The sequence below is a fragment of the Gossypium hirsutum genome, chromosome A01, assembly GCF_007990345.1.
Source record: "Gossypium hirsutum isolate 1008001.06 chromosome A01, Gossypium_hirsutum_v2.1, whole genome shotgun sequence".
Classification (NCBI taxonomy): Eukaryota; Viridiplantae; Streptophyta; class Magnoliopsida; order Malvales; family Malvaceae; genus Gossypium; species Gossypium hirsutum.
In genome coordinates, this window is record NC_053424.1 from 7,745,814 (window position 1) to 7,888,502 (window position 142,689).

At 33.3% G+C, this 142,689-nt stretch overlaps 15 protein-coding genes and 2 long non-coding RNA genes across 26 annotated transcripts; 12 read left to right on the forward strand and 5 right to left on the reverse strand.

Moving 5' to 3' along the window:
* Positions 1–661: 661 nt before the first annotated feature.
* Positions 662–7,106, forward strand: LOC107917690 (probable disease resistance protein At1g58602). The gene is made up of 3 exons (XM_016846978.2): positions 662–1,681; positions 4,659–6,450; positions 6,716–7,106. Exons 1-2 carry the CDS (start codon positions 733–735, stop codon positions 6,431–6,433), a joined length of 2,724 nt encoding a protein of 907 aa, XP_016702467.2. The 5' UTR covers positions 662–732; the 3' UTR covers positions 6,434–6,450; positions 6,716–7,106.
* A 5,131-nt stretch (positions 7,107–12,237) lies between these two features.
* LOC107917239 (indole-3-acetic acid-amido synthetase GH3.17-like) lies at positions 12,238–13,239 on the forward strand. Its single transcript, XM_016846611.1, has 3 exons — positions 12,238–12,479; positions 12,568–12,672; positions 12,759–13,239. The coding sequence occupies exons 1-3, from the start codon at positions 12,238–12,240 to the stop codon at positions 13,237–13,239; spliced, it is 828 nt and encodes a 275-aa protein (XP_016702100.1).
* Positions 13,240–13,353: 114 nt separating this feature from the next.
* Positions 13,354–15,475, forward strand: LOC121208260 (indole-3-acetic acid-amido synthetase GH3.17-like). Its single transcript, XM_041078821.1, has 2 exons — positions 13,354–13,492; positions 14,907–15,475. Exons 1-2 carry the CDS (start codon positions 13,354–13,356, stop codon positions 15,473–15,475), a joined length of 708 nt encoding a protein of 235 aa, XP_040934755.1.
* A 927-nt stretch (positions 15,476–16,402) lies between these two features.
* Positions 16,403–24,814, forward strand: LOC107917240 (probable bifunctional methylthioribulose-1-phosphate dehydratase/enolase-phosphatase E1). Of its 3 annotated transcripts, XM_041075410.1 has the most exons (12): positions 16,403–16,939; positions 17,983–18,119; positions 18,587–18,682; positions 18,819–18,938; positions 19,164–19,253; positions 19,509–19,691; positions 19,908–20,060; positions 22,768–22,917; positions 22,995–23,096; positions 23,919–24,028; positions 24,117–24,235; positions 24,614–24,814. In XM_041075410.1, the coding sequence occupies exons 1-12, from the start codon at positions 16,753–16,755 to the stop codon at positions 24,703–24,705; spliced, it is 1,539 nt and encodes a 512-aa protein (XP_040931344.1). In that variant the 5' UTR covers positions 16,403–16,752; the 3' UTR covers positions 24,706–24,814. The 3 variants fall into 3 exon arrangements, with proteins under 3 accessions (XP_040931344.1, XP_040931345.1, XP_040931350.1); XM_041075411.1 differs by lacking the exons at positions 23,919–24,028; positions 24,117–24,235; positions 24,614–24,814 and adding an exon at positions 23,212–23,663 and having other exon boundaries at positions 16,559–16,939; XM_041075416.1 differs by lacking the exons at positions 24,117–24,235; positions 24,614–24,814 and having other exon boundaries at positions 16,560–16,939; positions 23,936–24,028.
* A 2,094-nt stretch (positions 24,815–26,908) lies between these two features.
* On the reverse strand, positions 26,909–28,099 carry LOC107918035 (VQ motif-containing protein 19). The gene is made up of 2 exons (XM_016847530.2): positions 27,942–28,099; positions 26,909–27,853 (listed from the first exon to the last, which is right to left on the reverse strand). Exon 2 carries the CDS (start codon positions 27,807–27,809, stop codon positions 27,048–27,050), a length of 762 nt encoding a protein of 253 aa, XP_016703019.2. The 5' UTR covers positions 27,810–27,853; positions 27,942–28,099; the 3' UTR covers positions 26,909–27,047.
* Positions 28,100–44,894: 16,795 nt separating this feature from the next.
* Positions 44,895–54,722, reverse strand: LOC107917241 (dynamin-related protein 5A). The gene is made up of 8 exons (XM_016846613.2): positions 54,371–54,722; positions 48,303–48,494; positions 47,981–48,187; positions 47,244–47,672; positions 46,698–46,925; positions 46,404–46,599; positions 45,497–46,193; positions 44,895–45,292 (listed from the first exon to the last, which is right to left on the reverse strand). Exons 1-8 carry the CDS (start codon positions 54,704–54,706, stop codon positions 45,106–45,108), a joined length of 2,472 nt encoding a protein of 823 aa, XP_016702102.1. The 5' UTR covers positions 54,707–54,722; the 3' UTR covers positions 44,895–45,105.
* Positions 54,723–61,276: 6,554 nt separating this feature from the next.
* LOC107917870 (G-type lectin S-receptor-like serine/threonine-protein kinase At2g19130) lies at positions 61,277–63,625 on the forward strand. Its single transcript, XM_016847242.2, has one exon. The coding sequence runs from the start codon at positions 61,277–61,279 to the stop codon at positions 63,623–63,625; it is 2,349 nt and encodes a 782-aa protein (XP_016702731.1).
* A 268-nt stretch (positions 63,626–63,893) lies between these two features.
* LOC107917871 (proton pump-interactor 1) lies at positions 63,894–67,861 on the reverse strand. 2 transcript variants are annotated; one of them, XM_016847244.2, is made up of 8 exons: positions 67,671–67,861; positions 66,676–67,040; positions 66,148–66,333; positions 65,871–66,050; positions 65,564–65,758; positions 65,122–65,220; positions 64,541–65,032; positions 63,894–64,453 (listed from the first exon to the last, which is right to left on the reverse strand). In XM_016847244.2, the coding sequence occupies exons 2-8, from the start codon at positions 67,021–67,023 to the stop codon at positions 64,130–64,132; spliced, it is 1,824 nt and encodes a 607-aa protein (XP_016702733.2). In that variant the 5' UTR covers positions 67,024–67,040; positions 67,671–67,861; the 3' UTR covers positions 63,894–64,129. The 2 variants fall into 2 exon arrangements, with proteins under 2 accessions (XP_016702733.2, XP_016702735.2); XM_016847246.2 differs by lacking the exon at positions 67,671–67,861 and having other exon boundaries at positions 66,676–67,050.
* Positions 67,862–71,269: 3,408 nt separating this feature from the next.
* On the forward strand, positions 71,270–74,969 carry LOC107916906 (beta-glucuronosyltransferase GlcAT14B). The gene is made up of 5 exons (XM_016846277.2): positions 71,270–71,405; positions 71,490–72,149; positions 72,236–72,311; positions 72,391–72,506; positions 74,258–74,969. Exons 2-5 carry the CDS (start codon positions 71,585–71,587, stop codon positions 74,755–74,757), a joined length of 1,257 nt encoding a protein of 418 aa, XP_016701766.1. The 5' UTR covers positions 71,270–71,405; positions 71,490–71,584; the 3' UTR covers positions 74,758–74,969.
* Positions 74,970–76,944: 1,975 nt separating this feature from the next.
* On the forward strand, positions 76,945–82,220 carry LOC107916591 (probable hexosyltransferase MUCI70). Of its 6 annotated transcripts, none has more exons than XM_016845878.2 (10): positions 76,946–77,109; positions 77,925–78,457; positions 78,683–78,919; positions 79,280–79,493; positions 79,667–79,776; positions 79,864–80,063; positions 80,688–80,791; positions 81,010–81,197; positions 81,308–81,507; positions 81,724–82,220. In XM_016845878.2, exons 2-10 carry the CDS (start codon positions 78,193–78,195, stop codon positions 81,808–81,810), a joined length of 1,605 nt encoding a protein of 534 aa, XP_016701367.1. In that variant the 5' UTR covers positions 76,946–77,109; positions 77,925–78,192; the 3' UTR covers positions 81,811–82,220. The 6 variants fall into 6 exon arrangements, with proteins under 6 accessions (XP_016701368.1, XP_016701367.1, XP_016701363.1 ...); XM_016845874.2 differs by having other exon boundaries at positions 76,947–77,109; positions 77,922–78,457; positions 81,844–82,220; XM_016845873.2 differs by having other exon boundaries at positions 76,947–77,109; positions 81,844–82,220.
* A 981-nt stretch (positions 82,221–83,201) lies between these two features.
* LOC107917553 (uncharacterized) lies at positions 83,202–84,187 on the forward strand. Its single transcript, XM_016846881.2, has one exon. The coding sequence runs from the start codon at positions 83,474–83,476 to the stop codon at positions 83,906–83,908; it is 435 nt and encodes a 144-aa protein (XP_016702370.1). The 5' UTR covers positions 83,202–83,473; the 3' UTR covers positions 83,909–84,187.
* Positions 84,188–86,051: 1,864 nt separating this feature from the next.
* On the reverse strand, positions 86,052–87,583 carry LOC107916829 (uncharacterized). Its single transcript, XR_001689612.2, has 2 exons — positions 86,760–87,583; positions 86,052–86,484 (listed from the first exon to the last, which is right to left on the reverse strand). It is a non-coding gene; the product is annotated as an uncharacterized lncRNA (long non-coding RNA).
* A 5,777-nt stretch (positions 87,584–93,360) lies between these two features.
* On the forward strand, positions 93,361–98,286 carry LOC107917794 (probable ubiquitin-conjugating enzyme E2 25). 2 transcript variants are annotated; one of them, XM_041075492.1, is made up of 8 exons: positions 93,361–93,497; positions 93,713–93,821; positions 95,398–95,538; positions 95,652–96,644; positions 96,742–96,805; positions 97,063–97,202; positions 97,297–97,608; positions 97,763–98,286. In XM_041075492.1, exons 1-8 carry the CDS (start codon positions 93,376–93,378, stop codon positions 98,057–98,059), a joined length of 2,178 nt encoding a protein of 725 aa, XP_040931426.1. In that variant the 5' UTR covers positions 93,361–93,375; the 3' UTR covers positions 98,060–98,286. The 2 variants fall into 2 exon arrangements, with proteins under 2 accessions (XP_040931426.1, XP_040931429.1); XM_041075495.1 differs by having other exon boundaries at positions 93,445–93,576.
* A 151-nt stretch (positions 98,287–98,437) lies between these two features.
* LOC107917793 (uncharacterized) lies at positions 98,438–101,787 on the forward strand. Its single transcript, XM_016847109.2, has one exon. The coding sequence runs from the start codon at positions 98,843–98,845 to the stop codon at positions 101,645–101,647; it is 2,805 nt and encodes a 934-aa protein (XP_016702598.1). The 5' UTR covers positions 98,438–98,842; the 3' UTR covers positions 101,648–101,787.
* Positions 101,788–123,419: 21,632 nt separating this feature from the next.
* On the forward strand, positions 123,420–125,528 carry LOC107917243 (uncharacterized). The gene has a single exon (XM_016846615.2). It carries the CDS (start codon positions 123,420–123,422, stop codon positions 125,526–125,528), a length of 2,109 nt encoding a protein of 702 aa, XP_016702104.2.
* A 6,541-nt stretch (positions 125,529–132,069) lies between these two features.
* LOC107917244 (uncharacterized) lies at positions 132,070–134,853 on the forward strand. Its single transcript, XM_016846616.1, has one exon. It carries the CDS (start codon positions 132,070–132,072, stop codon positions 134,851–134,853), a length of 2,784 nt encoding a protein of 927 aa, XP_016702105.1.
* Positions 134,854–135,094: 241 nt separating this feature from the next.
* On the reverse strand, positions 135,095–139,195 carry LOC107918023 (uncharacterized). The gene is made up of 3 exons (XR_001689877.2): positions 138,935–139,195; positions 137,872–137,937; positions 135,095–135,658 (listed from the first exon to the last, which is right to left on the reverse strand). It is a non-coding gene; the product is annotated as an uncharacterized lncRNA (long non-coding RNA).
* Between the last annotated feature and the right edge of the window lie 3,494 nt (positions 139,196–142,689).

The following is a 142,689-nucleotide window of genomic DNA, read 5'->3' on the forward strand; positions in this document are numbered from 1 at the left end:
AAATTTGCCGAACTGAAATATTTATTTTAAGACTAACTATGTCTATTAAAAAAGTTTAATTTTATCTAATGAACCATGAAAGATCTGGCAGGATACTTTTTTGTCCTTCTATAATCAAAACAAATCGTATAGTATTGAGTTATTGGAATTATAGTTTGTATTAAAAGGAAAAGTATATGATTCCGTTTCTTTAATTTGTATGAATGAAATCCTTTTCTTGCTCTTTTAGCTTTATGGAGATAATTAATAGCTTTGGTGGGGGCAAACCAGTATTCTATTCCTACTAATTATGCGTTTAGTTACCTAAGCTGAGACTTGAGAGAATACTGTTTGGGGTTACAAATAACATATAATTAGATAAGCCAATGTCTATTGATTGATGTGGTTTAGTCATTTTCAAGCAGGAATTGGTTTTCCCTCTAGCCCACGAAGTTTATTGTGTTCCCCGTTTGTTCTTTGCTTCAAGCTTGCAGCTGGGAATGGTTAATAATTAATATGTTTTTCTTAAGCTTTTGTGCACCTTTTGCAATCACTTAAACCCGTTCCGCAAGCAGGATTGATTCTTTGTTTAGAACTTTAAACACAATAAAGGGGCAACATCAATGTCATCAGAAAACAAAGATTTTCTTTGCTTCGAATTTTTTTCTAAAAACAAAAATCATGGATTTCTCAGCCATTTCATCTGTTGTCCAGACTGTTGGGAGGTTGCTAACTCAGGAAGTCACATCGTTGATGGGCGTGAAGGACCAAGTTGAGGATTTGCAAAAGGAGCTTGAATGGATACAAAGTTTCCTGAAGGAGGCAGATGCGAGGAAAGTTGATAATGAGGTGGTGCGCACCAGTATTAATGAAATTAGAGAATTGGCATATGATGCCGAAGATGTGATCGAGACTTTTGCTCTCAAAGTTGCACCTAGAAGGAAGGGAGGTTTCTCTAATGTCATCAAAAGATTTGCTTGCATCCTTAACGAGGGAGGGTTGCTCTGCCAAACCAAGTGCGAGATTCAGAAAATCACAGCCAGAATCACCCAATTGACTCGCCGATTACAAACCTATGATGTAAAACAGCCAAGGGATGGAGCAGGGTCAAGTTCTTCAAATCAAAGGCAGGAATTGAGGCGGCCTTATCCTCATATTGTCGACGATAACGTTGTTGGGTTGCATGATGATATCAAGAAGTTGGTGTCAATTCTTGTTGATGAGGAAAGCGGTTGCAAGGTTGTTTCCATATGCGGAATGGGTGGTCTTGGCAAGACCACTCTTGCCAAGAAAATATACCGCCATAGCCATGTTATTAGTCATTTCAATTGCTTGGTTTGGGTATATATTTCTCAACAATTCCAAAAAATAAGAGTTTGGAAAGACATTTTATCTAGTCTTCAAATTGTAAACAATACTGACAAAGATGAAGAATTAGCGGAGAAGTTACATAACTTCTTGAAGGATAATAAATGTTTGGTGATATTAGATGATATTTGGAGCATAGAGGCTTGGGATAGTCTTAAGTATGCTTTTCCAGTTGCAATGAACAGTAACAGCAAGTTCTTGCTCACTTCTCGAAACAAAGAGATAGTTTCGCATGCAGATAGAAGAGGATACTTACATGAATTGCAGTGTTTAAACGATGATGAAAGTTGGAAATTATTTCAAAAGATAGCATTTTCACAAGCACATCCTACAGGTACTTATTATCTTTATCTTATTTTAATATATTTATTCTAGATTTATTGTTCAAGTTCTTTTGTTTATATTTTTATATTAAAAGTTATAAAGTAGATCAAAATTTGTGCATACAATATGTAAATTTAAAATAGTGTTATGCCGATAATTGTGTTAATAGTTTTAAAAATTGAATCAAATAAAAATTTTATGTACAAAATTATATAAACCAAAGTTCATATATAACAATATACATTGAAGTTAAAATGTAATTTTAAGATTTATCCCTTAAACTATCTATATAATTTAAGTATATAGTTTTTATTAATTTATTTGAAATTAAATTAAATATAATGCTCATTACTTTAATTAAATTGTAGTAGGTTAGCTTAAAATTAAGTGATTAAACTCTAAACTTTTAAATTGTTTTTTTTATTAGAATTTTTAGAAGAATACTTATTTATTTTCAACTTAGGGTGGTAAATGAATACATAATAAAATAATCATATAATTTTTTTTAAATTTATGATAATTTGAAAGGTTAATTCACAATAAAGTATTTAAAAATCCTTTTTAAAAAATTATGAGTAAAAATGTTAAAAAAGATAATATTAAATAATACATATATAATAATCAATTTTATGATCATATTTGTAAATGTTAGGTAAGCTACTAACCAAAAAGTTGAAATTATTTGAATTTTTATGTTGATTAAGATTAGTCACTATAAAAATTTTATAATGTGTCATTTTAAGATTATGCCACATCATTATTTAGAAAATAAAAGAATATATAAATTTTCAAGTGCTGACGTGGTGTAATATCAGAATGTCACATACATTGCTCTAATAACCGAATTAATGGTTGAATCGATCAAACTACTGGTTCTCGATTCAGTCGATTTGGTCAGTTCAACTAATAGACCAACAATAATTAATTAATTAAAACTTTAATTTTTTTTAAAAATCATTAAACTTGTTTAGTCTATTCAACTATTAGTTTTTGTTCTAGTTTTCGATTTTTACTGATTTCGAGCAATTTCTGATTTAATCGATTCAACCCCTTTGTAACATTGCACAAACTTTTTTAATTGGTTATAATAAAAGAAAAAAATTATAAAAAAATATAAAGAATTCTGATTTTTTTTCTGAAATCATAAAAAATTCTAAAATAATAATGCAAAATAAACTTTTTTAAAAAATTATAAAATTAAAAAAAACTAAAAATTACAAAAAATTATAAAACTCTAAGAATTTATAATTTTCTTAAATTATAATTATATTCTATATAAATTTAAAAAATAAAATTATTAAAAAGTGATTTCATAAGGATATTATTTTATATAAATTCAAAAAATTATTAAAAATATTATTTTTTATATCAATTAAACCTTTTTCTAGTATTAAAATTTTAAAAATATTATTTTTTGGCTCAAATCCATTCAAGTGTATATTTTTTTCTATCAATTTTTAAAATTTTCTAAAAAAATAATGGCAATTTTTTCCTCAAAATAAAAAATTAAAGATTAATTTTTCATTTGAAAAATCAATTTGTAAAATTTTGTAAATAAAAAAATATTTTTTATCTTTCTTAATTTAAATTTTCTATAATTCAAATTTGTATATATAATTTTTTTATAATGTTAGAAATAGATTTTGAATGTTTTAGAACGCTTTTAACAATTTTGTAATTTCATAAAATAAATTTTATGATTTTTAGTTTAAGATTTTTTTTTGTATTATTATAATTTTAGGGAAAAAATATAATTTTTTTGGATTTTTAATATTTTTATTATTATTTTATAAATATTTCCTTTTACATTGATGATATTTTTTTGATGTAACTTTTCTTTTAAGTATGCCATAATTTTATTATGTTAGGAGAATATAGAATAATTAAATGAAAGTGTAATTATTAATATAGTAATTATGTTATCTTGTAACAACAAAGAATTTTAATTTTTTAAACATATTTGGTTAACAAAGTGTAATTACATTGTAATTTACTATGTCATATTTGGTAGTACAAATTTTAATTACAAAATTACATAATTTTTTAAAATATTAATAATTATAAAAAATTATTAAGTTCTACTTCTTCTATGTATTCTACGAAGTATAGATCATCTCAATTTTACTTATGATTAAAGTTATGAAATATACAACATGTTAATACGATACAACATTTTTTTATACTATACTAATGTGATGTTAATATAGGAAATAGTTTATTAGAACAATAAATATCTTCTTAATCACATTTTGAAGTATTAAATGTCTTAAATTAAAGAGTTCGCCGACTGTCTATGATACTTGTGTCTGACACTATTCTCTTAAATGGTACCATACTCCACGATATAGTGCAATAATATATTTTTCCATTTCCATAGTTAACATCGACCTTATAATATTTGAGTTTACAACCCAAATAGTTTGTAGTTTTAATTATAAAAACTTATATAAATTTAATTTGAAAAAAGATTTATACTAGGTTATATCCCTTTTATAATGTATAAATTAAGTAAAAATAATAATTTATAATTTATAATATATAACTTTTATAAAAAAATTTAAAAATTGTCGATTACTTTGAAAACAATTCTAATAAATAATGTAATGTTTTTGTGGAAACTTTATAAAGAAAAATAAATTATGATTAAAAAATTATATATATATATTTTTATGAATAAACATATTGTTTTTATGATATATAGTATGGACATATAAATAAGTTTAGAACACTTTTATAACATATAAATTATTTTTTATAATAAACTTTTTAGTCATAACATATATAATATGTTATATTCGAAAAGTTAAAAAACATTAATTTTATTTATTTATTTTTAGTAATTTGATTAAAAAAATTTAAATTAGATTTTACTTAATTTGTAAGAAATCACATACGATGATGTCTTTTTTTTATTATTGAAAGAAATGAAAAGCTGTATGTGATGCTAACGATGAATAGTAATTATGTTTTTTATTTTTATTTTTCAGAAAACATAACTGATGCAAAAATGGAAGAATTGGGGAAGGAAATGGTTCATCAATGTGCAGGGCTGCCGTTAGCCATCATTGTATTAGGAGGCATTTTGGCTACAAAGAGTTCAATACATGAATGGCAAATTGTGCATAAAAATGCTAAATCATACTTGAAGAAAGGTAAAGGTGCCCAACATATTGAGCATGTGTTAGCCTTGAGTTATGATAATTTGCCACCTTATTTAAGATCATGTTTCCTTTATCTGAGCCAATTTCCAGAAGATTACGAGATACCTGCAGAAAGATTGATTCAGCTATGGATTGCAGAAGGCATTGTTTCATCAACAGAGGATGACGGAAATGGAGAAGAAGTTATGGAGGATGTTGCAGAAGGCTTCTTAGATGAGCTTGTGGAAAGGTGTATGGTTCAAGTCGGGGAAAGAGACCCAACCTTGAAGGTCAAAACTTGCCACATGCATGATCTAATGAGAGATCTTTGCCTGTCAACAGCAAAGAAAGAAAATTTTCTCAGCATCATCAATGATTCCTCATTGTCTCCATCCAATACGAGGGCAGTCCGTAGAATTGTTGTACATCAACACATTCATGTTCAGCGCATTAAAAGTAGTATCCCTCTTAGATCCATTTTGTTCTTTTGGCACCCGTTTGTTATGGAATCGGAACCCGATGAGGTTGATTTTTGGTGGTTTGTCTGGGTTGTTAGTCTAATTTTGAAATGGCAGAGATCTTGGAACATGTTTGGAAATTTTAAAAAGCTTAGAGTTCTAAGCTTTGAAGGAGGAGCGAAAGGATATTCGGGAGTTAAGTTATCTAGTGCTATAGGTAATCTCATCCATCTTAGATTCTTGAATTTAGGTGATATTGCATTCAGTTGTCCACATATCCCTTCATCTCTGGGCAACTTAAGGTGTTTGCAAACCTTGAATTTAAGAATTTATAGTTTTCTTGATGATGGTGTTATGAATGTACCTAACATAATATGGAAGTTGGAACAGTTAAGACATCTGTATCTCCCGGATAGGATGACTGATAAGACCAAATTGAAGTTGCACACGTTGACAAACATTTTAACACTAATCAACTTCAACACAAGGAACTGCTTAGTTGCAGATCTTTCCAAGTTCACAAAACTTAGAAAGTTGGGAATTTGTGGGCCTTTCGATTTTAAGGAGGAGCTGGATAAGAATCTGCCAATTATAGCAAGTGACTGCCTTCGGTCCTTGTCTATTTGGAATGATAAAGGAATAGATCCGAAAGTATTAGCTCACCTCCTTTCGAGTTGTGTTAATTTGTGTGAGCTGATTTTAGAAGTGAAGATAGAGAAGTTACCAGATTTTCACCATTTCTCTTCGAGTATAGCTTATGTACACTTGATAAAGTGCAAGCTTGTGGAAGATCCTATGCCAACGCTAGAGAAGCTGCCCAACTTGAGGGTTCTGGAGTTATATGAGAATGCTTTCATTGGAAAGGAAATGGTTTGCTCTGCACCCCATTTTCCTAAACTTAAGTCTCTAACCCTTAAATGCGTTTGGGATTTGGAGAAGTGGAAGGTGGAAGAAGGAGCCATGCCTGCTCTACGCCATTTGGAGATTAGACGTTGTGAAAAACTGAAGATGCTTCCAGATGGATTGAGATGCATTGCAACCCTCCAAGAATTAAAGATAGAGTATATGCCGAAGGAATTTAAAGATAAAATGGTGCAAGGAAGAGAAGATTTCTACAAAGTCCAGCATATTCCTTCCATCATATTTTCTAACTGTGACGTATAATTATATATCCTTGTCGGGTAACTTTACAATCTATACTCTAGATGCTTGGTTCTTTTCTTTCTTTTTTTTTTGGCATATTTAATCTCTACTTTGTGTTAAAAACCTATAAATTCAGGGTATGCATTTATAATCTGTTCTTCTCCTCTGTAGAACTGTCAATTTCATTCTACTTTCATTCCTTTTCTTTGAAATAATTTGCGTAGAATTTTTCGATTGGGGAAAAACAGAGTATGCATGGTTTTGCAAATTTGTAAATCAATGACACTGACATTCTTTTTTCAGGAGAACCAAGTGTCAAAGTGTGGTGTTGTGCTCAATTCGATTCATCAATAAGGTACTGAATTTGAACTAGGTTTCTTAAATCATGACGACAAGTACTTGTTCAATTTTGTTAATATTTCATTTGATAATCTTTTTATTTAGAAAATAATCAGACCTTGATTTCAACCTATGTTTAATAATGACTTGTATTGATTTTGCAAGTAAAAGGAGGGACTGCCATTTGTTTATGCTGATCTGTGGCCACCCTCGTTGTAAAATAGTCTATTTTGATGTTATATTGTATCATCTACCTTACGGTGTTTGTTGATCAATGAAACCTCTTTGGTTTGGTCTACAACTTGTAATTAAATACTCTTATTATTATCAATAATGACTCCTCAGCTTGTTCTCTTTTCTGTTAATTTTAGTTCTCTTTAGCTCAATTTTGCATGCCTCTCCTTGTTGCTGCAGCATATTTGGCTTTTGCAGATGATAAAGCCACTGTGTTTTGTTTCCTCGAGCTCCAGGAAATCAGCTTTGATCCCAAGCAGAAAAGATAACTCGAAGTACTCCTCCTATCTTTGACAGAACCTGCCCAATCTCTATCCGTAAAACCGACCAGATTGTTGCTCAATTCTTTCACATATCTCAACCCCTGCATCTTTGTTCCTTACAAGTACTTGAGTACTCTCTTTGCAGCAGCAGCATAATGAATCTTGCTCGGCTTGCTCATGAACCTCGAAAGAACACTTACTGGCTGAACAATATCAGGCTTTGTATTAGTGAGATAAATCAGAGATCCCACTAAGCTTCGGTAAAGCTTCTCATCAGCCATCTCTGTCATCATCTTGCTGCAACTTCTCATTAAATGCCATTGGCGTAGGCGTTGGCTTGCAAGTCGACATTTGAAACTTCTTTAATAGATCCTCCACATATTTTTCCTGCAAAATAAAAATCTCGCCACTTGATTGCTTGACTTGAAACTAGAGAAAATATTTCATAAAGCCGAGATCAACCATCTCAAACTCTTTCATCATGGCTTTCTTAAAATCTTCAACCATCTTCATACCGATTCTTGCATAGATCACATCATCAACGTAAACGCAAACTATTACAAAAGTGCTGAAAGTACAAGTCAATCTTACTGTTCTAGGCTCGATGGGCTTGTTTTAACCCATAAAGACCCTTACAAAGCTGATACGCTTTTTCTTCCTTTCCCGTTACAGCATATCCTTCAATCTAGTGTACATATACTTCTTTTTCCAACTATTCATTCAAGAAGGCTCGATATGCTGCCAATTAGTGAGCAGATATTATATTGGGGTACTCGGGGAACTCGAATGCATGCGACGCATCAGGATCTATGCTCGATATGTGCGATCCAGGGCTATTGCGTGCAACAGTGCCATGACTCAAGCTTTTAATCGAATGGGCGTAAACATTTTCATCATCATCCACACATTCATTTTCGATATCATTTGGGACCTCATCTACATTGGGGTCACTAAAATCTTCACCCTTATTATCAGAATCATCATTATTATCGAATCCATCTTCACCATCCAAATCGGTCTCAATCATAACTGGATGTATCTGTAAACAGGGACCCGAATTAAGGTTGTTATATGCAGTCTGAGCATAGTGTGGATTTTTGGCCCATCTCAATGTCACTCCACCACCGGATGATTCTACTCATCCAACATTAAGATCGATGTCCAACCTGCACATAGACGATCGCCTATCGACACAAGTCTTGAACTTCATATTGTTGAGTTAATGGAATGACATCTTCAACGGGCTCCACATCCGTTAACTTGGCAAACAATTGAACATATTCAGTGTTCACCGTCCCATTAGGGCAGTATATTGTGACTATTGTCTCCACGTCTTCATCATCTAAAAGTTTAATTGTAATGACCCGAATTTTTATAGTTATCGAAAAAAGTGCATTTTCGAGTCTCCGTTTCTGAAAAATAGATTTGTAAATAATTAGTAAAAATTTTTACGAAGTTAAGAGAGTTATTAATTAAAGTTTAATGAAGCAAATTAGCTTAAATAAAGGATAATTAGATAAAAGGATTAAAATGAATGAAGTGTGAAAGTTTAATTATAGGATAAAGAAATTGAAAGGACTAAATAAGTAAATAAGCCAAAGGAGTGCCAAGTGTATGGCAAAAATAAAATAAATGTGTAATAAGTATTATACATACATTTGTAATACATGTATGTATTTACTTATTATTTAAGTAAATAATTAATGTATTCATTATTATTAAATTGATATTATATGATGAATAGATTAAATAAAGACAAGTGTATGGTAATGATTTGGTACAAATGTATTAATAAAAAAATACATACATTTGTAATATATGTATTTGATATTAAATGGATATTTATTATTTAGTGAAAGATATTTATTAAATAAATAATTATATTATAATATATTTATATGATAAATAAATGTAAAATGAAAAGTGTATGGTGAGGATGAAATACAAATGTAATAATATATGTGTGCCCAAGTGTAAAATAAATATTTGATATTAAGTAGATATTTAATAAAATTATTATTATTATTGTTATTATATATTATATATATATAAAGTAAAACAAAAGAAAAAGGAGAGAAAAAGAAACAGAGAAGGAGACGAAACAGGGGAAAGAAAGGAAGGAAAGAAAAATAAAAGGAAAATTAGGGTTTTTGAAGCCTTAGGCTTTATTAGGTAAGTCAATTTGATCCCTTTTTTTGCAATTTTGATGTTTATGGAATTCTAGAGAAGAGTACTACATGAATTATATCAAAAGTTAGGAAGTTAATGAAATTTTATGTGTTGATTAAGTTGAACAAAAAGATGAATTAAGGGCTAAATTGATAGAAATTCAAGTTAGAAATGAAATAAGGATTGAATTGTAAAGTGATTCATAAGTTTTATGCTTTAAGGACTAAATTGAAAGAATTTTGAAGTTATGGTTTTATGATGAGAAATAGATAATTATGTCTAAGTTTGGTTAAAAATTTAGTAGAAGTAAAGTATGAATTAAGATAGAAAAGTAAGTGAATTTAGTTAGGATTAAATTGAAATTAAAAGTAGATAGAAAAGTAAGTGAATTTAGTTAGGATTAAATTGAAATTAAAAGTAGAAAATCAACATTTTGCACTAAGACTATTTTGGACAGCAGCAGTAGTCTAAGTTTGAAAAATCACCAAAAATTGTAGAAATTGAATTAGAGGATGAATAAAATATGAAATTAAAGCTTATTGAGTCTAGTTTCTTATAGAAGAAACATTATAAGAAATTGAATTGTAAATTATGAGATATAATTAATTTTGTGAGACAAGGTCAGAATGAATTCGGGTTTCCCTGTTCTGAATTTGGAAAATCACCAAATATTGGAGAAAAATAATTAGAGGCTTAAAGTTATATTTTTAGAACCCCTAATGAGTCTATTTTCAGGAGAATTCAACGGGAATATTATCCGAGTTTTTTACTGTGAGATAATTAATTTTTAGTGAAGAAGGGTCTAAACTGTCAGACAGCAGAACAGTGATAAATTTAAAGAATAAACTGTACTTATTGGCTGAACTAAAAATTCTGAAAATTTTATGGTAAGAAGATATATGGGTCTGGTTTCAGGGAAAATTAGCGGATCTTAATTTAGAGTTTTATAGATTCAGATATAAATAATTTAGTGACTATGGCACAGATGGACAGCTTGAATATTCATAAAAGTAAATAATAAAAATTATAGATAATGTTACTTACAAGTGTGTTATATACATTAAGGATGTGGAATGGAGAGGAGGAGGAGGAAAATATATAAGAATATTCAGTTAGCATGGCTAATTTGCATGTTTTAAGCTCATGGACTAAATTGAATAAAAGTAAAACTTTAGGGGGTAAATTTTGTAAAAATGTCAACAATGACTAAATTGAAGGGAATGAATTGTTTTATTATCTAAATTAATAAATTGAATGAAATTATCAATTTAAGATTGGGTGAAATTTGGGAAAATGGTAAATTACCAATATGCCCCTAAATCTTGGTACTTCTGCAATTTAGTCAGGTAGGTTCGTATATCCTGAATGAGCATGTAAATATGACAATTTAAGTATTGTATCGTATTTTATATGATATTTTGAATTGAATATATGAAAAGGATGTTATATGAAATATGAAAATGAATACTAAGTAATATAAATTAATTGAAATTATTCTGAAAATCTCGGTAATACCTCGTATCCTATCCCGGTCTCAGGTACGGGTATGGGGTATTACATTAATCTCAGTAAATTTTATAAGATTTGATGAAATTAGAAATTTATAAAATAGTTTCAACATTCTACACCCACAACGTCAAGCAAATTTTGCACTGATTTTTCCTTTCATGTCATTGACAGACACATTCTTTACAAATTACATTCCTATTTTTTTGATGAGATTAAAATATACAACCAATAGTTGTTTTTAAAATTACTTTATCGAAATGAACACATACGATGATATGGTTTTTCATATTCAATACTAACTCGAACTTTACTTTTGTTGTATAAAACACAAATCTTCCTCTCTTTTTTTCTTTTCTCCCCTTCTAATAAAAGATATTTTTTTTCTTCTCTGATATTGCTACAAAAAATTTCAATAAAATACTAGCTTTCAAAACTAAAAGATTGTTGGTCAGGTGGGTTGGGTATATATAACGGCCGGAGGTGCCGCATGACACGTCGACAACATCAATTAAAATATATATTTTAGAATTGAAAAAATAAAAATGAAAATAGTTAAGAAAAAGAAAAGTTGAAATGAAAAGAAAGGGCATGGGAGCCCGTGACCAACGAGTAAAAAAATTTTAACTTTCTGGGTGTTGCCTGACACGCCGAGAATACTATTAAAAAATATTTTTTAACTCGGTATATTTATTTATTTTTGGGTATTTTTCAAAATTACATATCGGTGCCACCTGATGCAATGATGACACAAAAAAAATTCTTTTTTTAAAAAAAAAACTAATCATGTTGCAATGATTGGAGGAAATTTTGGATGATGCAGTTAGAGTGTGTCAGGCAATACCAGTGAAGAACTATAGCAAATATCCATTTTCATAAATAATTTTTTACTTACCCGATTTTGATAAATAATTATTCTTTTTACATTATTTGAGTAAAAAATTCCAAATATCCTCATTTCTACAATTTGCAAATCAAGTACCCCGTTTCTACAATTTTAATCTAATCGGAATAATTAATTAAACTGCCCCGATGAAGGTGGATGTATACGTTAGGAGATTTGTTGCCTTTCATGTCGGTAAAAGAGTCCAAACCATCTCGAGATTTGTTTAGCTTCACATCTCATGTAATTAATATATAAAAAAAGCCTTATAAAGTTGCAAACACCGAGGCCATCCGCCGCTTTCCTGTATTATATATATAAAAAGCCTTATAAAGTTGCAAACAGCGAGGTGTTATTATCATATTCTTAGCCAAGAAATTACAGTTAGGTTCAATGGAAATTACAAAAGATATGAAGATGGATTGAAGCTGATGGAAGAACTAACTACCAATGCTCAGCAAATCCAAGAACAGGTTTTGAGCCATATACTGACCACAAATGCAGGAACACAGTATCTGAGTCGATTCATCAATGGCGATGCCGACAAGCAATGCTTCAAAACCAATGTTCCCATTGTTACTTTTGAAGATATCAAGCCCTACATTGACCGGATCGCCAATGGGGAGACATCAAACATCCTTTTAACCCAACCTGTCCACGAGTTCCATTTAAGGTCTAAATTCTTGTCTTTCTTTTAAATTTTCTTGCTATATATGTTTCCTAGTTCCTACCATTTCAATTCCCTGTTTCATTATACGCAGCACTGGAACTTCAGGAGGCCTGCCGAAGTTGATACCTGTGACGGTTGAAACTTATAATCAAATTGCTGTTTATTATTTTACCCTGTTGGGATCTCTGATGAATAAGTAAGAAACTGTACTGCATGTATGTATGTATGTGATATTTCAATCAAATCAGAAAACTAGCTAGTAAATGGGTTCTATTTATTCAGACAATTTGGATTTGGTGACTTAGACAAAACCGGCAAGAGATTGCAACTTTTGTTTGCCAAAACAGGGTCTGAAACCGCTGGCGGCCTCAAGGCAACAACTGTTCTAACTAGCATGTTGAATCAACCCCAGTTTAGAACCGCCATTCCCAAGCTTTTAACAAGCCCCATTGAGACAATCTTTTGCCCAGACAACAACCAGAGCATGTTCTGCCAACTACTCCTCGGTTTAATACACCGAGACGAAGTCGTTTCAGTCGGCTCGACCTTTGCCACCGTTGTGCTAAGAGCCATCAAGTTTTTAGAACAGTACTACGGAGAGCTATGCTTCAACATAAGAACGGGTCGAATAAGCGATTGGGTCACTGATCCTGGCTGCCGAAACATTGTAACATCGATCGTAAAGCTATGGCCTAAAGCCAAGCTCGTCGATGCTATTACCACAGGAGTTATGAGCCAATACGCTGAAACGCTTGAATTCTAGAGCGGAGGGCTGCCTCTAGTGTCAACTGGTTATATTTGCTCCGAGGCTATTTGTGGGATCAATTTAGAGCCTCTAAGTAAGCCTTTTGAGGTCTCTTACACATTCCTCCCCAACATGGCTTACTTTGAATTCCTTCCTGTGGAAAAAGACGGCGCAACCATGTCTGAACAGATTCAGTTTAATGCTAGACCTCTTGATCTTGTCAATGTGAAGCCTGGTCAGTATTACGAATTACTTGTTACAACTTATGGAGGTAAAATTCCTTATCTGATCTATAGAAATTAAAAAATCTTTTGCTATACTTACATTTAGAGTCCGTTTGTTTACATGTAAAAAATTTTACTGAAAATGTTTTCTACATTTTGTTATGTTTGTTTCACAGAAAATAGTTTGATCAACGGAAAATAACTTACAGGTCAAGGTAAAAACTTACCATTTTGAAAAGCGTAAGTTATTTTTCAGGAAAGAGCTCATCTATAAATAATTTTATTTTTATATAAAAATTAAATTAAATCAAGTTTAATATTATTATATTGATAATAAATTTTATTTTTATTTTTAAAAATATTTAAAATATTATATTTTTCAATATTATTAAACATACATATTTAATTATTTATATTTAGTCATATAATAAATTATTAATATAATAAATATAATTTATTATTTTAATAAATTATTTAATATTTCAATTTTATTTTAATAATAAATTTTAAAAATAATAATTTTAAATAATATTATTCACATATTATTGAAAATATTCAATATTAATATTTCAATAATAAATATTTATTACAATTATAAATATATTAATAATAAATGTTTTACAGTGTAAAGGTTAAAATATGTCATAAGTCTATGTACACTTCACAGATTTGTAATTTAGTCTTTTTACTTTTATTTTCAAGAATTTAGTCCCTTTACTTTTCAAATTTGAAAATCAAGTCCAATTATTGACATCGTTAATTTTTTTGTTAATTTTGTTGATGTCACATTTTTAAATAAAAAATACTCACTTAGTAGTCATGTAATTAAAAAATGACGTTGTAATGGATCTGAATTTAACATAATATTTTTAATACATGCAAAAACAATGTGAAATATAAAATTATAGATAAAAATAAATTCAATTAAATAATGAAAAAATAAAAAAATTCAAATGTATATTTTTAATTGAAAACAACTTTTATGAAATATTTTTAAGAAATCTACTAAACAACAAAAAAATATTTTATATAGATTTATCCAAATGCCAGAAAATATTAACTTTTCCAAAAAAGTAAATCATTTTCCAGAAATCATTTTCCGAAGTCATTTTCAGTGAAACAAACGGAACCTTAGGATTTGGTCCTTTTACTTTGACATAATTCTATCCCTCTATTTTACTTTTATAATTTAATTATTTTGGTTAAAATATTTATGTGCATTATTTTTACTTAAGAATACCTCATTCAGCATGATGAATTAGAACAAGTGCTTTTAAGAAACGATTTACATTGGTAAATTTAAGTGTCATAATTAAAGGTATAATTAAAATATGTTAAATTAAAGTTCAAGGACTAAAATCCAATTTTAAACATAATAGAAGGGCCAAAACTATAAATTGACCTAAAAGAAAAGTTTCATGTAATGATCTAACCTTGTCTTTGATAAGTATTTCTTTTTAGGATTATATCAATACAAAGTTGGAGACATTTTAAAGGTGATCGGTTTCCACAACAACACACCTCGATTTCAATTCATAGAGAGGCAGAACGTTATCCTAAGTATCGAATCAGATAAAACAAGTGAATTGGATCTTTTAAATGCGGTGAACGAAGCAAAGACCCTTCTTGATCCATTAGGGTTCATCTTGAGATGGTACACTAGCCATGTTGATGCATCTTCAATACCAGGTCACTATGTCGTATTTTGGGAGCTCAAGGCAAAAGAAGGCAACGGCAATATTGTAGGACTTGATAGGACGATAATGGCGGAATGTTGCTCTAGAATGGAAGAGTCATTGGGGTTTATATACAGATTGTATAGGAAGGAAAATGCAATTGCAGCTTTGGAGATGAAGGTTTTGAAGCAAGGAAGTTTTGAAGCATTAATGGATTACTATGTGTCTCAAGGAGCTTCTCTGAGCCAATATAAGGGATCTAGTTGCATTAAATCTAAAGAAGCCATAAAGATCTTGGATTCTAGAGTGATGGCAAGGTTTTTTAGCCCAAAGAAACCAAAGGAATTTGGTTAATTTTTACTTTTGGTATCATTCCAATTATAAAATTTAGTTGTTACCCAAATGATATAATAGAAATCTATCAGTTTTATATTATGTTAAATTGTAATTTTATATTATTTTTTAATTTTTTAAAGTTTCAATTCCGACTCAAATAATATCTATTAAATTTATCAACTAAATAATGTAACTTTTTACGAGTATTATGTAAAAATAATAATCTAACATGACATTACATGATTTTTCTATTACATGTTATAAAATTTTAAGTAAATAAATGGTAAATTATAATTTGGCCCTAAAAAATAATAAAAAATTATTTAATCCTAAAAACTACAAAGATATATGTTAATACAATGGCGAAATTACATTAATTCTCATGAAAATATATAACTCAATTTCGCCTCCTGCCCCCAGAAAATCTTTGGCTTTGTCTTTGATGTCTATCACATAAGATTTTAAAGATAACAAAATTCAACTTAATGAATTTAGTGGCTAGTCTTATATTAGAAATAAAAATTTAAAAAAATCATGAATTTAAATATAAATCATAAAATTGATATAAAAATTTGTTTCACTTAAAATGTTATTTCAAAGAAAAAAAATTAATTGTGAGTTTAACCCAAATAAAGCAATAAATTCTAATGTAACATGAGATGAGATTATATGAAACTAATATGTCACATTATTTGTATCAATTTTCGATAGTTTAATGTCGGATTAAATTTTTCTTTTTAATTTTTAATATTTTTTTCGAACAAAAATCATAATAGTTTAATCCATATAACACTTTAATCACACTAAATCAAATACTCAAGAATAAAACAAAATCACCTAATTTGACCATCGCCCAAAATGTGATAAAATCATGAATAAAGTTCCAGTCATAAATGCCAAGTTGGTGCAGTCAATAGCTGCCATTGCCATTGGTAACCCCTAAAGTACACTCACCAAACTACCTTCTTATCTTTTATTTTCACCAAACTCCCATCCTATTTTCGTTCACAACACTCTAATTAAATTAATCACTGGACCAAAACATCGTATTTTCATTAAACGAATCAAACTAAAACATGTCCAGCACAATTTGTCTTGTCCCACTGCTTAACATTGATTCAACATTTTAATATTCTTTTCTTACTACTATTTAGAGGGCATATTTTAAAGCTCCCGCAGAACTCTGCTTTTTTTTTCTTTGGTTTATTTAAAGATTCTGCTTTTTGTTCTACCTATATATATAAAGAGAGAGGCCTTTTGTTTTGGCAGTGGCTGTAGTGAACGGAGGCGTTGATATGGGGAGTGTTTCACAAGCTTATTTGGAAAGCGAACCAGTGAAGGGGGCGAGATCTTTGATATCTGAGCTTTGTCGCCAGTTCTATAGTCTTGGATGGGTCTCAGGAACAGGTGGCAGCATCACCATGAAGGTCCATGATAGCTCTATCCCTAAGCCTCAACAACTCATCCTCATGTCCCCTTCTGGTAACTATTCCTCAATCAATACTCGTGTTTTTTTTTGTTTTTGGCTTCTTAATATTTGGTATTGAAACTCGAATCTGTTTGTTTTAAGCTCTCTCTCTTTTTTATTAATTTGGGGTCTTTGATCTCTGGATCATTGTTATTGTAGATTAATTATGTCTTTTTTCTAGATATTTTGGTTCTCGGTCATGACTGTTTGTTATTGAAGCTCAAAATTCTAGTTTTTTTTAATCATTAATTTGGGAACTTGATCGTTGAATCATGTTATTGTTGCTGGATCATTTGTTTTTAACTTTTTTATTTCTGGGTTTTGTTGTTCTAACTCTAAGTTGAATTTATTATAATTAATTGATAGGTTGTTATTGTTTTAGCGCTTTACTTCTCTCTTTTTTCCCTCGGTTCTTTTCCCTTATGGGCATTCCATACTCTGGCTCAGTCCCTCTCTTTATATTAATCTAGAATTTTAACCATAGCGATTGTTGTTATTCAAGCTGAATAACTGTCTTTTTTTTCTTTTTGATGGTTCTTTTAGCTTCTGTTATAAGTCATTGAAGCTCAAATTTGTGTTTTTTATTATTATTAATCACGAGGGTTTAGTAACTTAGCTGTTGCTGATCAGCTCACTTCTTTGTTTTGCTTCACACTCTTGCTTTTGGATATTATTATCAAGCATGAATGACTTTTATATCTGGGCTGTGGTTAATCTAAGCTCAAACTTTCTCCCTTTTTATGGCCTTTTTGGCTACTTGTTATATGCTTTTCAAGCCCAAATGTTTGTTCTTTTTTCCATTAGTTTGAGATGCCATTTCTTTTACTATTTTGAGTGTTGATTTTACTCCGACCATATGAATCTGTGGATACCATTACTATTACTTGCCTCAGTAGACAGCCCTGTGGATAGAACTTGTCTTTCATTGCATTTTGTATGTTGTCATTCATCTTCAATTGTATGTTTATTTATTCCTTTGCATCTTGCTTAAGAGATACTGTTTGTATTGTCTTCTAGAATAGCTTACCTATGGGTTTTTGACTTGGTAATTTGATAGGTGTCCAAAAGGAGAGAATGGAACCAGAGGACATGTATGTATTATCAGGAGATGGGGCTATCATATCTTCACCTTCTCCAAAGCCATACCCTCATAAGCCTCCTAAATGCTCTGATTGTGCTCCGCTTTTCATGAAGGTAACTATTATCTGTGTTTTTGTAGGAAAACCATACAAAAGAAACTACAATTGGATTGAAATCAGAAGATGGCCAAGTTTCGCTTGTTTTGGTGCAAAAATAGATTAAAGATCCCAGACACAAATTGATAACCTGCAGATTTAGCTCTCATCTAGTTTAGGTGCTCTTGATCCTATTGTAACTGAAAACTTGGTGGAGGGTGTAAAAAGATGTATATTCTTGTGGTTGTTACGGCTAAATTGTTAAATTTTTCATTGTAAAAGTAAATCGTATTTGTTACTTAATCTGTTACATTCTGCAACTGGTTGACATAATTTTGTTTTACCAATCTGGAATACAACTCGTTAACTACTTAGATTCTTATTAATACTTTTAACCAAGGGTTAGTTGTTGATTACTTGGTTTTGTTAAGGAGTCAAAGTAGAACTGCTATTTGTCACCAGTATTCTTTTTTCCTTTTAATTCAGGCATATCATATGCGTGATGCTGGGGCTGTTATCCACAGTCATGGAATGGAATCCTGTCTTGCAACAATGATCAGTCCACATTTGAAAGAGTTTCGTGTAAGTTATTGTTGACTGTAATATTATTCTAAATTGCGTTTCTCTCTATTTCTCTCACTTCAAAATTCTTTCTTTACTGCTCACATCTGTGTTATTTTAGTGATTGTTTTACTTTTTCTCTTTTGGATGTTTGCAGATCACTCATATGGAAATGATAAAAGGAATCCAAGGACATGGTTACTATGATGAACTTGTGATCCCAATTATTGAGAACACAGCTTATGAAAACGAGCTCACTGATTCTCTTGCTAAAGCTGTATGTTCCTTCTGCATTGATCTTTTCAATAGCGATAAAGAGACTTGTTTTATGATGACCATATAACTGAATAAGATAATCAAATACCATATATCAACGAGGGCTAAGTGTTTCTATTTCCTAGTACCATTTTGCTAATAAGAACATATTGTCTTCATTGCAGTTCACTAGCAATCCATTTCAGTGTGCTTTCCTTCTAATGAAGTTAACTTTAACATTTTTCAGATTGAAGCCTATCCTAAAATAACTGCTGTGCTTGTCCGCAATCATGGCATATATGTATGGGGAGACTCATGGATTAGTGCCAAAACTCAGGTTTGTGAAACTTGTGTATACATTTGAATTCAAACTAGGGAAGTTTCAGAATGTGTTCATGGAGCCTCACTCTCATGGCTTTACTACAGATGCCAAAAGTAGTTTGTATGCATATGAATTAGAATGTAAAAAGAATAGTAAAAAGAAAAAAACCTTTGTTAAAAGTTGATGCTCGTTCCTAGTGAGATATACATTCTTACATGTTGCAGAAGGTAATCTTCTGTTGCTTACTTCTGCCATGACATACTATTTCAGAGTGAATGTTACCATTACCTCTTTGATGCTGCTATTAAACTTCACCAACTCGGCTTAGACTGGTCTACCCCAGATCATGGCCCCATTCAGGTTGTTAAAGGAGTCCCAAGTGTCGATTGCAGGATGAACATGTCAAAAAAGGCCAGGATAGCAGATTCAAATTGTAATGGGAAGCCATTTCCAGTAAGAAATTTACATATTTTCCCTTCAATTGGTTAAATTCAGGATTTATACATGATATAATCTCCCCTCTAACAAAAATTTCCATATGGGATTGTCTTTTAACTTGAATGGACAAATGACATACTGGTAGACTCTGATTGTTTTATTGCTGAACAAGAAGATTGTTACATTCAACCATCAGAAAAACACTCTCATCTATGTTTTGCTTTGTTGCAGCGTTGCATTGTCCTTGACATTGAAGGAACTACCACTCCTATTTCATTTGTAACTGATATTCTCTTTCCTTATGCCCAAAACGTCGGGAGGCATTTATCTGCAACATATGCTAGTGCTGAAACCCAAGATGATATTAAGCTGTTACGTTCTCAAGTAAGATTTTATTTGGACCTTTGAACCTTTTATCATGTTACGTTGCATCATGATTCAACCTTTTGGCTTTGCTTCTTGAGGCAATTTTTTTTTTACATCTTAGAGGAAATAATTAATTTTAAGAGTTAAGCCACAATTGAATGTCAATGAATAAGAAACCTTATGTTATGCGCCTTGGCGTAGGATCTAGTCACAGGTCTAGACGAGAAAGAATTCTTGCTTCGACCTATGGTTACTCAAAAGGCAGATTCGTCCTTGACTAAACCCCCTCTCTAATTGACATAAAATAGAATTCCTAACTTAGAGTTTATGAAGGAAATAAAAACCGAATATAATAGATAAAATAAGTAAAACTAAAACTCTTAGTAAAACCTGATATATAATAAATAAATAAAACAAAAAACTCCTATTGCAATTAAAGTGTCCATATCATTACTCCCCTTCTCGGAATTGAGCTTGTCCTCAAGCTCAAATTCAAAATAAACTTCAGAACTTATCCAAAATCATCTATCTCATCATCATCTTGCTTGCCTTCAACACCTGGTACTTCTATCCAAAATAACCTTTTTACATTTGTGTCCCATGGAATAAGACTCGTCACAATTATAGCACAGCCCTTTAGCCCTTCTTTCCGCCATTTCTATTCGTGTCAATCTCTTAATAAATGGTGCAGAAGAACCTATTTTGCCGTTGTTCCCTGTTGGTTCTATTGTTTGTCCCCCTCCCTTTGCAATGTTCTGAGTTGTTGGAATGATTGAATTGCTGTCAGTGTTTTGGGAAGTTGACCAGTTTAGATTGGTTTGAGATAACATCTTGGAAGAGACTTTTTGTTTACATTTCAAAGCTCGAGCCATATTCATTGCAACTCCAAGGTTTCCCGGTTGTTGCATCTCAATATCAATTCTAAGTTCCTCTACCAATCCAGTAGTAAAATGGTTTACTTGTTGTCGAGGTTTAAGATCAGTAGTCCTAGCGAGTAGTGATTGAAATTGGCGTTGATATTCTTCTACCGTCCCAGTTTGTCTCAAGTTTGCAAGTTCCCCCAAGGGGTTATTACTCATAGGTGGCCCAAACCTGACATGACAACACTCTCTAAAGGGCTCCCAATCCAGATTTGCCTCCTCTTCCTCGATTTGATCAAACCACAATTGTGCTTCTCCTAAGAGATGGAATGAAGCTAAGCTGACTTTGTCTTCTTCGCTGGTCCGCTGATTGCCAAAAAATTTTTTTCATCTTTTTAACCATCCTAAAGGATCACCAACACCATCATAAGTGGGAAATTCCATCTTGGAGTATCTTGGCACCATGCCCCCACCGTGTTGTGAATCTGAATTTCTTTTCTTGCCTCCACTGCTGCCTTGTTCTTCATTATTTTTTTCTAAATTCTCTTTCGTTGTCTTTTGGACCGAAAGAGATAAAATCGCCATCTGCTCCTCTAATGCTTGTTGCCTTGTAGCCATTTGTTCCATAAATGCCTCTAGCTTGGCTGTCAAAGTTTTTTCGTCACCCATGACAGCTGACTCCGATACCAAGTGGTTATGCGCCTTGGCGTAGGATCTAGTCACAGGTCTAGACGAGAAAGAATTCTTGCTTCGACCTATGGTTACTCTAAAGGCAGATTCGTCCTTGACTGAACCCCCTCTCAAAATAACGTTTCTTTTGATAGAATAATTGCTTACCTCTTTATTTCATATTGACAGCCTTTTATAGACTGTTAATGACAAAGGAAATAGTCCCAATTGACATAAAATAGAATTCCGAACTTAGAGTTTATGAAGGAAATAAAAACCTAATCTAATAGATAAAATAAGTAAAACTAAAACTCTTAGTAAAACCTGATATATAATAAATAAATAAAACTAAAAACTCCTATTGCAATTAAAGTGTCCATATCACCTTACTCCTATGTTTATAATGGAAATTTGGGAATTGAGACTTGCATATATGATTTCACTTGGAGTCTGGGACACCACTTCTGGTAGATGCTTCTTACTGGAAATTATATGCTTATTGCTTTGGTTAAGCTCTGCCAGTGAACTGAAACTGATTACTCCTTCTAGGAGTCTTAACCAAATGAAGAACAAATATGAGCTATTCAAATTTTTGGTTGGATTGGCTGAGCTTTTGCCTTGATGCTTAAATTTAATTCAATTGACTCCCATTATCTTTCCTAAAATGGTGTGCTTTCAAACTTGTGTGATATACCCAATACATGATCATACTTTCAAAAATGAACTGTGTTCCTAAAATCTAGAGCCATTTTAATTTCTAGATACTTTGAACCTTTGTTGTATATTTGCAAGGAATGTATTTTCTTTGATGATCTGTTAATTTTCCAAATCATTTTAGTTTTTTAAATATTTTATTTGTGAGACCCTGGCTTTTTGCTGGAGTGTTCGTTTTGCTTGACATGGTTTGAGAGATGCGAATTGGATGGACATTTGGACTTAGCATCTCTTGTCAAGCCCTTGATATAGCACATGCTACAAAATAGGAATTAATGTTTCTTTAGTCTTACTTTTATGTTCTTAATTAAAATTAAACCGTAGAAAATGAAACTAGACAATGAAAGGATACTTGTTAACCTCTATTCTTTAGTTTTGTCAATGGGATATTCAATATTGACCATACTAGTTAGCAACCAAAGAACTCTAAATTGACTCCTAAATCAGATGTCTATATTGAATGCATAACAAGTTTTCTACAGGTTGAAGATGACTTGAAGCAAGGTGTTATTGGCGCTGTACCTATCCCCTCAGAGGATGCTGAAAAAGAGGAGGTAATTGCAGCTTTAGTTGCTAATGTGGAAGCAATGATAAAAGCTGATCGAAAAATCACAGCCTTGAAGCAATTGCAAGTAAGCAAAAAAGAACTAAAGAAATTACATTTTTAAAGCTTACCTTTGGGATAGAGCTGATATATGAAGCTAAATAGGGTCATATCTGGCGAACTGGATTTGAGAACAATGAGCTCAAAGGAATAGTTTTCGATGATGTACCAGAAGCCCTTGAAAAGTGGCATGCTTCGGGTGTGAAGGTATCTTGCATATTTCCTTTACTCTTGACTTCATTTTTCTACATTTTTATTTCCTGAATGAAGTTCTGGATTCCATATTTGTCTTTGCTTTGTATGCATGTACTCCATGATGCAGTGTTTTCACAAGCTGTTTTAATCATTATGCAAAACTGAAGCCAATCTTCTCAGTTGATTGCGTCCATTTGGACCTGATCTAGACCCAAGTTCAAGTTAATATAATTGTTCTTCCCTAGTGATACTGGTTGGTCATAATGTTGTACCATCTCTTAGCACAGAAACAGGATGCGTTCTCTTATTTCTGAGTGTATAGCGTTTTAAATCTCTACCCTCTCCCTTTTTCCTTCCCGAAAAGATTGGTACTCCTTGACTATGCTATTCCAACTCTTCATTTTTGCTGAAGTACCTGTATTGACTCATATCTGAACAGTGTGTCCGAGGATATGACATTCCAAGGATTTTCCAAATACATGTAAAAACTTAGAAAATGGAACATGCTTATGTTGGACCAGCACTTATACCATGAGCTCCACTAAAAAAAGCTTAGGAAAAGCTTTTACCAAAATATCTAGCAATTTACCAATACTTCTTACATTGTAAATCATTAAAAATATTGGTAGTAAATAGTTAGAAATATTGGTAAATCATTAGATATTTTGGTAAAAGCTTTTCCTAAGCTAATTTAAGTGGAGCTCATGGTAGAATTTCCCATGTTGGACCCATACTCACATCCGGTATTCATTTTTAAGTCCAAGTAACACAGCGTGACTATTTTTCTGTAAGTTCAATTTCAATGTCAACCACTGCTTCCTCATTTAAACACAGGTATACATATATTCTAGTGGTAGCAGATTGGCTCAGAGGCTTCTCTTTGGAAATACAAAATTTGGTGATTTGAGAAAGTATTTATCTGGATATTTTGACACTGCAGTGGGGTAAATTCACAACATCCATCATAGCTTCCATTCTTATCACTTAATTTTAATTCAAGGTGACACGTCGTTTTGCGTTCCTTGCCTGCAGAAACAAAAGAGAAAAACGCAGTTATGTCGAAATAACCGATACTTTGGGTGTTGATAAGCCATCTGAGATACTATTTCTGACTGATATCTATCAAGAAGCCATTGCTGCAAAAGCTGCAGGTAATTGTTTTGCTCAATTTTTTCATCTGTGTATGCCAGATTACAAAAGTCATAGGTTCCACTGTTTCTGTTTTTTTCTTCAGTGTCCATATTCTGAGATATAAAATCATTGTCCAAAGTAAATGAAACTTTTATTCATACTCTTTCTTCCTTTTTTTCTCTTTTGTTGGTTTGTCTGTTTGTTTTTATTTCCCCCTTAGATATGCTGCACTGTTAGAAGAGAATCTGAATCATATCATTTCCATAAACAACAAAATACCATAATATAAATATTAAAATTTCACTGCACTCCCTTGCATAAGTTGTCAATGTTACTCGAACTAGAAATTAAGGTGATATTATATACTTGTAACATATTCATGATTATCCATGTATTAGGTATGGAGGCTATAATCTCTGTCCGTCCGGGGAACAGTCCACTTCCGGATAACCATGGGTTCAAGACCATCAACTCTTTCTTGGAGGTCTAATAGAAGTTTTGTACTCCTGTAATAACATCAACTGTAACAGTTCATATACATAATAAATCACTTTTTAACTGCAATAAATCTTGGGTTCCTTACAACCCTTTTATCAAAATCTATTGCTGCAAATTCTGTTTGTGCGTTCATTCTGAGTAATGGGAATAATTTCAATTCTGGGGACGACAACTAATTTTTCAGACACTCAAGTGCTGGGTACTTCTGTCACCCCATAAAGTATCTAACCAGATATCTACCAAACATTATATGTCATAATAAGGCTTTTGCAGGGACAATAATGATTCAAAGGAGGATTTGGTTTTACATTTGCAGAGTGTCTGCTGTGGGGTTTAGGATTTGGGGTTTAGAGAGATTGAAAGATGATGCGCACTTAAAATCGTACGGAAAAGGTTTTAAGGATGCCTTGGATCTTAATTACCAGCAGCACAAGAAAACACCACAATTAAAATACATCTTTGAATGGTATATGTTTCAATGAACATTTTGGTTCAGCTGTGCAATAAAAGTTGTAAATGCTAGTAACTAATGACTAATGAGGCAGTTGAAACTGCATGCATGCAGATGCTGTATATAAATAATGAAGTACGGTGGACAAAATAGTTCTGATTATTTGATTTATAAATGTTCATTTCAGTACAAGCTTAAACAGGAAATGTCTTTAATTTTGTTCGAATTTGCATACCTTTTTCCTATATTTGAAGTTCATTTCAAAGGAAAACGTAGAAACTAGCCTTAACCAGCTAGCCTAGGGTTTTGCAAGCAAAGTAAAGAAATAGCTGACCAGAACTTAGCCCCCACTGAACTGGTTGGCAGTTCTTTGTGCAGTGCAAGTGCTTCTGCGACTCGATCTATTTTATTCCGACTTATTATTATTATTTTCTAGTATTCATATCTGGAAAAGATTAAACATATCCGTATTCAACATTCTTGAGGGTTTTATTTTAAACTTCACTTTCAATCATAATCATAACAACAGTTCACTTTTTTTCCAATTTAGCCTGCTGTGTGTGTTCACATTTCTTAAGAACACTGCTAACTGATGTATCTAAGACAAGAAAAAGATAGCATTAAAAAGGGAAAATATATATATAAGAAGAAAAAGAAAGATGAAAAAAAACCCCAAACTTGCATATGATTGCATACTAAATCAAAACTTAAATGAAAAAGACTGCTCTTCCATCTTGAAAATAAGTTTAAAGACATGTGGGTCATTTTAATCTCTTTCACGGAACAGTTTTCTTACAAACCTTGCCTTCGTCTTTATAAACCTATAAACATCAAACTTAACTACACTTTACTACTGCTGAAACAGATCAAACCATACCAAAACTGGTTGTGGTAGTTAAGAAAAAAGCAATTAAAAAAAAGGGTTTTTAGTTAGAAACAAGACCAAGAAAAAGGGTTGGGATTGCTTTTGCTATATTTTCAAAATAAAATATACATATATATCATTTACTTGCCTTCTACTTAATATTTTGGTGTAGAAAAGTTAAAAGATTAGAGGATCCAATATTGTCACATCTTGTTTGATCTTTTTTTCATTGTTATGGTGGGCCATTTTAAATGATAGAAAAGGTTGTCTGTCATACTATTGATTAACAACTGCAAAGTTTTTTGGCTAATGTAAATGAATAGAGTTTACAAAGACAATAGTGTAGTACTCTTTACATAGTACAAAACAATTACTAAAGTTTCCAACTTTTTTTCCAATTTTATCTTAAGAACAAAATGTACCCAAAAATTATTTTTTTTCCAGTGAATTGGACTCAAAAAACAGACATCCTTGTAAAACTATGATGGTCCATTATTAAAACCAGCCAAAAAGTCTTCATTCTGCAAGTCACACCTCCCTCACTTTTTTTCTGAAAAACAAATAAATATCTTCATCTTTTTGATCTTTTGCTAAATAGAAATCAAATCATCAAAGAAAGCAAATAAACAGTATTCTTACAACAACTGTAGTGTCTGTAAATTATCTTAGTGAGTTCATGGTTTAAAGGAACTTATGAGTTCCATTTCTTATACCCTTTTAGCAGAAAAGAGCTGCAAAGGTTACATTAAAGGACTTGCTTTCTTGGCCAACACAATGTCACAACAACCACAAAACAGAACAAGACAAAGGATTAGTGGTAATCTTTTTCATATGGGAATAATCTAGTTAGCATAATCCAAGTAAAATGAAGAAAGAAGGTAAAAAGAAGAGCTTTACCATAATCAAAGGGAGATCAAATCATACAATTGAAGAAAGATCCTCTTAACTTCCTTTTTTTTTTATCACTCAAATTTCAGCCAAAACCCAGTTGACAAATCACTCTCAAACTAACATATGTTTAAGAAGAGCCTGAAACTCTTGGAGAAGTAACAGGAAAGAGTGGTAAAAGCTGAGGCTCAGTATCTCTAGGTGTTGACATAGGTGATGGATGCAAGTAAAAGCCTTTCTCAGCTATAGCTTTCTCTTCCTCAGATGAATTCCCTAAAGAAGGTGAAGACTTGTTGAAAGGGTCTTCATTTAATGGTGTAACCGGGCTAAGTGCTAGCTTTGGGAAGTCAAGCAAGCTTGGAGACAAGATCTCTGCATTCCTCGGCGAATAAAAAGCACCACCACCACCACCACCTCCACCGTTGTTAGAAGGAAGGAAAGTGTTGATCATGAGGTTGTTCTTCAGGTTACTGTTTCTTCTCTCATAAAGCTTGAAATTTTGCTTCTTGGGGGAGTTGGTTTTCATGGGAGGTATAGGAAAAGATGATTTTGATGGGAGTGCTGGATCTTGTTGATGATGATGATGATGATGATGTTGTGTTGGAGGCTTAGAGGAGGCTTGTTTAGCAGTTTCGGATGAACCAGTGAGCATTTGGACAACCTGTTTGAAAGTAGTTGTGTCAGCTTGGACAAAGGTTGTTGGGTAAGGGTTGGTCTCAGATCTGGAGATGGGGATTGGAGTTAAAGGTGGGGTGGGAATTTGGACACCCCCATTGCTGTTGTTGGGGTTGGTTCCATTGCTGTGTGGGGAGTTTAAAGGAGATGATGAAGATGAGGATGATGGGAAGTTCAAGTTCTTGTTGTCTTGTACTAACCTTGATGAATTCTCCATTGATGGGTGTGGTGATTGGTGATCTCTAACACCCCCCCTTCACCCTGTAAGAGAAAAAAAAAATTGTTTGGTTGGAGAAGAACAGAAAAAGAGAAGTGAAAAACAAGGATTGATTGCTGTTGAAGACCAGACCAGAAGGTTGCTTATTATATGTTATTTGTTTTCTTGTGTTATGGCAATCCCATTTCCAGCGAACAACTGGTTATAGTTTTACTCTTTTCTTTTTTTCTCTCTCTCTCTTTTCTCTTATTTTAGTTTTTTTTTTTCATTTACTGGTTTCTCTGGCTATTGAACTTCTTATTAATTATTTTTAAAAAATATATAAATTATTATTAAAACCATATTTTTACTTTAATAAAGAAGGAAATAAATTTAAAAAATGGATTTTGGGGTTGGGATTATTTATAAGATAAGGGTATTGGTTGAATATGGAATTTCTTTTGGCCCACCCTATGCCAAACTGTTTGAAAGATTTGAAAAAAATATAGATAAAAAATAAAAAAAAAATAAAAATAAATAGATATGCTTGATATAAATAAATAGGAATATAATTGTGGCATTGGGCATTATTGACTTCAGAGCCCTGACTACTTAAACTCTGTGTGTGTTGATGGGATTGGAGATGTTGTGAACTTTCCTTTATTTTATTATTATTAATTATTAAATTCATGAAAATCAATATAAATCAATTATATTTAAAAATTAAGCAGTATATAACGTAATTGAATTAATATTTAAGAATATAATCCAAACTAAATTAAAATATCCAACCCAAATTAAAATATTTTTTATAAAGATTCATAAAGATTTAAATTAAAATAAGTTCACATAAAAAATAGATAATTGAGTAAATTACTAAAATAGTCACTTTTGTTTACACCAGGTTACATTTTAGTCACTTTCATTATCGTGTTGTAGCATTTTAGTCATTAAGCCATTAATTGTCGTTAACGGTAAGCTGACGTTGCACGTTAAATTATCATTTCAAACAAAAATTTTAGGTTAATTTACACAATCGATCCCTATATATTTTGTTTTGAATAATTTAAATTTTTTTATGTTTTTTTATCATTCCATTTTTTTTTCATTCTCTTATGTTTCTCCTTCTATTTTTTTCCTTTCTTCATTCTTTTTATTGTAATTTTTCTATGTTTTCCATTTAAAGTATTAGTTCTTAGGGTAAAAAACAAATTGATGTTTGATATTTGTTAAGGAGAGATTGACTCTTTTAAAAAGTTTTTGGTATGTCGATTATTCAAAGTTGTCAAACTCCTCAATGAATCAGTGTTGTCTATCAGTCAAGCAGAAATTTGGTCTCTTAAATTCTTGACTCTGCGAAAAGTTCAAATGATTGAGACAACGGGTTCAATAGAGTGAGTTCAAATAATAGTATACAGGCCTTTTTATTGCCATTTAAGTGGCATGGATTCAAACCCTATTAAACGTGAATGCTTACGTTCCCGTAGGTGGTAGTATATGGATTTAACAAAAAACTTCCTCTCTAGTGAATTTGCCCATCTCAAGCATTCTGAATCTTCATAGAATTAAGAGACAAAACTTCAATTCAACTTAAAGAAAATACGAGGTTGATGAATTCCATTAGATAAAAGAACTTGACAAGTAACCTCCCCTCAATAATATTAAATGTTAAAAACATTTTATTTTAGTGCATATTTATTACAAAAAATGGAGCCCGAATCTCTTTAATTTCTTTCGAAAAAGTGTATACCGAAGAATGTCAAAAAGGGTTTTGAGTTAAAAAAATCAACGTCAGAAAATAAGAAAGAATTTGTACAGTGAGAGAGGGAAGAGGATTGATTCCTTTAATTATCTTAATACTCTAAAAACATATATTTATATTATATTTGATTTATTTTTCTTAAATGCTTGAGTTTGTCACGTAATTTATGTACTTTTTTATTTAATTTAGTACTTGCATTTGAAACAAATTATTTAATTTGGTACTCAAAAATAACAATGTTAATTTTTTAGTATTTAATTCAAAAGCTAATCGCTGTTATTTTTCATCAAATCAACCTTATAACTCAAATTAAATCACTTTCATCGAACTATATTGTACAAATTACATGCAAAATTAAACAAATTCACAATTAACAAAATCTTGAAAAATTCAAACATAATAATACTAGCAATTAGCTTTCATCAAATCAACCCTAAAATCCGGATTAAACACTAAATAATTAATACCGTTACTTTCGAGTACCAAAATATATATTTTTTAACAAATACAGGTATAATATTAAACAAAAAATAATACAAGTACCACGTTAAAAAAATATATCAAATAAGATTCTAAACGATTATTTTTTTTATTATAATCAAATTTAAGATATTACATGTTTATTTGAATTATTATATTTATAATTTGTATCATATAAATTTTACTACTACATTTTAATAACTTTTCTTATATCATATTGATGAAATATAACTAAGTAAAAATATAAATTTCTCATCATACTACTATTAAATATTAAAATATCACTATATTTATTTTAATTGATATTTTCTATCATACTTCGAAAATATGGCTAAATTCATCACACAATTTTATTTTATTTTTTGTAATTAAATTTTGTAAATAAACTTTAAATTTATTGAATTTTTCTATTATTTTTTTATTTTTATTTAATTTATCACTTAATATTGATTTTAATGATTTGAAAAAAAATTTAACAAGAAAATTATTACCTAAAATGTTTTATTTTAATATTTAACAAGTTAATTTATAAATTATTAAAAATTAATAAATTAACTTAAATTTTACATAGTGAAACTATTTTTTTAGTAGTTGTTAGTTTTATATTCATTAATTTATTATTTTAATTATTACTTAAAATAAAATATTAAATTTTTAATAGTAATTAATTTTCTTCAAATTATTAAATTTAAAATTGAATAACAGATTCTGCTCTAACAAACAAAAGTAAAATAATAATAAATTTATCTTTAATTCGAAAGTAAAATGATAAATATCAATCAAAACAAAATATTAAAGTTGAGTAAGAAAAATCAAGCGAAAATTAACCAAAAATCAAAGTATTTTAACAGTTTATGAAATGTAAATTAAAAACTATGATATATGAAATTAAACTGGACCATATTACGATGAATGGTTTGAAAAAAAAATTAACTAATTTAAACCAATCTCACAATATAATAACAATTTATAAATTTCACCTACAATATAATAAAAAATATCTCTAATATAATTTTAGGAAAGGGAAACAAGAGAAGGGACATGTAACCAAGTGTGTGACATAATTTCATGACTTTTACCCACTTGTCTTTTGAAATATAAACGAACAATTTTCTTATGTCATAATCCAAATACTAATGTTTATTTAATGAATCTGTTCGGTTCGAATTCGATGGGATCCAGTTTTCAAATTGTTGCATCTATAATATTAGCATAAGGTTCTTGGTTGAATTATTAAAATCAAAAAATGATTTTTTTTATATTTTATGTGTAGTAAACTTTTTTCTTGCTGGTGAGTAAATAAACGGGGTTATTAGTTTAAAATTTTGATGGTTAAATAGATTGAGTTTTAGTTCAATTGGTATAGGTATTGTTATCAATATAAAAGAATGTGGATTTGAGTACACTGAAACACACTATCTTCTTATTTATAGGTTAGAGAAGAAATATTATCAAAATTTACAATGATGAGATTGTTAAAAAGAAAAACTTGATGTTCAATATATAAAGATATAGTTAAACTAGAAAAATGTAAAGAAAGAATCAAATTCTGATTAAATGGGAAACATAAAATATATATGTGTGTGTGTGTTGTGGAGAGGGGAAATGAAGGGTAGGGGACCAAAGTTCCATTACAAAACACAGCAGTGCTTGTTGGTGAAAAGGGATCGAATTCTTTTTCTTTTCAAAACCAAAATCATTATAGTCTTAGATTGTGGACTGCCTAACATATTCCAGTTATGCAACCAAAAGGAAATAAAGCAGTTTCATTAATTTGCTTTTAATAGTAGTATAGTACTATCCTCCATTAAAACCACAACCAACCAATGTTTTCCAGGCAAAAACTATTAAAATAATCCGAGAGTTCGTTGATTTATGCTCTGTAAATATAGGTTAAGATATATAGTAAAATAGAAATGGACACTAAAACTTTGTTTATGTAGTTCAGAAACGTTTAATGTTTACAAAATCTTTGCTTAGAGAGTCAAATTCATTATGCTTCAATAAGGATAAGTTGTGATTTAAGTTTCACTTACTCATCAAGTTGCAATCACTCTTATACTCTAAACAAGTTCACTCTCTCTAAGACTTTCCCCTCGGAAACTTGGATGTAAAAGCTAAGTGACTCATTTTAGTTTACTTATCAATACTTTTTCTAACTTATACTAGTCATGTATACAAAAAATATGGTTTGTTAAGTTACAATAAATTACAATCACATCCCCACATAAAATAGCTAATGTCTCCTCAATATTCATTACTTACTCGTAATCTGATATTCTAAAGAAGGAAATTTGGATTGTATTGAAAGTCTTTGATCCAATCCTTAATTAATTTGATTTCAACGCATATTAGATAATATCTAACAAAATTAGATATAATAAATGATAAGGTGGGAGAGTCAGATTCTAAAATTTTGGAGGAATTTAGTTCATATTATCTTAAATTACGATCTGTAATCTCACATCGTAAAATAAAATTACATTGTTTTGATTTTCAATATTCTAACCATCTTAAAATCTCACATTCTAAATAATATTAAATTAATTTACTTTTATTTTCAAAAGTAAAATGTTTACCATGGAGGGGGTTGAAGGAATGTTGTTTGGTTTGATATTATCTTGAAGGTACAAAAACTACAACATCACTCCAAAAACCAAGTTGTAATAATCCATAATTTGAGAGACAAAACCAAAGATAATTACACTAACAAATCACAACTCAACAAAGAAACTTCCTAGAAACTAGCAATAATTAATAATACCCAATTTCAAAGTCAAGTCACAAATCGCCATCATAAACATATAATAAAATTAATGAATTTTTATGGTTCCTAAATTCCCACGAAACTAATTGTATTGACTACGTTGATTGAATAAGGCTGCTAATGATAATTTCATTGATTAATTATAATAAAAAAATTGTAGATTAAGTATTGGAAACTTAGAAATAGATATATATTATATTAAAAAAAATTTGGGGCTTGGCCGGCTTGACTAAAATCTGCTTTCTAAAGAAAGAAAACAAGTTGAGAAATGAGTGGTTTTTTCTTATGTTGGAATAGTACTAACTAATTAATTAATTAATTAGTTAATGAGAATCCTACTTTTGAATTAAATTTTGGTTAGGACACGTTGTTGGGACCGCCAAACGTGGTCTCTTTCTTTGTCTTAACACCGTCACACTCAAAGTAAAACCCTTTTATTTTATTTATTTTTTTAGCTTCAACTTTGAGCTAAGAAACCGGCCACTTAAATTCCATTTCACTTTACTGCCACCTTCTTTTCGCCAAAATTATGTTATTATTTAATTAAACTTAAGTTTTTCAGTGAAGGTATTCTTTTTAAAATATTTTTCGTATTTAGGTTTATAATCTAATTTCTAGTTTCTTAATATACATTAGCTATATTTTGAGGTTAAATAATTTAATTTAATGATCATATCTTATTTTTAATATAATTATAAAAAATAAGAATGATTAAGATAAAAAATATTTAAAATATAAAAAATGTGTATCAATTTATAAGCACTCGTACATTGATATTGATCAAAGTAGGTTAAAATATACCGAATTTTTAATTAGAATGAGAATTAAATTATTTGATTAGTTTATTATTGAAATAATATGTACTAACTGATGCAATTAGTATCAAAGTAGTACCAATAACAAGGGGTGATGTCAAAAAAAAATTATATATTTATACAAGAGTAAAAATATAATTTCACCATTTTAATAGTTTATATATTTATAATTTTTAAAAGATTAAATTATTTTTTTATTATTTGTAGGGGTAAAATGTAATTTTTATTATTGAATGTGAAAAAAAAAAACTATATAAGTTACTATAATTGTGTTGTTGTTAAAAGAATATGTTAACATTGACAAGGACAAATGGAATTAAAAGGTAAATTCCCAATTTGAAGTTTTAAATTAGGGGTTTGATAATTAAAAATGTAGGGTTCTAAATAGGTGTTGAAGAGAACAAAAGGGAAGACTCTTCTTGGTGGGTGAGTGTTTTGGTGGGATTTTAAAATCAATAAAATAAAACATTTTAATTAAATACCTTGACTTTTATGTCCTTTACTTTCTTAGATGAAAAAGGAAAAAGAAAAGAAAATTGTGATAAAAAGAGAATTTGTCCATTACAAACATTACATGGTTGTAAGTCAAAGCTACATGACCCTACATTGTTTTGCTTTCTTTAAATTACTCTCAACAATGATAATAATGGGTTATCATCATCCTCATAAAAAAATATTTATATATAATATATAATGAATGAGATATTAAGAAAAAGAGTAAAATTTTCTTTATATTTTAATTAGTGGTCAAAGGTTCAATTCTTATTCTGGATATAGAATAGTTGTAAAATTTGTGGTCAACATTTACCTTTTAATGGGCCTACCGAATACGAAAAATTAAGTTCTGGGCTCGCTCCAATAGATATTTTGAAAAACTAAAAAAAAAGAAAAAAGAGTGAAATATTTAAAAAAAATTCTACTAAAATTCCACCTTATTGCAATTAGATATGGAATTTGTGTAGTTTTGTATTTTCTTTTACCAATTGTATTTACTTAATTGAGACCATTTTTATTTTGATTTTAAAGCTTGTAGCTATATTATTTTAAATATTTTGATTAAATAAAATTTATAAAAAAATGTTGAAATACAACATTTTAACTTCTTTAAATATATTTTTAACCTTTTGTCAATAATTAAGAAATTTAAAATAAAAAACTGATCACTAAAATCAAAAAATTTAATGAACTTATTGGGATAGACCAACTGAGAGAATAATATAAATTATCATAAAAATGAATATTCATGGTGTATTTATTATATTAATTTTGTATTTATTAAATATATGAAGTTTTCATATTCAAACTTCTATATATTTACCAAGAAAATCCAATTAATTAATGGGTTAGTCAAATGACAATTGGGAAAAAAAAAGTTTGAAAATGCACCCCAATAAAATATTGTCAGTTGTTTAATTCAACCACTTTCATGTATGATATTGAAGTTTCATTCAATCTTTTAACTTAGTCTTTGTTGACCGAATTTGGTTGAAGAAGTAATCCATTACCCAAAAAAAAATAATAATCTTGATTTTTTGATGTATAAGAGTCATATTGAATTCTAATTAAACTGAGTCAAGTTAGATCAAATTCTTAAACAAGGATAAAAAATTTTCTAATGATGTTTTTCCTATCCATAGCACTCTAACTTGATACTTTGGTTAAAGAGTATTAAGTTTTTTATTATTCAACCCAATATAAGTATTGTTGGAGATTGACTTGATTAAGCAATGAACAAGTAAAAAATAGTAGAAGAAATTGAGAAATTAAATGCGCGAATTTAACATGAAAAAATCTCTCCAAAAAAGATAAAAAAAACCATAGACAAATATAATTTTACTATAATGACAAAAGAACGAAGTGTACAAAAATTTGAGATAAAAAACTAAACCCGAAAACAAATAACCCTCAAAACGTAAATACAAAATTCTCCAAAAAATTTTATGTAATGACCCGAATTTTACCGTTACCGAAAAAGTGTATTTTCGGTCTCCGTTTCTAAAAAACGGATTCGTAAATATTTATTAAAAATATTTGCGAAGTAAAATGAGTGGTTAATTAGAGTTTAATTAAGTGAATTTAATTTAATTAAGAGTAATTAAGTAAAAGGACCAAATTGAATAAAGTGTGAAAGTTGAATTATAGATTAAAAGAAAATAAAAAGGACTAAAAGGGAAATTATACAAAAAGTATAAATTGAGGCGGTTTATCGTGAAGAAAATCTAAGATTTTTTTTTATGTTTCGTATATTATTATATTATTATATTATTATATAATAAAGATACTTTATGTTTTAATTATATTATATTATATTATATTATATATATAAACTAAAGAAGCAAATGAAAGGAAATAGAAACAGAATGAAATGAAACAGAGAGCAGGGGAGAAAAAGAAAGAAAGAAGGGGAGAAAAGGGAAAATTGAAGATTTGAAGCTTTAAGCTTTAATAGTCAATGTGGTATCGGAAATCTCGACTAAGAAAGGATAAGACAAAGTCAACGGGAGTTAGTTCGAAAATTACGGTTTGTATTTCTATAATCCGAACTTAGTTATTATTTGTTATATTTATATACATATGGCAATTGTTAGTGTTAGAATTATGATGTTTTACAATTGGAATGGATTGATTTTGGTATGAGATGAATTTATTGAATTTATATTGATTGAAATTATTTTGATTGAATTTATATTGATTGAATTATATAATATATATGATTTATGTAGAAATTTGAATATTGAATGAATATTATATTGAAAAATATATTGATTGGAAATATGAGAAAATTGATATGAATATATGAGATTGTGATATTTGAATATTTGATATTGAAAAGTGAATTGAATTGTATTGAATTATGAATTAATGTGAATAATTGAAATATATTGTTGAATTGAATGAAATTGTATGAATTGTGAAAATGGGTGAATATATGTGATTATCAGAATGGTATATTGATGAAAGAATTATTAAATTGAGAAAGTGAATGAAATACACTATTAACTAGTCGGGCTGAGTCGGATATAATTAGCATGCCATAGGATCTGAAAGTGTACGGGATTTGCCGGCTTTATCGATCAGGCACTTTATGTGTCGTATTTTAGGCACCTCGTGTGTCGTATCGGCACCTCGTGTGTCATTTTAGGCACTTTATGTGTCGTATACTGATCAGGTACTATGTACCGTTTTAGGCACAATGTGTCGTACTGGTGTGTTTGGGTTGGAATCCGTGTATCCGTCAAAGTCTGGGTTTGTTAATAGAGGTAAATAAGTGAAAGATAAATCGAATAAATTTGATTGATCAAGCTATTGAAATGAAACGAGAAATTGAATTGAGAATTGAAAATTTAGATATGAAATTGAAAATATGAACCAAAGGTTCATGAAATGATTGGAGTTCGAATTGATGATATATGATGCCACTTGACGAATTGAAATGTAATTTGAGATATATGAATCGTATGTATATACTGAAAGCTATCAGGGATAGTAAGTTGATATGATATAAATGAAATTGACTGTTATTGAAATGAATTAAAATGGAATATGATTGATAAGTGTATAGTTGAATATAGTTTAATGATATTGAATTGTGCGTAAATTAAGGAAAGCTATACCGAGTAGTAAGTGAAAGAATGTAGTAAATAATAATGGATTTAGTTAAGAATTGAACAATTATGTTATTGTGTTTATTATATGATTTGTATAAAATTTATATGGTAAGTAGTTAAAATTTATCTATGAATAAATAATTGAATAATTGTAACTGTTATTATGATCTTAAGTATTTGTTATATTATTAATTGTTCGGATTATAGAAATACCACTGTGTATACCATACTCAGCGTACGGTTTGTTTCCGTGCGCAGGTTAAGTAAAGATAGTACGTTGAATCAGCATCCTAAGACGATACCGAATTCATTAAGGTAAAGTATGTTGAGTATTGATAATGGCATGTACTCAGGATGTTTAATGAGAGTCATTTAGGTTGTAAAAGTATTGATGAAATGAGTAAATTATGGTTGGCAACGGTATGTAGTATGAATTTTGAAATTTACTAAAAATTGGTAGTGATTCTAAATTAGTCCCGAATTGAATTTACTGTTCATATTGGACCGCGAGGGCCCATTAAAGGGACGACATCTTAAAACTAGGATGTGTGTGAATATTTATTTTAATTAATGACCGAAATTGGACTGTACTGACTGATAATGTCTCGTAACTCTGTTCTGGTGACGGTATAGGGTTAGGGGGTGTTACATGTTATGAGTTTTAATCTTTAATGAGTGTATTTTTTAAGGTCGTAAAAAAATTATTTATAAGCTAAATTTGTAAGTCAACTAATAATAAAATAATCTAGACTAATCAGAGTTCGACTATAACAAATAAACAGAGTTTAACTGAGAGATTATCAGTCGTAAAAAAAATTATTTATAAGCTAAGTTTGTAAGTCAAATAATAATAAAATAATCTAGACTAATTAGAGTTCGACAATAACAAATAAACAAAGTTTAACTGAGAGATTATATTTCAAATTTGATTAAAATACGTTGTTTAAAGAATATATATAAGAAGAGTAACTTATTTTCACTCCAAAACAAGATTAATGATATTTAACTTCTTCTTTTTTATTCTTTATTGATTGATAAAGGGTGCTTTTCAATCACATAATTTTTAAAGTCAAATTTTAGGCAAAACCTGCCTTTTGAAAATATTGTTTAGCCTTTCTTCAAAAAATCAATTTTAGCTTACAAAAGCAAACAATTAGAAAATCCCTCACAAAAACTTTTAAATATTACTTTTATTAATAATTAGTATTACTCACTATTATATTTTACCTTGGGTTAATTATTTTTAATTAAATTATAGAATAAATTTTAAAAGTTAAATTTTTTTTAAATTTTTGTATTCTTTGTGTATTTATAATTTAGTCTCTATACTTTTATTTTTAAAAATTTAGTCCTTGAATTTAAAATTTTAACTCCAATTGTTAACACCATTATTTTTTTCTATTAAATTCGTTGGCCTGACATTTTAATTTCTTTTTAAAAATACTCACACGGTAACTATGTAACAAAAAAATTAAAATGGACGTGAATTTAATAGATAAATTTGATGATGTTAACAACTCTTAAAAATTACATCATCATTTTAATCAAAATAAAGTATTTGGGCTAATCAATAGCATTGTAAAAGTTTAGGTACCAAATTATGTCAAGAAGTTGAAGTATAAATTTGAGTGTAGTATGGGGACCAAAATTGAAACTTGAACATTGTAATATAATCTATAGAAATATATGGTGTCATGTCACTTTGTCACGTTTATAGTCTTTCTTTCTTTTTTTTCTTTTTTTTTCAAGCTGTTTATAAATAGTTGAAAAAATCACTTTTAACCTTTCAACTGCAAATAACTTTCTTTTTTTTTAGACACTTGTCAGCATACAAAGGATATGATAGTAAAATAATAAGATAGCCATGTTATTAGTTATGAGCATAGTAGAGAAATTGAAATTGCAATTTTACCATTATCTTATAATGATTGAAAAAGGGGGAAACCATGTTATTAGTTAGTCCAAATAATTATCACGGCTAATAATTTTGGTAGTTGATGTTTTAAAAAAAAGATTTATTCCAATTCATCATACCAAAATAACTATTTGGGTGAGTAATCATCAATATTAACTATTGGACCCAAAATTACAAAAAGAAAAAAATAGGACCCAATTATTGAAGAAATTCAAGTAAAAATGCAAAAAAAACAAAGACAGAAATGCATGAAGTAAAAGGACTAAAAGTGATATTTGACCAATTTTATATAAAATGCAAAAAAGATTTCAAAATTTGGTAAGAAAACATATATGAAGCATAATAGTTTTATGAAAACAAGATATAACATATTTAACACACTATGAACAGAGACAAAGACTATTAAAATATAAAATGTTGGAATAGGTCCCTTTTCTTTCTTTCTTTAAAGGATGGAATAGCCATAGGTCTCGTCCAATAGGGACATTAGAGACAAAATAGAGGAAAGGGGGGGGGGAGGACCACTTACTATTCTTGCTAATAAAAACAAAACAAGGTTCATGAATAGTTTTCAACTTTGCTCATACATATATATATATATATACTTATATATGCTGTTGTGTGTTTATTTTAAAGTCAAAATCTTTAATCATCATCATCATGATTCGTATCATCTAAGACATCGTACTCCTTGAAATTCCATTCTAAGTGGGCTATACTTTGTATTTTCTTTTCTTTTTTATTTTAATTTATTTTTATACTTTAAAAAAATCTAATTAGATCTTTAAAATACTTTTATTGTATTAAATAGGTTGATTCATCGATTCTAATCATTAAATTAAATGTTAAATGTCATTTTAAATCTAATGTGAAATGTTTTTAAAATATATAAATAAAATTATAAATACGGGTGTAGTTACAACGTAAACAATTTTAATTTGATGTCTTAGAAAAATAGAGAGCCAAGGAAATCATGGATGACTATTTTTCTACACATTATATTTAAGTTGTCCATATAATAGGTATATGTATATTTACAATTTAATTTATGTGTTTAAATATGTTTTGCATTTTATTTGAGCTTACATTTTATGCTTAAGCTAATATCAAGGCTGATAAAGAGACGTGATTGATACAATATTGATAATTTGAGGATTCAATTAGAATATTTTGAAGTTTAGGATTAATTTAGAATTTGTATCATAGTTTGAGGAATTTAGTGAAATTAATCCATATCTCTAACAACCGTTGAAATTTGAGCCTTACGGATCCCAATAGCCAACCACAGTTACCCCACCGATTTTTTTCTTGTTTGGGAAAAAAAGGGGAGAATTGTAAACAAATGAAGAAAAGGATGACGATGATGATTGATGAGAGGAATGATTATATTGAATTGAATTAAGAAAGAAAAATCTCATTACTTTTCGAAAATTCAGGAATTAATTGTGTTACAATTTATTTGAGTTAATTGTATCAAACATTTTTAAATTACAATTTTTTTTTAAATTGGCCTCTATGTTTGGTTTTTTGTGCATTTAGCGCAATAATTTCATCATATGTGATAAATTACTGAAATGACCAAATTGCTTATTCATGGAAATACATAAATGTTATTCATCATCTCTATATAAAGTAAATATCGGTTCGTTGATTACCTAAGATTTAACTAATAGTAAGTTGGATCATAAGACATAGATTATGATACAAGAAGACAACTTACATTAGTAAGTAATCTAATTTGTCCACGGTCAATAAGAATCAAATTAAACAATTGATTCAAGAGGCTATTATGTTACATATGAGTCCAATTTGAGAGATAATTTGTTTTGGTTATCGAAGTGATTGACTCTTAGAAATAGAGATATAGGTGTGATTGTCAAAATTGATAGTACATCAGATTGGACCAAGTAGAACTTATTTTAGATTCATTTATAGATTTATTCACTTGTGATGTTTCATGGTATAACTTACTTTAATCTTGAGTAACTGACCCTGTCTATAGAACTCATTTACTTTGATATATTAAAAATGGAACCTAATCGAGGGTCATTTGTCTACGACAAATGATTTTATCATTATTGGTATGAGTAATGATAATTTCCATTGCGAAAGATACAATGATGACCATGAGATAAAATAAATTGAATTAGCTAGATTAATGGATTTAGCTTAAAAAGATCATGGATATTCTACGAGGGTAACACACATTTGACAAGGATATTTGATATCCACTAAACTAATTAATAAACTAGCCAAGGCAAGTGAACCTATCAATTAATAGTATAGCTATGGTGAACACAAATATTATTCCCTCAAGAACTACAATTACTAGTAACTATCGTCTTTCTATTATTTAACCAAATAATTCAAATGATTGATTAAAATTAAATTAAACCATCTAAATTAACTAACGAATGCACCTAAGAATGAAACACAAAAACAATTAAGTATCAATCAAGTGACAAAACAATACCTAGGTAAAAATTCAGCTAGATTTCATCTATAATTCTCAATCTAATTTATGCAATTTATTTTCTTAGCTCTTTGATTTGTAGAAATCCTCAATTTATGTTAATATATCTTTTGAGTATAAGAGCAACTAATTCTTGGTTGATTAATTGAAAATTTTTTCTAATTAAAACTCTTATTATTGTATTAATTCACTCTATGGATCCCTCTATTAGATTTGACTCTAATCTGATAGATTTATGTTGTCCTATTTCTAGGATTATATGCAACTCCATTCAATTATACAATATCTAATCACAATGAGGGTCTATTCAACCTCAGACTTATCCACATCAAACATGAATTAACACTCTAAAATTATTAACCTAAAAATAATAAAAATTCATAATTGAAAATAAAGAGACTTAAGATTTTATTGCATAAAAATAGAAATTAAACAATAGAATCCATCCTAGGGTTCATCTCCCCTAGATATTAAGAGAATTAGTTCATCATGGTAAGAGTAACACCAAAAGTACAATATAACCACTAGAATAAAAGAAATCCAGAATAACTCCCTTAAAAATCAACTTGGACTCTTGAACCTTGGTAAAAAATTACTTGGAAATTGGCTTCAATGGTGTCCTCAAGGTAATTTTGTGCTCTCCCTTAGTGGTTGCCCCCTTCCCTTTTTTTTTCTATTTATATCCTCTTAAGGTGCTAAAAAAAACTAAAAATTGTAACTTGCAACCTTCAGTCCACATAGTTCTCAAGATTGACACAACCACCTAGACACACAGCCTTGTGAATCCACGTGACCATGTGAATTGCCTAGGTGAAATTCTTCTACATTTGTACAACTTCCGAAATGCTCCAAAGTTCTAATTTCCACCTTTTTTTTCACTCTTATTGTTCTCGAATGCCCTATTAAACATCAAACATGAATATAAAAGATTAGGAAATATATTTCACAATTAATGTCATATAATCACCCAAAAATGCGCTAAGAACGAGGCTAAAATATGTTATTTTTGACACTTGTCATTATTAAATAGAAGCTTGAAATCAATAGCTTTCGTAATGGTATATAATAAGAAGTTTAGTCATGGTACTTTAAAGGAATTACTTTGTGGCTGAATAATTTGTGATTAATAGATGAAAAATCAAAACTTAAGTACGAATTATTTAGGCCCTAATTATATATGCCTAATCGGTCACTCTATTATCTCAACATAACTCTTTAATGAATCGTGTTTAACATGAATACTTGTATGAAACTGTAAATGATTGAACAACAACAAATGTTCACTCCATTTACTTAGGGTGAGTTTGGATGGGCGGTGCGTTTAGCTGCAGTTAGTGTAAAAACAGCGGTGGCGGTGAGATTAGATACTGTAGCGATACTGTAGCGTGAGACAAAAAGTAAGTTAAACGCACCACACCGCAGTCAATCGCCCATCCAAACGAAGCCTTAGTGGAGTAATATGTGTTTTATTGGTTTAAAGCTTAGATTGATCTGTAGTTAATTTAGTCACTTCGGATATCTATTTAATTGGATTAAATGATGACACCGAAATAGAGCTAAATTAAGAGATCATGCCATCTAATTATTTGGAATGAAATAAAATTTATTAAATAAAGTTACACATGCATTTTAATGTTGTGAAATTGTTATAACTTTAATGAGATTAAAATAAGGCTTATGTAAATTATTTAATTAGAAAATTAATTTACATTTATTAACTAAAATTAATTAAAAGTCCAAAATACATATGTCACCATTAAGGTGACGTAAGCCAAATTAGGCTGAAACATATGGGAGAATTTCTGGATCTTTGAGTTCTCTTTGAAACAATTTCTGGGTCACATGATTTTGAGGTCTGTAGCTTAAGATACGGTCATTTTCATAAAACAAAGCAATTTCCTATAGGAAGTTCAAGATTAATCACTAGATTTCATAGGGATAACTTTGACTTGACTTTTTGAGACCTTTTGACCACTTTTTTGGACAATTCTTTTTCTTAAATTGTATATCTTTGAGTTCTCCTCAAAACGACTTTTGAATTACTTGATTTTGAGTTGTGTAGCTTGAATATGACCATTTTTGTAAAGGAGTGCAATTTCCAACGAGGATAGTTTGAGTCCCATTGCAAATCAACTTTTCTAACTTGTCAAAGCGGATTAGAATTCAACCAAGTACTAAATTATTGATGTTCTATTATTCTTAATTATTCGAGGTGATCCTAGATGCATAAAATATTTTAAAATTCCTCCGCTCAACCCACCACGTTTTTCCAATAAAATTTCAAAATGTTCTAATTATGTCCTCAAGCTATCAATGTTATATTAATCAGGTTATTTTATTATTAAAATCATTAAATGGCACACCAAATCTTGCTTAGCTAAATTTAAAATGAATTTTAAAAAATTAAACATTACCGTATAAATTTTAAAAGTAAAACTAAAAATAAAGTAATACTTAAAAAAGAGAGTGAACGGAAACATCCCTAAAAGCTTCAAACCAAGATTTTTACAATGTCCATTTTAACAATATTCATTTTTTTCATAAAATTTTCTTTTTTAAAATGATGTTGTATACAATTTGACATATCATTTAACAGTTAAATTAATAATTTTAATAAAAATCTTAATTGATATAATATTGATAATTTTAAAATATAATTTAAATATTTTAAAATTTTAAAACTAATTTAAAATAATAACATGCAATTAACTCAATTTGATTATAGTGTTAAAAAGAACTAAAAATTAGTACAGTGATTAATGGGTAAACATATAAACATCAATTTTTTTATTTTCAAAAAACAACTATTACTTTTTATTAAATTGTTAGAAACAAATTATTCAACCATTAGTTTTTATTTTTAATTATTTTATCAATAATTATTTTTTTTAAATCATTGTTTAAATATTATTATATTATTTTTATTTCTTTCATCCACTTAACAAGTATAACTATGATTAATTAATTTAAAATGTTTAACTAAATCAAGATCAACCCTTGATACTAATTCAGTTAATTTATTTAAAAAGTAAAAAATACGAAAGAATTTTTATTTTTTTTATGTAGTCTATAGAAATGATTTAAAATCAAAATAAATCAGTAATATAATTATAAAAATATTTTTATCTTTCTATGTTATCTAAAAAATAATTTAACCTCAAAAAAATTCAGAAATTTTGACATTTCAATCAAACCCTTATTTGTTTTTTTTATACAATTTTTTTGTTGATGTATTTTACATAATTTTTCTTTAGTATTTATTAAAAGGGCTAAAATTACGCAGATATTTAGGAAAGCTAATTTTATTCACTGATTAAAACTGTGGTCAGTACCTTATCCAGATGAGAAAGAAAAATATGGTTGCCAGCAATAGACAATCAAAAACACATGAATGATTTTTTTTTTTTTTGGTTCACTAGATGTGAAACCTTTGCTTGGGAGCATTGTGTTGGAATGGAGGGATCCAGTTCATGGAGAAAAAAACGGTGTCGTTTGCATCAGAGTGCTCGAGCAACATTTTTGAACTCATTCAAGCAAGATTGAAGAATCAGCTGTCGCTTTTGAAGTGATTGTCGTTCCTTGTGCAGCACCTCAATGGCGTCTGGAGCTATAAACATATCCATGAATTTCTCATCATTCACAGCAAACAGGTCCAATCCAAGTGCCACCACTAGCCTGTCCCGACTATATATCCAATTAAAGCAAAGAAATTAAACCAATGTGTTTTTATGGTCCAATCTAGAGGGGTAAAATGCAATACTGGTCCTAATATAAGTGCCTTTATGGTACTTTTACTGTTCTAACAGCAGTTCGATTGTCAGTGAGGGTATTGATACCAGTAATATCACTTGTACGGATAATAATAAAAGCAGAGATTAAAGGACTTACCATGGGGTTAAAAATCCAGAGTTCAGGGTTGATGTCACACTGCGTTCAACAAGGACTTCACGTATCCGTGCAAAATGTTGTGCTGCTGATGAGCAGATTTCTGAGTAACTTGAACCTGTTTTGGAACCACTATCACCATTACCAAATAAAAGACTACCACCATTGTGAACTTTTGCCAATTGTTCAGCATTTCTGTTGCCAGTCATTCTTGCTATACGTTTTCTTGGTCCAACTTCAATGCAATTCCCAAGTTCCTTCTTAACTCTAGCGTAGACCGCATCACATGGCTGGTCAGGAGATGGGGTCTCAGGCACTGTCAATTGGGTTTCTTGAAGAGCTTCTCTAGCTTCTGTGCCTTTTCCTGGAGTGGTTTGCTTTGAATTCTTTTCAGGTGGTATGTTCTCCTGATCTCTCTTTGCCTCGTCGTGCGGTACTTGCTCAATACCAGATAGCTCAAGGCAATATGAAGCAGATGAAGCTTGGTTGTATTTGTTATAGGAACTTGCCGTTGAGTTAAAGACTCCTTGAAAATCATTCTCATAACAAACCTGAGAATATGGACTTGTGACTGAATCAAGATGATGCCTAACTAGTTGCTTGCACTGTTTAGCCAAATCCTTTATAAAGCGATTGTATGCATGCCTTAAAGCTGCATGAAACCCAACATACCCATCCCAATTTCCAATATTCTTCCCATCTGTGTAAATTAATAGAAATCAATAAGCATTATGTTATAAGGAAATCAGAGAGGAGGTAAATGCTACATGCAGCTGGTGTGCATAAGGTGGGACTAAAATATCCATAAAGTGACTATCATGTATGTCATAAATACCATCTCTTTGAAGATAATCCCTCTTCAAAATGATGGCTAAAAAGTTCGATCAATGAAGGGAAAATGACTTTTTACATTCCGATTGACGGCAGCGATTCCTCTCAAGAGCAATGTCAAAAAGATTGCCTAGAACGAAGGCAAGCCGATCACAAGCAGCATCAAGGAGAGGAGCAAGCCATGACCTTGCAGCAGTACGTGCAATTTCTGCAGCAGCCTCCGTTACTCCTCTACCCCCACCTCGGCCAGCATGTGCAAGTAAGATATTCGCAACCTGTTTCAGGAAAATACACCTATTTACAAGTTCATCGGGGATAAAAGTCATGCTCATATGACATTCTTGGGGCAAATTTCAAAGTTCGAAATATCTACCTTCTCTCTTGATACTGGGGGACATTCCATGGAATATGCAGCGCAGCGGAATTCATGCATTACCCTTTCGAAAGCAGCTCCACCATAAAGACGAAGAACAGCATTAGCAGGTTTTATATCAGTAGTAACACCTGGCCAACTCCCTAACCCACTCTCGGATCTTTCCTCCTCTGTTGTTTTCCCCCACTGCTCGGGGGAAGGATCTGCTGCTCCATCGATCAAAACCCCCTTGAGCAACGAAAAGGTAGGATTAGTTTTTTGTAGTTAAGCCACAAGCTTTATGGAAGAAGACAGGGTCACAAATTCTAAGAGCTCCATTTCAGCATGAATAACTCAGGTCGTGAAACTGGTATATATTAACCTCAGCTGAAGAAGTGGGAACATGTGATGCTACCCCAAAAGTTGGAACAATATTGAAAGTGGTCCAATTTGCTAAATAGTTATACGTTACTAGAAGGGGAAATGATTTTCTGAAGTAGCTAAGTCTAATAAGATGAGACTGTTTATCTGAACCAAATAAAATTCTGTATGAGAGAGATGTCTCACCACATGATTGCTTATATATGCCGCATGCATCATGGCTGATTTTCGAAGATGAGAAACATCGGAAGTTGCTTGTATTTTGGAGTCAATTCTTGCCAGCTCAATGTTAACATCACTGCAGCGCTGCTCAAGCAATGCCAGTGTAGCTGGGGCAGCTTCTTTGTATCTCTTTTGTAGTTCTGATTCCAAATACTCCCTCAAAGAACAAAAACCAATATAGGGCTTGAACTTTTCTTCATCATAACCTCCCTTGATTCCATCATGCAAATGACGTAAAACTTCAGCATCCACTTGGGATATTTGCCTTCGGAATTCATCATTTGATATGGTGTTCCTTTCCTTCGGCAATGCCACAAAAAATGTCCGGGTATTTTCTCCAAGATATCCACTTGCACTCAAATAACGATCTACTTCCCATCTGTCACTAAACTCCTACATTAATTGAATCGTCACAATCAAATGCCACACAATTTCAGATACACAATCAAGTTACAAGACAGAGACATATCATATCAAGCAACAAGCAAGGCTTATTTTCAGTCCCTATTATGTCAGGACCCCAATGCTCAATTTCTCCTTAAACAGAGCCTCCGGGCTAAGGTTTTCATTAAACCAAGTCCAGTTCGTTAAATCCTCGGCGGGTTGCAACAATATGTAATACTCATCGTAGTGTGAATGTGTCAGCTCAATGTTACATCTCATACATAATAAAGCCCAAAAGGAAAGCAAGAAATCTGTACCTTGAGTCTATTATCAAACTTGGAGACCACAACTATTGTCCTTCTAAAGGTTGGATCAATTTCACGAATTGAATCTAACCACAAAGAAGAGCACCATTCCACGCTACTCTGCTGAAGGAACAACAGAATACGATGGGGAGGACTAGCTAGTAACTTAACCATTGAAAGAATTTCCTCTGGTGTGTTCTCTGGTTCTCCCTTCTTTGCCTGCCAACAAATTGCCAACCATATATTTTGCTTCATAAATAAATGCATTATATTACAAGATTTCAATCAATATAAGATCTTGTTTTTTTTTTTCCCAAATGAACTAACAGCCTACCTTAAGAACAAATCCTGGGGTATCAATGATGGTGAGATTTGGACAATGTGCAAATTCAGCTCTCATTATAATTGGCTTAGGAGAAACTGAAGTTTTAGTCTTTTTCAAAAGTGCCTCAGTTCTTGATTTTATGATATCTGCAATTGTCGATGCTGAAACAACTGGACTTCCATATTCTTCAGAATCTTCTTCCTGTTTGTAGTTTTCAATTTTAAGTAATCAGAAAAAGATAACAAGGGAAACATAGCGGCTTCTAGAAATGGAGTATATATTACTTAAGAACACCCACATCCTATTGTTGATAAGTTAAATTAAAAAGGGGTTGAAAAGTCAAAAATGGTGGGAGGTGCAATTGGCACCGAAAGAAAAAAAATAGTTGGCAAGTTGTTTAAAGTTGAAAGGGATAATTGCAATTTTGGTCCCTAATTTTTTAGGCCATTTGCAAGTTAGTCCCTGAACTTCAACTATAAATAGGCCTAACCATTTCTCATTTCAACTATCCCAACCAATCTTTCTCTCTTAGTTTTCTCTCTTCTCCCATTTGAGAATTCTTAAGGAATTCTATTTGTTTGTAATACTTTGGAGATAGTAAAGTTATCATCTGGTGTTAGTGCCCGAGGACGTAGGTATAATTTACCGAACCTCGTTAAATCTCTTGTGTTCTTTCTTGTCCTATTTTTCTTTCAATATTTGAGGGTATAATAGTAGTATTTAATTGTGCTATTAAATTACTATAGAAGGGATATTCTGTCTAAGGAAAGACTTGGTATTTAAGAGATCCATGTGATCCACCTCTCTTCCCTGGGAATTGAACTTTGTGTGATTTTTTAGTACAATAATTTACACGCTTCCGACCCTATTGGAACAACAAGTGGTATCAAGAGCCGAAGGTTAATCGTAGTATGCTCTGTGGTTGCAGTTTAAACTGATCTTCCACATCAGAAAAGATTTCCTTAGGTATATATTGAAAGATTATGGAGAAAACGGTCGGTGTAGGAGCTTCAACATCGTCCATGTGGACAAGACCGACAATTGCAAATGCAAGACTGGTCGTGGAGATCTTTGATGGCACAGGCCATTTTGGTATGTGGCAAAGTGAGGTTCTAGATGCCCTTTTTCAGCAGGGTCTAGACATTGCCATTGATGAATAAAAACCAGATGATGTACAGGAGAAAGATTGGAAGGCGATCAATCGGTTGGCATGTGGCACAATTCGATCATGCCTTTCTCGAGAGCAGAGGTATGCTTTTTCAAAGGAGACTTCTGCAAATAAGTTGTGGGTGGCACTTGAAGAAAATTTTTTGAAGAAAAACAGTCAAAATAAGCTCCACTTGAAGAAAAGACTGTTTCGCTTCACATACGTCCCAAGTACCACAATGAATGATCACATCACCAAATTTAATCAGTTAGTCACTGATTTGCTGAATATGGATGAGACATTCAAAGATGAAGATTTGGCTTTGATGCTGTTGGGGTCACTTCCTGAGGAGTTTGAGTTCCTAGAAACTACTCTACTTCATGGCAGGAGTGATATATCTCTGAGCGAAGTCTGTGCGGCCTTATACAGTTATGAACAGAGAAAGAAGGACAAACAGAAAAACTCAATCAGAGATACAGAAGCTTTAGTAGTCCAAGGTCGTTCATACACTCGGAAGAAAACTCAAAAGGGGAGATCAAAGTCAAAGTCCAGACTCGGGAAAGATGAATGTGCTTTTTGTCATGAGAAAGGCCACTAGAAGAAAAATTGTCCAAAGCTGAAGAATAAGGGAAAAGCTGCTGTAGATGCTTGTGTTGCAAAGCATGATACTAGTGACTCTGAACTATCACTAGTTGCATCATCATCGTCGTTCCATTCAGATGAGTGGATATTGGATTCGGGTTGTACCTATCATATGTCCCCTAACCGGGAGTGGTTCTCTGATTTAGTAGAACTAAATGGAGGAGTTGTTTATATGGGCAATGACAATGCCTGTAAAACTGTTGGGATAGGTTCAATCCAATTAAAGAATCAAGATGGATCAACCAGAGTTCTGACTGATGTTCGGTACGTGCCCAGTTTGAAGAAAAATCTCATCTCATTGGGAGCCTTGGAATCCAATGGTTCAGTTGTTACTATGAGAGATGGGATTTTGAAAGTGACATCTGGCGTACTTGTAATATTGAAGGGCATCAGGAAAAATAACTTGTATTACTACCAAGGTAGTACAGTTATTGGAGCAGTCGCTACAGCTTCCGGTAACAAAGACTTGGACTCAATGCAGTTGTGGCATATGAAGTTGGGACATGCCAGCGAAAAATCCTTGCAAATTCTGGCAAAGCAAGGATTGTTGAAAGGTGCAAAGGCTTGCAAATTAAAATTTTGTGAGCACTGTGTTCTGGGAAAGCAAAAGAGAGTGAAATTCGGCACTGCTATCCATAATACAAAAGGTATTTTGGAATATATTCACTCAGATGTGTGGGGGCCTTCTAAAACACCTTCGTTGGGAGGAAAACACTACTTTGTTACTTTTGTTGATGACTTTTCCAGAAGAGTTTGGGTGTATACCATGAAAACTAAAGATGAAGTGCTTGGAGTTTTTCTTAAATGGAAAACTATGATCGAAAACCAGACTGGCAAGAAAATCAAGCGGCTTAGGACGGACAATGGAGGGGAATATAAAAGTGATCCGTTCTTCGATGTGTGCCAAGAGTATGGTATTGTTCGACACTTCACAGTTAGGGATACACCACAACAGAATGGAGTGGCAGAGCGTATGAATCGAACATTGCTGGAGAAAGTTCGATGTATGTTGTCCAATGCTGGGTTGGGCAAGCAATTTTAGGCTGAGGCTGTGACATACGCTGGCCATCTTGTTAATCGTTTGCCATCATCTGCATTAGAAAGAAAAACTCCTATGGAGGTATGGTCTGGAAAACCGGCTACAGATTATGATTCCTTACATGTGTTTGGATCCACTGCATATTAACATGTGAAGGAGTCAAAGTTAGATCCGAGGGCAAAGAAAGCTCTCTTTATGGGAATCACTTCTGGAGTGAAGGGATTTCGTCTTTGGTGCTTAAGCACAAAGAAAATGATCTGTAGCAGAGATGTTACCTTTGATGAATCTGCCACATTGAAAAAGGTAGCAGATAAAGATATTCAGATGAGCAATACTCCACAGCAGGTGGAGTGTACTCCAAAACAGGTAGAGTTTGAGCAGATGGGGATTTGCCCAGTTAATAAGTCTAATTCTCCAGCCACAATGGAGGAATTAGAGGTTGAAGAGGTTCTGACCCAAGAACCACTAAGTACACCAGAACCAGTTGCAGTTGCAAGGCCACGGAGAGAAATTCGTAAACTTGCTCGATTTACTGATATGGTGGCCTACGCCCTTCCCGTTGTTGATGATATTCCTATCACTTATCAAGAAGCAATGCAAAGCTTAGAAAGTGATAAATGGAAAAGCGCCATGGATGAAGAAATACAGTCTCTCCGGAAGAACAATACTTGGGAGTTGGCGCAATTACCGAAAGGTAAAAGGGCAATCGGATGCAAGTGGGTATTCGCAAAGAAAGATGGATCTCCTAGCAAGAAGGATATTCGCTACAAGGCAAGATTGGTAGCTAAAGGCTACGCTCAGAAGGAGGGAATTGACTACAATGATGTATTTTCCCCTGTTGTGAAGCATTTCTCCATTAGAATTTTGTTGGCCTTGGTAGCACAGTTGAATTTGGAGCTAGCTCAACTTGATGTTAAGACGGCTTTCTTGCATGGTGAGTTAGAAGAGGAAATCTATATGACTCAGCCAGAAGGATACACAGATGCTGGTGGTAGAAATTGGGTTTGTAAGCTTAACAAATCGCTATATGGATTGAAGCAATCCCCGAGGCAGTGGTACAAGCGATTTGATAGCTTTATGAGAAGGCAGAAGTACACAAGAAGCAAATATGACAATTGTGTGTATTTGCAGAAGCTGCATGACGGATCTTTCATTTATCTACTCTTGTATGTTGATGATATGTTAATCGCTTCGAAGAGCCAAAATGAGATAGATAAGCTGAAGGCTCAGTTGAATCAAGAGTTCGAGATGAAAGATCTAGGTGAGGCCAAGAAGATTCTCGGCATGGAGATAAGTAGAGATAGACAGAGAGGCAAGCTTTGTTTGAATCAGAAGCAATATCTGAAAAAGGTATTACAATGTTTTGGTGTAAATGAAAACACAAAACATGTAAGTACCCCACTTGCTTCTCATTTGAAACTTAGTGCTCAATTATCTCCGAAAACTGAAGAAGAAAGAGAATATATGGCGAAAGTCCCATATGCTAATGCAGTTGGGAGTTTGATGTATGCGATGGTGTGTACGAGGCCTGACATTTCACAAGCTGTTGGAGTTGTGAGCAGGTATATGCATGATCCTGGAAAAGGACATTGGCAAGCTGTGAAATGGATTCTACGGTATCTTCGAAAAACCGTAGATGTTGGTTTAATTTTTGAACAGGATGAAGCACTTGGTCAGTTTGTAGTTGGATATGTTGATTCTGACTTTGCTGGTGATTTAGATAAACGTCGTTCAACTACGGGGTATCTGTTTACTCTTGCGAAAGCCCCAGTGAGTTGGAAGTCTACCTTACAGTCTACAGTAGCTGTGTCTACTACAGAGGCAGAATATATGGCAGTTACAGAAGCTGTTAAGGAGGCTATTTGGCTTAATGGATTATTGAAAGATTTGGGAGTTGTTCAAAGTCACATTAGTCTATATTGTGACAGTCAAAGCGCTATTCATTTAGCGAAAAATCAAGTCTATCATTCAAGAACCAAGCATATCGACGTAAGATATCACTTTGTGCGGGAAGTCTTTGAAAAAGGAAAAATTCTACTTGAGAAGATTCCGACAACAGATAATCCCGCAGATATGATGACCAAGGTGTTAACAACAATCAAGTTTAATCATTGTTTGAACTTGATTAACATCCTGAGAATTTGAGCACCTTTAGGTGTATGGCGCTCGAGAGCGCATTTGGAGGCACTACAAAAGATAGCTTTATCGAATTTGGGGAGTTGAAGGAAGTGTGTGAAGATGTGATTATCCTAATCAAATCTTCAAGGTGGAGATTGTTGATAAGTTAAATTAAAAAGGGGTTGAAAAGTCAAAAATGGTGGGAGGTGCAATTGGCACCGAAAGAAAAAAAATAGTTGGCAAGTTGTTTAAAGTTGAAAGGGATAATTGCAATTTTGGTCCCTAATTTTTTAGGCCATTTACAAGTTAGTCCCTGAACTTCAACTATAAATAGGCCTAACCATTTCTCATTTCAACTATCCCAACCAATCTTTCTCTCTTAGTTTTCTCTCTTCTCCCATTTGAGAATTCTTAAGGAATTCTATTTGTTTGTAATACTTTGGAGATAGTAAAGTTATCATCTGGTGTTAGTGCCCGAGGACGTAGGTATAATTTACCGAACCTCGTTAAATCTCTTGTGTTCTTTCTTGTCCTATTTTTCTTTCAATATTTGAGGGTATAATAGTAGTATTTAATTGTGCTATTAAATTACTATAGAAGGGATATTATGTCTAAGGAAAGACTTGGTATTTAAGAGATCCATGTGATCCACCTCTCTTCCCTGGGAATTGAACTTTATGTGATTTTTTAGTACAATAATTTACACGCTTCCGACCCTATTGGAACAACACCTATACCTCCCCAAGAAAAATGCTAGCAAAAGAATTAAAGGTATAAATCAAAACTATTCACATCCAAAACATAATAAATCCCTGGTATTTGTTCAATAACAAGTGTTTTAAAATTCAACTCTTTTAACACAAACTATTCTGTCTAAATTCTATTATAAAGAAAAAACTTATGTTTCTCAATTAAATTCTTCGAAATTCCAGGTATTGTTTTGATTAAACAATTTGCAGTTCTTCCATCCAGAGTAAAATAAACACAGTTAAAAGAACCGATTAAGCAAATAACAACATCGCCACAGGAAATTCAAAAGAAATAAAAGAAATAAAAATCCAAAAATGGCCCTTAAACCCATTAAACAAAATCGATCCGAATTCGCAAATAATAAATAAGAGCAAAAACCACCTGGAAGCGACAACGAGGTTCAAGTGCCGAAGGGTCATGAACCATCTGCAAAATGAGAGGCCGGCGAGTGCCCATCTCGACCTCACGCACATTGAAACGAAATCCAAGAAAAGCTTCAAGGAGAGAACTTTTTCCATCAGATTGGCCGCCGAGCGCTACGATCTCCGGGATCGGAAGCTTCTCCCCGAAGGCCACTGCAGCCGCTTGGAGGCGGTTGTAGGCCTCGAAACGGGACAGAGAGGAAGAAAAGGAGGAACCGTCACGTGAATGGTGATGATGAGAGTGGGACCTTTTGGATTTCTCTACTGGGGTTTTGGTCGGAGTCAGAGTCCCCATCGCCGTTGGAAAGAGAAAAGAGGGATGGGGAAAGAAGAAAAGAGAGGAAGCGCTCCCAATTTTGAATTTAAAATTTCGAGGGAAATACAGACGTTGGAGGGTTGTTGGACATGTGCATGGGCTTGAGCTGGGCTGGTATGGTATGGAATGGCTAATTAGGTTTGGGCTGGACTCAACATGGATCCGGTTTACGCATATATTAATGGCTTATTACTATATTTTATTGGGCAAATTCCACAGATAGTCCTCTAGCTATCAAAACATTTCATTTCAGACATCCAAAATAAAAAATTTGCAATTTAAGTACCGATGTTACATAGTTTAATCATTTAGGTCACTCCCTTTAAAATCTCAAGCAAAAATCTAACATGACATTTTTCTTTTAAATTTTGATTTTTCACGTAATAAGAAATAAAATGCATGCCTGTAATTCATTAAAAAATTCATTTTAGCTTGTCAAACTTTTAATCTAATTTATATAACCTTAAAAAAAATTATATATGCATCATTCCAGTCTCCAAACATCTTCACGAGTGCCTTTTGCTTTGCCTTCCATGCCTTGGCATATGATACTTGATATTTATACCGGGTATGAATATCCACGATTATCACCGTAATTGAAACCCTCGAATTTGCTTCCAATAATGGTGCTATTTCTTTAGCTATCATATTCAAACTCAATTTACAGTGATCTTAGGATATTGGAACTGTGCAGGTGTGAGGATTATTGTATTTTGTTATCTCCCATAATTGTTTCCTCTTTAGAAATGAGACTCGTACTTGCCACATGTATCCATCACTGAATTTTACACATGTTCCTACATATCTTACAATTGTAGATACATCCACTCGGTAGTCTGCGAATGCCTTCACATTGTACTCCTAAATGGCTAATACAGTAGCCTTTTTCATGGAAATTGAGTACCAACTGTCAATTGCCTTGAAATATGTATCGGTTGGGGTGGTATAACTTGGAGAGATATGCGGATACTCCGGAAACTCAAGACCTCTCATCTCGTCAAAGTTAACTTCCAGCATATGGGCTAAAGGTTCTAATTTCATATTATCCTATCCAACATCACTAGCATTTACAAGTTCCCTAGTCTTCAAATCAGCATTGCCAAAATCATTGATCAGTTCTACAAAAAGCAATCTAATCAAATTCTTAAGGATTTCTTACTTAGGTTGGGAATGTTGTATTCTAGCAAAAGTGGACGACCCCTCATGTTGTTGGGAATGGTGTATACCCATAGAAGTTGATGGCACCTTGTATGGTTAAAAGCATTACTGAATCTAGATTCTAAAAACTACATTGCAAAACATCCTAATTGCATCTCCATCTTGTTGTATTCATTAAAGTTTTAAGAAGATTACAACAACATATGAAGTTATTAATCTACCTGTATTTCGAGTTTGGTATTTCCATTGTGAATCCATTAAAGGGATCATAGACGAGTTTGGAATATCGCCCCCATGTTCTTCTACAATGTTGTCGAGCTCGACATACAACTCAACTGTATCAATACCATTACATTCGTGAATTGCAGCCATTGTTTATATATCATCATCACCCATTAAATGAATTACTGAATACCTGACTTGATCGTTACATGTAATAAACCTATACCTCAACAACCCAACCGAAACTCCAATTTTTTGACCAATTTTGTTCCTCATCTCCACTAACTTGATGTTTTTTTTAAACATTATGTTAATCAGACTTTTTAACTCGAAGATTACATCAATATTTGTATTATAAGTTTGACTATTATAGTTCACCATAGCATAATACATTTTGCTCATTTGGTAGTGGATTTGAAAGATAAAACCAAGAATAAGCTAACAATTCTCCCTTCAAACTGCTGTGAATGTGTCTATATATGATATTCAGCCTTCCCACCTTTTTCATGACTATTTTTACATTTTACCTATTACTCAATAGGCTTCCATCAATTCATAAAAAGACTTGTTTTTATCATTTCAGTTATCAGGCTTCCATCAACTCATGCAAACATACTTGTTTTATCATTTCAGTTGTTAAACTTCCATCAAATTATGTAGAGAGACTTGTTTTATCATCTCAGTCATCAAGCTTTTATCAACTGAGACTTATTTTGTTATCTCAGTCTTCTATCTACTCAATCAGAATCCTCTAATGTCTTATTCTATTGTATTAAACTTCCATCCTCTCAATTGCCCTTCCATGCGAGACAAAATTTTATTACTTCAGAATCTTAAATGTGAACCCTAAAATTTTTATATTCAAACCTTAATATTGATTCAAACCCTAAAATAATTGGTTATAGCTTCAAACCCTAATGTCAAAACCTAAAATGATTAGTGAAAAAAAATTAGGAGCCAACATCAAAGTCAGACACGTCTAGGGCATGTCGACCCCTAGAAGTACTGAGTTCAATGTTGGCTCCCAAGGTGACGACTTCATCTAATTTACTAGATAATTGTCTAAAGCAACTAGTTTGCTAAATAAATCTTTAAACTAATATATTTTATTAAAAACCTAATGATAATAATAATAAATTTGAATTAAGTCAAATTAAAGAATATAGTATATATAAAATCGGTGAAAGTACCTCGCCAATCCCTAAATTTTCAATAAGAGAGTAAACATATCCCTCTACTAAAAGAATGAGTAATTAAGTTCCTATATTTTTAAAATGTAAGCAAATTAGTAAAATTATTAACATTTGAAACAAAAACCATCCAAACAAATGATGTGGCATATGATTGTTCAGTCAATGATATATATCACACAGTACTCACATGTCACTTATAAAATACTAATATTTAAACATAACATAGAAATTTTAAAAAAATTATAAAATCATTGTACATGTGGCTGATTATTATTGGCTGTAATAACTTTAAAAAAATAACTCTTTTTATTTTTTTAATACTTATTAATATAAAAAGTAATTAGCTAAAATTAAATTAACTAAAAAAGAAAGAAAGCAACTTACCAAACTAAAAGGAAATGTAGAAAAAGAAGACCAACTAAAAAAGAAAGAAAACAACTTACGAAACTAAAAAGAAATTTAGAAAAAGGAAGACCGGGAAACAAAGTTTCCAATCTTACGCGTGAATAAAAAAGAAATAGAAAGTAAAAAATAGTTATTTATTTTTTAAAAGCTCATTTAATTGTTATAGTTAATCATAATCCGTTATATGTACAATGATTTTATAATATTTTAAAATTTTTAATGTGATATTTAAATATTAAAATTTTATAAATACCATATCAGTATCGTCAAAAATATGTCACTATTGATTGAACAATCATATGTCACATCAACTATTTTAACGATTTTTGTGATAAATATTAACAATCTTACCACTTTGCTTACATTTTTTGCTCCTTTTTGTAGGAAGACTTTTTTGCCCCCTTATTAGTAGACATGTGCATGGGCTGAGATCGCGAAAGTCCGCTTAAAATATGAGCCTAGACAAAAAATGGGGCCTGTTTTATAAACGGGTTAGGCCTTGGGTAAGTCTTTTTTACTCAAACTCGGCCCAATCTGGTTACATGTTTAAAAAATCAAAATTTTGATACTCTTAACAAAGTATCAATACCTTGCCTAGTATCGATACCGTTTTAAGGTTCAATGTTTTGAAAATTAAATAAAAATTGATTGAGTATCGATACCCTCCCCAAGGTATCGATACCTTATAGCAAGTATCGGTACATTTCCTATGGCATCAATACTATAGATTTTAATATGGATTGGATCGGTTTAGGCTCGAATTTACCGTTTATAATCTGGATCGAGATTGAGTAAAAATTTAAACCCATATTTTAGATTGAGTCTAGCCCTAACAAATTGGATCCAAAATTTTAATAGGACTTAACACGACTCATGAACAACTTTACGTATTGGTAATACATAGATTGCTAGGGCAGTTTTACTATATAAAAACCATAACCATAATTTTACTTAATGACTAAAGGGTTTTGATTTTTTCTTTTTCATTATTTATAACTATTTTTTCCATCAAGTCCATATTTATAATTAAGTTTACGCGTATTAAACATTGATAAAGGCATTGAGTAATTTGTACTAAAAAGCAATGAAATTGACTTAAACTTGTCCCAAATAAAACAAATTAAATTTGAACTTTTCAATCAAACTCTTGATTTTTTATTTTATGAAATTAGAAATTCTGAAATTGTCTAATCTACCCTCAATGTGGTCCATCAATCAAAGAAAAAAGTCACGTTATTTTATATTAAAAAATTAAAAAAATTCAACATCGTCTCAAATAATGATTATTACTTTTGTTTGGTAATTAGATAATACGAGTTTAAATATTTTCAACTACCTTCTTAATATAGTAATAATAAAAAGGATTGTCCATTGATTGATATGAACATTATTATCAATACAGTATGAAGTAAGTTTAAATGCACTGAAACGCATTAACCTCTTCTTTATGAGTTATGTATAATTTTAAGCGGAACAGATATGATTAGACCTTCCAAATATTAACATCATCAACTTTATACACAAAAAATTAATTTACAATAAATTATACATAATAAATTAGCAAATTTTCAAAAAAAAAAGAAAAAAATGAAATAAAAAATACTTAATTTCTCGACTAATTAAATTTTATTTTATCTGAAAACTACCATTTTATTCCTATTTATTCCAAATAATTCAAAGTAAATTAATAAAAAACGAGATACGTGACAAATGATCTCATCCACATTAGTTTTTTTTTTTATAAAAAATGGTAACCTAATTCTAAAATATTAGATATCAAATTTGGAAAAATGAATATGCTTCATGAACTAAATTACGAATAAAATAATTTTGACTTTTTAAAGCATAAAAATTAAAGTTCACATTACTTAAAACAACTTTCAAAAGATAATTTCAGAAAAAAAATACCTAAAAACATTTTAAATAAAATTACTTAAATATTAATATTATCATTTTTAAAAAAGAGTAGTTTTTAAAATTATTTTCAGTAAAATAAATTAACAAACATGTATTTTTGAAAAAAAAAACAAAAAAAACAAAAACCCCCGTCAAGAAGGAAGCATTCAACACTAAAATTAAAAAATATATATGTTGACTGCTTTCATTATCAACATTGAATAATAATTAAAAAGAAAAGAACATTTCAAAATGTACCCCACACGTATGATTAAAAACTTTTATCAGAAAAAAAAAATTATCATACTTATAAAAAAAATAAAAAAATTATCATGGCCACCCAAACCCAATCTTAAATTCCACTTTTCATCTTTGAAAAATCAACAAAAGTGAATTATTATTTTTATTTATTATTTAAACTATTTTTGTAAATGAGAATTGAACTAAAAAACCAAGCCATTAAAATAAATATAATTTTATTAACTAATCAACCAACAAACTTCGTAAATTAATTGGATTTGAGTATAATTATATATAATTACATAATGATGATAAGTTTGGATAGTCATTATAATTAGTGAGTCTAATCGAATTGAGCGTAATTTGAGTATCTCAATTATAATTTTTGATTTTTAAGAGAGGGTAAAAATTAGAGTAATTATATAGATAATTACACTCAAGTGCAATATTAAAAAAATATACAAGTAATAAAAATTATTTTATAAGCATGAATATGTATAAGCGTTTGAGATGATGATGACAAAAAAATTCTTATATTATAAATATTAAAAAATATATTATAAAAATAATTTATGTATTTTATAAAGTTATAAAAAAATATTATTTAAATGCTAAAAAAATTCGAAAAAAATTATTATAAAAATATTTAAATATTATAAAAGTGTTATATATTTATTTCTAAAAATATTGTGGTCAATAAGTATGGACATAACTTATTCATGTGTTCATATTATATATTATAAAAATGATATACTTATTCATAAAAGAATATTATAGCTTCTTTTTTTTATCATAACTTATTTATAAAAAAATATTTTTTAAAATTATAGTAAAAATTATATTATTTATAAGAAGAGTTACAAAAGTTATTGGACAATTTATAAAACCTTATTTATAAAGGTTATATATTATAAAATTTATATTATTTTTTATTTAATTTATGTATTATAAAAAGAGATATAACTTAATATAAGTTTTTCTTTAAATTAAGTTTATATAAGTTTTTATAATTAAAGTTATTACTATTTGGACCGAGAACTCAAATATTAGAAGATTGATGCTAATTATACAAATATAAAAGGTTCTCTTGCACCATATCGTGGAGATATGATACCATTTGGGATAATACTGTCAAACATAAGCACCATAGATAGCTCACAAACTTTTTAATTTGAGACATTTAAGGCTTTATGGTTAATAAGACATTTGTTGCTCTAAAAAAATATTTTTCATATTAGCATCATCTTAATATATCATAAAAAAATAAACTTTTAAAACCTTTAAAAAAATTAAATCTCAAAATCTACTAAATTATTGGGATTAATGGCATATTTTAACCATTAATTATAACATTGTAGAAAATAAAATAACAGTATACCAAATAAATAAATAAATAAATAATAGAGACGTACAAAAATTTCTCCATTTTTCTCCAATGGGAAACAGAACAAGGCTTTTGCTTCCTCTCTATGTTCTGGTTTTTTGCTTTTCGTCATTTGAAACTTACGTCTCCATTGAAATGGATACCTTATATCCAGGCCAGTCACTCTCTGGTAACCAAACTATAAGCTCAAGAAATGGAAGGTTTGAACTTGGTTTCTTTAAGCCAGGTAACTCTACAGGCTACTATGTAGGTATCTGGTACAAGAACCTCAACGTTAAGACTGTGGTGTGGGTGGCTAATAGAGATGAGCCACTCCTTGATCATTCTGTTTCAAAACTTGAGCTCTCTGAAAAGGGTAGCCTTGTCCTTTACAACCAATCTGAAATCCCAGTTTGGTCAGCTGAGCCATCATCATCAAACACCATGAATTCCACTGTTGCAGTTCTTGAGGATAGTGGGAATCTTGTTTTGAGAAATGGTTCAAGTCCTTCAGTCACAGCATGGGAAAGCTTTGATCATCCTACTGATACATGGTTGCCTGGGGCCAAGCTTGGAACAAGCAAGATGAGCAAGAAAGGGTTAATCTATGTTTCTTGGAGCAGTCCAAATAATCCTTCGCCTGGATTGTTTTCCCTAGGGCTAGACACCAATGGAACCGGGTGGTATCATATACTGAAGAATGGGATTAGGCACTGGACTTGTGGGTCTTGGCTACAGAGAGTTTCCTCTTTTAGTACTGAGACAGTGACGACCAACTATATCACCATGGAATATGTCTCAAACAAGGAAGAAAATTATTATTTTTACTCGGTCACCACCTCCTCAGTTCTTGTAAGATTTCTGATGGATGTAACGGGTAAAGTGCAGCAACTCATATGGAAAGATGGTTCTCAGGAATGGGAAACTATTTGGGAAAAGCCAAGAGAAACATGTGAAATCTATGGTTTCTGTGGAGCAAATGGAGCTTGTAATCAGTTTGGTGGGCCTAAATGCAAATGCTTGCCTGGTTTTGAACCTAAAATTCCTGGAGAATGGAAAACGGGCAGTTATATAAATGGTTGTCTTCGAAAATCTTTGTTGAAGTGCAATAAAGATGTGAAACATGACTTCCAAGTGATTGAAAACATAAGGCTGCCAGCAAATGAAGTGTTGACAAATAATAAGAGCTTGAGAGAGTGTAAATCGGCTTGCTTAAGAGACTGCTCTTGTATTGCATACACCATTGGATATTATGGTAACTGCTCCATATGGAGAGATGATTTGCTGAACATCCAATACCTCACTTTTGGTGACTATATTGGAAGAGATTTATATCTCCGGCTTCCCATGACGGAGTTGGAAGCTTCGAAAGTTACAAAGAAGGTAAGAATTAAGCGGCTCACTATTTGTGCAGCTGCAGCAATTGTGGTTTTGATTCCTATCTTGGTACTAGTTTCAACATGCAGGATGGCAAATTTCTCTGGTACCAAACCAACTGATGATGCTCTGGTTCTCTTCAAGTTTGGTGATTTAAAGAGTGCAACAAAGAATTTTTCTGAAAAATTAGGTGAAGGAGGCTTTGGTTCTGTTTATAAAGGAATGCTTCCGAATTCGGCTGTCATAGCAGTAAAGAGTCTCAAAGGCCAAGACCATGAAGATAAGCAGTTCCGCGCTGAAGTGAGCACCATAGGGACAATCCATCATGTTAATCTAGTTCACCTTCTCGGGTTTTGTTTGAAGGGGACGAAGAGGTTTCTCGTATACGAATACATGCCAAATGGTTCTTTGGACAGTCACCTGTTTAATAAGGATTCAAAGATCCCAGACTGGAAAACAAGACATCATATTGCACTGGGAGTAGCTCGAGGATTAGCCTATCTCCACGAGAAGTGCAGAGTATGCATCATACACTGTGACATCAAGCCTGAGAACATTCTTCTTGATGCTGATTATAATCCTTTGCTTTCAGACTTCGGCTTAGCAAAGCTGTTCGGTAGGGATTTCAGTCGTGTTTTGACCACGATGAAAGGAACCAGAGGGTACCTTGCACCCGAAATGATTTCAGGTGATCCCATCACTCCAAAATCTGATGTTTTTAGCTATGGGATGTTGCTATTGGAGATTATATCAGGAAGAAGAAACTGGGAGATAAAAGGTGATGAGACAGACAATTACTTCCCAGCTCGTGCTGCGATATGCGTAAGCAACGGAGGGGATGTACTAAGTCTGCTGGATCCCAAGCTGCAGGGGAATGCAAATGCGGAAGAAGTCATCAGAGCTTGTAGAGTAGCATGTTGGTGCATTCAAGATGAAGAACAAAATAGGCCATCCATGGGGCATGTTGTTCAGATCCTTGAGGGAGTCCAAGAGATAAATATGCCACCAATTCCCTGGTTTATTCAAACCATCATAAACTTCTAAAGAGCTTTCCCAATTTGTCTTTGATAAATGAGAAGCAATGTTTTAGTAGTATTTAATATCTTCAAGAATCAATAACCACCATTAGAGCAGCTGTTAAGATTTTAGCTTTCCTTTGAGATGCATCTTTCTTTGTATAATAATGTATCATACATGTTGAGTAATTGCTACTTTCTTGGAAAATAGTAGACCAGAACAATAATCCCATTGAACACCTGGCATTCTATCTATTGGGATCATATTAATTTAGGATTAATCTCAAATATTGAAATGCATGAAGGATTCTCATGACATTCTCAAATTGATGGAAGTCAAAATTTTTAAAATACAACCAATTAAACCAGAATTGCTTAGTTTTGGCCTCAGTAAGCATTGCAACTGAACAACCAGCAACATTATGACATTTTTAGTCCATCCTCAATGGATGCAAAGAACTTTTGCAGCTATGGACCTAGCTATCAGCATGTTGTTCAACCAAAACTCTCAGTTCCATTCAAGTTAACTTCTTCAGACAAGATAATAGTAACCTACTGCTAGAAGTATCAGCACCACTAGTGCAGCAGGTGCGGCCCATGTCCAGTAGTTGGTTGACTTCTTACGTCTCAGGATGGCTCTTGGAAGCACCTCAGGTCCTTTAGTTCGATTTCTGTACCGAATAGCATTCCCCTTTTGTGCTTTATCCTTCACTGAAACAGGAGCAGGAACAGGTGCTTCAGCACTAGCATCAACCTTCTCTGATTCTGAAGCTTCAGCCATGGGTTCAGTTGGTTCCTCGGAATTTATAGCAGTCGTAGATGCTGCTGCTTTCTTCTTTGCTTTCTTCTCACGCTCCTGAAAGGAAAAAAACATCAAAAGAATTTCAGTTTTAACCTGCACCACTTATAAAGAAGCAAAACAAGAGAAGAAGCAAATCATTTCCTTGAGCTTCTTTTCAGCTTCCTTTTGAGCTCTTATAGCTGCTTTGGCAGCTGCTTTTTCAGCCTGCTTCTTCTTCCTTTCTAAAGCTTGCTTTGCTTTTGCAATTTCCTCTTCTCTCTTCATTTCTTTCTGTTTTGCAGCATCAACTTCCTTGTTTGAAGATCCAGAGATCTTGTCTGCTACAACATTCTCTGGAGAGGATTTTGACTCCATTGCTTTGGTCTCAGCATCTTTCTGGCCCTTTTTCAGGTGTTTAGTACCTGGTTGGGGAGAGGATTTGGCTTCTTCCTTTGGTTGTTTCGCACCAGGTTTTGGAAGTGCTTCAGTTCCCGTATGTACTGTTATCTCTGGTAGAACTAATGGCTTCTCATCAGGATTCCTTATCCGACCATCCCTGCTTAATAGTCGAGTGTCCAGGGATTTCAGAATTCTTCTCTCATAATCATCCCTGAAGGCTTTATTACCATTCCAGAGATCCATAAACTTCTCAACCTAAAAGCAGCATAGAAGATAAGAGACCAGCCAAATACGAAGCACATGAGATACTCTAACTGTAACATTAATCAGCAGTCTCAACAAACCTCAACATTTGCAAGCTCCTCAAGAGCTTTTATATCTTTCTTGGCAGCAACAATTTTAGCCTTGTTTATGAGTGAACGGCTCTGGTAGAAGTAAGCATTCTGAAATATTGAAAAATAATAGTAATTAAAACGAGTTCTTGGTGATAGCTCAGACAATGAAGTTTGAAAGTTGACTATAATGTGTCATTTAATGAAAAGCATAATGGCAAAACCACATAAAAGTTTAACTCAACAGATGGTTTTACTCCAACAATGTCAATCTCCCATGAAGATAAGACCACAAAAGCTTTTAAAAATGATTCCATCTTTATATGAAGATTATCAATATGAAGATGTATATATGTAGTGATAGCAGCTCTTCATGTATAAATGAAAGTTTGAATATGGTCATGTGTGCATATGAAACAGAACTCTTAAAGTTTGAAGCAAAGAAAAGACATACTTCCTCATCATGTTGTTTCCTCAGTTCCAGAATGGTTTGATAAGCTTTGTCTCTCTTCTGGGTTACAGCTTTCAGCTCCTCCTGTAAAGACTCAAGTTTCTTTTCGATTGCAGTCAATTTTTCTTTAATTTGTTTTTTCTTGGACTGGACTGCAAACTGCTCCTTCCTTACTCCACTCAAATCAACACCCATAAGCTACAATAAAACAAAATATAGAAAGTTTATTAGTGCAATGCACTGATGGTCTCAATTAATACAGGAGGGAAGTAGGGAATTTTCGAAATGTGCAAAACAAAAAGTTTCTTACTTTAACCTGATCTTGAATGACTTCCTTCTGACCCATCGAATCCTGAATCTTTGCTCTCATTGCTGCATTAGTGATAACTGCTTCCCTGGTCCCCTCTAGTCGTTTGATTTCTTTAAGGAGTTGCTTCTCCTCAGCCAATGGGATACTTTCATGCTGAATGCGATATTGCAAGCAATGGATCTGTAGTTTCACCAATTCCCATGAAGTGACTAAAAGCAAAGGATTAACCGCAGCAAAAACCAATTGACAAATCTCAAAGCAGTTATGAGTAACATACAACATCGTTGAGCTCTTCCTCAGATGAACACATACTGCCACGACCGGTATAGCTATTAGTGCGAAGCTTGCCTAAGGCCTGCTGCAGTGGTTCTATTTCCTTTTTTTTCTCGTCTAAAATCTCCTTATATTGTTCAAAATCAACATTCAGGGCTCTCACTTGAGCAAGTAACTCAGCACGATCTGACTGCAGTAACATAAAGGTAATGCTTTAAAATGTGGCAAATACAACAATAAGGAATCGTTATGTATAATGGTTACTACATGCTCAAAAGCATAAATTTCCAACATTCATCAATTGCATCCAGGTTTAATGTCTCTGCATGCAATCTATCACTATAAGCACACCCGATTGCACTCAAAACAAAGTTTTAAAGATTCGTCACAACATTAATGTCATCTAATCTGTAGGAACCAATTGAAAGCAAAACAGGATATGGTCATATGGCACATAAATATCTTATAAAAGTATGAAAAGGAATTGCTCATAAGCTACGTATCCAATCAAAATTAATAGCTTTCCACTCACCCTCTTAGCTTTCAACTCATCAGTGATCTTGAACCTAGTTTTACTCCACTTTTGTAACTCTTTATCAGCCTCGTCGATTTTGGCTTTGATCTTGGGATCTTCGTAAAGGCGATATCTGACAAAATAAAAAGAGTGGACTTGCTTAGCTGCAGGCCACTCGTCAACTGCATCCGTCGGGAAGTTGTCATTGGATGCATTATTCCCGTCTCCCTTACTCGGCTCCTCGCTGCGGGGAATGACTGGAATGGTCTCATTATGAACTGGATCCTTGTCCAGTTTCCCATTTTCCTTATCAAGCAAAAATGATTGGTCTACTTCAGCTACTTTGTCAACAGATACTTGTGCCATGTTTGATCCCACAATCTCTACACCCATTAATCACAAAAATGATATAAGCCTAACAAAATCCAAAAACAGAGTTTACAAATACCACAGTATATAACCAAAATATGAAATAACATTTCCTAAAACAAAAAAGATCACCACAAAGCAATTTGCTTTGCTAGCTTTTTTGTCATTTGGATTAAAAGCATACCTATCCAAAGCCTTTTCTTTAGCTAGTTTTTTATTAATCAAATCAAAAGAAAGTTCTCAAACATAAGAATTTCAAACAAAATATTCAGAATTTTCGTACATTATACATGAGATATCCTTGCAACAGCCAACATCAAATTAAATAAATTGAACAACAATACATGGTTTGATCTAATATAATAAAACAAAAAATATGATGACAAAATCCAGATGAAAAAAACTAAATAAAAAGAAGCCAATCAAATCAATGAAAACATAAAATATAACATAAGATCAAGCCACTATCCATAAACAAAAAAAAAAACTAACTAACATGCAGAACATTATGAAACTGAAATAAAAAAGTTAAAAAAAAGACCATAATTTTAAATCGTGAATGAAAAAGAAAATTCAACAGATAAAATGAAAATAAAAACCCACAAAGAAAAACATTAGAAATGATCCAAAAATTATATGATTACCCTTTTAGGGAGATTATTAGGAGAGGAGAAAACCCTTTTACAAGAGAAAAAAAGGGTAAAAAAAAATAGAGAGCTTTTTCTTTTTGGCGAAAGAAAGAGATATATATCAGCCTCTCTCTCTTTGGATTTCTCTTCTTCTTTACCAGAAAGAGGCAACCGGTTTTAGCCTTATATATTCATGCTTGTTATCAAGGGAGAGAATTTGAAGGAAAAAAATATTAGATTTTTTCTAGTGATAAAAAAGATTATTATTTTATTCAGTTCTAAAAAAACAGTGGACTAACGTTTTTCATGTCGCGGTTGGCAGTTATAAAAGGATTTTTTGTTTGTTTTTGCTGTTTTTGGAGTTATTAACTTCAGATATCCTTTTCTTTTTATTCATTACATATTTTTATATAATATTAAGAGTAAGAGATACAGTAACTCGATTCGAATTTATACCATACCAGTATTTATCGTTTTATTCAAATTAAAATTTTTCAATGGTTTTTTAATTACACACTCATCATGGAAATTAAATATGTAGTTTAATTAATTAGCTTGTAGTTTATTTATATTATAATAATTTGATTCTATACTTAATAATTACTTAAGACTCACAATTTAGAAAAAAAGTCATTCAACATTAACTCATTTGGGATGATAATAAAGAGTGCAAATTCAAATATTTTAATTACTATTTACGGGGCAGGTAACGTCCTTTTCGCAATTGAAAAATTGTAATTTAATCTCTTTAAAAATTATTAAATTATAAATTTATGTATGGTAAATTTATATTTTAACACCTTAAAAATGAAAAAAATTATATTTAATTTTCTTAAAAAATGATGAAATTATAAATTAATACATTATAAAATTATATATTAACATCTCAAACATTTATAATTCAATTTTAACCTTAAAAAGTTTTCTAAATTTACTGGTTTACGGTGAATTTGAATACGTTTGTTTATTATTTTGATTTTTATTTCTCTTCTCTTTTTTTTTTTGTATATTTATACTTACTAAGTGAAGATATTTAACATATCTGATAGATAATTGAACTAATTCGAGTTTATATTTAAATGGTACTATTTGAATTTAATGTAAATGATAAACAGATTCAAATTTAAAATTTATTTGACAATTAAAATTTACTAGTATATATGAAAATTATAAATTTAAAATACAAATATATGTAATATGATACACTATTTTATTTTCATTAGGGGTGATACAAAAGCTTAGACCTCGTTTTTATATGTTATAAAAAAAGATTTAAAAAAAGAATAATGCATATAGTTTAATATTTTTTTAAGATGATTTAAAATTTTTAAGAAAATATATTTTAAAAATAAAAATATTTAATATGGTATAATTTTAAAAAAATATTATTTAATATACAGCACACAAGATTGAAAGTCATCATGTATTTTATTTGTTTATTAAATATTAATTAAGGACATGATTTTCTTAACTTAAAAAATTAACTTAATTTCCTAAAAAAAACTAACTTAATTAAACCACATAATTATTTAATTTAAAATATTATATTTGCTAAAATATAATAAAATATAATTTTTTAAAAACCATGAAAAGAAAAAGTATAAAAGAATGAAATAAATTCAAAGCAGTGGGATAACAAAAAGTGAATGATAGCTCAGTCTCTATCTCTTGTCCTCTTATCCAAAAGCTTTTTATTTTATTACTAGGATTTGCCTTCAAAACGTGCGCTCATTTCATGAATTCAAAAACCCCCATTCACGTCGAGGCTTTGTGAAATGGAAAATACAAAATTGCCCTTATGTTTTTGGAATTAATGGATAAGTTTGAATGGATGATGCATTGCATTTAACTCTTTTTTTTATCTCACACTAGAATGTCATTACAGTTAAGGGCGAAGCCAAGGGGTTGGCATGGGCCCCGACTCTCCTAAAATGTAAAATTACTCTTTTGTCCCTTAAAGTTTTTTAAAATTTTAAATTAGTAAAGTTAAAATTGTACTTTGGCTCTCCTTAAAATTATAAAAATTTAATTTAATCATTTACAAATTATAAAGATATAAACTATAAAAAATTAAAATTTTATCCGCCCCCTAAAATTTTGTTCTGGCTTCGCCCCTGATTACAGTATCTAATCTTACTATCGCTGCTATTTTTATACTAATTGCAAGTAAACGCATCGCCCATCCAAATCTACCCTAAATTCGAGATTTTTTTTTATATTTATTATATATGATTAAGTTTTTTTGAGATAATATCACATTTGTCACTAATAGTTTCATAAAATTGTCTAATATTTAAATTTTTATTAATCATATATTTATTTATTTGTTTTCTAATTTAGTTTTTCACATAGTGTTATATTATTTATGTATGTTATATTATTCATGTAGACTTTTTTATTAAGAAAAATTTTCTATATGTCGAATTTTCATAGGCTAGTTTAACAATTTATTAATATTAATAGTGTTTGCTCTAAGTACTATAATAAAACATATATTGATAGTTTATGTACCATATTAGATAATTTATAAAAGTACAAGTATCATAATAAAATATATATTTATAATTTATGTCCCATATTGAACATTTTATAAAAATACATATACCAAACATGACATTATTTATTCTTTTCTGTTAATTTTACTAGTAGGGTTAAAAAAGTTATGCTACTAATCATATATATTTAAAGTAACATATTTATATATAGAACTTTTTAATGCTAACATAGTTACATATTTGACATTTGTCACATTCTCATTGGATATATATTTAAGCCTTCAATAGATTGGAATCATTAATGGAATTTTTTTGTAATTAGCCATGCAATGGTTTAATTTGATTAGAGTTAAATGGAGTCAATTAATGTTGATAACTTAAAATTAAAGTACTAATATTTGGTAATTTAATTGTGGGTGAAATTTTCACATTGCGATTGTATTCCATATATTTAAAGGATTATTAACTTTTCGCAGTGGTGGTAAGAGATGTCGTGGGACGAACATTAGAAGGTGCAGTATCAAGCAGACAAAATTTTAGGCAATTTATGATGTCTTTATACTGACTTGGAATGTGAAATGAGATAGTATCGTTGTTGAAACAGATTGTGCTCAAACTCTTACGGTAATTTCAGATAAGTCTCGTGACAAATCGAATAAGGATTTAGTGATAAGAATACAATAGCTTTATATAAGAGTTTGGCAGGTGACTTTACAGAAGGTTCTAAAATAAGTTAATGTTATAACTCATACTTTAGCTGATGTACTGCAAAAGTTCCATATGGTTCAATATGGTTCAAGGAGATCTCGACAGAAATTATTGAGCAATTTTAGATAGATGAGCTATCAGATTGTAATAAAAGTGCTTGATCCTTAGGATTAACATTTCTATTTCATTACCAAAAAAGAAAATAAAAAACAATTGTTTATTTTTTGAGTTAAAATCGACCTGCTATTTTAATTATCTAAAAAAATCAGCATATTTTTCTAATTTACCCGGGTTTTGCTTATATTTCCATTGTGATTTAATAATTTTTTTGGTCATATATTGTAATAAATTGGAAATAAATATCCTTGTTGATTATTTTTCTTTCATAAAACAGATGCTGATATAATTGCTATATTTAACTAATTGTTTAATTTTTGTTAATAAATCTTTAACTAATTGTTTATTTTTGTCATTTTTGCATTATAATGTTTTACAATTTTGTATTCTGGGAAAATGGAATGAAGAAAAGCAAAATATAAAGCAGAGGGTAAGTATTTTCGGAAAAAGAATATTAATGGGTTTTCTTTTTTAATGAAAGATATGAATGATTTGTTTTTTTTTTTTTTTTTAGGTTTCATTTCCTATTTTCTGTAGTTGGGTGATGAAGACAGTTTTGTTTTGAAGATTTATTATTTATTGGGAGGGATCTTATGATAAGATTTGGCAATGATGTTAATGATCATGGAGAAGAAATGGATATTTCCTTTTGTGATTACTTCCATTGTATGCATCTTTTTCCTTGTTTCCTCCTTCAACATGGGCCTTGTTTCTTCAGTTCATAATATCAATTCAATCTTCTCCATTTTCCCAATGGGTCAAAGAAAGCCAGGCTATGTTGAATCCAAGATCGAGTCCGGTTCCCCACTGCCACCGTCCGGTCCGCCGATACCCCGATTCGCTTATTTGATATCGGGATCAAAGGGTGATCTTGAAAAGCTTTGGAGAGTTCTCCATGCACTGTATCATCCAAGGAATCAATATGTGGTTCATTTGGACCTTGAGTCCCCTGCGGAAGAAAGATTGACATTGGCTTCAAGGACTAAAAACAATACAATGTTCTCCAAAATGGGGAATGTTTATATGATCACCAAGGCCAACATGGTTACTTATAGAGGTCCAACAATGGTGGCTAATACCCTCCATGCTTGTGCCATTCTTCTCAAGAGAAATAAAGATTGGGATTGGTTTATCAATCTCAGTGCATCGGATTATCCTCTTGTGACTCAAGATGGTTAGCCTCAATATCATATGGCTTTTATTTCAGTCATTTAGATTCTTTACCAAACTGCTGTTTGGATCAATTTGTGTATTATGCAGATCTTCTTTACGCATTTTCGGCGTTAAACCGGGACCTTAATTTCATCGAACACACAAGCGACCTTGGCTGGAAACTGTAAGTTCTTTCTTTCCCTCGCTACCGAAAAACTTTGTGAATGTCGAATTCCGACATTTTCTGCCTGTGATTGTTTCAGGGACAAAAGAGCAATGCCTTTGATTATAGATCCGGGACTCTATCTTTCAACCAAGACTGAAGTAGTTTGGGCTTCACAGAAAAGAAAATTACCTACAGCATTTAAATTGTTTACTGGTTAGCATTCTTTCATTCACCTGACAGAATATGAGGATAGCAGTCGCATATATGTATGTGTATATTTGTTTGGTGGTGTGAAGCAGATATGGATGGACTGCATGTTACAGTCCTGCAGACAAATAGTTTATCTCATATGTTAGAAACTGTTGGGGATTTGTGGAGGAGGAGCAGAGGAAGAAATACAGGACAGAACAAGGCAGTATTTTTACTTGCTCACAAATGTGCAGCAAGGGAGCTATGGCTTCAGCTCATTTTGCTCACTCATTCAACTAGAAAAACAATACATTTATAGCTAAAAACTATCACCAAATACTACCTACTACCACTAAGTAGCCTAGTAAATTGATAAACATAACTTGCACACATGGTAAAGCTGATTTATCAATCTATCAGCACCTAATTACATCAAACATGTTACCAACTTAGTTCAAATCAAACTAAGCAACAAAACATTAGCTGAAAGTAACAAAACAGCAGCATATGCTCCAGCTGCAACATGCAAGGCTTGGGCAGCTTCCCCTGCTTCTTGGTCTGCATGGAAGCCAACTTCAACACTCCTCATTGGCTTTTCATGCTGCAAATACCAATCATTCATCAAGTTTTTTTTTTTTTTAACTTGGCAGTCCTTAGATGCTTTGTTTCAAGCTGAACTTGCTCAAGCAATACATTTTCAACCTTGGCCTCATTTTCAACCATATCTTGACTCACACAATTTGACCATACCAGTCTTTTGTGGCAAAGATTTGTTCATCAAATGGAGTATTCTCCTCCTTCACAGCCTTGGTTGGTATCACCATTCAAACACATCCTGCCTGGTTTTCCCTTGCTAATTACAGTCCTGCTTCTTCTTGCTTCCGCATGTTGCTGAGCTCGCACCTTTGACAGATTCGCATCTTTGCATACTGTCTTCAGCAGGTGTCTTCAACAGGCTCGCAACTATTGGTGAGCTTGCAGTTTTGATAAGCTCACAGCTCTCACTTCTAGCTAAGCTTGCAGCTTTGACATCTTGCTGAGCTTGCAGCTTGCACATTGGAAAGCTCACATTCTTTCCTTGAAACTCCTCCTTCAGCTTATTCAAGCTTGTTTGGGAGTCTTTAAGGTTGAGCTGATGTTGTCTTCTCTTCAAGCGATCCTTGATGACATGCTTTGACAACTTCTTTCTTTTAACAAGCAGCGGAATCAAAAATCAATGGCCCTTAAAACTAAGGCTCATGATACCAATTGTTGGGGATTTTTGGAGGAGGAGCAGAGAAAGAAATACAGGACAGAACAAGACAGTATTTTTACTTGCTCACAAATGTGCAGCAAGGGAGCTATGGCTTCAGCTCATTTTGCTCACTCATTCAACTAGAAAAACAATACATTTATAGCTAAAAACTATCACCAAATACTACCTACTAGCACTAAGTAGCCTAGTAAATTGATGAACATAACTTGCACACATGGTAAAGCTGATTTATCAATCTATCAGCACCTAATTACATCAAACATGTTACCAATTTAGTTCAAATCAAACTAAGCAACAAAACATTAGCTGAAAGTAACAAAACAGCAGCATATGCTCCAGCTGCAACATGCAAGGCTTGGGCAGCTTCCCCTGCTTCTTGGTCTGCATGGAAGCCAACTTCAACAGAAACTGAAACTTAGAAGCGTAGTTTCCACATCCATGGTGATGGTAATTTTTTTTTTTGGCATTTACAAATATGGTGGTTAAGTGTTCTTAAAACATCCTTGTTTTTTGGTTGCAGGTTCAGCATGGACAGTTTTGTCGCGTCCATTTATCGAGTTCATTATTATGGGATGGGATAATCTACCCAGAACTCTTCTCATGTACTACACAAACTTCATCTCCTCCCCTGAAGGTTACTTTCAGACGGTTTTATGCAATGTTCCGGAATTCGCCAAGACTGTTGTCAATCATGATATGCATTTTATTAAATGGGACAATCCTCCAAAACAGCATCCTCATATCCTTTCCCTTAACGAACTGGGCAAGATGATTATGAGCAACGCTGCATTCGCTCGCAAGTTCAACCAAGATGATCCTGTGTTGGATAAGATCGATGCCGATTTGCTTGGCCGTGTTAACGTAAGCTTCACACCAGGTGCTTGGTGCTCTGGGAAACTGAAATGTTCAGAGGTTGGGGACATTGACAATATCAAGCCAGGGCCGGGAGCTCGAAGGCTTCGTCATCTCTTAGATAGGTTAGCTATGAAAGCTTATCTTGGCCAAGATCAATGTAGATAAGTTTCATGATGGGGAAGTTCAATTAGACAAGACATAGCTGTGAAACTTGGTACTCAATTTTGACACCCCAACCCCCCCCCCAACAAGAAAAAAAGAAAAAAATATATGTACTTATCTCAAAATTGCTATTCTTTATTGTTCACAAGCTTGGGAAACTCTTGATGTTAAAATTTCTTCTGGTTATGAATAGATCCTAAGACTACATTTTTCAACTGGATTTCTGTTTCCTTCTTTAGAATTTATTAATTACATCATGTGAATCGAAGTTGATCCACTGTTATTTCCATAGAATATACATCATATATTTGTATTACAAACATACATTATAACCGAATCTTAAGTTTACCTGCATTGTTCAGCGTTGGCATCAGGTGCTGGCATGGCTCGAGACTCTTTTGTTGCTCTCCTGTCGAAGTCAAGTCTCCGACCTTTGGTTCCTGCAAGCTCCTTGTCTGCCAATACAGAAGAAAGGTAGACGAGTAGCAATATGGAACGTCTTCTAAGCACTGAAGATTTCAGGCCATTATAACAGCAGTGGCGAACATCTCAAAAGAAGATAATAATAGCTCATACGGTAAAAACAAAGACCAAGTTAACAGCAGTCTATTTATAGGCTAAACACCGGAGAGATCAAAGTATTTTCTTTACAAGAAAGAAATTCTCCTTCAGAAGCATGGGATTTTCCACATAGCAGAAATATCTCGAAATTTTTTAAAAAGATAAATAAATAAAGAAGATTAAATGTCTTTATTAATTATAGAATATTCACCTTCTAGCTTCCTGATCCCTTATTTTTGCATCAAACTCTTGGGTTGGAGGATACTTGAGCAAGCTTGAAGGAAGACAGGGGAGTGGATTTGTGGTAAAGAACTAAAAAACACAAAGAAAAACAAGTCGAGGAAACTAGATAATAATAGATAAAACATTACTACAGATAAGTATCCACCAACTTTAGAAATTTGCATAGATATTCTAAAGAATGTTTTCCAGATTAAACTTTCTGAAGTCATAATGACTTAGGTGACATAGTAATAAAGCACATAGCAGAGGGTTGAACACAAGCTAGGTGATGACACAAACCAGGAGTTTTGGCACTCAAGGTCCACATGTAAATTCAGGCACAAATTTTTTCATAGGCTAACCCTTAGCCTTGTTAGCCGTGTCCCCTGCTCAATAAAATTTTCATTAAACAGCTTGTTATTCATTCAGTTCCACAGTAACCAGCAAATGAATCCAAACTTGGTTTCCCAGTTACTATGATCTGTCATATAGAGCGAGGGGTACATCATATTAGGGACTATCCAGTCCTGAATGTTGCTATGAATGCATTCATCCCCACTTGTAGGTTTAATAATGTTGCTCCATATTGACAGCGCAGGGAAACATTTTCTTAATATGTGATCTGTATCTTCGTAACCATGCCCACAAACGGCACACGTTGCATCCGTAGCCAAATGCTGTCTCACTTGATTAGCGTTCATAAGCAAACTACCACATGAGACAAGCCACAAAAAAGTTTTGACACGGTGCGACCCCTGATATTTCCATAGTTGTCTCCATCTTCTGTCAATTGTAATCGCATTGGTACCACTCAGCATTTCATATGCAGATCTCGTAGAGAAAATGTGGTCCTTGTTTTATATCAAGCCGGGAAAATCCTCCACATCCCAAGCTCATGGAGGATGCTGGCTTGCAATTCTAGCTGTGATCGAATGTGGTAATATTTTGTTAAATTTATCCCATTTCCAATCACCATCGATGCAACAGAGGTATGCTCACCCAAGATCAGTTTCAGTTCCCCTCCTGGAGAATTGCTTTTAAATATTCATATTATTGTAGAATTTAAAAATTATAATTTATTTTACATATATTATAATTTTAAAAATGTAAAATTTTAAATAATTTTTATATATTTTTCGAAAATATTTATATATATTTGATTTTTTTTTTGGAATTAGAACCAAATTGAGATAATTTGTAATGTTGAGAATTAATTTTTAAAAGATTATGATTAAATTAATACAATATGTAAAAATTTAAAACTACCCTATCAATTTAATAAAAATGAAAAAGAAGATAAGCTCAATTAATTGGATCAAGTTCAAACCATAATATATATTTTTCCACATAAGATGGACTTAATTTTGCAAATAGTTAACTACATTTGTTACCTATCTTATTAATTTTACCAAAAAATAAAATGAAAAAAAAAATAGTAACTTTTCAGTTTTTCCCCTAACTAAAACAATCACCACCAGAAAAGAATCATAAAGAATTCCACAGAAAATTGAAGAAGGAAAAAGAGAAAAAAAAAAGTTAAAAATCAAAAGAGGGTCATAGATTTTCTTTAAGGTAAGTAATTTCCCCACGTTTTTAGAAAATTATTTATATTTTTTTCTTCATTTTTTGGAGTCTCATTGGGGTTTGGAGTTGAACTCCTGGAAATTAAATTGTTATTTCATTTAATTGTGCTTACAAAACAATTTTATTAGTGTTATTACTTTTGGTTGTGGGTCTTATCCATTTTGCCTCATGGATAAAGACCCAATTTTTATTTTTAAAGACATTTTTTTTTTCTAGGTGGGTAATTTGTTAATAATTTAATCACTTTGGTTCTTGAATCAATTTTATGTAATTAAAACTGGGTTCTAATTTTGATCTCGAAATTGTATGTTTCTATGGTTGATTTCTTTTTCCTTTTCATTCTTTTTAATTCTTTTGTTGGGTTAATATAATTCAATCGCATTGGTTTCTTGAGAGTAAGTTAAGTGAAACTGAATCATGGGTTTTTGTTATCTTAAGGCTTGACATGGGAAAAAGAAAGTTTCAATTCTTAAGGCTTAGTATTTTGTTAGCATAATTCAATCACATTGCTAAAAGAATTTTAACTAATTAATTAATGTATTTCTTTGTTGCAGTTTGGCATTAAGTTTGTGTATTTTTATGATTAGAATTTTTATTTTAGATGCTTTACGGTAATCCAATCTTTTTCACTGTAAATTAAAAAAAAAATGAAGAATTGTGTCATTGGATTTTTGTTTCCACAATCTGAATTTCCAACGAGCATATATGGCAAAAAAGGTTATAATCTTTGTCTGAACTGTTTTGGAGAAAATATTTTCTTAGATTCTGTTTTTTTAACGCCTTTGTCTCTTTGTTATCAGCAGTCAACCACATTGGTTTTTGGGAACAATTTGGGAAGGGAAGAGCTTTGCAGAACTGTTATTTTTTTTTTATATCTGTTGATTTCTTGGCCCATATTCTTAGTGTTCTTCGTCCAAAGCAGATTATTGGGTGATTAACTTCGCTTCTAAATTGCCATAGCAGAAAAAAAGTCCTTGTATAGTTCTTTGAAAGGAGAATCTTGTTGGTGGTTGAGTGAATGAGAGGGTGAAAGGAAATGAGTGAGGAGCTTGAGGTTGAATATGAGATACAATGAATGGAGGGTCATTGGGTCTACGTACAGGGAGCTATGGGTTGTTGCAGAACATAAATAGGGCTATTGCTGGTGGTGAAATATCTAAATCTTTGAGTAATGTACGAAAGAGTTCAACCAAGATGCTTTCAGGTATTAGGGAGAAGGAGAGGCCTCTCCCTAATGCTTGGTACCGTTATATAGGTTGTCGGAAGTTTTCCATGCTGCTTCTCATTGCCTTTGCCCTTTTGGTCTTTGCCTTGGGTTCTTTTGTAGTTAACAAAGGTTTGTTCCTTTTCTGTTTCTATGGGTTCTATGTTTTAATTTGATTTCTTGGACCCTGATTCTTACTTTCTTAGAGAATTAAGTGTTACTTGTATAGGTAGAAATATGCATCAATAATTTGGTAGACATATACTTAGTCTTTTACTTCACCATGTGACTTTTCATTCTTAGCATGGTTATCTGATTGAGGCAATAAATTGCTGTTCTGTATTATGAATGAACCAGACAGCACTAGTCCAAATGTTCTTCAACGGATTGGAACTTTAGGAATAGTTCCATATGTGAATGGTGGCCATCATGAAGCTTCACAGATCCTTGGAGAGAAGGATAAGAAGAAAGATGAAAATAGATTTCTGATTCCTGCTTTTAAAGGTGCAAGTGTTTTGCCATTTCACCATCCATGCGCGAATTTCACATTTCCTCCTCCCCCTCCACCTACTCGTAGACGGCTTGGACCTCGGCGTATGTTGGACTTCTTACTTCTTATTTTCATCATCAGAGTTGTATATTGGAACATAGCCTTCACTGTGATTGAGTGATTGTAGTTTTATTTTTCACATGAAGGCATTAAAAGGAGTAGTTTGTGGTAGAAGCAAACATATTTGTTAACAAATAACATATTATATCACCAGAAAACCATTGGATCATTTGTATGTTGTTTTTTTAATCACTCTTGTTGCACCAAATTAAAATGATCAAAACATAATCTTTAGGCTGAAATAACATTCTTGTCATCTTGTCATGCTTGTTTCAAAATGTGCATATTGAGCATATGTGTCATTATCTTGGTACTGATTTTATTCTTGTTCATCCCGTTTTCAGCATGTCCAGTGTGTTATCTCCCTGTGGATCAGGCAATAGCTAGCATGCCAAGCTCTTCATCAGCATCTCCAGTGCTTCATAATCTGACATATGTTCTTAATGAAAACCCTATCAAAAGTGAACCACATGGGGGCTCTGACTTTGGTGGATATCCATCTCTAAAACAAAGAAATGATTCATTTGATATAAAAGAGTCAATGGCAGTGCACTGTGGGTAGGTTCCGCTCCCCTGATCACATTTTTAATACAACATAATAATAGAAAATTATGTGATTTGTATACTTTTTATGGTGCATGTAAATGATTCAATGCATTATTTGTCTTCATAAATAAGTCTTGTTCCTCTGTTGCTTTCTAATATTACAATTCATATGCTTTCTCTGTCAGATTCGTTAAGGGAAGTAAACCTGGTCATGGGACTGGATTTGACTTTGATGAGTCTGACCTTGCAGAGTTGCAGCAGTTCCATGACATCATTGTTGCATCTGCCATATTTGGTACTTCTGGGCATTCAATCTTCCACATTAGCTTCTGGGTTATGTATGTCGGATCTTCTTCATTGCTATATGTTTTTTGTTCTTCAGGGAACTATGATATAATACAGCATCCCCAGAACATTAGTGAAGAAGCAAAAAAAAATATCCCTTTCTACATGTTTGTTGATGAAGAAACAGAAGCATTCATGAAAAATAGAAGTATTTTGAGCAGCAGTAAACGGGTGGGCTTGTGGAGAATTGTTGTCATCCACAATGTTCCTTATAGTGATGCAAGACGTAATGGGAAGGTCAGCATAATTTGGTTCGTTTGATTTTCAACTTCTTTTCTTATTTTCTCTAATCATTACTTGGATTCTTTGTAATCTGATTCACCTTTGAGCATTTACAAGATCCTTGGACATTAGTTAGTTATTTTTTTTGTTATTCCGAGTACATAATCGAGAAAAAGGAAATTACTGTTATTGAATTCATTGAATAATTTATATATATGCTCAGAATATAAAAGGTTGATTTTATTTTTCCATATCATTGTGACTTTTGTATTCAACCGTACCATCTATTGCCTTTAATGTGAGGGTAAATTTTGTGAATTGGTTCTATTATTTTTTTGCTCTATGCTCAAAACTTAGCATCTATGGTGTCTTGGGGTATTCCATCTTGCATTTTGCTGTTATTAAAGGGTGTGATTGCGACTTAGTTTTGTTTGGTTCTAATAGACAAACAGGAAGAAGCACATACATATCTTGGCAATTGATTCTTCTCACTGTTTCTGTTTTCCCTCTTCAATATGTACCTAAATTTATATATTTCATTCCACAAAATAAGAGTGTATGAGCTTGATATTTCATGAAAGTTTGTGGACGACTGGTTCTTTAATCGTTCAGAGTTGCTGAGTCATTTTTACTTGGCAGGTCCCAAAGCTTTTATTACATAGAATCTTCCCAAATGTTCGCTACTCAATATGGATAGATGGAAAGCTACAGCTTGTTGTGGATCCTTACCAAGTTCTTGAGAGGTACCCTACATTTTTTGGTTTTATTTATATGCTGTTGGTTTTTAAAATTGATTAAAAAATTCTTAGATTATATGATTTCTTTTCCATCATATGGTTTTATTCTCAAGATTTTTTGTCATTTAAGAATGTTAAAACCAAATTGTTGCTACATAGCTACTTAAATAAGTTTTACATTGCTTTAATATTTGATCATTATCCGTTTTGGTTATTCTTCTCAGATTCTTGTGGCGCCAAAATGCTAATTTTGCAATCTCGAGACACTACAGACGATTTGATGTCTTTGTGGAGGCTGAAGCAAATAAAGCTGCAGGAAAATATGATAATTCCTCCATTGATGAGCAGGTGGATTTTTATAAAAAAGAGGGTTTAACTCCATATTCTGAGGCCAAACTTCCGATAACCAGCGGTACGTACAATATTTTATGCAAATAGGTAAATGCCTTCTACTTATGCAGTGTTTCAACCAATTCTACATTAAAAAAATTCAACTTTTTGGTATCAACTGGCATTCTTCAGATGTTCCCGAAGGTTGTGTACTCATAAAGGAACATATTCCCATTACAAATCTGTTTACCTGCCTGTGGTTCAATGAAGTCGACCGTTTTACATCCAGGGACCAGTTAAGCTTTGCCATAGTAAGGGATAAAATAATGACAAAAGTTGATTGGAGTATCAATATGTTCTTGGATTGTGAAAGACGCAATTTTGTCATACAGGTATCTATATATTATGTATTGGCATTTTAACTTGATCAGACTGAATTTAGAGCATAAACCTTAATATACCTTTTTATATTTTTTCCAAATCCTGAAATAGACAAGAAGTTACCTAAGAACACATTCAGTTATTCCAATGTTGAAAGTCATTCTTATTATTGCATGATATGCTGAATTGAAGGATTGAGGGTTTTTGGTCTTCATTTTTCTTGTTAGAGGGATTCCATAGGCTTTTGTTGGATACTACCAACATTCTTTCCATGCATATGCTTGGACTGTGGCATTTATTGGTTTGATGGGTGACTGTTACCATTGCCGAGTGATTTTTCTTTACAGTCATACCATAGGGATTTGTTGGAGCAAATGCCTCCACCTGTTCCTGCTGTGGTTCGACGTCCACCAGCTTTGCCCAACACACGTGGAAAAACTCCTGGGAAGAGGATTCCTAGACGTGGAAGGGATAGAAGATCGGGTTCAAGGCGTCACCGTAAGGCTGCTGCTAGTAATAGAGAGCAATTTCTTTTAAATGCTGTTTGAGCCAAAAAGAGAGGAAGGAATTTAGCTTCGTTCTTTTGTTTTACTTTAACAAAATCAAATTGCTTCTAATTGTCACCACAGATAGGACTGTTTAGATACTTTTAGGATCATACAAGGAGAACATTGATACACATATTTTGTCTGAAATTTTGATTTCTAATTCATATATTGTTGTAGATTCTGAATGAGCTTCATACCAGCTGTTGTCGTTTTCCTTTGTATATCTTGCTTTGTCATTCACATAGGAAGAATCTTTGTTTAGATAGAGTTTGTTGAGGTTTAAACAGTAAAAATTTATGTGAAGAGACATGTTTGGTCAGATGAAAAATACAGTCTCAACTTTCAGATAGTCCATGTGATTAATATATATAATATATAAGTTTCCTTTATTCGCTACAGCTGTAAGGTGAGAGAGGTTAGCAATGATGGGTTCCTCTTGAAAAGCCTCTATTTGATAAAAGAGTAGCATGGTTGTCATTTGGCTGGCTTTGCCTTACATATCAAAGTAAACGTGATTGGAATTTTGTAAATCATGCAAACCACTCTCCAAACAATCTAAATCATTTTGAGAAAAAAAAGGAAATCTGAATGCAATTTGGGATTTCTTAGCAGTGAATTATAGGGATGTAATTGCAAAGAAATGAAATCTTAAGGGCGTGTATTCTTTAACTTATCCTTGAAAAAGTGTTGCCAAAACATAGGCTTTTGGAAATTTTCTAAAGCAGCATATGAACTTTTTCTAGACTAATAAATTCTAAAGTTGACCATTTTTAGGTCTTTTTGATCAATTAATTAAAGCAATGAGAATCTGAAGTCCTTGAAGGGCTCAAGGTTGTATTATCTTATAGACTTTTCTTCTTTTTTTTCTTTAATTACGGGATAAATTTTGATTTATGTATTATTATTTAATGGAATTATGAAGCGTGGGTGACTTCATTAATTTGTAATGAAATTTAAAGAAAAAAACAAGACTTGACATGAGACAAGCCGAAATCCCTAAATATGGTGACCCATTATTTTCTAAATGAGGACCAGCCAAATATCCCCAATCAAAGACATTAAAGTACTCTTTTTGGGTAGCAAAATTTACTAGGATTGGTAAAAAATATCAATAAAGTCTAAACTTTAGGCCCTACTTAATCTCATTCCGTATATAACAAAGATATCTCAAAAAAAAATCATTAATTAGTTGAATAAAAAAAAGGAAAAAAATTATAATATTCACCCATTACTAGTTGCTCCACTTTAAGTTTTGAGTTGCTTTATATTTCTTTAAATCCAAATAAAATCTCCTATGAAATAGTCAAAATCTATTATAAAGCTGCCTTGATTTTGGCACTAATGCTTTGTTTCCCAAGTTATAAACTTCCCTTTTATTCTTCCATTTCAGCTCTGGGGTCGGTGTTTTTGCCCATTTTTTCATTGATCAATGAGCTTACCAGGGTTCTTCATCATCTGTATGCTCCATTCAATGGTTGCCATCACTTGTGGAGCTTTAATGGTGTTTTACACCAAGGAAGTCTCGGTTTTCGGCCGCGGTCACGAGATTGCGAGTAAACTACAAGGTTCAACACCCCATGATCAACTCTTGATCCAAACATCTCAATCGTTTTCTGGGTTGCTTTTGTTCACCATTGGTCTTGTGTTGTTCATGGTGGCATTTGTTGAAGACAGAGAGTTCCAAAGCTTCTTTGCAAAAGGTTGTGTGCTTCTTCATGTTTCAATGGCTGTTTGGAGGGTTTGTTTTGAAGGAAAGCTTGAAGATCTTGCCCATCAATGGCTTAGGCAAGCTCTTGGGGATATCATGTTGTCTCTTTCTTGGGTTTTGCTTCTTGCCTGTTCATGGAGGGAGAAGTATGATTAAAGGGTTGAGAAATGAAAGACAAGTTGGGTTATTTTGTCAAAATGCTGTTTTGTTCAGGTCAGGCGGTGAAATATGAGAAAAAGTGAATCTAGAACATGCTTGAGTTTAAAGAATAATGAAAGGGCAATGTCATATGAGGCTGGCATGTTTGCTTGGGGTGGAGGGGAATGGTTTTAATGTAATGTAATAAAATTCCATGTAATTTTTGTCCCAATAAACCAATAAAATTTTGTAAGGAATTGCTGTATCTTGTATTAGCTTTTTTTCCCCCTGGATTGCCTAGTTCTTTTGAACACATGGATACAAATAGCTTGGGGATTTTTTTTCCTCCAATTTTACGGAAAAAAATAATTATTTTTCCATTTAATTTTTTTCTTTTTAAGTTTTGAATTTATATTTTTTTATTAAATCATCTCAAAATATATTTACATTTTTTTATATTTTTAAAATTTTAAAAAAATTAATTCAATGTTTACACGACATCTACAAAACAATTCACATTAATACCATATGAATAAAATTAATAAATATTAACTTTTTTTTATCAATTTTAAAGTACTTTAACCTCAAAAAATATAAAATTAAAAATTTTAAAATAAAAAATTAAATAAAAAATTAAAATAAATTTTTAATAAAATTGAAAAGATTTGAGTTTTAAACATTGACATGAAATTGAACATCATTCGATTGGATAACATAATTTCAGTGGATCCATGTGCCTTAGCTTTGTCTGTCTTGCCGCAACATTAGGGATCAGCTATAACTATATATGTTGGAGTATGGGGAAGAAGCTTGTCTAAAATGGATTATGTGTTTATTGTATGTTTTATTTTTATAAGTTTTTTTTTTACATAGAATCAATGTTTTTAGAATTAAATTGGTAGTCAAATTAATTAGATCACTAATTTTCGGTTCAATCAATTTGATCGTTTAAGTGGTATAAAATAAATAAATTATTAAAAAAGTAAAAAAAATTATTAATATAAAAATCGGTTCAATTGATTCATATCGATCCGCGAATCAACCGATTTTATACCTCTCATTGGACCACTGCTCTAACCGATTCTAGGTTCAACCAGTTCGGTTCAAACAATACTATGCAGAATGAATTGGAACACTAATAGTAATTTCATGCATTGTTTTAATAACTAGACAAATTCAACCATCAGTCCAATAATAATTAATTAATTAAGTAAGTAAAAATCAATAAAAATAAAAATTAAAGACATTAAAAAATCGGTTCAATTGTAGATTTTTTTATCCCGATTTCCTTTTTTTACTAGTTCTACAGGATTTCCATTTCAAGTGGTCCAATAATTTTATCGAGTCTAGTACAAAAACTGGTTCTTGATCCAATATGTCCCGTTGAATTCCAACAAACGTGGTTTCATGAACGAAGATATGGACAGAGGACAGAGAAGAGACACTGACACATATTTGAGGACTCCAAATACATTAAACTCTTGAAAAGAAATTGAACATATCTGTCTTAGGCACACACAAACCAGAGTAAGAAGCTTGATTAAGTAGGGTTTGTTTAGATGATGATCAATTAGGCCTATTCCTATGTTCTTCTTTTCCTTGACTTCTCTGTTTGAAACTACAAGGTGTTCTAATTCTTCACACTGAATTAGATTTTCATGTACCATTTCATATCATGAATAAAGAGGCAGGATGTATCTATTTTCTGGATTGCACTCTGCCTGTGCTGTGATTATAACTCTGTTCATGGCTCAACTCTTCTGATATATGAAGCTGACATTTTTTTTAATCTCTCTTGGTAACCTAGTCTATTTCCTGCTATACTAAGAATATCATGTATGCTAAATAGTAATTCATTAGCCAAAGTCCATAGATAAGGCCATTACATCACTGTCAAACATGAAAACACAAACAAACACAAATTATTCAACCCAAATTTCATTATTGTTAGCTCCCCAATATTACCAAGAAGTAGAACATCATTGCCCTTTTCTGTTTAATGACAACCACATGTGCAATTGGTGCAGCTGCAGTTAGCTCCGCACTTGCAATTATTCTCAGTTGGAACCTCAGCCACAACAGTGCTGATGGAAACAACACAGTCCAGATAGCATCAGATTATATGAAGCCCAAATTGCCCAGGCCCATTTTAAACCAAATATAAAAACCAGAAGAAATTAATAACATCCAAATGTCCAAAGTCCAAATTACAAGTAGATACCAAAACAGACCATTCACATTAAACACGGAGCCCAATTTCAAACCCCTTTACAATGTTAAACCCATTACCAGATTCAAACCCATTAAACTTAACGCATTTACAAAAGACCCCGCAACCCTTAACCCAATTGAAACCCAAATCCCTTAATTCGATTTTAACCCAAACCTAATCCCAATTTGACCCAAACCAGGAGCCCAACTAAAAAACCTAGCCCAAATTTTAGGCCCAAGACCTAAATGGCTTAGGCAGAGGCAGAAACCCTAAGCCATGCCTAGCGCCGCGCGCCCACGTGCCTCGTCGGCACTTCCCAAGCCCGAGGTTCGGCTATGTCTGCCCTTAGCACCAAAACGGGCACCGTTGACCTTCCTCAGCCCTGCAAAACAACCCAAAACAGGCAAAAAAACACAGCCAACACGCAAAGGCAAAAGACAGAGGCAAAAAAATAATAACAGCAGTATAGAAAAATTGGTATTTTCGTTTTTCTAGTGCAATCGGCTATATAAAGAGCCTGAGAACAGTTGTAATTTTTTCGGACGTTTTTGAAATACAAAATATACAAGAACAGAGGTATTTTTCAAATTACACTAGCCTACTTTACCTCAAAACCACAGCATGTACATAGAATAAAAAGAAAAATGCAAACTTTACCTTCGTTGGGACGATCGGACTTTGGAATCCGAATCGTTTCGTTTGTTCTTTTGTTTTTCCGGCGGGATTTCGGTTGTTTTGAGTAGAGGTTGGGGTTCAGTGGATTTCGAGGGGTTGATATAGCCCTTCTAGGTCTCTCCGACGACCGTGCACGGTGGCGGAGATGGAGAACCTCGGCGGCTCAGTGACGGAGCCAGGCCCGAGTCCGGCCATCGCTCCGAGAGCCTTTCAAAGCACCTCTCTCTCTTTTTTTTAAAATACAGTTTCAAAAATGAGTTTTTATTTTGTAATTTTTTTTTGTTTTATAGGCCGAGCATACGGCGCCGTTTTGGAGTGAACCCAAAACGGCGTCGTTCCATAGCTACAGATCCGCGCGGTGACCCGACCCGGGGAAGATCCGCGTGTTTTCGAACATTGGGTTATTTTCGAAAAAAGTCCCTCCATTTGTATTATTTTCAATGTGACCCTGTACCCGTTCTTTTAATTTAGCCCTATAGTTTATTTTATGTTTCAATTCAGTCCGTGGGCGCTGAGTGACCCATACATGAACGACGTCGTTTTGAACGGGTGGGGAAAATTTCCCTTTTAACCCCTGTTCTTCGCACGCGTGTCTGAATAGGTCATTGTTTTGTTCTTTTTATTTTCAAATTTACCCCATGAGTTCTGTGTTGTTTTTTTATTTCGTCCTTTTTCGCTTTATTTCTTTATTTCTTTTCTTTTATTTTTTTTATTTACTAAGTTAATTATTTTTTAATGCATTTTAATATCATCATGTCACTATTATTATTATTAAAGTTAGTATATGTGTTATCATCTTATGAGTCTTTAATATATAAGTATATTTGTGTAGTATTGTTAATAGTTATTCTTATTATTAGTATTATTATTATTTTAATATGTATATATTATGTAATATTATATACATGCTTTGATATATACTTTTAAATATTATCATTATATACATATATATACATATTTTAAACATTATACTATGTGTACACTTTGTAACTCTTTTTGTGCACATGTATATATTTTTAATATTGTATCTGTTTCTATATATGTATGTATATTTCTAATACCAAGCGATATACATGTATTTTAAATATCATTATTATATATGTATCTCTTCTTAACATTATACTTTTTCATATATTATGTATATTATACTTCTACGCATTATTACGCATTTTTCATACTATTAGTTATACTTTTTATATATTACCTTACGTACATATATGTATTTTTCATATTATATTATATATTTTTCTAATACCATTATCGTGTATATATTTTTGTCCATTATGTATATTCGTAATGCCGTTATGTATATAAAAAAATATTATTATCATATATTTTTTTATATGTACGTATGTATTATGCCCATGTTTTTATACTATATAACACACTTATCTTTATAATACTATATTATACATATTTTCAATACTATATCATTAGATTTTTTATTCTATTATGCGCATTTATCTTTTTAATATTATTTTTATATTATATATCATTATTTATCCTATGTTATATATATATCATATTTCATATATTATACACGTATTCTATATTATTGATGACATATTTTATTTTACATTGTCTTATGTATATAGTTTTTTTCTTTTTTAATATTATTATCACGCATGTGTATTAGTAGTATTATTAGTGTTTAATGTTAGCCTTCATCAATCGGCATATTTTTTGTTTTATGTGTACATATTTACATTCATTGTTTTTTATTTCATGTTCAATTCCATTATCATATCTAATTTTGCACATATTGTTATTCTCGTTTAATATTATCATCATATTTATTGATTGTCCCGACTTATGTTTCTAATTCTTTATCTCATTTATTTTATTTCATATCAATTTACCTATCATATTTCAAAATCTTCTTTTGTTTTAATTCATTTCAATACATGAGGCAATGTCCTGATTTAAGACTATGTCGTCGATTTCATCGCTATATTGGGTGAATCACGTCGGTTCGTGTTGAAACCGGGACGTCCTAAAAAATCAAAATTTTAAAACTTCTCGCCTTTTCAATTGGACCATGATTAAACGTTACATTGAACTCGTATTTTTGGAAATCAAGACAACGCGTTGTGGGGGTGCTAATACCTTCCCTGAACGTAACCGACTCCCGAATCCTGTTTTTCTCTGAATTTTGACGTAGACCTAAACCCGGCCTTCTTTTTACCCAAAAACAAATTTTTCCGTTAAAAGAGGTTTTATCAGGTGTCCGGTCACACGGTGGCGACTCCCTTCTCAATAAAATCGAATTTCAGTTTTCAAATTTTTCAATCAAATACTTCAATTAGTGACTAAAGCCAAATTTTTACGTCGCTACACAGATCATAGAAATAGCATGCTTCGAAGAATTTTATGGATAATAGTGGTTCGTTTTGTTGCAGGTATGAAAGCCATTGAAGAGTTGAAAGTACATATATACCTCTTCTCAGTCTCAATGACCATGGTGTTACTGCTTCCCTTCTTCCTGTAACAATCGAAAATCCAACGATAAATGATGGCAAAACATGAACATAATCTAAAAACCAGACACAAACTTAGAACATGACAATGATATTATGGATTTACTTACACGCACTGGCTCTTATCAGAACAGTCGCAGTTGCCGCAAGTGTTAGACATGGTGAATTTGAGCGTCTTAAAGTTGATAGCTAGCTTGCAATATTGGGATTGCTATACTTTGCAGCACGAGCATGCATTTATAGATGAGGAAGCAAATTGCAATGGTGCAAAGCGAGGGGAGGGTACTGTTTGGTTAAAGTGTTGTAAGGAATCTTTTGATAATGGTGGGCGAAGGTTTGCTATCCTCCTCTCATGTCCATATCATTTCTCCTTCAAGGAAAGGGAGACAAGAATATGTATGCATATATTAATCTATAAAATTAAAATTGAAAAAAGTTTATAAAATTTAAACTTTGAGAATCGACGTCAACATCGTGTTTATATATATTATTGATTATATTGATAAATTTAAAAGTTAAATTATTAATTTATAAAATTCAATAAATTTATTTAAATTTTACACTGGATACATGTTGTTGCTTATCTCTTATGGCTTATATATGCATGTATGCAGTTCTTTGATTCTATACATTGGTCCTTAGCAGTATGGCGCACGACAGTGATAGGATGTTTTATTCGTTTGTCTTTTACCTTTTTCTACTTTCCTTCTTCTTCTTTTATCTTTTTTTTTTCTCTTTTAAAAAAAAAGTAAATAAAGAAAGGTAAATTGTTTTATCCGGTGAGATATAATATAATGGGTTTGGTGGCTGAATTGACCTGATTTTCATTCATTAATTATTGACCATCAAGTTGCTAGGCATCTTTCTTCCGAATTAAAGATTGATGGAGAATTTCTATTTCAATCATTTATTAAAAATATAACTTTCTTATTTTTAATATAAAATACAATAAATTGAAAATTTAAATATATTCAAATTTAAATTAAAATAATTTAGATAAAATTCGTAATTAAAAAAAATCCATTACATTTTTACAACTTAAATTTGGATATTCAGAATTCCAAAATCGCAATCTTCATTAATATTGTCAAAGATTATATGGTCAAATTCCTTATTCTTAGGAAGATTTTTACAGCTTAAATTTAGATAAGATCTTTGCGTTGGGTTAAATATATATTTATTTTTCTAATTATAGAGTTTGCAATATATTTTAAATTTTTGTATAAATTTAATTTTTGTACTTTTATTTTTAAGAATTTAATCTCTTTATTTTTCAGAGTTTAAAAATATAAGTTTATATGTTTACACTATTAAAATTTATTTATTAAATTTATTGGCATGACTATTTAAAATTTTTAAAAAAAATACTCAGTAACAAATTAACATTATAATAGACTTAAATTTAATAGAGAATTTAATAGTGATAACAATTCTTAAAATTTAAATAAACATTTTAATTGGAATAAAATTTTAGACTAAGTAATAGTATTATAAAAGTTGAAAGACTAAATTATTTCAAAATTAAAATAGAGAAATTAAGTCTCAAATTTCAGCAAAATTTATGGATAAAAATAAAAATTAAATATTCTTATATAATCTACAAAAATAGAAAAAATTATATTATTATGTAAAGACAAAAACAAAGGAAATGTACATGTGCCAAGTAAGAAATGCCTTATGGCCCTCCTTTTATAGATAGTAGTGTGGATATTGTGCCCATTAATTAACTTTTACAGTTAACTTTTGGTCTAATAATGACTCCTTTTCCTTTCCCTCCTTAATTTGTTAGAGTTAGAGTACGTTTTAAAGGGAACTTAATTATTTGGTGTGCATACCAGCTCTCGAACCATGTCAAAGCCAAGTGGGAAATACTTAACCACGTCAAAGTCGGTTCTTAATTATTCTTATAGGCAAAAGGATTGCCCTTGTTAAAGGAGAGGTCTACATATTTATAGATAATTTATAATTTTCTTCTTAGGTGAAATATTAAATATGTAAGAATACCTGATATTGTAGCAGCAGCAGGAGGAATAATTAGGGACTGCCATGGAGCGTGGGTGATCGGTTTTGCTAGAAGCATTGGTATGTGCTCAGAAATGGAGGCGGAGATGTGGGGGGTGGACGATGGGCTGCCTTTTGCTTGGAACTTGGGTGCCACACGGATAATTTTGGATTGGTGCAAGCACTGAATGGGCGAGACGGGGTGGTACAACATATCGCACTTTTCCATGAGCTGAAAATGTTGCTGCGACGAGACTGGGTAGTTCACGTTAGACGTGTTCATCAGGGAACCAATAGTGTTAGCTGATGGAGTGGCTGACCTTCTCAAAAGAACTCAAGTTGGCTTTCAAACTTACTCCGAACCACCAGCTGCAATTTATGGTCGGTTGCTTCAAGATAGCACTAGTGGACTGACCTTAGTTTTTAGGCGGAGGTTTTGTTAGTTTGTTTCTTATTTAGCAATAAAATAAAATAAAATGTAAGATTACTCTTCGCATAATAATAAAATTAGTATTTGATGTTTATATTGCTTGCAAATTTGATTTGTTTTATTAGTTAAATATAGCATTTAGTATCTTAAAAAGAGTCAAATTAATTTTTTAAAAAAAATATTGACTAAAATGTTACATTTTTAAACATGAAAGTCTGCATGAAATTTCACATGTACTTTGTCGATGTTAGGTATCAATAAAAAAGAGACACTAAGGAGGATGTGGTAGTGCTAAGGAAAGACAGTCCACTTTACAGGACGAACAGTCGAAGGTGGTAACTAGGCAAAGAGATTGAGGATGTAAAGAGTAATATGGAGGCTAGAGTGTTGAAGGGTTGATCCCTTCTTCATTGCGCAGAGGAGTATACATAGAGGAGGTTTCGTGTTTGGTGACGTTAATGTGGTAAATCTATTGTCATGACATTATTGTGGGATACATGGGAAGGATATCTGTGATGGGACATGTTCTATCATTCCTTCAAGACTATGGTGCAAAGTGGTTGAACTTATGTGGGGTTTGATGTCACTTTCAATAATAAAACGAGTGCTCTGAGGAACGAGAAGATACTTAAAAGAGTGGGTAGCAAGCTCGCAAAGATGGTCGACTAGGTACCATCCAGGGAAAATGGAAGGTCAGTTGGAACCAAGCCTTTTAGGCCCCATCAGAGGAAAACAGGTCTTTTGGTGACTAGTTTGTCGATATTAAATTAAAAATTGAAAAACATTTAAACAATGATACAATATAAAGATTTCAAATCCGACTAATTAATTATTATTAAAATATATTTAAAAAATCAATATGAAAAATACACAGTAAAATTAAAAAAAATGAGAGTTTAAAAGTTTCCATATCCAATCATTTATCGAACAAAATATAACCTCAAATATTGGTTTTCAAGATTTTCATCCACAATTATAGCAAAGAAAAATCAATTTTGTTCTCCTCATTACAACCTTTACCTTTTTCTTTTCTCGCTTATATGCCCATATTATTGCATAAATAAACAAAGTTATTACAGAGTTAAATTACTTTTTGAAAAAAAAATTAGTTTTTGTACTTTAGTTTAAAAAAGAAAATCTTTATTTCTATTAAATTATTTATTTATATTGTTAAAAACTGACATGATTGACGAAATAATCAAATAGTGTGTTCATGTATTAGTCAAGGCCACGCATATCTGATTATTTCCTAAAAATTCATTGGGCCTTTGATAGTGAGCCCATGTACTAGTTCTTTCTTATACGGCACAATACTAAAAAAAGAGATACTATTTTATTATGATTTATTTATTATTCATTTTCCACGTCGGTAATACTTTTGAAAATCCGCATCAGCAATATTTTCCACTAATCTTTCGCCCACGCTTCTACGAGTCCCACAAGACCACGCATGGACGGTCGAGGCTTAATCTTAATTCTCAAGTCTTCACGTTTCTAAATCTTAGCCGTTTTTGGCAACCTTATCGCACGGTGCAAAAAACCACTGTAGCGTCAACATATGAGTCAACTCTACACTGTCGTACCCGTGAAGCTTTGACCCTGATCTTCTACAACCAAGTACACTGAAACTTCCCACAGTCGTTACAACTCCTGCCACGTAAGAAAAAGGAGACATTTAATAAACCAATCAATGGCAAAATTGGTAATTCAAAGGAAAAGGAAGCTGATTATATATTTCTTCACGACTAGGCGCGAAGCCGTAGAGCCAGACAGAACGATCTCTTTAGTAGAGAAGGATACTTTTTTTTTTTGGTATGTCATCTACAAAGCCGCTGCCACCATCGCCGCCGCCGTCTACTCATCGAGCCTATTATAACACGCGCAATATCAAGTCCTTCCTTAAATTATTTTGTATTGATTGTTTAAAATAAAAGAATAGAAATTGAGCGTCTTTTGCGGTTTTTCTTTGATGACTTTTCTTGCTCTTTCTCTCACTTTCTCTCCTCACTTTCTCACTGTCCAAACAGGAAACGATTGCTTTCTTCTACTGCGAGTTCCGGTTTCTCCATGGACCCTGAAGTAATCGAGATCCCTCCTCCGGTTCCTTACTCTTTTAAGTCTAATAAGAAAAAGCAGGTCAAACACAAGATTAACTTAGTTATTTTCTTTTAAAAAAGCAATTCTTTTCGCCTTTCTTTAACTTATTCTAGAAAAAAAAATTTCTTAGAATTATGAAATTTGATTAAATATACTGATCGTTTAGTTGTTGCTTTTGTTATTGGAATTTTGATTGATCGGTTTATCGTGGAATTGTGTTGGTCCTTTTTTTGATCATTTAGTATTGATTTTTTAGGGTTTAAAGGAGGAAAATTTTTGAAAATTTTGCAGAGAAAACTTATGATTTCACTTATCACTGTGTGTTGTGACTGGGAAGTTGGGACTACGTTCTTCCAATCATGTTAGTTTGAAGTTACCAAATTTTTTCCATCTTACTTTTCATTTTTTTTGGGGGGTTCCTAACTTTGGTCTTTGTACTAATAATAGAAGGGAGTTGTGGCCAATGTTGTGACTGTTAGATGTCCTCCCTTATTTGTTAGGGAACCATTGCTTGCAGGGCCACGGAACGAACAGTTTGAAACTATGGGTCCTTCCTTTGACACTGTCTCGGGGATTTATAAGAAGCTAACCTTGCTCATGTAATAGGCATGCTTGGTAATGTAGGTGATGATTACTGAGCATGTTTTCTTGGTTGAACTCTTATTTATCCTTGCACCCTAACCCTTTTTGGGTACTTTTTTTCGGTCCCTTTGGTAGATAAGTTACTAATAGTTTCAAATGCTGCGCTTTGAAGATTCAACTTCCTTTTGGTGTGACTGTGGGTTTCAACTGTGTGTTGGTGGTGTATAAAAATGGCTTCGTTTTAGTAGAAGATCATGCTTTGCTTTTTAGTTGAGGTTTCAAATAGTTTATATGTGCTTTTAAAATATTTCTTAGGTATATTTTCTTTTATCAACTGGATGAAACTTATTGATATATGTATATATATCGTTAGAATAGATGTTTGAAACCAATATAATTTGCCTCAAGCACATTTGTCAATGCTCACATGTGGTTTGGTTTGTTATCAGGCATTTTTTTAGGACCTCTTTAGTTATTAGTTTGAGCTAACTGATCTCAGTTTGAGCTAAATGTTTGAAATCAATATCCTCATGCTGATAAAATTTTGCAGATAGTATTAAGCATTTAAATAGGGGTTAAATTCTGTAATTGCTTGTGTCTAAGACTGACAATGTTCAATATTTGCTAAAATTTGGAAAAGGCTAATGACCTTAACATTGGTCATGATCTTTGTTATTTGAATTGGGAAAGAAAGAACAGCAGACAATCAGTTTTCCACAGAGTATGTCCATAGATCGGATAGAATGTTGGCAAAGCATCTTGCAGTAACTCTGTTACTGAAATTAAGGTTGACTTGATGTATTTTCAGTTTTTTTGAAAAAACAAACTCCAGATCTAGCTATCTGCTCCAAGAAACATCTTGTATATGATATAAGCTTACTTTCTAGAAATAGAGACAATTGCAGGTTTATCAAAGCCTTACTTTTTCTATTGCGTTATGTGTTTTTAACTTGTGTCTTGCACAATCTTGTTGTTCTTTAGAAAAATCTTCCTCATGTTTTACTTGAAAATTTTCTGTTTCATATCTTGGTAGGTTGTTATTCATGAAGTAATTGATGTAGATAATGATGGAGATTCAAGTGATATAGTGATCCTCGATGAGAGGGTTGATGTAAGGAACAAAGGGAAGGCAGTGAAAGGTAGCTCTGGTATCTATAATGCTATTCAAGCTGAGGTATGTGAGAGATTGGAGCGTTCTTGCTGTAGTTACTGTTTACTGTGCCTAACATCAAAATTAATGTATATTGGATCTCTGATTTTGTTTACTGTTTTCCCATTTCTCCTCAGGACTTTGTGGCCAAATCTCCTGCTTCATTAAACAAGATTGAGCCTTCTAAACATTCTACCCAAGGATCACATAATATATATAACCTTGATTGTGATTTGACCTATGATGATGATTTCTTTGATAACTATTACGGGAATGACTTCATGGATGTTGATGAGTATGCCATGTTGCAAGCACATTTTGATAATGTTGATATTCCTGCTGGAGTAGAAGCATCCATCCCTTGGTTTGCTGACTTTTCTGAGAGGAAAAAGGATACTTCTCATGTAAACAGTCAATCAAGTGTTAATACTTCTCACTCAAAGACTCAATTGAGCGCTAATGGGAATGACCAGTCACTTTCATCATGGTTGTCAGAGCCTGCTCATATGAAGAAGGCAGCTTTAGTTAGTAGTTCGAGTTTCCATAACCCAGCAGATCCTGTGAGTCATTCTCCTGGAGAAGTAATTGTTCCTTCTACTTTGTTATTTCCACAAGGTTCTCAAAGTAAGAAGTCAGCTACTTCACAACTTAAATTGAGCAGTCAAAGTCTTCCATTTTGGAATTCATTCCAGCCTTACCAGGTTGGTGGTTCAAATAATGGTAGTAATGGGAGTCACTCTGATTCAATGATGCTGCCTCATGCAGTAAATCCAACTTATTTGGGTCACTTTAGTTCTGCTGCAAATAAGCAAATTGGTGCTGGTAGTTTGAATTCAAATTTTCCTACACCTATAGATCTAAATCACACCGTGGTTGCAGAACCGTCCATGCCTTGGTGGCCACCCCCGATGAAACCAAAATATAATTTCAATAAGCACAATAACTATACAAGTTTTCCTGATCCAGTTGATGGTGTTTACATTACTCCTCAAGAAGTGGCAGATATCAGAAACCAGAAAAATGTAAACGAAGAAGAGATCCTCAGTAAGTTCCAACTTTTTAAACAGTTTGATACTGTTGAAGATTTTTCAGACCATCACTATGCCTCTGGTGGTGCTTCAATGAAGCAGGTGAGCAGCCTTTCAAGTTGTATTTAGGTCTTCCCCTTTTATAGTTATGTTAATTTTTCAATCAGTGAACTTGTTTCTGTTATTCTCTTGGCGGCAGCCACCGAAGAATTGGGCAAAGAAGATTCAGGAGGAGTGGAGAATTCTTGAGAAGGATTTACCAGGTGATTTTTAAGTGTTGAATTATTCTCCCAGAGAGTGTCCATTTGATAACTTGTTCTTTCTTGTTTTCATCCCTTCTAAACAAATGTGTCATTTAGTGAATGCTGCAAACCTGTATTGTGATTCAAAATGATCAAGATTTTCATGAAATATTAACAGCTGAGATCGTTTACTTTTCTTGCAACAATTTCCCTTTGTACTGATGGAATGTATAAGTAACATTGTTTCTTACTCAATCCCGTTTCAACTTTTTCAACAGACACTATTTTTGTTAGGGTTTATGAATCAAGAATGGATCTCTTGAGGGCTGTAATTATAGGAGCAGAGGGCACTCCCTACCATGATGGTCTCTTCTTCTTTGATGTTTTCTTCCCTGCTAGCTATCCTAAAGGACCCCCTGTATGTAATTGTGGTTTATGAATTTGATTGTATCTTCTATGATCATTTTTTCTGGTATATGTGTTTGGACTGATTAATAAGAATTGTTTTTCAGCAAGTTTATTACCACTCTGGTGGACTGCGCCTTAATCCAAATTTGTACAGTTGTGGGAAAGTATGCCTTAGTCTTCTAAACACATGGTCTGGTAATAAGAATGAGAAGTGGATACCTGGTATGTCTACCATGCTCCAAGTTCTGGTATCTATTCAGGCTCTAATCTTGAACCAGGATCCGTACTTTAATGAGCCTGGTTGGGCTCATCATAGAGGCACGCCACAAGGTGAATTACTGTCTCGACAATACAACGAGGATACATTCATATTGTCACTGAAGACAATGATCTACTCAATGAGGAGGCCACCAAAGGTAAGTTGAAAGAACTATTTTCTTGATATTTTCGGTGGTGTATATAAGCTGGAACCCGGAACTAATAGTTTGGATTAAGATATTCCTATTATGATAATATAGGGCAATTGCTTCTCTTTGGCTTAAATTCTAATAGAGCAATGTTTGGCTGCAGCATTTTGAGGATTTTGTAGTGGGCCATTTCTACCGTCGTGCTCAAGATATACTTGTGGCATGTAAAGCATACATGGATGGTGCTCAGGTAGGTTGCCTGGTAAAAGGCGGGGTTCAAGATGTTGATGAAGGTGACAAGAGCTGCTCACAGAAGTTTAAGAACTCTGTCTCCGGATGTGTAAATATGCTGGTGAAGGAATTTACGGTACTTGGAGTAAAGGATTGTGAGAAATTCCTCATTGTCCCTAAATGTCAAAACAATCGAGTTGATAGTATTCCCAAGGTTCCAGTATCGTGAACTACTTTTAAAATAAAAATTTTGAAACTTGGTTTCATTTATAAATATGAATAGTAGTTTTAACTTGAGTCCTCAGCTAGTAACTTAGAATTGATTTGAGAAGTGTCCTATACTTTCCTTCATAGGATGCTCACATACAGTCTCTGACGTACATTGATCCCTTTTATGGATAGTGGTTATCGGTTCTTACCCGAATCTGAATTATCAATCTCCAACTATTTCTTCTACCTTAGCTACTTTGGTTAAATGGTATTTGCAGTTGCTACCGATGATTCTCATGATTTTCAGCATCTACGAGCTAGTATGTCCATTAATCTGGTCAAAGAAAACCAAAGTTCAATGGATGACCAATTTATTATTTTACATATATAAAATTTAACCCATGTATGAGAAATTCTCATCCTTCCAATATTTCATCTTAATATTTTATATATTGTACAATTTATGTCAACATTCAAGAGGTTGCGTTCTCACTAATTCCACCAATGCCTCCTTGGCATATATGTATATCAGTTTCCAGCAGAAAGGAGAATAGTGTTATTCAGCAAACTGACAATGCAGGCCTGTTAAAGAAAAGCATCTAAGGTGAAAATCCATCCCACTTGGGGAAGTTTCAACGACTTTCTGGACCTTCGATGCAGTCTTTGTCTATTCTGTAATAAAAAAATATTTCGATTTTGGATGCTTGAACCATATAACATGTAGACTTGAAAATGACAAATTCAACAAAAAATCATTTAGACATCAAAAACTGTTTGTTCCTTCTTTGAAATTACGAAGGCAATGAAACCTTCAATCTTTCTATGGCTATGTACATTCAAAATTTCCTTTCTGTTCATTAGTTTGTCAGTGAAACCTGTCTCATCTGTTATAGACTCTTACTCTGATCATTGTTTAACGACTGTCCCTGAACCAGTCCCCAACTCTGAACCTCTTGATTACGAATTCGGTCCATTTGGTCCATCCCAATCTGGTTTTTACTATTTTGGAAATTTGAGAGTTGTAAGTACAAATATAACGAGGTATACAAATTCATTTTCGTTTTACACCACTGAGGTGAGCCAAACCGATAAAGATGGTGTGTTTATGATCGAAGGAAGCTTCGAGCTCCAAAATCCTTTTGTTTTACACAGCTTCTTATACGAAGATGGACCATCAAAAGGTTCAGTTCTCACACCTCACACGCCGCCTGTGGTGGCTGATTTTACAAGTCCGTTCATTTTGAAGGTGCACGGCTTCTGGTCCAAATCTTCGGGGGAACTTTGTATGGTTGGAACAGGTTCTTCATACTTCAAAGATGGTAATCTGCTTACACCTGCAGCCGTTCTTAAGCTTCATAATATAAAGAATTCAAGTAATATTACTACTTTGATTACTGGCACTTTGAAGAGTTTGAGTCCTATCAATGATAACAATTACTTTGAGCCCATCTCCTTAATGACGGTTCGACAAATGAATTACAGCTTCACCTTTGCGTCTGGAGATTCTGGTGACGAATTTTCCAGTGAAAGTGATCTCGAAGAGAATTTATCTATGTACAATATACTGCGAGGAAGATCCTTTTGTTCAAAGTTCTCAAACCTTGCAATTAAATATGTATTTAATTTGGAGTATACAGGCTGTAGATCCAACAAGAAGTGCCTCCCTGTTGGTGGGGTGGTTCAAAATTTGCCTGGTTCTATATCTTTTGGTATCATTAATTGTACTGATGTTGGAAAGAGAGTTCGGGTTTTCCTAAAGTTTGATGATCATACCAAGCTTTCAAGGCTCGACCAGCGTTTCAATCCCGACACAACATTGATTGGAGAAGGAATGTGGGATGACAAGAAGAATCAGTTGCATGTTCTGCTTTGTCGGTTTCTCGGCAGAGCAAACTCTTGGTCTAATGCTTATGTTGGAGATTGCACAACAAGGTTGAGCTTGACGTACCCTGCAATCTTGTCAATTAAAGAGACCAGTACCATAATGGGGCAAATTTGGAGTAACAAAACTGTGCATGATTCAGGGTACTTTGAAAAAATCGTGTTTCGAAGTACTGAGTTTCTCATTGAGGGTCTTTATAGTTTGAAGTATGAATACACTGAACTTGACAGGGTAAGAAATGAATGCCCGGAAAGGAAGCTTGACAGAAACAGGAGACAAAGATACCCTAGACCCTATTCTTCCGAGATGAAGTTCGACATGTCTGTTAGAAGTTCCGAAGGAAGGACTGCTAGTGGTTCTGCTGATGCTCTCACTGTCAATAATCAGTTTTGCAAGCAGGCCGGCATAGCACTTACGGTTATCCGTAATGATGACTTTGAGAGGCCTACAAGGTGGGAACCTCAAGGCCGAGCCAATATTAGCTATAAGATAGATATCAAATGGCACACTTCTCAGAAGTTAGCTACTAAAAATTATGTATCTGTTGTACCTGATGAGAAAATGGAGATTACTGCTGAAGGGGTTTATGATGCTGACACCGGAGGCTTGTGTATGGTTGGTTGCAGAAAGTTTGCATTGACTGATCGAGCACTTGGAAATACTTCAAATACTTCTATAGACTGTGAGATTCTTCTGAACTTTCAATTTGCTCCTGTAAAAGGGTTTGAGAATGGAGGGTATATAAGGGGAAGAATCGAAAGCACACGGGACAAATCTGATGATCTTTACTTTGATCCTCTAGATGTGTCTTCAGTTGCTTACAGCAGGGAACAAGCTAGGCATACTATTTGGGCAATGGATCTTGAGATTGTGATGGTTGTAATATCTCAAACACTTATATGTCTATTTCTGAGATCTCAGGTCTATCATGCGAGAAGGCATCCTAAAACACTCCCTTTTACTTCACTGGTTATGTCTATCCTTACCATGGGCCAACTGATTCCTCTGGTGCTTAACTATGAAGCCTTATTCTATCGGAAACGTGATCAGGATACCATGTTGTTTCAAACCGGTGGATGGCTCGAAGTGAATGAGGTAATCATAAGGATAACTTCAATGGTAGCATTCTTGTTGCAATTCCGTATTCTCCAACAAGCATTTTCGAGTAGATCAAATGATGGAAACGGAAAAGGCCTATGGTTTGCTGAGAAAATGACCTTGCTTGTCACACTATCACTGTATGTTTCTGGTGCATTAATTGTCCTGCTTGTCTATAGGGGGAACTATAAACGCGAGATCGTTTTGCTTCCCACTCGTCCGGTCGACTACTGGCAGCGTTCAACTTTGGATGACCTGAAATCCTATGCAGGTTTAATCTCAGATGGTTTCCTTCTTCCCCAGATACTGTTCAATACGTTCTCAAACTCTAGAGAATATGCACTTAGCCCCTTGTTCTATATCGGTACGAGTCTGGTTCGGTTGCTGCCACATGCATACGATCTTTATTGTGACCACACCTATGTTGAATACAAGGGAACATTCATTTATGTGAACCCTGCTAAGGAATTTTTCTCTACTGCTTGGGATGTGATTATACCTATTGGTGTTTCGCTATTTGCTGCAACCATTTACTTGCAACAGCAATTTGGTGGTTGCTGCATTGTTCCAAAGAGATTTAGATGGCGGGAAAACTATGAAAAAATCCCAGTGGTGGGTCAATCATAAGTCCCTTACAAGTTTAGTGCTTCATTTGGTGTGTATTTCCCAGTTAATGTCTATCTCCTATATATATATATACCTAAACCTCTTTGTGGTTCTATATATCTATTTATAAAAGCACCAACCCTAAAATTACAAATAGTGAACAGCATATTTACTCATGATCTTTTTTTTTTTTTTACAATTAAGTATTCAAACTGTAAATATGCTATTGATAATTTTAAAATATCCAAATATTAATTAATTCTATTTTTATTAAATTAAAATATCAATTAATTTTATTCATTGTATTATTTCATTAAAATTCTTATTAATGTAAAATTCTTATTATTTAATATTTTATTCTTCTATTTAATATTTTTTTTATTTGTACTTTCCCTTTTAAACGTATATACCAAGTTCCCAATTAAAATGAGATGTGTCGGGAGTAGGAAGAATAATAGCACAAGAAAAAAAGAGAAAAAATAATAATATTTTCAATGGTAATCTCGACAAATTAGAGGAGATTTGACAAGCTCTTTATATTTTAATTTAATTAGATTTCCTTTTAATTCGGCACAAGACCTTTTTTTTACTTCAAGATTTTAGGACTTAATAATTTTTAAAATTTATATCAAAATAATTTTTAAAAATTAAATATTCAAATTGTAAATCATTTTACTTTTATTAATTTAATTGGTGGTATTGTTTGTTTAAATCTTTTCTTAATGTGAAATTTTTCTATTTAATATTTTTAATTATATTTTTTTGTCAATTTGAATTTTTTTTGAGTTATCAATCTTTTAAAATAGTCGAATTTGACCATTAGTCTTTCAAAAATAGTCAAATTGCTATTTTTTAAACATGATAGCCCGCATGACAATTCATATGTACTTCATCCTAATTTTTTAAATTTTTTAAATTTTTTTTAATTTTGAGTCATTTTATTTATTTATTTATTTATTTGAAGATATTTATAATTGTTAAATTATTGTTGACATGACATACAAGACACATAGTATCATGTCAACATTAAACACACGTGAGCTGCTGCACAGGTGTCACGCCAACATCATTAAAAAAATGAATAAGGAAGAAATTAACAAAAGACATAAATGTTGAGGGCTAAATTTATCATTATGCCTTAAAAAAATTAGTGGCGCGTAATTCTTTTTATATTCTTAATTTGTTTTTAGTTTTTGTCAACTTAATACACCAACACTGGACAATAATGATTCATAGGTATCTTCAATTAATATGGACACAAATTCCTTGAGCTCATATACCTTTGGAGATGAAAATAGATAGTGATGGTGAAACTCAAGAAAGAATTCAAGAGGATAAGCTTCTATATATAAGTAAAAACAAAGAAAATGAAAACTCTAAAAGAGATTGAGTATGAACTTTGGCCAAGAGTGATTGTTAGAAACTTGAGAAAAAAGAAAAGAAAAGAACAAACAAAGGAGAGAGGTACAATCATCGATTAAAAAAAGTGTGAAATACGAAGATGAGTCTCTTACTAATTGATGGTTGTAAAACTAATTAAAAATTCGACTAAGGCAAGCGCGTCTATCGAACAGTAGTATAGTTATGGTGAGACCGAAAATATCGTATCCACGAGGACTAAAAGTACTAGTAATTACTATCTTTTTATTATCTAGCCTAACAATTAAGAGAATTTTTAATCTAAAATTAATTATCTAATTAGCTAAGATTGCGACAGAGATTAAAGTTGGAAAATACTTTTGGAAAACCGATGGAGAAGACAATACCCAAGGAAGAATTCACCTAATCTTCACTTATTACCTCTAAATTAGATGATTTATTCACTTGACTTAATCCGTAGGAATCCCTGATTTTTGTTAATATCTCTCTCGAGACTAAAAACAACTGACTCTAGGTTGATTAATCGAAATTCTTTCTAATTAAAACTCCTATTGTCGCATTAACTTGATCTATGGATTCCCTTATTAGATTTGACTCTAATCCGGCAGATTTATGTCGTCCTATTTCTAGGATTGCATGCAACTCAGCTTAATTATGGGCGATCTACTCTTAAACAAGGAATTTTCCTCCTCTGAATAAGCACATCAAAAACCTGAATTAATATCCTGGAATATTAAAGCAAGGGTTAATTCACAATTAAAAATAAGAACAAATATTTATCACATAATTCAAATAGTAATAAGATTCGTCTTAGGTTTTATTTCCCTTAGGTATTTAGGGAATTTAGTTCATAACAATAGAGGGAAACATCTCAAAATTAGGAAAACAACAAAACATAAAGAAACCCAAAAACTTCGGTAGAAATTGAATGGAGATCTTCAGTCTTGAAAGAGATCCTGCTTCTGGGATATTCTGATGGCTGACCTTGAGTGCTTTCCGCGTTCTACTCTCCCTGTCTCCCTTCAATCCTCTTCTAGGGTGTTTATATAGACTTTGGAATGCCCAAATTAGTCCAAAATTAGCCTTTTTCCGAGTAGAATTAGACTTAGGCTCGATAAGGACACAGCCGTGTGCCATGCGCCGTATGAAGGTGCTCAGGCAGTGTGCAATTCTGACTTGATTTAATGTCGACAGGCCATGACACACAAGCATGTGGTCTACCCGTGTGTCACACATGGGCGTGTGGATCACTCGCGTGGAAGTGCCTAGGCCGTGTGCCACGCTGAATTAGGCCCATTTTGCCCGATTTTGGCTCATTTCTTGCTTTTTTCGCCTTCCTATACTCATCTAAGTGTAAAACATGAATTTAAATGATTACGAGCATCTAATTCAATAAAACCAAAGAAAAATCATCTATAAATATGCCAAGCATGGGGTAAAAATTTGTATATACTCTAGTTTATCACTAATTCTAATATTCAAATCACATGAGAATTTTGTGCAAAAACGCAAAAGAGACATAAAGGATATACAAACTTATTCTTTAGTGAATTGTGATGATAAGTTAATCACTAATAAACTTAACCTTAAAATCAGAATTTAAGATTTAATTTATTTACATAATTTTTTTCAAAAATAATCTTTTGATGTTGGATTGTCTAATCATGAGATTCACCAATTTTGGCCCGGGCCCAAACTAATAAAAACTAAAAGCACAAAAATAAATAAAGTCCAAGTTCTTAACAGTCCATACAAAGCCCAAATTTTACAACTTAACCTAAAACTAAAACAAGCCCAAACTTATGGGGCCCAAAAGGCCCAAGAACCTAAACCTAAACAGAAACCCTAGGGTGTAATACCCCTACCCGTATTCATTGCCGAAATAGGGTACGAGGCATTACCGAAGTTTACGAATTAATTTTTTTTATATTCAATATAGCCCCTTTATAAATATCTAACCTTTCTTGCAATATTAAATCGAGACCAATCCACATCAACCAAATCAATTCAACATATTTTCAAGATAAATTCATGCATATTTATAAGATAACGTCATCACATATCTAAAACCAGGTTTGTTAACCATACTAATGGCTAACTTTACATTCATTTCACGTTAACATTTACTTTGTTAGCTTATACATGCCATTGATTTCCACAATAAAGTTTCTTTATATACCGAAATCCTGAGGTTGACAGTGTGATGTGTCTCCGACCAAATCCGACCTCCGAACTCTTAACACTACAAAACAGGGAAAAAGGAAACGGGGTAAGCACTTCGTGCTTAGTAAGCTCATGTAACAAGAATTATACTTACCTAATATTTTCAATACAATACAATAAACATCCATATATCCATTCAATGCATTATTACCCTAATATGCACAAACTCAACATTCAAGTTAGTACAATAATTTTCATGTACCAATAATATATGCTATGATTGATGAGCTCATCAATATCATAATTTCCATTTCCTTGCTATTTTTTTATACTTATCCCGTTGAATTTATCGGAATTTCGATGGATTTTCAGAGGTACACTTTTAGTGTACAATTCCGGGTCCGTCAATTCATATTCATGTGCGCACATATCCATTTCAGAGAGCACACTCCCGCGAACCTCAACCTTGCAGCGGGATTACCAGTCCAGGCTAAATCCCCTGCAATATAAACTCATAGAGTATTGTCGGGATTGCCAGTCCAGGCTAAATCCCTTGCAACGACAATTACTCTAATGAGCTTGGATCTGAATTACCAGTCCAGGCTAAATTCAGACCCTAATTCGGATTACCCGTCCGGGCTAAATCCATTTTACACATATTCTTCGGGAGAGCTATATCAGTATAGGATCACCCGTCCGGGCTAGATCCTTTTTACCGTCAATTCCTTTTCAGAGATCCATCGAATTTTCCTTTTATTCAACCGGGATTTCTTCCCATTTTATCAAATATATCAATGTTTCATTAATTTTCATACAATGAACATTCAAATCATATTCACATCAATAACATACAATCTCAAGCAATTTAAGAATATAATTCAAGTTACACGAACTTACCTTGATACTTGTTTGTAAACAATAAAAATCTACTAATCCCGAACTTTTTCCTTTCCTCGATCTAGCTTCGTATTTGAATCTTCCGGATCTAAATAAATAAATTTAATTATCAATTTAATACATTTCATGTTCATATGCAACATTCTCTATAATTCAACTATTATTTATAGTTCATTCAAAGTTGTCTACTTGAGTCATAGTCACTAAATTATTTATAACTTGAGCTACGGAACTCAAAATTAAGATCCGTTAATTTTACCTGAAACTAGACTCATATATATTTTTACTATAAAATTTTCAGAATTTTTGGTTTATCCAATAAGTACAGTTTATTCTTTAAATTCACCCATGTTCTGCTGTCGACAGTTCTGACCCTTCTTCACTAAAAATTAATTATCTCTTCATACAGAATTCAAATAATGTTCTCGTTTGTTTTTCTTAAAAATAGACTCATTAAGGATTATAGACATATAAATTTAAGCCCATAATTGTTTTTATTAAATTTTTTATGATTTTTCAAAGTCAGAACAGGGGAACCCGAATTCATTCTGACCTTGTCTCACAAAATTCATTATATCTCAAAATTTACAAATTCGTTGCTTACACTATTTCTTCTATGAGAAACTAGACTCAATAAGCTTTAATGCCATATTTTTTTCATCTTCTAATTCGATTTCTAAAATTTATGGTGATTTTTCAAAGTTAGTCTACTGCTGCTGTCCAAACTGTTTTTGTGCAAGCTGTTTATTACCATTTTTCCCCTAAGCTTTTAATAAATGATTATTTCGTCCCTACTCAATTAGCCTCTCAATTGAGCTGATTTTTCTCAATTAACATTTTATTCTATCACCTTAAACTAGTTTACAACCTTTAGGAATCAGAATTTCAGCAATAGACTTTAATTCCAAGCATTTTCACAATTAGGTCCTAAAAATCAATTTCTATTGAAATTACCTAATAAAATCATCTCATAAACAAATTAAAGCTTTAATTTCATTATATTTCATCATAAACTTACAGCACTCAACCATGGTGATTTTCAATTTCATCCATGAAATCAAAAACTAATGAATTTAATAGCAGGACCTAGTTGTAAAAGTCTTAGAAACACAAAAATTACAAGAAAAAGGCAAGGATTAACTCAATTGGTGCAAAAATTATGAAATACCAGCTTAGAGAACCCTCCTATGGCGTTTTTAGCTGCTGAAATTGAAGAGAAATGAAGAGAAATCTAGATATTTCCTATTTAGTCCTAGTTTTATTTAGTTAATTTTGCAATATTCTAATTTTACCCTTAATTTATCAATTTTTCTGCTGATTTCATACTCTTGCCGTCCAGCCCAAATAACTTTTGGGTCTAATTGCCTTTTAAATCCTTTCTCATTAGACTTTTAAGCTATTTAATCATTCTAGCAACTTTTACACCTATTACAATTTAGTCCTTTTCATTTAATTGACTACCCAAACATTAAAATTTCCTAACGAAATTTTAATACCACATTAATAACATTTCATAAATATTTATAAAATTATTTTTGACTCGGTTTTATGAGATAGAGGTCTCGATACCTTGTTTTTACCCAATTTCTTCAATAATTTCTTTTTCTATCTAATCAATAAATCGATAAAATTTTTCTATTAAAATTTTCATATTTTCCTATCATATCAATTTGCATGCAAAAATATTGAAATAAATTTCTCTTTAAATCAAATCTGTGGTTACGAAACTACTGTTCCGATAATTTTGAATTTAGGCCATTACATAGGGTTTCTGAAAGCTTAGGTGCCGCTCCTCCTACCCTCCCATGTGCATTGTCAGCGCCTCCAACGCCCGAGACAGACGCCCCGTCCCATCGCCTTCACTGTCACCTGCAAACAAGCAAAGAAGAGGACAAAAAAGGGAGCAAATAACAATAACAAAAGGAAAAAGAGAACATAAGCAGGAACAAAGCAGTAAAAGCAGTAATAAGAAATAGAATATTGTATATGTTAGGCTACAAAGCCACAGGAAGAAAACGATGGAAAAGGGGGGGAACCGATTGTATTTTAGGGGGAAACCGAATGTAAATAAAGGGGTTTTTTTTGGAAAAAAAAGATTGTATTAGAGGTTTTTTTTTTCCAGAAATCAATGAAAACAAAAGGTTGATTTTGTTTTTTTCTTCTCTTTTTTATTTTCAATCTCTTTTTGTTTTCATTTCAAATCTATTTTAAATAAAAGGAATAAAGAAGAAAAGGGAGGAGGGCTTACCCTTTTTTGAGACCACCGAGGAAAAAGGAAGAGAAAAGCGACTTTTGAGCTCTCCGCCACCGCGTACGACGGCGCCGTCGCCAGTGGTCGACGGTCGGCACGACGGCCATTGACCGAAGCTAGGTCGGATCCTAAAGGGGCTGAGAGGGAAAGAGTTTTTTTTTAGAGAATTTTTGGCAAATTCTGTTTTGTGAAGAAGAAAAATGAAATTTTTAACAAAAAAATTTGGTTTATATAGTGCCCTAATACAACGTCGTTTTGGGGGAAGCCTCAAACGCCCAAAACGGCGCTGTTTCAGTCTATTGCCTGTCCGACCTGACCTTTAACCCTGGGATCCGCGTGTTTCTGCAAAAGGGGATATTTGCCCTTTTGGTCCTTCCATCTCTTAATTATTCCACAATTCAATTTTCTTTATTTTTTAATTTGGCCCGATGATTTCATTTCTATTTCATTTTAATCCTGCATGTTTTATTATAATCTAGCCTCTAAATTTCATTTCAAATTTCGATTTAACCCTTTATTCATTCAATTTCAACCTTTATAGATTGTTATGTTTTGTTTTATTTGTTTATTTATATATCCATGCATTTATTTATTTATTTATATGTTTATGCTGTATTTTAAATTTGTATTATTATTTATTCTGTCATTGGCATGTTTCACTATTGTAATTATTATTATTATTATTATTTATTTATTTATCTATTTATCTAGTTGTTATTAGAGGTGATCATGGGCCAGGCCGAGCTCAAATAAAATTTTAGGCCCGTATACTAGGCCTGGGCCCGGCCCGGCCCGAAATATGGGCTTAAAAATTTGTCCAAGCTCGGCCCGAAATAAAATTGCTAAGCCCGAGCCCGGCCCGGCCTATATTAATTTTTTTTGCTTATTTTATTAAATAAAAAAATTTAAAAATATAATAAATCAAATATATTTAAAAACATAAAAATAAATATTAAAACAAATAAAAATGATACTAAAATAATTCTTAAAATAATACACAAATTGACAATATAACAAAAATGGTTATATTAAAAATTTAAAATGATTAAAAATAAAATAAAAATATATATTAATATATAATTCGGGCCGGGCGGGGCCGGGCCCGGGCCAAAAAGCTCTTACCCGAGGCCCGACCCATTTTCTAAACGAGCCTCTTTTTTTGCCCAAGCCCATTTTTCGGGCTTATATTTTTACCCAAACCCTCTCATTTTTCGGGCGGGCCTTCGGACCGGGCCGGGTCGTCCAGCCCATGATCAGCTCTAGTTATTATCATTTCTTTATTTTTATACACATTTAAAATTAAATTGCTTACATTTTATTTTTACATTCTTTACATATTTGTTATCTTCATTATTATTGATATTATTATTATTATTGTTTTTTTATTACTATTATCATTATTATATTATTACTATTAGTATTATATTTATATTCATGTTTATTTTATTTTCCTAACATTATTACCGTTTCTCTAATTTTATCTATCTATTTATACTTCTATTATTTTTATATTTCTACGTATTGTATTTCTATTTATGTTATTATTATTATTATTATTATTACTTTTTTTTGAACATATCATGTATTTTAAATTATTATCAATTTTAAATATTTTACATATATAATTTCTTTTAAACTATTATACGTATTATTTATTTTGAAATTTTATATGTATCTTTGTATTTTAAATTATTATATATATACATATTTATTTTTTTAAATATTATTATATATTATTTAGTTGAATCGTTTTATACGATAATTGTGTTAAATTCTCTTTATTATTTATTATAAACCTTTCTACTATTATTATTTTAAAATTTCATATGTTATTTATATTAAACTTTTGTATATATCTTTTATATGTTAATGATTCTAAATTCTTTTATTGATATTTTTTACTTATTTTAAATTTTTTTTATCTTAAAATTTTACTTTGGGTTACATTTATATATAAATTTTCATTTAAACTATTTTTGTACATTGTTTATTTTAAAATTTTCATTTATACATTATTTATTTTAAGCTCTTTTATATGTATTTGAAAGGATTTTTTTTTATTTTACTTTGTGAATTATTTATCTTAATTTATTTAACATATTATTTATTTGAAATTTACTTTATATATTATGTTATTTCAAATTGTTTTATATTTTATTTATGTTAAATCTTTTTCATACGTCATTTATCTTGAACCATTCTTTGGTATTATGAGTTTTAAATCTCAATTATTTCATTTGTTATCAATTTTAAATTTTTATCCTATTTACTTTGAATCATTTTTCGCATGTTATTTTACTTCATTTGTCTTTGATTATTGATGGGTATTAAAAAGTAATATACATTGTGAATATTGCCATTACATGTACTAAAAATTATTTATCTTCATATTGTGACATTCATTAATATTGTATCTAATTTGTGTTTCATTATTCCATGCTCTATTTTACACTTTTGTTTTACTTAGCTCAAATCATGTTGTGTAGTAAACCCCAACATATTTATCCAATTTAGATCGCTTTATTGTATTTCAAACAAAATAAGTGCATGCCTTCAAATGTTGTATTCGCTATTAATAATATATTTCAAATAAGGCAATATTTCGCGTTTTAGGAAATTTGAGGAATCGTGCCCTAACTTATTGGGTTTCGATTTTCTTGTTAAACCTAGAAAGTCAAATATCCTTTTAGATTTCAAAATACACAAGCTTTCGGTAAAGATTAAAGGCAAACTTGCTCTCGACGATTTAAACGTCGCGTCCTAACTTACTGGATGCGACACCTTATTATCTCGGGACGAGTAAGCCTTTGATGCTCATTTCAACGTAGTTAGGCATTTTGAAACGAACATTCATAAAAAGGGATCATATTCGAAATTCTTTTCGAGTTTTTAAATTTCGACATTAAGACATTAATTAATCAGTTAAGTACCAATTTTGGGCGTTACGAGGGTGCTAATCCTTCCTCGTACGTAACCGACTCCCGAACCCATTTTCTCAAAATTCGTAGACCAAAATCGTTGTTTTAAGTAAATCAAAATGTTTTATTAAAATGACCAAATTTCTAGGTAATCCGATCACACCTAAACAAAAAAGGATTGGTGGCGACTCCTAATTTTTGTTTTCATTTTCAAACCAAAGTCGATCCCCATTTTTTCAAAAAATAGTTTCGACACATAAAACAGTGAATGAAGATGAAGGGAACTTAGTACACCAACATTGGACCATAATAATTCGTGGGTTTCTTCAATTAATGTGTGCACATATTCCTTGAGCCAATGAGACCAATGTGGTTGTGAAAAAAATTTTGGAGAATAAAAAATAGATACAATAGCTCTGGAATTAATGAAACAAACAGTGATGGTTAAACTCAAAAAAGAATTGAAGGTCATAATGGTCTCTAATTAAAAATGAAGAAAAGTGAAAATTCTTGAAAAGATTGAAGATGCACTTTGGGATTTGGATATTATTAAGCATGATTGTCCATTACTAAAAGAATGTAGGTGTATAAAATTTCTAAAATGTTGTTGGGTTATATTTTATGCATGGAAAGTAAAAAACTATGAATGAGATATTAGAATTTAAAAGTTCTAATTAAGAATAATGGTGATGATCAATGTGTATACATTCGAGATTGATGAATAAAAAAATTACATAATGAGATATTAGATATTCTAATTATTGCATAATCAAAAATGGAAAGAAAAAAAAAAGATGATGTGGATGTTTAACAATTGACCATAACTTCAATGAATTTATTTGTGCAGAGAAGTTCATGATTTTATTAATAAAGGAGATACCGTTGTTTCTTTATATATTAAACGTTACATCTGATTATGAAGTTGTGGGCTTTGTTTAACAAAATGGAATTATTGTATTTCATGAGATGAAAATTGTAATATTCTTGACATTTTTGAGAAGTGAACTGTGTCAATTCGGTATGACACGTGTCTGAAATTTTAGGGAAGATAGAAATAGAAATATTGGTATTAGTGGAGCGGATAATTAGATATTATAGGAAATCAAAAACACTTTTGAATTTAGGAAATTTAAATTTAGGAGTGGACTAAATTATAATAGTGTAAGAAGTATTGGACTAAAGTGAAAATTTTAAAAGTAAAAAATGATGAAATTAGATGAATGAGAAAAAAGATAAGAACTTGGAGTGTAAATTGATCATGAAGTACATAGTGATGTGACAGTAATAATGATGATTAGATTTAATTTAATTAAAATATAAAAATTAATAGATGAAAAAATTAGTAGTGTAAACTGAGTTCACTGTGGTAACATAATTTATTACATTAGCCGCTGCATCTAAAGAAGTATAATGATTAATAAACTTGCTTTATTATGTATCTTTATAGCTTAAGTCAATTTCACCTATTTTTATCTATTGTGATAACGAGGTTACTCTAGCAAAATCATATAGTTAATTATATAATGAAAAGTCTATACACATTAGATTAAGACATAGTTATGTCTAAAAATTAATTTCTGATGGAGTGATTACTATTAAGTATGTGACATCAAGTGAAAATTTGGTGGATCCTTTGACAAAAAATCTTGCTAGAGATATAGTCAACAAGAGCTCAAAAGGGATGAGACTCAAGCCCATTAATTAGAGTCACCCATGACGGAAACTCGATTCAACGCTTGATATAACGTCAAGTCTTGAGTTCAATGAGATAAAGTATATCATTAGTATGTGACTGTTAGTACTATAAATAAATCCATGCTAAGATTAAAGTACTAGGTACCCGTAATGATAAGGGAATGATCAATAATGTATTCTTAATGGACCTATAACATAAATATGGTAGAGTGTTATAATTATGAGAACACTCTTAATGGGATTTACCTATGTAAATGGAAGTGTGGCGGCTTCTAGAAGCTCAAAGGCTTGGTTCTGACAGCACGTATGAAAAGAGGACACAGACACATGACCATAATAGTGTCCTTGAATACTATGTATTGATTGATGTTGAAATCATTGTGTAAAATGTGTTCGGTTAATCAAATGAAATAGTTGGTTCAAAGTTTAGTCTACCATGTAATTTCGATTAACTTTAACATATTTTCACTAAGTGAAGGTTCAATCGTAAGACACTTTTATTTATACAAATTGATTTCCAATAATATCAAAATCTAAAATATTTTGAAAATGAGGGGAGATTGTTGGAATATTTTCAAATATTTATAGTGTTCCAATAACTATAAATGAATTGATGAAATTAATCAAAAGATAAATCTTTTGGTCATTGGTCAAAAGTTATATCATTTGATTTTTGAAAAAAATTATTCAAACAATATTGTTTGAATAGTTATAATATTAAATGAATAATTATATATTTTTTAGAGACATTATTGTTTAGAAAAGATGCTTATTGAAAGACATCTCTATAAAGATAAATGAAAATTCCTATAAATAGGAATGAGTTTTCATTGTATCCTCGAGGAATTTTTTTGCACACCAAAAATAAGCGGGGGCGAATATAAATAGTGGTTTGATACACGTTTTGGAGCCTTGTCCTATTTTTTCTTTTTTTGTTCGAGTTCCATTCATGTGTTTGGGTGTTTTCTCATCGAAATTTTTGTACTAACACTTGTTTTGTCCAAAAGAAATTGTTTGATTTGGTCAACATCTAATCACTCAATGAGTCTATCGAATGTGAAGGATTAGTTACTAGACTCACTTCTTACATTAAAAAATAAAAAAAAATCTAAATTTATAAATGATTTATGTTTCTCGTTTGCGAATGCAAGTAATTTAGGATGAGCTAGAGAAAATATTGTCATTTTCCATTATTATTATTATACAATTTTGTCAACATTTAATAAGTTGCTTTCTAATCAATTCCAATGATACCTTCTCGGCATATATGCATATCAGTTTCAGAAATTAGAAAAATGTTTGTAGCAAATTGTCTCCACATGCAGTCTTTGTCCAATCTCTAATAAACAAACATTTCGGTTTTGGATGCTTCAACTATATAATATATGTAAACTTGAAAATGACAAATTCAACAACAACGAAAAATCATTCACACATAAAAAAACTGATTGTTCCTTCTTTGGAATTACAGAGGCAATGAAACCTTCAATGTGTCTATGGCTATGTACACTCAAAATTTCCTTTCTTTGCTTTAATTTCTCAGTGAAGCCTGTCTCATCTGTTCTACACTCTTACTCTGATCATTGTTTTTCAATTGTCCCCGAGCCAGTCCCCAACTCCGAACCTCCCGGTTACGAGTTCGCTTCATTTGGTCCATCCCAATCTGGTTTTTACTACTCTGATGGAGATTTCAGAGTTGTTAGTTCAAACATAACCAGGCATACAAATTCATTCTCGTTTTACACCACTGCGGTGAGCCAAACAGATAAAGATGGTGTGTTTATGATTGAAGGAAGCTTCGAGCTCCAAAGTCCATTTGTTTTACAAAGCCTCTTATACGGAAATGGATCATCAAAAGGTTCAGTTTCCACACCTCACGTACTGCCTACGGTTGCTGATTATAAAAATCCGTTTATTTTGAAGCTGCACGGCTTCTGGTACGAATCTTTGGGGGAACTTTGTATGGTTGGAACAGGTTCTTCATACTTGAAAGAAGGTACTCTGCTTACACCTGCAGCTGTTCTTAAGCTTCATAATATCAAGACTTCAAGTAGCATTACTAGTTTGATTACTGGCACTTTGGAGAGTTTGAGTCCTAGCAATGATAGTAATTATTTTGAACCAATCTCCATATTGTTGTTCCCACAATTGAACTACAAGTTTACCTTTGTGTCTGGAGATTCCACTGACGAGCTTTCCGATGAAAGTGATCCCGAAAAGAATTTACCGGTATATGATGTGTTGCGAGGAAGAACCTTTTGTTCAAAGTTCACAAGCCTTGTATTTAGAAATGTATATAATTTGCAGTATACAGGGTGCAGATCCAACAAGAAGTGTCTCCCTCGTGATGGGGTGATTGCAAATTTGCCCGGTTCTATATCTTTAAGTGTTGTTGATTGTTCGGATGTTCTAAAGAGAGTTCAGATTTTGCTAACGTTTGATGATAATACCAAGCCTTCAAGGCATGAAAAGCGTTTTGATCCCAACACAACATTGATCGGAGAAGGAATATGGGATGATAAGAAGAATCAGTTGCATGTTTTGCTTTGTCGGTTTCTCGACATCACAAACTCTTGGTCTAATGCACATGTTGGGGATTGCACAACAAGGTTGAGCTTGAGGTTCCCTGCAATCTGGTCAATCAAAGAGACCAGTACCATAATGGGGCAAATTTAGACCAACAAAACTGTGGATGATTCAGGTTACTTTGAAAAAATTGTGTTTCGAAGTACTGAGAATCGGACCTGACACTCTTTATAGATCAAAGTACGAATATACAGAACTTGACAGAGTAAGTAATTTATGCACGGAAAAGAAACTTGCAAGAAACAAGAGACAAAGGTACCCTAGTCCCAAATTTTTCGGGATGAGGTTCAGCATATCGATTAAAAGTTCAAAAGGAAGGACTGGATGGGGTTTTGCAGATGCTCTGACCGTGAATAATCAGTTGTACATGCACACCCACCTTATGTTTGCTGCCATCAATGATGACTTCGAGAGGCTTACAAGGTGGGAACCTCAGGGCCGAGCCAACATTAGCTACATTATAGACATCAAATGGCACAATCCTCTGAAGTTAATGTTGAAAGCTGGACTGCAATGCAACATGGAGCCAGAAGCATGCAACTGTCGAGACCAGCAGCTATCAAGCTCAGCTCATTTTGCTTGGAGCGCACGAATGGTTTTTGGACCAAATGAAGCAACTGACATTGCTGTTTTGTTTTGATGTAATTTAGTTCAGTTTGATTGTAACTAGCTTTAATAGTTAGTAGGATTAAGTTAGTGATTAGATAGCTGATGTAAAAGCTGATATGGCAGCTCATTTTGTATTTGACTTTAACTTATTTTGGTTGTAAATTAGTGGAGGCAGTTAGATTAGTAGGTAACTATCAAATGAACAAATTGTAACTCCTTTTTTATTTCAAAAATTTTGAATGAAAAGTGGTAATGTTCAGTTACAATTCTTGCTGTACATTCAAGTTTCTTGCTTGCTGCTCTGCTTGTTTTTCTTTTCTGCTTCATTTACTCTTGCTTCTGCTTGCAAATCTCTTTGTTGCTGCTGCCATTGTTCCAACAAATGGTATCATGAGCCCGAGTCTTTGAGGGGCCTTTGCTTGCATTCTGTTGATTTCAATTTAAAATCTACAGCAAAGCTTAAAACTAAAAAGGATCGAAGCACTTAAACTCAGTCTAGCAAGATGAGTTTCACTTCACCACCTCCACTAGTGTTCACTGGAGAAAACTATCACATTTGGACAGTTAAAATGAAGACTTATCTTCAGGCACACGATCTTTGGAGTGTGATTGAGAATGATGCTGAACCACCTCCATTGAGAGCCAATCCCACCATTGCACAGATGAGGCAGCATGCTGAGGAGCGAGCCAAGAAGCATAAGGCTATGGCCTGCTTGCAAAATGGAGTCTCTGATGTGATATTCACTCGTATCATGGCCTGTGACTCACCAAAACAGGCCTGGGAGAAGCTGAAGGAGGAGTTCATGGGGACTGACAAGACAAGGCAACAGCAAGTGATCAACCTCAGGAGAGATTTTGAAAATTTGAGGATGAAGGAGTCTGAGACCATTAAGCAGTACTCAGACAGGATAATGGCCATTGTCAACAGCATTAGGCTCCTGGGAGTGGACTTCACAGAGAGCAGAGTTGTTGAAAAGGTTATTACAACTCTCCCTGAGAAATTTGAGTCTAAAATCTCTTCACTTGAGGACTCAAGGGACTTATCAGCCATTTCATTGTCTGAGCTGATAAACTCCCTGTATGCACTTGAGCAAAGGAGGGCAAATAGGCAAGAGGAGAATCCTGAAGCTGCTTTCCAGGCTAAAGCCAGTGAAGGCTCAAGAATGAGTGCAAAAGGCAAGAAGCCTTGGCACAATAGAAAGGCCAAGTCAGGAAGAGATGAAGCAAAAAGGGTGTTTCCACCATGTGTTCACTGCAAGAAGACAACACATTCAGAAAAATATTACTGGTTTAGGCCAAATATTCAGTGCAGGAAGTGCAAGCAGTTTGGTCATGTAGAGAAGGTGTGCAAAGGCAAACCAAGGGAGGCTGCTCTACAACAAGCTAGACCAGCTGAGGACATGTAAGCTCAGGAGGAGCATGTGTTTACAGCAACCTATTTTGTTGGCACAACAAAAACCAGCAATGATTGGCTACTAGACAGTGGCTGCTCACACCATATGGCAGCTGATGAGAAGTTGTTCAAGGGCTTAGACAGAAGCTTCCACTCTAGGATCAGAATTGGAGATGGCAAGCTGATTGAGGCTAAGGGCAAGGGCAGTGTGCTGGTTAGCACTGGTTCAGGTAACAAGCTGATCTCAGATGTGCTTTTTGTACCTGACTTAGACCAGAATTTGCTTAGTGTAGGCCAAATAGTTGAAAAGGGCTATACATTGGTTTTTAAGGATGGTTGCTGTACTGTTCAAGACATGAATGGTCTAGAGTTAATCTCAGTCTCCATGACCGATAGATGCTTCATGCTGGATGTTAGCCAAGTAGAAAGAAAGGCATATACCAGCCTTGCTGACAGCACTGACTTGTGGCATAGGAGACTAGGCCATGCCAATTTCAGATCGCTTGATCTGCTACATAGGCTGAATTAGGTTGATTGCATTTCAAAAGTTGAGGTTAGTGGGAATGTTTGTGAGGTTTGTCAGCTTGGTAAGCAGACTAGACTGCCTTTTCCTGCTGACAGTGCTTGGAGAGCTCAAAACAAGCTCGAATTGGTGCATTCTGATGTTTGTGGTCCTATGAGAACACCTTCAATCAGTGAGAACAGGTACTTTGCCCTGTTTATAGATGATTTAACAAGGATGTGCTGGGTCTACTTCTTGAGGCAAAAGTCAGAAGTGTTTGAAGCCTTCTGTAAATTCAAGGCTTATGCTGAAAATCAGTCAGGCTGCAAAATTAGAGCTTTGAGGACTGATAATGGCTCTGAATATGTGTCTGAAAGATTTCAAAAGCTCTGTGACAGTGATGGGATTCATCATCAGCTCACAACAGTCTATACTCCTCAACAGAATGGAGTCTGTGAGAGGAAGAATAGGACTGTGCTGAACATGGCCAGGTGCCTCTTGTTTCAAGGCAAGCTTCCAAGTCAGTTTTGGGCTGAAGTAGTTAACACCTCAGTGTATCTGCTCAATAGACTGCCAACTAGAGCAGTCAATGATAAGACTCCTTATGAGGCTTGGCATAGAGTTAAACCTGTAGTAACACACTTGAAAGTGTTTGGTTGTGTGTGTTATGCTCTTGTTCCAGTGGAAAAGAGAACCAAGCTCGAGAGTAGGGCCACTCCAGGAATCTTTGTTGGCTATAGCAGCAACAAGAAGGGCTATAGAGTTATGATCCTATAGCAAAGAAAGTCTTAGTCAGCAGGGATGTAAAATTTGATGAAGAAAAGGTGTGGAATTGGAATAGTGCTGAAGCTAACATATTTGAAATGGATCAGTTGGACTTGGTTGCTGAGCCTAGAGAAGAGGAACCAAGTGAAAATGCTGTAGATGACACACCAGTGAGGGGCACCAGAACTTTGGCTGATGTCTATCAGAGGTGCAAATTTTGCTGTGATTGAGCCCTCAGACTTTGAAGAGGCTGCCAAGGATAGAAGCTGGATGGAAGCTATGGAAGCTGAGCTGGAAATGATCAATAAAAATGAAACATGGGAGTTGGTGAGCAGACCAGAAAATAAGAAGGTTATTGGGGTTAAATGGGTGTACCAGACCAAGTACAATGCTGATGGCTCACTGAACAAGCACAAGGCCAGGCTTGTGGTGAAGGGTTACAGTCAGCAGTATGGTGTGGACTTCTTGGAGACTTTTGCTCCAGTGGCAAGACTGGACACAATCAAGCTACTATTTGCTTTAGCAGCTCAGAAGCAGTGGAAAGTTCACCAATTGGATGTCAAATCAGCATTCCTGAATGGTTTTCTCAAGGAGGAGATCTTCATTGAGCAACCTGAAGGTTTTGAAGTTGCTGGACATGAAGACAAAGTGTACAAGTTAAGAAAGACCCTCTATGGCCTGAAACAGGCACCAAGGGCCTGGTATGACAGAGTTGATGCTTATCTGACCAAGCTTGGATTTGTGAAGAGCCTTAGTGAACCTACTCTGTATGTTAAGAGGTCAGAATTTGAAACCTTGCTGATTGTCTCCTTGTATGTGGATGACTTGTTAGTGACAGGGAGCAAAGTTGAGCTCATTGATGAGTTCAAGATTCAAATGCAGCAAGTGTTTGAGATGACAGATTTAGGGGTCATGACTTACTTCCTTGGCATGGAAGTTCACCAGTCTGATCGGGGCATCTTCATCAGCCAACAAACATTTGCCTTGAAGATTCTTGGCAAATTTTGCATGCAAAATTGTAAAGCAGTAAGTACACCAGTGGCACAGGGTGAAAAATTAACCAGCAATGGTGATCAGCAAAGGGTTAATGAGAGGCATTATCGAAGCCTGGTTGGTTGTCTGTTGTATCTAACAGCAACCAGGCCAGACATCATGTTTGGTGTTAGCCTGTTATCGAGATTCATGCATTGTTGCAATGAGGCACATTTGAAAGCTGCAAAAAGGGTCCTTAGATACATCAAAGGCACAGCTAACTTTGGTGTAATGTTTGAAAGTGGGAAGGAACTGAAATTAGAAGGTTACTCTGATAGTGATTGGGCAGGATCCCTCGATGACATGAAGAGTACCTCTGGATACTTCTTCACACTTGGATCGGGCATGTTTTGTTGGAGTTCAAAGAAGCAACAAACTGTTGCTCAGTCCACAGCTGAAGCAGAGTACATTGCTGTAGCAGGAACAGTTAATCAGGCCATTTGGCTAAGGAAGCTGCTTCATGACCTTAATGAAACTCAAGATGAAGCAACTGAAATTTAGGTGGATAATCAGTCTGCAGTTGCGATAGCTAAGAACCCTGTGTTTCATGGTAAGACTAAGCATTTTAAAATCAAACTGCATTTTGTTAGAGAGGCTGAACAAGCAAAGGAAGTCAGCCTTGTGCATTGCAGCTCAGGGGCACAATTGGCTGACATAATGACCAAGCCTTTAGGGGCTGCACGATTTGAATCTTTGAGAAGTGCAATTGGAATGTGTTGCATACAGTCCAAGGAGGAGTGTTGAAAGCTGGACTGCAATGCAACATGGAGCCAGAAGCATGCAACTGTCGAGACCAGCAGCTATCAAGCTCAGCTCATTTTGATTGGAGCGCACGAATGGTTTTTGGACCAAATGAAGCAACTGACATTACTGTTTTGTTTTGATGTAATTTAGTTCAGTTTGATTGTAACTAGCTTTAATAGTTAGTAGGATTAAGTTAGTGATTAGATAGCTGATGTAAAAGCTGATATGGCAGCTCATTTTGTATTTGACTTTAACTTATTTTGGTTGTAAATTAGTGGAGGCAGTTAGATTAGTAGGTAACTATCAAATGAACAAATTGTAACTCCTTTTTTATTTCAAAAATTTTGAATGAAAAGTGGTAATGTTCAGTTACAATTCTTGCTGTACATTCAAGTTTCTTGCTTACTGCTCTGCTTGTTTTTCTTTTCTGCTTCGTTTACTCTTGCTTCTGCTTGCAAATCTCTTTGTTGCTACTGCCATTGTTCCAACAGTTAACTAACGAAGGTAGTGCATCTATTGCACTTGATGAGAAAATGGAGATCACTGCTGAAGGGATTTATGATGCTGACACAGGAGGCTTGTGTATGGTTGGCTGCAGAAAGATTTCATCGATTGATCAGTTTGGAAATGCTTCTATGGACTGTGACATTATTCTTAACTTTCAATTTGCTCCAGTAAAGGGGTTCAAGAACGAACGGTATATTCGGGGAAGAATCAGAAGCATACGAGAGAAATCTGATCTTCTTTATTTTCACCCTCTAGATGTGTCTTCTGTTGCTTACAGCAGGGAGCAAGCTAGGCATACCATTTGGACCATGGATCTTGAGATTGCCATGGTTGTAATATCTCAAACACTTGCATGTCTATTTGTGAGATCTCAGCTCTATCATTCGAAAAGGCAGCCAAATAGACTCCCCTTTACTTCACTTGTGATGCTTGTGATCCTTACCCTGGGCCAACTGATTCCTCTGGTGCTTAACTATGAGGCCTTATTCCATCAAAAGAATGATCAGGGTACCGTGTTGTTTCAAACCGGCGGATGGCTCGAAGTAAATGAGGTAATCGTAAGGATAACTTCAATGGTAGCTTTCTTGTTGCAGCTCCATATTCTCCAGCAAGCATTTTTGAGTAGATCGAACGACAGAAACGGAAAAGGCCTATGGTTTGCTGAGAAAATGAGCTTGCTTGTCACACTACCATTGTATCTTTATGGTGCATTCGTTGTTCTGCTTGCCGATAGGGCGAACTATAGATGCGACACTGTGTTGCTTCCCACTCGTCCAGTTGACTACTGGCAGCGTTCGACTTGGGATGACCTGAAATCATATGCAGGTTTAATCTCAGATGGTTTCCTTTTGCCCCAAATACTGTTTAATATATTCTCGAGCTCTAGAGAAAATGCACTTAGCCCCTCGTTTTATATCGGTACCAGTTTGGTTCGGTTGCTGCCGCATGCATATGATCTCCACTGTGACCACAGCTATGTTGAATACAAGGGAACATCAATTTACGCGAACCCTGCAAAGGATTTTTTCTCCACTGCATGGGATGTCATTATCCTTATTGGTGTTTTGCTGTTAGCTGCAATCATTTACTTGCAACAGCAATTTGGTGGTTGCTGCATTATTCCAAAGAGATTTAGATGGCGGAGAAGCTATGAAAAAATCCCAGCGGTGGGCCAATCATAAGTCCCTCACAAGTTTAGTGCTTCATTTGGTGTGTATTTCCCAGTCAGTGTCTATCTACTATGTATGTACCCCAAGAAACTTGTGCTTTTGGTTCAAAAAATGTTACCTAAAAATGTACTTTGATTCAAGAGTGTTAAGACATATCCAGCTAAATATCCCATCAAATCCCATTAGAGAGATACTCCGCCAAGCACCACGCTCGTCCATGATTAAGGTAATGCCAAGCTCAATCACTCTAGTGAGACCCCTATCATTCATAATTAACATGCTTTGTAATTCCATCACATCAAGTTACATCATTGAGTTAACCAGAAATCTACACTGCATATCCTAAGTGAACCTGCCAACCAAGAAAAGACATGTGGCCTACGCATATCTCCCTTGAATAAATCTCCAAAACTCGTGAAGAGAGAGAACAACATTATCAACTAACTTCTTCCCCTCTCCCCTCTAGCAATTCCTAAACCTCTCATCTTCCGTGAACGCCATTTGCACCTCTCGACCCACTGTATGAACTGTCACCAAAGACACCCTATAGTTGCATCCCTTTATATTCCATCTTCCATTTATTATTATACAAATTATGTCAACATTTAATAAGTTTCCAGCAGAAAAGAGACAATGCAGTCTCTATCCATTCTATGATAAACAAATATTTTGATTCTGGAAGCTAGAAACTTATAAATGACAAATTCAACAAAACTCATTTCTAATATATGTACCACAACTTCATTTACACTTCAAAAAACTGTTTGTTCCTGTTTTGAAATTACATAGGCGATGAGACCTTCAATACTTCAATGGCTATGTACGATCATTGTTCTCCGATTGTTCCTAAGTGAGGCCCCAATTCCAAACCTCCCATTTACGAGTTCGGTCCATTTACATAATAAATTATTATTATACAAATTATGTCAACATTTAATAAGTTTCCAGCAGAAAAGAGACAATGCAGGCCTGTTAAAGAAAAATATCTAATCGGGGAGATTCCAATGACTTTCTGGACTTTTGATGTAGTCTTTATCCATTCTATAATAAACAAATATTTTGATTAAGTATGCTGGAAACTTGACATTGACAAATTCAACAAAATTCATTTCTGATATATGTACCACAACTTCATTTGCACATCAAAAACTGAATAGTTCCTTCTTTCAAATTACAAAGGCAATGAAACATTCAATATTTCTATGGCTATGTACGTTCCAAATTTCCCTTCTTTGCATTAGTTTCTCAGTGAAGTCTGTCTCATCTGTTGCACACTCTTACTCCGATCATTGTTATTCAATTGTTTCGGAGCCAGTCCCCAAATCGAAACCTCCCGTTTACGAGTTTGGTCCATTTGGTCCATCCCAGTCAGGTTTCTACTACTCTGATGGAGATTTCAGAGTTGTTACTGCAAACATAACCAGTCATACAAATTTATTCTCTTTTTACACCACTGCAGTGAGACAAACTGATAACGATGGCATGTTTATGATCGAAGGAAGGTTTGAGCTCCAAGGTCTTCTTGAAAGCGTCTTATACGGAAGTGGGTCATCACAAATTTCAGTTCCACCTCGCGTGCCACCTGTGGTCGCTGATTATTCAAACCCGTTCATTTTAAAGCTCCACGGCTTCTGGTCCGAATCTTCAGGGGAACTTTGTATGGTTGGAACAGGTTCTGCATTGTTAAAAGAAGGTACTCTGCTTACACCTGTAGCTGTTCTTAAGCTTTATAATATCAAGACTTCTAGTAGCATTACTACTTTGATTACTGGCACTTTGGAGAGTTTGAGTCCTAGCAATGATAACAATTATTTTGAAACAATCTCCATATTGATGCCTCCACAATTGAATTACAAGTTCACTATTGTGTCCGGAGATTCCGATGACGAAATTTCAGGCGAAAGTGATTTCGAAGAGAATTTTCCAATAGACAGTGTACTGCAAGGAAGATCCTTTTGTTCAAAGTTCACGAGCCTTGTATTTAGAAATGTATTTAATTTGCAGTATACAGGATGCAGATCCAGCAAGAAGTGCCTCCCTGGTGATGGGGTGATTGCGAATTTGCCTAGTTCTATCTCTTTAAGTGCCATTAATTGTACGGGTGTTCTAAAGAGAGTTCGGATTTTCTTAAAGTTTGATGATAATATCAAGCATTCAATGCATGACAAGCGTTTCGATCCCAGCAAAACATTGATTGGAGAAGGAATATGGGATGATAAGAAGAATCAGTTGCATGTTTTGTTTTGTCGGTTTCTTGATATAGCAAACTCTTGGTCTAATGCTCACGTTGGAGATTGCACAACAAGGCTGAGCTTGAGGTTCCCCACGATATGGTCTATCAAAGAGACCAGTACCATAATGGGGCAAATTTGGACCAACAAAACTGAGGAAGATTCAGGTTACTTTGAAAATATCCTGTTTCGAAGTACTGAAAATCACATGCATGCTCTTCCTGATTTAAAGTATGAATACACTGAACATTACAGAGTAAGGAATTTATGCCCGGAAAAGAAACTTGGGAGAAACAGGAGACGAAGGTATCCTAGTCCCAATTCAATCGGGATGAAGTTCAACATGTTGGTTGAAAGTTCTGAAGGAAGGACTGGATGGGGTTCTGCTAATGCTCTGACCGTGAATAGTCAGTTGTACATGCATGCCCGTCTTAGTTTTGCTTCTATCCGTGATGACTTCTCGAAGCCTACAAGGTGGGAACCTCAGGACCGTGCCAATATTAGCTACAGGATAGATATCAAATGGCACACTCCTTCGAAGTTAACTGACGACGATAATGCATCTATTGTACCTGATGAGAAAATGGAGATCACTGCTGAAGGGATTTATGATGCTGACACTAGAGGTTTGTGTATGATTGGTTGCAGAAAGCTCGACCAACCGCTCGGAAATGATTCTATGGACTGTGGCATTCTTCTTAACTTTCAATTTGCTCCAGTAAAAGGGCTGGAGAACGAAGGTTATATTCGGGGGGAAATCAAAAGCATACGGGAGAAATCTGATCTTCTATACTTTGATCATCTAGATGTGTCTTCAGTTGCTTACAATAGGGAGCAAGCAAGGCATACCATTTGGACCATGGATCTTGAGATTGCCTTGGTTGTAATATGTCAAACAATTGTATGTCTATCTGTGAGACCTCAACTCTATCATTCGAAAAGACATCTGAATAGACTCCCCTTTACTTCGCTTGTTATGCTTGTGATCCTTGCCTTAGGTCAACTGATTCCTCTGGTGCTTAACTATGAAGCTTTATTGTTGAAGTCAGCTCCCATGTAGCAGCAAAGGTGGCATGCAGGGAACGTGCTTCAACAACAAATTGGTGCAGCAAGTTGAAGCTATTCATTTAGTTTCTTTAAATGAATATTTTGTATTTAGTTAGGATCAAACTTAGTTGGTAGCTGCATTTTGATGTAACTAAGTGATGAATGACAAGTTTAGGTAGCTGTTTATGTATTCAAACAAGTTTACCAAGTTACTAGGCAAATTAGTGGTGTTAGGTAAGTTATTAGGTGGTAACTTGTTTGTTTTGCTAATGTAATCCCTTATATGTATTGGCATCATGCCTTCTTAAAAAGTTAATGAAAATTCAACTCATTTTCATTCAAATCTCTCTCTTTCTTTTCTGTTTTCCATTGTAAGTTTTTTCTTCCTTGATTGTTTCTGCTGCAAGCCTCGAGACTTGCTGTTTAAGCAAGCTGAAATTAGCTTGTTGCTGCCTCTTGCACCAACAATTGGTATCTAGAGCCCTTGTCTTAGTGGACCTGTTGCTTCAAACCAAGGAACCTGATGGCTTCTTCAGGATTTTCACCAGCAGCCCCACCAGTCTTCAATGGAGAAGGCTTTCACATATGGCTGGTCAAGATGAAGACTTACCTACAGGCCTTCGATCTGTGGGAAGTTGTCAACACAGATGTTGAGCCAGCACCACTGAGGGCTAATCCCACAGTAGCTCAGATCAGGCAACATGCTGATGAGAGGACCAAAAGGCACAAAGCCATGTCCTGCATCCAGAACTGTGTGTCAGATGTCATCTTCACCAGAATCATGGCCTGTGAGACTCCAAAACAGGCCTGGGATAAGCTTAAGGAGGAGTTTCAAGGCACTGAGAGAACAAGGCAACAGCAGCTGTTGAATTTGAGAAGGGATTTCGAGAACCTGAAAATGAAGGAAGAAGAAACAGTGAAGCAGTATGCAGACAGAATCATGGCAGTGGTTAACAGTATAAGGCTCCTAGGTGAGCACTTTGATGAGGCAAGGATAGTGGAGAAAGTCCTCTCCACTTTGCCTTAGAGATATGAGGCCAAGATATCCTCTCTAGAGGACTCAAGAGATCTTGCTACCATCTCTTTGACTGAGCTAATCAACACCTTCTATGCTCAGGAACAAAGGAGAGCTAGCAGAACTGAAGACAACCAGGAAGGTGCATTCAATGTCAAGGCCAGAAAAGCCTCGAGCATCAATGCTCCTAGAGGTAAAAAGCCTTGGAAAAGCAGACCTAAGCCTGATGCTGCAAGGAGCAATGACCAGCCCTGCAGACATTGCAAAAGGCCAGGTCATCCAGAAGGCAGATGCTGGTTCAGGCCAGATGCAGTATGCCAATACTGTAGGAAGAAAGGGCATGTTAAAAGGGTTTGCAAAAATAGAACCAAGCCAAGGCAGAGCCAATTTCAACAACCAAAGGTTGAAGCTCAGGTAGCTGAGGACAGTAGTGACCAAGAAGAGCAGGTCTTTGCTGTGTCTTGCTTAACTGCTGAGAAGAAATGCTCAAAAGGCTGGTTATTGGACAGTGGTTGCACTAACCACATGTCACCAGATGCCTCCTTGTTTAAAACCTTGGATAGAAGTTGCAAAACCAAGGTCAAGGTTGGAAATGGTCAGTTCATAAGGGCTGAAGGAAGAGGAGAGGTGCTGATAAGTACTCCTACAGGCAACAAGATTATTCCAAATGTGCTTTTGGTGCCTGAGATTGACAGAAACCTTCTCAGCATAGCTTAATTGCTCGAGAAAGGCTATTCTGTTGTGTTCAAGGACAAACAGTGCCAGATTGCTGATCCAAGTGGATCAAGCCTTATGAAAATCAAAACCAGAAGCTGCTTCAGAAGACCTGGTGCCTAATCAAGCTGAACTCGAGCACCTTGGTCCTGAAATGGATGTTGATGATGCGCCTGTGAGAGGCACAAGGCCCCTAGATAAGATTTATGAAAGAGCACAAGCTGCTATAGCAGAACCTAGTAGTTTTGAAGAAGCTGAAGCAGATGAAAGTTGGTAACAGGCTATGGTTGATGAAATCAACATGATTGTGAAGAACCATACATGGGAGTTGGTTAAAAAGCCTGCCAACAGAAAGACCATTGGTGTAAAATGGGTCTATCGAGTGAAGCACAATACAGATGGAAGTTTAAGCAAGCTAAAGGCCAGGCTAGTTGTGAAGGGCTTCAGTCAAAGGTATGGTCTGGACTACTTGGAAACATTTGCTCCAGTAGCCAGACTCGATACAATCAGATTGCTGATTGCAGTTGCTGCTCAGAACCAGTAGACAATCCACCAAATGGATGTGAAGTCTGCATTCCTCAATGGATTCTTAGAAGAGGAGATATACATCGAGCAACCCCCAGGTTTTATAATGCCTGGTAAGGAACATTTGGTGTATAGGCTAAGAAAGGCCTTGTATGGCCTAAAACAGGCCCCTCGAGCCTGGTATGCTCGAATTGACTCATACCTGGTCAGTTTGGGATTTAAAAGGAGTGCTAGTGAGCCAACACTCTATGTTAAGAGGAATGGAGCTGAAACACAGCTTATTGTGTCACTGTATGTTGATGATCTTCTAGTGACTGGAGGAGACAAGTTTATGTTGGCTGATTTCAAAACAAAAATGAAGGAAATGTTTGAGATGTCAGACCTGGGATTGATGACATATTTCCTAGGAATGGAAGTCAATCAAGTAGAAGGAGGAATCCTCTTGAAACAAAAGACATTTGCCTTAAAAGTGCTGGCTAAATTCTCAATGGAGAATTGTAAACCAATGAGCACACCAATGGCTATTGGTATGAAGCTATCGAGCCAAGAGGAACATGAATCTGTCTGTGAAACAGATTATAGAAGCCTTATTGGCTGTTTGTTGTATTTGACAGCAACAAGACCTGATATTCTATTTGCTGTGAGCATGCTGTCACGATTCATGCATTGCTGTAATCAGCAGCATTATAAAGCAGGAAAAAGGGTTCTGAGGTATATCAAAGGTACCTTGAACCATGGTATATGTTTCAAAAGGGTCAAGGAGTTGAAATTGATTGGCTATACAGACAGCGATTGGGCTGGTTCAAAAGATGACATGAAGAGCACCTCTGGTTATGCTTTTACACTTGGCTCTGCAATGATTTGTTGGAGCTCAAGAAAACAAACAATGGTGGCTCAGTCAACAGCTGAAGCTGAGTATGTAGCAGCTGCTAATGCTGTTAATCAAGCTGTGTGGCTGAGAAAAATTTTGAGTGATTTAAACCTACAGCAGAATGAAGCAACTGTGATACATTGTGACAACAAGTCAGCAGTTGCTATTGCCAAAAATCCTGTCTTCTATGGTAGGACAAAACACTTCGATATTAAACTGCATGTGATAAGGGAGATGGAACAAGCTCGAGAAATTGAGCTGATTCATTGCAGCTCTGAAAATCAGATTGCTGATATCTTCACAAAGTCTCTTGGTGTATCAAGATTTCTAAGCCTAAAGAGGGAACTAGGAGTCTGCTGCATAGAAGCTGAGGAGGAGTGTTGAAGTCAGCTCCCATGTAGCAGCAAAGGTGGCCATGCAGGGAACGTGCTTCAACAGCAAATTGGTGCAGCAAGCTGAAGCTATTCATTTAGTTTCTTTAAATGAATGTTTTGTATTTAGTTAGGATCAAACTTAGTTGGTAGCTGCATTTTGATGTAACTAAGTGATGAATGACAAGTTTAGGTAGCTATTTATGTATTCAAACAAGTTTACCAAGTTACTAGGCAAATTAGTGGTGTTAGGTAAGTTATTAGGTGGTAACTTGTTTGTTTTGCTAATGTAATCCCTTATATGTATTGGCATCATGCCTTCTTAAAAAAGTTAATGAAAATTCAGCTCATTTTCATTCAAATCTCTCTCTTTCTTTTCTGTTTTCCATTGTAAGTTTTTTTCTTCCTTGATTGTTTCTGCTGCAAGCCTCGAGACTTGCTGTTTAAGCAAGCTGAAATCAGCTTGTTGCTGCCTCTTGCACCAACATTTATTCTACTATAAAAACGATCAAGGTACCGTGTTGTTTCAAACCGGTGGATGGCTCGAAGCAAATGAGGTAATCATAAGGATTACTTCAATGGTAGCGTTCTTGTTGTATTTCCGTATTCTCCAGCAAGCATTTTCAAGTAGATCAAAAGATGGAAACGGAAAAGGCCTATGGTTTGCTGAGAAAATGACTTTACTTGTGACACTACCATTGTATGTTTCTGGTGCAATCATTGTTCTGCTTGTCGATAGGGCAAACTATAAATGCGACATCGTGTTGCTTCCCATTAGTCCCGTTGACTACTGGCAGCGTTCGACTTTGGAGGACCTGAAATCGTATGCAGGTTTAATCTCAGATGGTTTCCTTTTGCCCCAAATACTGTTCAATATATTCTCTAACTCTGCAGAAAATGCACTTAGGCCCTCGTTCTATATCGGTACCAGTCTGGTTCGGTTGCTGCCACATGTATATGATCTTTACTGTGACCACAGCTATGTTGAATACAAGGGAACATTCATTTATGCGAACCCAGCTGAGAATTTTTTCTCCAATGTTTGGGATGTGATTATCCCTATTGGTGTTTCGCTGTTTGCTGCAATCATTTATTTGCAGCAGCAATTTGGTGGTTGCTGCATTGTTCCTAAGAGATTTAGATGGTCAGAAAGCTATGAGAATATCCCAATGGTCAGTGAATCATAAACTTGTCACAAGTTTAGTAATTCATTTGTTGTGTATTTCTCGGTTGGTGTCTGTCTCTTATGTATGTATCTTAGCATGGGTTTGGATGGGTTTAGATAAGCTATTAGTACCTTTTTAACTCATTTTTTATCTCACGCTACAATATTACTATTGTATCTAATCTCACCACTTAATCTCTTATAATTATTCAACTTTGATGTTTATTAAAATATGTATTATTATTCACTTATGATATATAAAATTTATGTTTAATATTTACAATATCAAAATTTGAATATTGAATAAAATAAATTTGGATCAACTGAATTTAAAACTTCAGGATTTGCTTTTTGTAAAATGTCTGAGGGGAGTAATTTGACATTTTCTCTTACTTCATAAGTTCGGGAATAAGGGACAAAAATATCAATGTCGATTTTTATTTATCATTTTTAAAGAGTAAATTATGGGTTTATTTTATAAATTGAAAGCATGGTTGAAAGTTTCAGCCATATCAAAGTCAACTTCAGGAAAAGCCTTCAAACCCAAGACTGGGCCAAAATTTAGCTTGGACCCACCCCTTAGCTCCATTAGCTGTTTTTTCTGAGAGGGCATTATTTGTTTTCATATCATAATCATATATTTTCTTATTTTTATATAAATTTTGATTTTTTTTAATGTTTTTATTTCGTACTCAAGGAAGACTAAATTTTTCTTAACGTATTTAATATGGCAGGATTGGTTTAGAGTTATCATAGGTCGGTTCAGTAAAAAAATAGGTTGGTTTTTTACGACTAGATTAGGAGCTTAAATTTTTGTTTAAATTCGATTCGGAAAAAAAGTAATTAATTTGAGCTCGATTTGGTTTGTTTGTATTAATTTTTTAATTATTTTTATATAAAAATAAATTTTAAAAAATATAATAAATTAAATAGATTAAAAACATTAAAATAAATATCTCGTAACAAGTTAAAAATATATATAAAAAATATTTTTATATTTAAATAACACTAACATAATTGTAACTTAACAAATAAATACTTTTAAAATAGTAGCAAAATTAACAATAAAACAAAAGTTATACAATATAAAAAAATAATAACAAAATAGTAGCAAAACAAAAATATAACAATAAATAACAACAAACAACAGCAGAATTTATTATCAAATTCGAGTTAGGCCAAACAAATCTTGCTCAAGACCTGACTCATTTTCTAAATAGCTATTTTTTTTCCAAACTCATTTTTTAGACTTATATTTTAAAAAAAACTCTTACTTTTTACCCTTCCCCTCTTTTTGTTCCTTACCTATTATCATCTTTCTAAATCCCACAAAACCCATTAATTTTTAATGATGATTAATGACATTAACCGTTTTGCTATGCTTTCATTGGTTCCATCCAAGACTAAGCAGAGTAAACACTAAATAGAAACAATTAATGTAAGGGTCCCAAAAGACTTTTGCTGCTGAATGAAACAAAGAAACCAGACTCACCTAACCAAAACTTAGTTAAGGGCACTAATAATTAACCAGTTGAATATATGAGGGTTTTTGTTTTTCTTTTATTGCTCCCATTTTACATGTATTGAATATATACATTTATTCTTGTATGAGGAATCAAACCAAACATCGAATTACATGTTTGGTTTTTAACCTTCAAAAATGCTAAAATTTTCAATTTAATATTTCAAAAATTATAAAGGATTGACTCAAAGTCTTAGGATGCCATTTTTTCCAAGATCTAGAACTTGGAAACTTCCTACGAAATAGTAAGGACCATACTATTGGCACAACAAGTGAGAGCTGTATGATTATTTATACTTAAAACTCATTTCCTGGTTTGCACTGAGTTCTTCATTCCAATCTTGTTTAAAAGAAATTCAAGCCTTGTTATAATGGATTGTTCCATATTCTCTACTTCATCTAAGCTTTTGATTTTTTGTACTTCCTTGCTGTTTATCATCTTTTTCATGTGTCTTAATGTAGACTCTGTCACTGCAGCTGAGTCTGATTATGGGCTTCACTGTGATCCAGTTGTTCATGAATCAAAACTAGCTGATGAGGAGTTCAACATCTCACCATTTCCTGGACGTCAAAATGGTTACTACAGTGGTGGGGATAATGTCCTGAACCGTAGCTCCGATGGGTATTACTATGGACCTGCATCGAAAGTTCTCGTTTTCGAAACACACCACGTTTATAAAACAAATGCTGAGGATGTCTTTAAGGTTGAAGGAAACTTGATCTTCGAAACGTCGTATTACTATGAACGAAGTTTCTCCAATGGTAGGGGATACTACCATTCGTATTCAAGTGATTCAAGTAGTCGCGGAGCTCTGGAGTTCGATTTACATGGCTTCTGGTCCAGAACGACCGGGAAGCTTTGCATGGTGGGATCAGGCTACACTTACTCCAAAGAAGGTAATGTGCTCCATCTTGCAGCTGTTCTTAAGTTCAATAATGTCAAGAGCTCTAGTGATATCAATACTCTGATCACTGGAACCATGGATAGCTTGAATCCTGCCGATAGACCGAATTACTTTGAGCCAATTTCGGTGTTGATGTTTCCTCAAGGGAGTTACAAATACACCAAGGTCGCGAAACAGTTTAGTCAAGGGTGCCCAGGGGGAACTGATGTCCCCAAAAAGTCATCCCTCAGCTTGTCAAGGACTATAACTGTTTGTGATATGTTCTATAGACAAACTGCTTTTGAATTGGAATATGCAAGTGGTTGTGATTCTTCAAAGAGTTGCAGTCCCTTTGGTGATGGTATTGGATATTTGCCTCGGTTCATGCATTTGAGGACGATCCAGTGCTCGGATGAAAAGCTAAGCTTGAGGTTTCTGATAGAGTTTCAGGATGATGCCTATACGAGGTATTATGCTTCTTCCAATTTCAGTACTTCTTTAATTGGAGAAGGATCTTGGGATGCAAAGCAGAACCGGCTTTGTATCATTGCTTGCCGGATCGAAGATGCATCAAGCAGCTCCTTGGAGAAGTCTCATGTTGGGGACTGCACAACAAGGTTGAGCGTAAGATTCCCTGCAATCCTATCTATCAGAAATACAAGTACTGTTGTGGGTGAAATTTGGAGTGACAAGCACAAGAATCAATCTGGTTTCTTCAATAGGATCATGTTCCGGAATACTGACAATAACCGGGGGCAATTTCAACTTCAAGGCTTGAAGTATGAGTACGTGGAAACTGACAAAGTGAATAAGTCATGCCCAAAGAAGAGTAGTAATAGGCACAGTACTGAAGAGCACCTAGATGGCTATTCTCAAGACATGGCTTTTAGTATGTCAATCAAATATCAAAAGAGAAGTATCGGATGGGGTTCTTCCAATCCTCTTGCAGTCGGCGATCAACCTCAGCAGAGGTTTCCCCTTCTAATACCATCCTCAAGCTCAAGACCTAAAAGTGCTGGTGTTGAATCAATTGCCAGTGGTAGCTTGCTTAATATCAGCTATAAGATGAGAATTGAGCTAAATAATTTGAAATTGGATCATGGCCTCAATTCATTTAACCAATCTTCAAATGGATATTTAGAAATCCGAATTTCTGCTGAAGGGGTTTATGATGCTGAAACAGGTCATCTGTGCATGGTTGGCTGCAGACATTTGAGGTCACTCAACGGATCAACGGACTGCGACATCCTTGTAAATGTTCATTTTCCTCCATTGGACTCAGATAGGAAAGGAAGTAAAATCAAGGGAAGTATCGAGAGCACGCGTGTCAAAACCGATCATCTGCACTTCGAAACTTTGGAGTTTTCAGGACGAGCTTATTATGGTAGCCGGGCAATGGAATCAGTTTGGAGAATGGATTTCGAGATGATCATGTCTGTCATATCCAACACTCTTGCAATTGTCTTCGTAGTACTTCAAATCTTTCATGTGAGGAGGCTCCCTGCTGTTTGTCCTTCGGTTTCATTTCTAATGCTTGTCATCCTAGCCCTGGGACACTTGATGCCTTTGGTTCTAAATCTCGAAGCAATGTTCAATCAAGATAGTGAACGAACTGTCTGGGCAAGAAGCGGAACATGGCTAGAAATGAACGAGGTGGTCATTAGAGCAGTCACAATGGTGGCTTTTCTGATGCATTTCCGTCTTCTGATGCTCTCATGGACTGCTAGATGTTCTGAGGGAAAGAACAAGCCCTTGTGGATTGCAGAAAAGAGGGGGCTCTATGTATGCCTTCCTGTATACATAGCCGGAGGCTTAATCACTGGCACCACAAGACAGCATTCGTCATACTACATAGAGCAGACCATTTTAGGAGGTTCAAGAGCATATGCTGGTTTGATCCTTGATGCCTTTCTTTTCCCCCAAATCATCTTCAACATGTTCTTAAACTCGAGAGAACCAGCTCTTTCTCGGTTCTTTTATATCGGAATCACCCTTGTTCGCATGGTCCCTCATGGATATGATCTCTACAGGGTACACAACTATGTTGATATGAACGACTCGTACATTTATGCAGATCCTACTGCAGATTACTACTCAACCGCTTGGGACATCATTATTCCTATGTTGGGCCTGTTCTTTGCTGCAATCATATACTTCCAACAGCGCCTCGGCGGTCGTTGTTTCCTTCCAAAGCGGTTCCGTGAATCAGCGACATATGACAAGCTTCCAATCGATTCAGAGGAGCAATCACCGTTGAAATCTAGCCCCTAGAGGTGACAGCTTGTGTTACTACTACTTGTGCTTACCATGAAAATGTTCCTGTGTTCTGTTTCCGAAATAATTCTGTAAACTCGTCTGTTGTATTGTAAGTTTCCAAAGTCTAATGTAATCTAAACAGTTATGTATCATGAAACCAGTATTTATATCCGATGCATATTCAGCCACAGGTACTCGAGATTGCAGGTATAATCCTTCAAAATTCAAATACATGGAAAAACTTGGAAAATAGATATCAACTTGAAACATCAAACTGATTCATGGTTTTAAATATACACTTGTTTCTGTCTTTTTAATGATCATTACATGTAATGTTTTTATGCATCTTAAATGCATTTCCGACAAACAGGGCATGTTAGATGATTCTTGAGCCAATGATCAATGCAACTCAAATGAAACATATGTTTACAATCAGGGAAAACCCTGCACGATTCACCAACCACATAATCGTCCAAGCAAATCGGGCACTCGCTCGATTTCAATGCATGATTATCCACCCCATAAGCCATTGGTGGCAATAGTTTCTCCAAGGCCTGTTGCCTCAACAACAATCTCCCATTTATGCTCTCTGGGAAACCTTCAAGCATATCCAATGGTTGCACGTAGTTAACGATTATGGCACGGTAAGTCGCAGTCCGGACTCGATGAATCCCTCTCCTTAGAATATCGGAAAACAACTTTTCGAATATCGGCCAACTGAGACATTCGCAGATGACGTAGATGAATATGAAGACGAACGAGGTAGCAATGATGCAGGCTCCAACAATGCAGGATAATAAGACAATAGCAATGCCAAGGGCTGTAAGAGAAGATATTATAAGAGGTAAATTTAATGAATGGACGGCGAAACTTAGCGTAATCATCCTCATTAATGTCTGTTTTTTTTCTTTTTTTTTGGCTTGAAAATTGTCTTAAAAGACACCAAAAGCTTGTAGCTTTGAGTGTAATGAAAGGAAAACAGGAGAAAATTATTTAAATTGTTTGTAAGAGATTGGATTTGGGATTCCAATTTTAGGTATTTGATTCCAAAAGGTTGTTATGTTTTTAATGGAGAAAACTATAACAGGTGTTTTGGGAGGTTTATTTAGATTCTGTCGTATCATTTTCCTTTATAACCCAGAAAAATGAAGCTGTAAAACCAGATTTTCTTGCAAAATTAGAAAATATATATAGAAAAAAACAAACTAATCATTAGTAGTTTTTACATGTTTGACATCTAAGAAAATATCCTTTTGATTCTGAGAATCAAACTAACAATTAAAGACGTTAAAGAAAATGAAAAATATATAAACGACATGTTTATATTAGCATTAGCGGTGTGCATGGGCCGGGCTACCCGGCCTGGCCTGAAGGCCCGCCCGAAATGTAGGAGGGTTTGGGCAAAAATATAAGCCCGAAAAATATGTTTGGACAAAAAAATAAGGCCTGTTTAAAAAATGGGTCGGGCCTCGGGTAAGATATTTTTAGCCCGGGTCCGGCCCGGCCTGGCCCGAATTCACTAAAAGACAAAAAAAATCTGCATTTTTTTTATTTTTGAATGTTATTTTCTTGTTGTTTTCTCCATATTTTGCTACCATTCTACTATTATGTTGCTATTATTTTGTTGTTATTGTTTGGATATTGTATAAAATTTATTTTATTGTTAATTTTCTTATTATTTTAAAGGTATTTGTTAATTTTTTTTATTATTTTAGAAGTAATTACTTATTAAGTTGCATTTATCTTAGTATTATTTAAGTCTACATATTTTTCAAAATTTATTTTCAATTTGTTGGGAAATATTTATTTTGATATTTTTAGTATTTTTCATGTATTATATATATTTTAAAAAATAATAAAATAATATAAAAAATTAATACGGGCGGGCCGGGCCGGGCCCGAGTTTTAGTATTTTTACCCGGGTCGGGCTTAGGCAAAACTTTAGGCCCATTTTTTGGGCCCGGCCCGGCCGAGCCCAATAAATGGGCATGATTTTTTAGTTGAGCCTGACCCGAACCCGGCCCGACCCGGCCCATGAACACCTCTAATTAGCATATAGGGCAAGCCTGGGATAGGTAGGAGTGTTCACAGGTTGGTTAAAATTGAATTAATTGACCGAATCAATTTAATTTGGTAAATCGGTTGGTGGTCAAATTTAATTAGGTCAGAAGTCGGTTAATAATTTTTCTAAAGTCTTATTTAATGTATTCTCCTCTATTTAAAGTTTTTTGAACTATTAAATAAAAGAAAATGAATATTAACAATGTATTTTTTTATATGTTTTATACTTATTTTAACCAAAAGACAAAAAACATATAAATTTTGGTTAATCGATAGAATTAAGCGAAATATTTCGGTTCGATTATTGTATTTGAAAAATTTTTCAGTTCGATTATAAATCAAGTTGAGGCTGTGTGGGGTTATATAACACCGTGTGGGGCTATATCACACAATCGTGTCCCTAAGCCATGTAGCAGTCTAATGTCGTGAAATCCAAGGTCATACGGTCGTACCGCTAGTCCGTGTAACTCACTATGGCTATATCAATTAAAAACTAACCTAAATATGTAGCACACACGGTCGTGTCAATCACCCATGTGTGATACACGACTGTATGATAGCTCGTGTGCAGCATTAATTACCTATTTGAGCAAGTTTCATACTATCCAAAATGGCCTATAATATCATTTTGTCATTAAACTAATACCAAAACATACACAGTTCCAGACCAAAATATCAATTCACATAATCATTTAAATATACAACCAATACACCTTTATTGGCACTAACAAACATCAAACCCAAATCAACCAACTGTCATGTTTTAACTATCTCATTTCTCAACTTCAACAATGTCAAATATAACATTTACTTATCACAAACCAAAGTCTATAGTTATTTCATACCACCATCTAAATCATATGCATATTGCCATACAAAACATCAAACTTGACATTTACCGTAAATCAAATATCAAACCACAAACATAAGCTTATATACCAAATAACCAAACTTGAAATGTAAAATGTGTACCGAATTGGAAGACAAAAGATATGTGCTTCTCACTAATCCAATCGACACGTTCCAAACGTCCAAAATCTATAAAAAAAAGTAGTAACACAAGTAAGTACTATAAAATACTTAGTAAGCTCATACAATATAAACAATTAACTTACCTTAATCACTTACCCAAAAAAACAATTCAATATGGAACAGTCTCGCCTATCATGGCATTCAAGCAACATCAACCAAATGAGGTTTAAGCCAAATCCATATATATGTATATAGCTTCAAATGGTGAATTACCAAATTCAACCCAATGTATACCATGAATTCATTTTCTAATTTATCTATTTGCTCACGTGCACCATTCAATTTGCATCATATATACTTATCATAAACATTCATTAAATACATAAGGTTTTAAGCACAAACCATAAACATAACCACAATAGTTCATATATCTATCATAACTAACTTTTATTAACTATCCATGTTATAAACTTTCTATAAGAGCCTTATTTTGCCCGGCCCATTAGAAACCAAATAAAGTCCCAAGACCATTAAATGTCCAGTTACAAAGTTAAATCGGCCCATATTTCCAAAACCCAATTACAAACCCATTAACTTAAACCCCTAACCTAATTTTTCTGGTGGCCTGATTGGCCCAAAACTCAAGCCATTTTTTTGGCAAACTAGGAAACCCTAGTTTCCCCCTGGCGCCGTAGCCCTCCCACGTGCTTCGTCGGCACACCCAACGCCCGAGGCCTGGTTCCCTTTTTTCGATTGCACTAAAATGGCAAGAACCTACCCCCGTTGACTTCGCCTAGGCTTGCAAAATAGAAACAAAAAGAAAGCAAAGAAGCAGAAGCATAGCAAAACAGTAACAAACAGTAAAAGAAGGCCTTTGTATTCGGCTATAAGAGAACCTCGAAAAAATAATTTCTTTTACGTTACAAAAAGAAATCAATCAAAAAATCGAAGGATATTCGGCTGAAAAGGTGGTCTTTCGTTCTGTTCTTACACATTTTTTACAAATTTATTTAGTATAGTTTGTGTACATACATAAAAAAGAGAGGAATACGATCGGTCTTACCTATGTCGAGTTGGGGAAGTCGGAATCGGAAGGTTCCTTTGGCTTTCTCTGACTTGCTAGGAGGTTTTTGCGTGTTTGGGGTTTAGATTTGAGGTAAGGAGAGTGAAAGGGTTAAAAAGGGATCTGTTTAGTACCTCCGGCCGCCGTGCACGGCGGTCGCTGGCGACGGACGAGCGGTGGTCCGATCGCCGGAAACAGAGGCTCCCAAAAAACCCAAAACTCCCTTCCTTTTTTTTTTTGTTTTAAAGCATAGCTGAAATGAAGCTTTTGAAGAAAATTTAGTCTTTTATAAGAAGTATAAAACGGCGTCGTTTAGGGCCGTTCCCATGGGCCTCAAAACGGCGTCGTTTAAGGACCCAGACCCGAAATCCGACCCTAACCCGGCCTAGGATCCGCGCGTTTTGGACTGAGGGTATATTTTCACCCTAAGTCCTTCCGCTTTTGAGGCTTGGTTCAATAGGGTCCAATTCTTTTTTTATTTCTAATTTTTCCCCTGAAATTTCCTTAATATTTTATTCGGGTCCCTGATAGAACTGCGCGTTTTGGGGGAGACGGGTTTATTACCTATCTGGTCCTCCTATATCATTCGCGTTTTCAAATTGGTCATTCTCTCTTTTATTTTTCTTTCAAATTTGCCATGAATATCTGTTTAAATTTTAAATTGGTCAATGTTCGTTCTTTTTGCTGTTTTATTAATCAATTAAATATCATTGTTTTTAATTATATTTTATTTTTATGCTTGTTATTTACTATTATTATCATTATTACTTTCATTCTCTTGTTGTATTATTTACATTATATTATTGTTAGCAATAACAACAAAAATCTTTTTATGAGATAACATACGACATATGATGTCATTCCCATCATGAACATTAAAAAATTTGAAACTTTCCTCTGAAAAAATTTGGGAAAGAAGTTGTTTCTGCAAATAAACAAGTCCATGTTTCTCTGCAATTTGACGAACATCGGCCAGAAAGCTTTTGCCTTCAAAACGACTTGAAATTTGGGTATAAACAAATCTTGCGAGAGTTGTTTTACCTAACCCGCCCATTCCACAAATCCCTATAATCTGAACACTATCATCTTCCTCCCCTATGCCTATTTTGCAATTTAACTCTTCCAAACGTGATTCAAGTCCAATCATGTCAGTAGGAGCACTTGCAAATGTTTGACATAATTTTGTTGATACCTTTTTAATGATTTCTCCAATAAGTTCTGATTCATGCCTTCAAATACAAAGCAAAGGAAAAAGCTTAGTGAAACTTTAAGGGCACAATCCTTAGCTAATGCCTCAAATTTCAAACTTGATGCTGGTAAGATATTATTGAAGTGAAAGAATATGATAGTTACCTGTTACTCAAGTGCCATCCTTTGATGTTAGCTACTTGAGTTAAAGCAGATCGCCACCTTTGTGTCCTCTCTTTGTTGTCCTGGAAATTATTTTCATGCTTAAGAAAAGCTTCTTGAACTTTTCCGGTTTGTTTTCTCAAATCAGATGGATCCACGTAATAGAAAATGGGGAAGACATTATGTCCCTTGTCGTTTTTCTGTTGAATAATCTCGGAAATCTCTTCTAGGCACCAACTCGAAAAACAATACCCTTCCGATAAAACGATTACAGAGCACCATGACTCATGAATTGCTTTGAAGAGCTCAGGTGCTATGGGTTCTGTTGATAAGTTAAATTAAAAAGGGGTTGAAAAGTCAAAAATGGTGGGAGGTGCAATTGGCACCGAAAGAAAAAAAATAGTTGGCAAGTTGTTTAAAGTTGAAAGGGATAATTGCAATTTTGGTCCCTAATTTTTTAGGCCATTTGCAAGTTAGTCCCTGGACTTCAACTATAAATAGGCCTAACCATTTCTCATTTCAACCATCCCAACCAATCTTTCTCTCTTAGTTTTCTCTCTTCTCCCATTTGAGAATTCTTAAGGAATTCTATTTGTTTGTAATATTTTGGAGATAGTAAAGTTATCATCTGGTGTTAGTGCCCGAGGACGTAGGTATAATTTACCGAACCTCGTTAAAACTCTTGTGTTCTTTTTTGTCCTATTTTTCTTTCAATATTTGAGGGTATAATAGTAGTATTTAATTGTGCTATTAAATTACTATAGAAGGGATATTCTGACTAAGGAAAGACTTGGTATTTAAGAGATCATTGTGATCCACCTCTCTTCCCTGGGAATTGAACTTTGTGTGATTTTTTAGTACAATAATTTACACGCTTCCGACCCTATTGGAACAACAAGTGGTATCAAGAGCCGAAGGTTAATCGTAGTATGCTCTGTGGTTGCAGTTTAAACTGATCTTCCACATCAGAAAAGATTTCCTTAGGTATATTGAAAGATTATGGAGAAAACGGTCGGTGTAGGAGCTTCAACATCGTCCATGTGGACAAGACCGACAATTGCAAATGCAAGATTGGCCGTGGAGATCTTTGATGGCACGGGCCATTTTGGTATGTGGCAAAGTGAGGTTCTAGATGCCCTTTTTCAGCAGGGTCTAGACATTGCCATTGATGAAGAGAAACCAGATGATGTACAGGAGAAAGATTGGAAGGCGATCAATCGGTTGGCATGTGGCACAATTCGATCATGCCTTTCTCGAGAGCAGAGGTATGCTTTTTCAAAGGAGACTTCTGCAAATAAGTTGTGGGTGGCACTTGAAGAAATTTTTTTGAAGAAAAACAGTCAAAATAAGCTCCACTTGAAGAAAAGACTGTTTCGCTTCACATACGTCCCAAGTACCACAATGAATGATCACATCACCAAATTTAATCAGTTAGTCACTGATTTGCTGAATATGGATGAGACATTCAAAGATGAAGATTTGGCTTTGATGCTGTTGGGGTCACTTCCTGAGGAGTTTGAGTTCCTAGAAACTACTCTACTTCATGGCAGGAGTGATATATCTCTGAGCGAAGTCTGTGCGGCCTTATACAGTTATGAACAGAGAAAGAAGGACAAACAGAAAAACTCAATCAGAGATACATAAGCTTTAGTAGTCCGAGGTCGTTCATACACTCGGAAGAAAACTCAAAAGGGGAGATCAAAGTCAAAGTCCAGACTCGGGAAAGATGAATGTGCTTTTTGTCATGAGAAAGGCCACTGGAAGAAAAATTGTCCAAAGCTGAAGAATAAGGGAAAAGCTGCTGTAGATGCTTGTGTTGCTAAGCATGATACTAGTGACTCTGAACTATCACTGGTTGCATCATCATCGTCGTTCCATTCAGATGAGTGGATATTGGATTCGGGTTATACCTATCATATGTCCCCTAACCGGGAGTGGTTCTCTGATTTAGTAGAACTAAATGGAGGAGTTGTTTATATGGGCAATGACAATGCCTGTAAAACTGTTGGGATAGGTTCAATCCAATTAAAGAATCAAGATGGATCAACCAGAGTTCTGACTGATGTTCGGTACGTGCCCAGTTTGAAGAAAAATCTCATCTCATTGGGAGCCTTGGAATCCAATGGTTCAGTTGTTACTATGAGAGATGGGATTTTGAAAGTGACATCTGGCACACTTGTAATATTGAAGGGCATCAGGAAAAATAACTTGTATTACTACCAAGGTAGTACAGTTATTGGAGCAGTCGCTACAGCTTCCGGTAACAAAGACTTGGACTCAATGCAGTTGTGGCATATGAAGTTGGGACATGCCAGCGAAAAATCCTTGCAAATTCTGGCAAAGCAAGGATTGTTGAAAGGTGCAAAGGCTTGCAAATTAAAATTTTGTGAGCACTGTGTTCTGGG

Bases quoted from the DNA above. Each gene is read 5' to 3' on its own strand.
- LOC107917690 (XM_016846978.2), top strand. From the start codon at position 733: ATGGGCGTGAAGGACCAAGTTGAGGATTTGCAAAAGGAGCTTGAATGG. The intron at 1,682-4,658 runs GTACTTATTATC...TTTATTTTTCAG, and splicing joins TTCACAAGCACATCCTACAG to AAAACATAACTGATGCAAAA.
- LOC107917239 (XM_016846611.1), top strand. From the start codon at position 12,238: ATGGAAGAACTAACTACCAATGCTCAGCAAATCCAAGAACAGGTTTTG. The intron at 12,480-12,567 runs GTCTAAATTCTT...CATTATACGCAG, and splicing joins GTCCACGAGTTCCATTTAAG to CACTGGAACTTCAGGAGGCC. The intron at 12,673-12,758 runs GTAAGAAACTGT...CTATTTATTCAG, and splicing joins TTGGGATCTCTGATGAATAA to ACAATTTGGATTTGGTGACT.
- LOC121208260 (XM_041078821.1), top strand. From the start codon at position 13,354: ATGGCTTACTTTGAATTCCTTCCTGTGGAAAAAGACGGCGCAACCATG. The intron at 13,493-14,906 runs GTAAAATTCCTT...ATTTCTTTTTAG, and splicing joins ACTTGTTACAACTTATGGAG to GATTATATCAATACAAAGTT.
- LOC107917240 (XM_041075410.1), top strand. From the start codon at position 16,753: ATGGGGAGTGTTTCACAAGCTTATTTGGAAAGCGAACCAGTGAAGGGG. The intron at 18,120-18,586 runs GTAACTATTATC...CTTTTAATTCAG, and splicing joins GTGCTCCGCTTTTCATGAAG to GCATATCATATGCGTGATGC. The intron at 19,254-19,508 runs GTTTGTGAAACT...ATACTATTTCAG, and splicing joins GGATTAGTGCCAAAACTCAG to AGTGAATGTTACCATTACCT.
- LOC107918035 (XM_016847530.2), bottom strand. From the start codon at position 27,809: ATGGAGAATTCATCAAGGTTAGTACAAGACAACAAGAACTTGAACTTC.
- LOC107917241 (XM_016846613.2), bottom strand. From the start codon at position 54,706: ATGGGGACTCTGACTCCGACCAAAACCCCAGTAGAGAAATCCAAAAGG. The intron at 48,188-48,302 runs GTAGGCTGTTAG...ATTTGTTGGCAG, and splicing joins CCCCAGGATTTGTTCTTAAG to GCAAAGAAGGGAGAACCAGA. The intron at 46,194-46,403 runs GTAAAAAGTCAT...TAATTTACACAG, and splicing joins TCGCTGCCGTCAATCGGAAT to ATGGGAAGAATATTGGAAAT.
- LOC107917870 (XM_016847242.2), top strand. From the start codon at position 61,277: ATGGGAAACAGAACAAGGCTTTTGCTTCCTCTCTATGTTCTGGTTTTT.
- LOC107917871 (XM_016847246.2), bottom strand. From the start codon at position 67,050: ATGGGTGTAGAGATTGTGGGATCAAACATGGCACAAGTATCTGTTGAC. The intron at 65,759-65,870 runs GTAAGAAACTTT...GTTTTATTGTAG, and splicing joins TCATTCAAGATCAGGTTAAA to CTTATGGGTGTTGATTTGAG. The intron at 65,221-65,563 runs GTATGTCTTTTC...TCAATATTTCAG, and splicing joins GGAAACAACATGATGAGGAA to AATGCTTACTTCTACCAGAG.
- LOC107916906 (XM_016846277.2), top strand. From the start codon at position 71,585: ATGATGTTAATGATCATGGAGAAGAAATGGATATTTCCTTTTGTGATT. The intron at 72,150-72,235 runs GTTAGCCTCAAT...TGTATTATGCAG, and splicing joins TCCTCTTGTGACTCAAGATG to ATCTTCTTTACGCATTTTCG. The intron at 72,312-72,390 runs GTAAGTTCTTTC...TGATTGTTTCAG, and splicing joins AGCGACCTTGGCTGGAAACT to GGACAAAAGAGCAATGCCTT.
- LOC107916591 (XM_016845874.2), top strand. From the start codon at position 78,193: ATGAATGGAGGGTCATTGGGTCTACGTACAGGGAGCTATGGGTTGTTG. The intron at 79,777-79,863 runs GTACTTCTGGGC...TTTGTTCTTCAG, and splicing joins TGTTGCATCTGCCATATTTG to GGAACTATGATATAATACAG. The intron at 81,508-81,843 runs GTATCTATATAT...TTTTCTTTACAG, and splicing joins GACGCAATTTTGTCATACAG to TCATACCATAGGGATTTGTT.
- LOC107917553 (XM_016846881.2), top strand. From the start codon at position 83,474: ATGAGCTTACCAGGGTTCTTCATCATCTGTATGCTCCATTCAATGGTT.
- LOC107917794 (XM_041075492.1), top strand. From the start codon at position 93,376: ATGGCAAAATTGGTAATTCAAAGGAAAAGGAAGCTGATTATATATTTC. The intron at 96,806-97,062 runs GTGATTTTTAAG...CTTTTTCAACAG, and splicing joins TCTTGAGAAGGATTTACCAG to ACACTATTTTTGTTAGGGTT. The intron at 97,203-97,296 runs GTATGTAATTGT...ATTGTTTTTCAG, and splicing joins GCTATCCTAAAGGACCCCCT to CAAGTTTATTACCACTCTGG.
- LOC107917793 (XM_016847109.2), top strand. From the start codon at position 98,843: ATGAAACCTTCAATCTTTCTATGGCTATGTACATTCAAAATTTCCTTT.
- LOC107917243 (XM_016846615.2), top strand. From the start codon at position 123,420: ATGAAACATTCAATATTTCTATGGCTATGTACGTTCCAAATTTCCCTT.
- LOC107917244 (XM_016846616.1), top strand. From the start codon at position 132,070: ATGGATTGTTCCATATTCTCTACTTCATCTAAGCTTTTGATTTTTTGT.